Raw genomic sequence first — 144,179 nt, 5'->3', positions numbered from 1 at the left:
TAGTGAGTATCCTTTATTTACTGACTGACTATAAATTTCAAGCTCTTGGAGAACAACCTGACAATTAAGTTCCACATTTAGTAGAAAGTTCTGCTCATGCTGTTTCAAACTCTGAATGATTAAAGCTCTGGAGTATTTTGATGATTTCCTGAAACAAAACATCCCACTAAAAGAACTAGATGCTCAGACTTGGTTACACAACCACTTGATTATAAACAGATGTAAAAGTTTTTGGGATTTTTCCAAATTACATATCAAATTCCATCCCTGTTCAGGGTCACCACAGAGGATCATCTCGGCCACATAATTGATTCGGCACGGGTTTTACGCAGGATGCCCTTCCTGATGGAACCCTCCCATTTTTTCAGGCTTGGGACTGGCACTGAGAGCTAGCACTTCAATGGCAGGATTAGCTTTCTGCCCGGGAGTCGAACCCAGGCCGCGTCAGTGAGTGCTCAGAATACTGCCAGTGGATCACCAGGAGGCTCAAATCATACATAGTGTGACACTTATAATACTTTTTAATAGTCATTCCTTCATTTATATTTATGGCATTTGGCAGACACCCTTTGTCCAGAGTGATTTACAATTATACAGCTGAGCAGTTGAGGGTTAAGGGCCTTTCTCATGGCGCCCAGGAGTGGCAGCTTGTTGGACCCGGGATTCAAACTCACAACCTTCCGATCAGTAGTCCAACAATTTAAACACTAAGCTATCACTTCTCCTTCAACCTCTTGCTCTTGTTTTCTCAGTTACCAAGACAAAATAAATGCGGCTTGGTGTTACAGAAAAAACTCATCACTTCTGAAGACTAGAGAACTTAAAGTTCCTGCTTTATCTGGAGACACCTTCCATTAAAGCTAAATGAGCATCTACTTAAGAAAAAAATGTCTATGGTGAATGCTGTACATATGTCCCTGGGTAAGTTACTATGGAAACATGGAATCAATAAAAGCCTTGTATCCACTGATGTTATTGAAGAATAACACATTCTGGCCATCAGATTTGAGGTTTTAACGGCACTGTGGTATGAAATGAAACCGAATATTTTGTACTGGATACAATACAAGGTGCTAGTGATTAGAAGAAGTCAGACTGCTAGAGACACAGTAGCACCCTCGAGCCTTTATGTTCAGCTTCTCAGCTATATTTGGCTCTCAAAGTCATCTTGGATGAGTTCAGCTGCAAAATAAATCATACTAACTGTGACACTGATGTGTTTCAGCTTGTAAATAAAATATATTATAGTATGTTTTCAATGTATTACATTTTAATATAGTGCTTTAACACTGCCAATTGTTGCCAGACGTTAAGAAGGCAACTTAAAATCCCCAAACTTTCATCCTGAACATCAATCTCTTTGTCTTTGCATGTAGGAGAAGAGTACAACCCATCACCTTCTCCATCACAGTGACCTTTTTGCAGATCCTAGGTGAGCTGCGTCGTGCCTGCTATATCTACGACTAAACAGAGTCCTGAGAGCTTTATTGCTAAGTGGGCCTCAGCTTGTTAAAGTGCCTGGTGTCTGTGTTTAACAGGACCATTAAGAATGGACAGACGGATCAATAGCGAGAGAGAGAGAAAAAGAGAGGAGGAGGGTGAGGGAGGAGGGGACGTGGCTCTCTGTCAGGGTGATGTGTAGTTAGTGCCTGATTGTCCTGAGGTGTCAGTGGATCTAAAACACACTAATTCCTCTTTCCCACTAATGTTTCTTAATACACCGTAATACACCTGAGTCTGCTGCAATTAAATCAGATCCTCTCAGGGCGACGGCCAGCTCTCTGCGTACACCACACAAGATATTCAGCAAGACAGAACAGAGGACATCCTTGTCTTTATTTCTCGCTCTGGTTTGTTGAGCAGAGGATCGTGGTTCAAGCTGCAGCCTTTTGGGCCCTTGAGCAAGGCCCTTAACTCTTTCTTCTCCAGGAGCGCTGTATCATGGATGGCCCTGTGCACTGATCCCAACCTCCAAAAGCTGAGATAAGCGAAGAATTTCACTGTGCTGTAATATAAATGTGAAAAAATAAAGGCTTCTATTATATTCTTTCTTTTTTTTCTTTCTGACAAGTGGTGACTCAAGCAGTTATGGCTCTGGGATGTTGATTGGAGGATTGGTGCACAAACCCTAGCACTACTAGCCCCTTGAGCACGGCCCTTAACCCTCACTGCTACAGGGGTGGAATATGTGATGAAAGAATTTCACTGTGCTGTAATGTGTATGTGACAAAATAAAGGCTTCTATTCTTCCTTTTGTTTCTGTTAGTAACCACGTATCAACAGTAATGCACCAATTTAGCGAGTTTTATTCTAATAAATAATGTGCTGTTGGTGGAGGTGTTGTGCAAAAGTCGCATCGTCTAATGGGTTCCTAAGGTACAACAATCATATCAGACCTCTTATAGGTCAAATTTAAGAGCCATTCCATGATGAGGTGGACTTGTTGAAGGTTTTCTTCTTACACACACATCGATATCTATCTGGTCTACACTTCTTATTCTACTGCAATTATTCTAAGAGTGTAATGTATTTTTTATTTAACAGCAGGATCATATAAGCGTATGTATTTTAATTATGGTTACAATGTCTAGCTTTTTTAGACTGGACTTACTGGTGACAGAGAGAAAGACCCTTGACAGACTGCTCTACATCCTGGACAACACTCACGTCCCTCTGCACAGCATATTCACCAGGCAGAGGAGTGTGTTCAGTGGAAGACTATGTCTCTGTTGAGGAACTCTTTTGTCCCCCTGGCCATTAGATTGTACTCAGGATCTCTCAGCTATGGCAGAGTGGAAACATCCAAGCTGAGGACTGAATTTTTTCAGCTGTACTTACTTGTCAATTTGCTGCTACTAGACATTTTTGAATTTTTATATTGTGTAATAATAACAATATATTATAAATAAATAATAGCAATAATAATAATAATAATAATAATAATAATAATAATAATAATAATAACAGCAACAACAACAATAATAATGAAATAATAATATTTAATATAAATAAAAATGAAAATATTTTTGTGTATTATTGTGTAATAATAACAATATATTATAAATAAATAATAGCAATATTATTATTATTATTATTATTATTATTATTATTATTATTATTACTATTATTATTATTAAAGGAGTGCTTTATTGTGTTACTGTGTTTTTGATATCTTATTTCTCTGTATGTTGCTACTAGATGCTTGAATTTCCTCTGTGATCAATAAAGTATCTGTCTGTCTGTCTGTCTGTCTGTCTGTCTGTCTGTCTGTCTTTAGTTAATTAAACACAGATAACCAGTAACTATCCTAATTAGTTATTTTAAATTATAAGCTCCTGAGTGGATCATCAGAAAAGATGTAGATTTGCTCTAAACTGCAAATAATAGCATCCCGGCATGTAAAAATATCTTGAATGTATACATTACTGTATTTTTTCTTTTTGCAATATTACCAGTGACTAAATATAAGATTATTGACATATTATTCAAAATAATCTGCCAGTAGATCAAGACAAAAAAAAGAAATAAAATATGATCTTATATTCATTATCTTATATATTAGAATCTAAAATATTAGATAAAGCTGACTGTATTCAATATTCAAGATTTTTTTCACTTGCTAAGATGTCAGGGTTTTTTATTTTTGCAGAGTATCAGCCAGAGATGGTGAGATTGAATCCCAACAACGCGGTAGCTGTCCATGGCAAGGAGTCCAGTTGTAGACGTCTGCGAGCTTATGTGAATAGCGCTTTTCTCCAAGTGTGTTATGCCACAGCATGAGCAACAGTTCAAAAAGATGTTCTTGACTGGCTTCACACGTCTTGGAGGAAGCAGATGATAGCCTTCAGCCTCCCTGGTTGGTAGCAGTTGTATGATTAGGGAGAGCTGACTGGAGGGTGAAGGATAAGGTGGTGCCAAGGCAATTAAAAAAGAAAATAATAATAATAATAATAATAAGAGGAAGAAGAAGAAGAAGATGATGATGATGATGATGATGATGATGATGATGATGATGAGTAATAATACTTTGGTCAGCTATTAGCTAAAGTTTAATAACAATTTAGTTATGATATGTATTCTTATTTTTTTTAATCATCTGGCTTTGTTAAAAAAAAAAATGCAACATCATCTAATTTCCTTAACTTCCATTATCATTTAGCCATCATCATGCATTCCTGCTCTGGAATGTTCCCAGGATGTTTGCTGAAATTTACGCAGCTAATAAATCTAAAGCCGCTTAAGTTTGTGTGCATGTATTGCAGGATGTGAGTGTGTATGATTATGTGACTGTCCATGTGGATGTTTATGGTGAATGTCAGGCTGATGTATTTATTTCTCGATCTCTCTTTCCCCCTCTCAGGTCGATGTGTAAAGTAGAGAGTGTACGCCTGCGGCGAATCCCCCTGGCGAAAATCGTGCGGTGCTGTCTTCCTCTGCCAGGCCTCCATTAGGGATGCAAGGTGTGTCAATCAGCTCCCCCACGCACAGGCTTATGAGACGACAGCAAGGAAGAAAAGAGTATGCACCTACATGAGGCACATCCAGTTCCACACAAACTGAATCTCAGTGTTTCCAAACAGAAGGAGAAAACCACACACACACACATACACACACACACACAGAAACACACACAGACACACACACACACACAGACACACACAAACAGAGTATTATTAGCTTGGAAGGAATCAAGAGCTTTTGTCCACATTTCATATATGTTTTTATAACCTTACCTCTCACTCACTATGTCTGTAACCGCTCCTTCTTTTTTGTTATTACACACACACACACACACACACACACACACACACAGAGCGAGCCGTAGATAACACTGTTATCATTCTCGCCTACATAGTGACACTGGTAATAAAGTGTGAAAAAAAGTGATCACTGTATCTTCACAGCCATGACCAGGTCTAGACTAAATCTAAAATCAGAGCTTTGTAATGATCAGTAAGGTTTGTCCTATGCCAAAGTCTTCTGAACAGGTCATTTTGTGCACTCTGGTTTTTCTGTAATATGGTAAACTGCAGGTCTTTGTCTTAATAATTTCATGAGAAAAAAAATGTTTAGGGAATTACTTTATCTGTTTTTATATACTATGATTATAGCTGCAATACAATTACTGATAGCTTGTTTTGTGTACATTTAATAGCACTGAATGTAACTATAAATTGATAAAAATAATATATAACTAATATATATATATATATTAGTATGTCTGTAGTGTGTGATTGCATGAGTGAATGAGAGTGTGTGTGTGCCCTGTGATGGGTTGGCACTCCGTCCAGGGTGTATCCTGCCTTGATGCCCAATGACGCCTGAGATAGGCACAGGCTCTCCGTGACCCGAGAATAGTTCGGATAAGCGGTAGAAAATGAATGAATGAATAATAATAATAATAATAATAATAATAATAATAATAATAATAATAATAATAATAATAATTGTATTATTATTTCTATATAATTGTTTTTATTTATTCTGCTTATTAATATTATTTTATTTATTTATTTGTTTATTTTAAATATTTATTTATTTTTTTAACATAAGCATTTGCATATTTCTCGAGCTTTATAGTCTATGTGCTGTTGTCAGTCACAGTAACTCTATTTTACATTGGAGTTGCATCATACTACTGAGTCGTGGATTATTATCTTATAGCAGCACACTCCCAAGTGTTTTTCTCCTCATTTGTCTTGCCAATTCCAACCTAGCTCTCTGGGTTGAGTCAGGGCAAACACGTGCTTCCTTCCAGACACATGAAGCCAGGATCTGGTCTGCTGCATCTGCTCCACTTGCTGTATCACTGAGCAGAGTAACACACTTGGAGTAAAGCTCTGTATGCCCACTTCTGCATACATGAGTTGCCAGACACCCATGACTGTCACACACTAGTGTCATCTTAATGGACATAGGGAGAGTCAGCTTTCCTCCCTACCTGAAAGCACGGCCAATTTTTGCTGTCTTGACTCATAGCCGTGGAATGGATGTGTCTCAAGTGTGACACCATGGCAGAGACAGGCTCAGGTATGTTTCAGTCTGATGTACAGGGCTTGATGTATTTAGACTTGAAATATTTTGCCTTTGGTGAATGTTATATATTACCAGCCATGATGACGAATTACAATATATACAGATGGGTGTCAAATTAAAGGACAAAAGGACAACATTACCTGCATTACTCAGAGAAACGTTGGCTCATGGGTCATGAGAACAGTCTCAGTGTGTCATGGTACGGGTTTATTACAGGACTGTGGGATTGTAATAAAGGTTAAGAGCAGCATTTTTGCTTTCATATTTGTTTTAATATTGATTACAGAGCGCGTTATCTAACATATCAATCCATTTATAGAGGAGATTTTATCAGTCAGTTCACCTGGCATGTCTTTGGGAGTTTGGAGGAAATCAAAGAACCCACATAGACACAGGCGAAATATATGAAAGTACAACAGACATTAACTTGTAGTGTGAGGCTGCAACACAACCTTTTTTAAAGCTGTGACAGAGATTTGTACAATTATCATACTCTCTATATAATTCCACCCATAGGTGAGAATCAGTCTTGTTGTTAAGCAGTGTCGTAGTGTCGTACTTATGGTGAGATATTCTAAAAATGAAATGAGGAGTGTGAAGTCCCTCGTTGAACTTGGCTTGAAATACTTTTAAAAAATCTGTTGCATAAACACGCTTGGACACTTTTTACATTCGGTGAGTGGACAGAGGCTCCGTGATTCAAACTGCATGAACTTTCTTGAGAATAACTCACATTCTGATGTTTGCGTAGGTGGCAGAACTGGCAGTTTGCATTTGTGTGTTTTCAAGAGCATTTTGTACTGTATGTCGTTTCGAAATGTCTTACCAACTGTCAGCTGTAATTTAGTCAAAAGCTGTCAAAAAAATGGAAATTGTGATCTATGTGGCCTCATCCTGCTTCAGGCTGGAAGCAAAAAGTGAAGAGCTCTTTAGCTACCTTTTTCTCTCTATCCTCGCTGTTGTTCCAGGATGTAAAGGTAGTACATTAAAAAAAAAAAAACCTTTCTCTTGTGCCGTTGCCAGTGTTTAGCGTATGCACACACCAGCTGTGTGGGTGACTCCACTTCCCAGCCTAAGCAGAAGGTCAGGTGGCCCTCTGCAATGCATGCTGGGAGCGTGGGAGTACGGGGGCGTTTGATGACTATTTTCTACTTTATTTTAAAAGCAATGTCAAACGTTGTACTGAACATCAAGATCGATGGTCCACAATCATGCAGGAGGTGAGGAATCTGACAAAGTAAGAATGTTCTTCTTTCCACTAGCAGCTAAGTTCTCTATTTTTATATGGAGTTTATCATTCAACTTGGTCAGCAGCATTCATGGAGTTGAACAATTTTCTTCTGTTAAAATGCAAAAAGGTTTTAGAATCTGTACCTTTTATTTATTAAAGTTCATTAATTAACATATATGATAGTTAAATATTAATGAACCACAAGCTTTAGCATTAATGGGTGTATGTAATAACCGTATGTAATAACGCTGTATTTAAATGTACTACTGTATAAAGAGGAAGAAGAAGATGATGAAGAAGAAGAAGAAGAAGAAGAAGAAGAAGAAGAAGAAGACTATAACTCCAGTGAAATGTCAGTACAAGCTCTCCATGTAAAAAAAAAAAAAAGACAGAAAAATATGAACTGAATATAAAATAGAAAGACCAGGTTGCTCTCAGGTGTCACTGGAGCACTAGGACTTATGAAAAAAGGACTGAAAAGTACACTGACGGGATATCAGGATAGATCAAAATACAGAAACGGCAGTTCTTCAACAGAGTAATCTCCATCAAATGGAGTGAGAAGATCCCTGGATTGCATCCGGCCTGAGAGGTGAGCTAGAAGTAAAGTGAAACGATAACAATAAAAACCACAACACTATTAATAAATCACTGCAACTCTGCCCCTTGCTAAGACCTGAAAAGGGTATTAGCTGAATGTTGGGAATGAAGACTGAGATGATCTCAGGTGGCACTGAGGCACTAGAACCTGTGAAGAAAGGACTAAAAAAAAAAAAAATCCAAATCAACAGTCACAATCAAATGGACGGAAAAGGATCTTTGGATTGGATCCAGTTCTGGAAAAAGTAAACTAGAAATGACTCTGAAAAAAAATAAATAAAAATAAAAATAAATAAATAAATAAATAAATAAATAACATATAAAAAATAAGCAGCAACATACTGGATTAGTCAGTATTTTTTCTATAAATAAATAAATAAATAAATAAATAAATAAATAATCTTCACAACAAGGAATTTTAACTAATGCTTTCATTAATATTTGCCCTAGTACATTTAACAGAATGATTTTCAACATATAGTAACATGCTGTAATTTATAGACCTATTTTATTTACAACATTTCAGGAATTTTAGGAAAAATTAATTGAATAAATGTGTTGCTTTATACATGTTACCTGTTTCTAATACCGTTTTTGCTGTTTGTAATATACTAAAAATCCTTTAACATAAATTATTTTCTCATAACCCTAAGGAGTTCATGTTTACATATTATTCCTGTATCATTTAGTTATGACCCATAAATCACTGTGTCTTTTGAGTAAACAAAAAAAAAGGCCCACAGTCTCATCGGGATGAAATTGTTTGGACTCTACTGTTAAAGCTGTCATACAGTGCTAAACTAGCGGGTAAGTTCAAAGCACAGCTTACACATGGGTGTAAAAAAAAAAACAACAACAAAAAAAAAGAGGCTGTTGCCATGGTTACCCCATCAATTTCCCAAATTCTTTGTTTTCTATGGTCAGCATCGGCCAAGGTCTTGAGTTATCATGATGAAAAAGCACTGACACCTTCACCTATGTCCAAGCCACAGCCACGGTGTTTTAACTCTGCCATTAATAAAGATCAGACTTTAACAGCTAATGTTATGAAATAAATAAATTCTAATCTAATCATCTAATGTAAAGTTGTGTTAAAGCCATGCTGTTGGTTGGTATGTGTTGTTGAGTGGTAAATGAAGCCCTCAGACCCTCGTTAAAGATGTCTCTATCACAGGGAGTACATACACAGCTGCTTTTATTGCTGCCATAATGGAGGCAGATTCACTAATGACTCCGGGCTACGGTTACAGCAGTGTCGCGAGCGTCCGGCCTGCCGTCGCCATGGCAACCAGGCCATTGCACACCTCGCTTCTGCTCCCGACTGCCACCTGATGGCTGAGCTGACCTGTTTTACACACACACACATACACACATACACACACACATATTCCTATCCTTATGGGGATATTTGGTCCCTATTTACATAAAAATCATGCCTTGCACACACACAGTCGGTGGGTTAAATGGCCATGTTTTATACCTGGATGGATTCTGATGTACTAAATAAAAAGAAAGATTTTAAAAAAAGGAATACTTGGTGACAGTTGGACAGTTTAGTAGTCGACCAAAGAAATAACAGATGGACGCAACATTCTGAGCCTTAGGCAACAAGCACGTCCCATTAAGCTCTGTCCTTCAATATCAGCATCCTTCCCGTTCTAAACGAAGATACTAAATCCAGTTTTGTGCCTGACTTGCATTCTTTCACGGTGACCCCTTATTGCCTTTGTGTGCATCTTCCTCTTTATGACTCCGTTTCTGCAGAAGATTGGCGGAACCTCCATGAAAGGAGGAGCCGTCTCGAGTTTTTGACGGCTGCCCGCTAATTGCTGACCCTAAAAGGCCCAATTAGAGGCAACAAGCACACAGCCTTGGCCCAAGGGACAACACGTCCCAGCATGCCGAACACAGACACACTGAAAACAACACACCAGAGTGACAAGGACCAGATATTCTCATTTTATTCTTCAGCACTATCTCCCCTTTCTACTCTGTGTGAACACTAAAAAACATGATTCTGAGGATGCATGTGACTTGTTAATGCTCTCGTTCCATCAGCACGGGTCTCTGTAGATATGTAGACAGTATACTATACTATGTACTGTGCAAAAGTCTAAGGTACATGCAAAGAAATGCAGAGTACACCTCAAAGAATAATTAATGATTATATGAAAGGAAAAAAAAATAGTGCAATAATAAATATCAATAATTGGTGTGACAAACACTGGCTTTTTACATTTATTTATTTATTTATTTATTTATTTTGTTTATTTATTTATTTATTTATTTATTTATTTATTTAATTCATTAAATAAGCAAATTTGTTGGTAATCTTGAAGAATCTTCCATAGTTCTTCTTCAGAGATCCCTCATTATTTAGAAAATAGCTCAGTGAATTTCTCTACACAAAGCTAGCTCTTTCCAACACAACCCAGAAACATGACTGTGGCTTCTGGAAGCTAAAGAACCATAAAATGGAGATTCTTTAGTCTCTTTACATGACCATTTAAAGTTAACACAAAAAAGGAGTTGAAGTGTTGATCCAGGAAACGAGAACACACTTGTATTCCTTTACGTGTTGATTCGGTGTTGTGTGATGGTTGTGGTTGTGCTACATATTATTAACAGTGCTGGGTAACTCGCTCAGGTTACAAATGATCATTAGATGTGTGTTTTGTTCCTGGAAAAGTAAAGGGCTTCGTTGAGAGAGGCGAGAGCACTCGAAATGGTGTGATGTGAACACAAAAGACTAAAAGTTGAGAGATCAACTCCTTACCCTGCCATTTTCAAACACCTTCTTCTCTTCCCTGTGTTTACCAAGCGCTCCTTTCTGTCACGCTGACACAAAAAGAGAAAGAAACGCAATAGATAAATAACACAACAGCGACAGAGCCCCGTAATCCCTTTTGTTTCGCTGGATTTGTTCCTCTCATGTGCTTACACACACAACTCCCCCCTCCCTCTTTCCCCCCTCACCTCTGTGTGTGAGAGGAAAAGATATTTAGTGACTTTGATATGTAAACCTACAAAATCTTACCTGAGGCAAAGACGATCATCGCTTTCCCACAATCCGGTCAGAACAGGAATGGGAAAGAGAACAAAAGAGATAGAAGCGGACACAAAAGAGCAATGCAAATCTCTCTTTTAGATAAAAAAAAAAAAACACAGGGGAAAAGGGAGAGTGAAAAGGATGGATGAGGAGATTACAGAGAAAGACAAAGCCTCCATTTTGGCCAGGAAAAAAAAACAAAACAACTGTATGGGGTTTTTGTTGGGATTTCTAGAAAGTGCAATCTATATCCGCTAATTGTTTACATTACTTTTCTTAAGATGGCTCAGCATTTACCCTGACATTGTAAAAGAGTTTTGTCCCTGTATGAAATCATTTAAATATAAAGAAACCACATGGTCCTGTTCTCAAAAACGGTATATTATTACATATTATTTAGTAAAGTAATATAATAACATACATTTTTTTACACGCAGCCAAAGTGCTGTCTGTCCTGAGGAATATGCATCCTGCTAATTTAACCGAACACATCACTATTCTGCGGAGGTCATATCCAGAGAGTTCTCAAAGTCTCACAATGCATTTTATAATGAAACGGACAACCGCTGCCCATTTAAAATCGCCTGACCTCGGACTTTAACACTGCAGCTAGTAAATTAGCCCCAGAGACAGCTTTGGCCAAAAGGTCACTGCTGTGTTTTTTCCCCTCTGCTCGCTCTCTCTTTTTGACAATCTGAAACGGAAGATCTGAAATTAGATTTAAAACCCCCACACACTCAGATGACATGTTTATTTACATAACCTCTATGGACAGTACGAGTAGCAGCACACTAGATCAAAATCAACTTTTTTTTTTTGTGTGTCACGTCAACCAGCGGCCATTACTAACTAGCTGGGGGGTCATTTGTTGTCAAAATGGCTGATCTGCAAAGGGCCTCGGCTAATCTCATCACGAGGAGCTATGTGAGCTCGATTCGAACACGCATCCCTGACCCCATTCTGTTGCCGTGGATTGCGTTAAGGAGAGAAAAAACTGTGTTTTATACGTGCATAAAGCTTTAATCCAACTACAGTCAATAATAAGAGCTGCTGAAAGGGTGGCATGTGTGGTGGCACTCTTCTTGTGACTTCTTCTTTACTGCTAATGCCTGTATCTCCTCAGGGGAAGGAATTAGCTACATTAAAATGAAGCATCATTAAAAAAAAAACTGTCATACTTGGTGTGCTTTAATAGAACATGACAACAGAGAAGAGGTGGAATACTTACTTTATATATCCTGATGAAACGTGTCATAACAGTGTGGCTTATTTAGTCCTCTATGAAAGTGACCTGTTGTCATTGTCACTGTGGCTAACGTGAAGACATTCTAATGATTTCTTCTTTAAAACAATACAATCATAGTAGGTGAGTTAGTAAGTACGCAATATAATTAACAGCATCTACAGTATCAGTAGATACAGTGACAGCTTGTCATAATAGAAGAGCAAAAAAAAAACCCTACTACTCATCAGTAACTCAGTGTTTTGTAGCCATTAAGGACGGGCTTTATAACACACAAAAAATAAATAAATAAATAAATAAAATAATGAAAAAAAAAATGAAAGAATTGTTCGCCTTCAATTCTTGGTGGTATTTTTATTTTTGGTTAGACAAAAAGAAACAGAAAAATGTATTTACTGTGGCATTGTTGCAGCTGCCAGAAAACCTTATAGTTAAAATGTTTCACAACTAAAAGATTTGCACACACACTCCTATTTAATTCGATATTTCTTTAGGGCTTTTAATGATGGACAGTGTCACAAGCAGCTTTACAGAAATCCAGAAATAAAATTGAAATTTGACTCTAATTTATCCCTAGAGAGACAGACAAAGGTGACGGAGTTAACGAAAACCCGCCCTGAGATGAAACAAGGAAGAAACCTCATGAGGAACCAGACGCAAAAAAAAAAAAAAAAAAAAAAAAAAAAACATACTCATCTAGATGTCATTAGTGCAATTATAAACAATCTTTCTTCTTAAACTGTATACTATAAAAACAAGCAGTGGTAAGAGAATTGAAATGTACATGAGAACAAGCATTAAATAATTTCTGAATTCGTTAGTGTTTTAACTTTACGGCTATAACGAGAGATTATGTCTTACGTCTGTTACGTCAGAGAGAAGTTAGCGACTGTAAAGTTACGGAGACTTGAGAAAAATCGGTTTTGCTGACTATAATCTTTCCAAAGGAAGACTTTTGACAAAACATCTTCAGGATATCTGTATGGTAGCACCCACAGCGATGTCATAGTGAGCATTAGGCTACCCATGTGGATAGAGTCATCTCTAGTGTTTCCACAGAATGGTGCAAAATACAAAAAGACATAGAGTGACTGGCGGTTCTCTGGGTAGGAAGCCCTTTTTAGAGAGTATATGAGACAGGGTAGATGACAATGGCCAGACTGGGACATGACAGGCTACAGTAACTCAAAATAAACACCCTTGGTAAATGTGATGGTCTGCAGAACACCTTTGAGGACTGGGTTATAGTATCCGAAATCCACATCAGATCACATTTAGAAACAGGAATATGAGGCTATTTTGGGGACAAAATCAATAAATATAGCCTTTATTTATAGCATTTATGGATTTCTATAGTTTTAGATCAAGTATATATTTAACAACATCTGAATGCGTTACTGTTTACAAGCTTTTTAACCTGACATTCGTACAGTAGAACTCATACACCATATGACTGTATTGGTGTCTAATCCTGGGAGGATATTCACTCCGGATCTGAGAGCATGATTCATTCCTCCTCATAGCTCAAGCTTCATCATCTCACAGTGCAGAATAAAGAATGTGGACAAAAATATGGTTGTATCAGGGCACAATATTTATCAAATATTATTTATTAAGTATCCTGTTCTTAGACAGAGGACCAGTCAGGAGGCTACAAATTGTGCTTTGTGGACCTGGTGGTAATAATTTTCAGAAAGAATGCCCTTTTCTTATTGGTCAAAGTTGAACCTCTGTTTCATCATTAATACTAAACATTCATATCATCAGTCCCAAGTGATATCGCATACACTACTATATATATATATATATATATATATATATATATATATATATATATATATATATATATATATATATATAGTAATATAAATAAATAATAAAGATAAATTCATGTTTATATATTTATATATATATTCATTCATTCATTTTCTACCGCTTATCCGAACTACCTCGGGTCACGGGGAGCCTGTGCCTATCTCAGGCGTCATGGGGCATCAAGGCAGGATACACCCTGGACGGAGTGCCAACCCATCACAGGGCACACGCACACTCTCATTCACTCACACACTCACACGCTACGGATAATTTTCCAGAGATGCCAATCAACCTACCATGCATGTCTTTGGACCGGGGGAGGAAACCGGAGTACACGGAGGAAACCCCCGAGGCACGGGGAGAACATGCAAACTCCACACACACAAGGTGGAGACGGGAATCGAAACCCCAACCCTGGAGGTGTGAGGCGAACGTGCTAACCACTAAGCCATCGTGACCCTTTATATATATCTATATATATGACTAAGAAAAAACTTTTAAAATATTATGCACTAAGTTGAATTAAAACATAGTAGTTTAATAATAAGTTACTATTATCTCTAACATTTATCCCTAATGAGCAAGTCTGAGGTGTCGATGGCAAGGAAAACTCCTGAGAGGAACCAGAAACAAAAAGGAGTCCATCCTCATCTAAGTAACCGGAGAGTGTGATTCTAAATCATTCCCCTTCTATAGATACACTATTGCACTCTATGATAAATCTTGTAACATCATTAACAGGAAATTCATTCTATTTTTAACATGAAGTCTACCTTCATGTATCTGAAATGAACCATTGTTCACTGATGAAGACTTTAGTGCTAATCTGTTCGTATAAATTGCGGTCCAAAGCCATCTCCATGGTTTCAACTCCGAATCGTACTACAGTATTCACAGCAGTTCCATGCATCTTCTCCTCACGCCCACATGGCTTTCCTTTGAATTTCCCAGGTTCCTCCAACCTCCCATAAAGATTTGGTGTATTGTTGACTTTAAATTGTCTGTAGCTATGAATATGTATGTGTGTTGGTACATATTTCTCAGTATCCACCATAACCAGAATAAAATGAACACTAATCAGTGCCTGGACATATGAATCGATCCTAATTAACATCTTTAATAATAATAATAATCTCATAATGTCCAAGATTGCGACTGCAGAATGATGGTGCATGTGTGTGCACATGCTGGTGTGTGCGCACACATATGTGTAGCAGTGAATATACAGCAGGAAGTAGATGGAGGGCCAAGTGTGACAGGTGGACAGCCGTGATAAGGAGCAAGCACTGCCATGCAGCACTGAAGCTCAGGGGAATATCTAGCTGAGAGCTGCTAATAGCTGATACTCATCAGTGATAGAGACTTCCTATCTCTCCTCTCTCTCTGTCTCTGAGGAATAGTACACTCATTCAGGTTAAGCCCGAATTCTCCCCAATTCTAAAAGTATATCTAGTATAACAATGACAAGACCTTTCGAGTTAGAGATTTGTCACAGGGGAGTAAACAAAATGCTCTTTAGCTGCTAGTGTGGGGAAAATGAACTTGAGTGGTAGTGCTGTGAGCACTGAATAAGCTTGATGTGAGTGAACTATGTTTTTTTTTTTTTTTTCTCAGTCTGAATGATATGATCTATTATTATTTTTTTTCTAAGCAAGCACTCGAACAGTCCAGAAATCGCATGTATGCACTGGCATAGAAGATCGCATCCTCACTTGTTTATATTTAGTTGTTTGCTATTTGTTGTACAGTATCTCTTGCGCAGGGTAATCTATCACGATCGTGACAAACAGTGAGTCAATCAGCAGTGTGGGAGGCAATGTGTCACAAACACACAACGCCATCTGCTCGGAGTTTGTTCAACAAAGATCGATTGTGCTCGAGGACGCTTTTCCCTCTCGCGCTTTCTCTCCCTCCCTCGTCCTCTCGCCTCCTCTCTTCTCCTTTTGTCCGCTCTGCGCCGAGTAAAATGTGCGATGCCAAACGACGCACTGTAACAAGACGACGGACAGCTCAACTGATAACAACAACAAGAAAAAAATCATACTTTTTGATAACACTTTCTGCTCAACTAAGTTTTCCTGATCAGACCTTTTTGGTGCCCGGGCGTATTTATGGATCTGCGATCTTAATATAAGCCGCTATTTGTCTGAATAAAGATGAGCAAAGTTAATCTGCCAAACTTTTCTGATTTGTGAACACTGATCTGTGTTAGTATAGCCTCAATGTTAATGTCAGCCTAAAAAAAACAAGATGCTAAATCTTTTACATTTTCTTATACTAATTGGAAATATGTTTTTCTTTTAAATGTTTTCCAACCAGAAATGAAGCATGTTAAAGTCTAGCTACCAGGAGACGTTCCAGTGAAAGATGCCCCACCTACCTCTACATTTACAGACTAATCTACTAATGGATAAACAACATTACGTCCAATTTGAAGGAGTTATATCTACAGGGTCTGTGTTTTCCTTTGGGTTTCTCTCAGTGTTCTTTATATCAGTAGGTTGATTTGCTAGTCTAAATTGCTCCGTAGATGTGTGTGTGTGTGTGTGTGTGTGTGTGTGTGTGTGTGTGTGTGTGTGTGTGTGTGTGTGTTTGTGTATTCATTGTGTCCTGTCTGTTCCGGAATAGGCTTCAGATCAATGAATGAACAACAAGTTTTTACTTTGATTATCTGCATCACCCACATCAGTCTCTGTCTCATCAGATAAGCTAAAACTCGAGCCAGGAGCCAAACCATGAGCCATATCGTCATCTCTACAATCAGCTGAGAAGCCAAAAAAATGTAATTTTTTCCTGTTTTGGTTGTGTTAATGTTCAGCATTGAATTTCTTTGTCATGTCACAATCCACAGTGGTGTTTAATCAAGGTTTTAAGAATCTGTAGCTTTTCCTGTGTATTTCTATTTTTTCATAGCCTACAAGTTGCTATATTTTCACCCAAGTGTTTACATTTTCAAAGTAATTGGTGATATCAAACCTAATTTATGCCCTATGAGATTCTGCTTTCTGGAAAATGAATAAATATCTAACATTTGAAGGTGTTATCTTCAACCACCAAAATCCTTTCTAGGATTTTCCCAACAGATTCCCTAATACACTAAAAGTTATACCAAAAGAAGGAAAAACATCTCCCACTGAAAGTCTGACTAATTTTATCTCAGATTTGTACAAAATGTACATTTATAACTTTGTCAGAGTGTGTAAGGATTCTGTCCTGATAACACCACGGTACCTGAGCATCACGGACATTTAGACTGTTTTCAAAATGAACTGATTAGGCTTAAGTCCTGTGGATGGTTGTCCTGATTTACGTGATACATTTGCCTAAAATTCTGCCTCAGGGAAGCATAGTAAATAGATCAGAAGCTCTACCACTAATAGCAGTAGTTCTACACGCTGTCTGTTGCTTCAGATGTACGACACAAACTTGCTAATGTAAAGTGCGTAATGCAATTAAATCACGCCGTAGCAGCACTGTTAGGGCTTTGGTAAACAAGTCGCAACTCTTTACACGAGAGGGGACATGGTGGAGACTCGACATGAATAACTTCCGCATAGTCCGTTTGCCCCGGAGCCGTAGGTCGGGACCCGTTTGAGAAGAGCATGTTGCACTGGTGGATGCTCCAGTGCAAAGCTACCAGTCCTCTCTTTGTTCAGACGGTCTGCTGCTCAATGCCCTTTGACTCTCGACATGCCAGTTAAAGCGGATATAGAGAACGGACAAGAGGGGACTGCGTATGGTGTTGTCAAGAGACCCGGAGTCGTTTCGCTGACGGAGACATCCGTGCATACGCCCAACTGGAGCAAGAGGCCCCAGTAAAGCCAGGGGTCCTACCCCCATCAGACTCGCCATTGACCCTTGTTGTGGTGTTTACACCCAGGCAGGTGCATCCATGATGGCGGGCTGCGTGAGCGGGCATCCATCAGGGCAGCCATGCCCCTGGAGGGAATGTAAAGTGGGGCTCCTACAGCATGAGGGTGAGGCCCCTGTCTGTTCACCTGCCACACAAGGGCACACTGAGGCCTATAGGCACAGACGGCCTCTTCTAGCCTGCTGCTCACTCATGACCTCTGGGGTCAAGGTGCTTTTCTTTGAATCGCTCAGGTGTCATTTTGTCGATGCATCTAATGCATGTTCATATCAGACATCACATTTTCTTGATGTCTTTTTCTATTTGGTGTATTTTTTGGCTTGTTCTTATTTTATCTGTGTATGTACATAAACGGATCAGTGGCTTTCTGGTTAACTCCAAACCAGGACAGTTCAGTGCATATATGCATTTTTAGAACAAAATAAATTATTTCATTTAGAGCAAGAAAATAGTGTTCTGTGTCACAGATGTTGCTTTATTATTATCACAAAACACAAAATGAACAAATTTTGCATGTTATTCTGATTATTGCCTAACATCTATTGTTTAAAGTACTACTGTATATATGTACAAGCTTACATCTCCTTATTTCTAGTTACTCTGTACATATTACACTCTCAAAAAAAACTGTCCATTTCCTTTCTACCTTTCTTATCTTTTAAGCTTTAACTCTTTTTTCCCCAGAGGCCAAAAAAATGGAATTTGTTCCATGTTCAGTATTAAATGCCTTTGTCATGTCTCACTCCACAGCGGTGTCTAATAGCTCATATGAAAGGAGACATTCAGGGCTTTAGGAATTTCTAGCTTCAAATATATTTCTGTTTTTACTTAGTCTATTAATACATTGATCCTTAGAAAAACTGTTTAAAAACCAATCTTCAAAATAAATGTTAAACCAACTTTTGCTCTCTGAGATGCCTCGAGTGTTTGTAGTTAAGCGCATATATGTTTAAAAAGTGTTCCAAAATTCACTAAATGTTATACCAACGAAAAGAAAATCAATTCTCTAAATTAAAGTCTCATTTATATCAGACTTGTGTTGCTAAAATCATTTATTTCTTTATAATTTATTATATAACAAATAATGTATATTACTTTGGACGCACCTATTATTATATTAATAATTATTTAACTTCTAGGAATTCTTTGGCAACAAAACTGTACAAAAGTCAATTTTCTTTCACTCAAAAAATACTGCACAGGATGCAGAGTTGTGCATTTAAAGATATAAAGAGAATAAAAAAAAAAAAAAACAGATAAAGAGAATAAAAACAAAACAAAAACATAAGAATACTATCCAGTGCCATGAGAGAGTTTTTTTTAACACCCAAAAACCTCAACACTTTCCTCTCTTGGGGAAATGGCCACACTTCTCTGGGCTCTGTCTATGAACAAACATCTGCTGTGGGAGCGAGGCGAGGTCCCTTGACAATGCTCCTTTAACAGATCCACCCTTCTTTCATGCGATTTAATCGCGTGTTAAATGGAAAGAGCCATAAAACACTTCAAAAATGAACCCAAAGTCCAATAACAAATTTGCAGATTTTTAATGAAGGGTTCTCCTCACTCCCCCTTCTCCTGTGCTGGTGCGTACCGTTCTCCGGTATCTTCTCCGCACCTCTGTATTCCTCTGTTAATTTACTTTCTAAACACCTGCTTTTGTCCCGTTGATAATTATAACCGATGCATTTCTGTTCCTTTCTTGATTTTTCTTTTCTTTTTTTTTTAATCTGCTCTAATAGCGCTCAAGCTGAGGCGCTTTGCAGCTAATAATTACAGAAGCTGGCCTGGGGTTTGGCTCATCTCTGCTGGTGGCTCTGTGCTGCGGTCTTGATCACAGCTCCACAGCGCTAACATCTCCACTGGGAGAACTCAACATCACGTCCATGCCTCTCAAAGCCTCGCTACAGCTGTCTCTCAGAATTCCATCCCTTCCCAGAAATGCAATATTCATCCCTATTTAGGGACATTTATTTTGGAAATCTTACTACAAACTTGACCTTAAAAGAGAAGAATTAATAAGATGGCAATATATCAGGAAAAATAAACTGGTCCTTGAAGCCCTGAAGGAAGAGCAAACAAATCGCTGGCACAGATCTTACCCCTGGGACTTCTCTCTCTCTCTCTCTCTCTCTCTCTCTCTCTCTCTCTCTCTCTCTTCTCTTCCTCTTCTCTAGAAGTTAACGCTCACACTGCATCGTTAGTGAGGCTGCTGTTTCTTCTCAGATCAAATGCTGTTTTATTTTTTTTTTTCAACAGAATCACTAGAAAATCTGTTCGTTTTGAAACCCACAGGGTTTGCCCAAAGGCTTTAAAAAGCATAAGCATGTCAATCCGTGCATGTCTAAAGCACTCTCGCAGGCTGCATATTAAAAATAATCAAATAAATAAATTGAGCGAGCATTTAAACGGTAAATAGTCTAAATCTTTGGTGTTTGAAGAGCAGAGGAATGCTGATGCGAATGATGCTGCGCTTCAGACGGAGGCGTCAAGGGGGATACGAAGCTCTGCGCTCTAAAGCCGTGCGTGTGTGCGTGCGTGTGTGTGTGTGTTTGTGTGTGTGTGTGTGTGTGTTCTAGAGAAAGTAAAAAAGTCCAAAAGTAGGTGTTTGAAAAGTGAGCAAAACACTTCTTTGAGGACTTCCTGACATGACAAAATGCTGTAAGTATTGCCAACAAGGGTGAGTTTGAGTATTTCAACTGCTTCTTTTTTTTTTTTTTTAAGAAACTACACTCTGTCTAAATCAATTCAGGGGGTGCCATTACTTCTTTGGCTTTGATAAGACAAAGCATGAAACATGAGCATGGATGAAACAAAAAAGGCTGGTGAGAAAATGAATGGATGTGAAACAGCAAGATGAAAAAGTGTCAGCCTACTTGTGTGTGTGTGTGTGTGTGTGTGTGTAAGTGTAAGTGTAAGAAAAGTAACAGTGCGCCCGTTCTCCGACTCGGTCCTGTCCTCTCAGTGTCCTCTCCCAGAGCCCCAGAGTCACGCATCACTCATCTTGTCACATTGAACTCCAGATGCTCCTACCCAGGAGAACCATCCAGGCCCTCTCATCCCTCTTCATTCCCTCCAACAATTTAGTAATGAAATATTGATTTTTAGTTAGATTCATATTGATGCTATTAGCTTTGCATTGATAAATCACCCGTCGGTGGCGGAGCAAGTGTTTGCCATGCCGAGAGCTTGCGAGATTACAGTCAAGTCATTGATGTGTTAATTTGATGGATATCTTTGATTTCTGTGTCATTTTTTTTTCCCTTTACTTCATCCTCCTACCTCTTTCTGCAAACTGCGTTTCATAACAATGCCTGAGCAGAAATCACACTGAACTGAATTTATGGGACTCCATTTCCTTGGGAGTGCCATTAGCCTCCATCTGTCTGTTTTTTTTTCTTCCTCTCTTCTTTGGCTCGTCCCCACTCTTTCTTTATCTCTCTATTTTTACACCTAGGTGATATTATATTCTTCACGTCTTATCACCCACTCAGTAACACACTGTCAGCCTGCTAACATCCCAATTAGTGTCTTTAGAGAGAAGCACAGTACAAACAAAAATCGCTCCCAATCTGCTTATAGAAGGCCAGTCAATAAGCAGTGCAGACAGTATTGACCCATGGATCTTACTTAACAAGAGAGTTCAGATACAGTTGAATTTAATGAATATGAATGACCGGGTGTAATTTTTGTACACGTCTATGTTAAATCACACTTAATTCTGGTCATCGATAGATTGTCAAGGAAATGATAGGACTTTCAGCTAACCACCTACCTCTCTCTCTCTCTCTCTCTCTTTCTCTCTCTCTCTCTGTGTGTGTGTCTCTTCTCTTTTATAGCCCACATTTAAGAAATTTTACATTGGCTACATCATTGCTGTAGTGACATTTTGATTCAATTAATTAGAAACGTTTTTTAAAAAGTGCCCTCTTATTGCATACAGTTAGAGACAATTCAATTATTATTATTATTTTTTTTTTTTCAAAAACAAAAATAAGACAATTCTTACTAAGGTTTCTTTTCTTCTTTTCTTTTCTGCCCCCTGCCTTCCCACCACATACGCAAGATCAAGTCTTTAAGTCAGTCTTTAAGGCACCAATTTTATAGAATCGATCCGGCACCCAAAATGTCTCAGCGTCTGGCATTTTCAAAGCCAGCTGTAAAGTCTTCGGGTCTGTCCCAAACTAAGAAAGACAAATCTAACCAGAGAAGCTCATTATGTGGCACCGCGGTTCAAGGCTAAAGACTTTATCCTGATTCACTGGACAATAACATGGCGTCAGATCAGTAAAGAGCAAGTTTGCAAAATGGTGTCTAGCGCCTGGTGCCGTTTTGCCCTTGGTACTTTAAAACTCATTCATCTTCTACCGCTTATCCGAACTACCTCGGGTCACGGGGAGCCTGTGCCTATCTCAGGCGTCATCGGGCATCAAGGCAGGATACACCCTGGACGGAGTGCCAACCCATTGCAGGGCACACACACACACACTCTCATTCACTCACGCAATCACACACTACGGACAATTTTCCAGAGATGCCAATCAACCTACCATGCATGTCTTTGGACCGGTGGAGGAAACCAGAGTACCCAGAGGAAACCCCCGAGGCACGGGGAGAACATGCAAACTCCACACACACAAGGTGGAGGCGGGAATCGAACCCCAACCCTGGAGGTGTGAGGCGAACGTGCTAACCACTAAGCCACCGTGCCCCCCTTACTTTAAAACTATATTTTAAAATTGTTTTTTTTTTCTACATCTTAATTATAACTAACTTTTTTTGTAATCTGTTGAATTAGCAAATCATGATACACTGAGAACATCCTTTCAGCACAAGTAGTATAGTTTGTCTTTACTCTTCTACACCTGTATACTGTAGCGATGTAAGTTTGGTTTCTCTCAAGGTTTCTTCCTCATGTCTTCTCAGGAAGTTTTTCGTTGCCACCGTCACCTCTGCTCATTAGGAATCTAAATCTACACCCAGATTTCTATGAAATCTGCTTATGGATGTTGTTACAATTGCAGAAATGAGTTGAAGAACATGGAGCCTGAATTGTCGAATCATTGCCCGAATGTGTAGAGTTACATCAGTCTGAATATCATCTTATAAGGATAGAATAGATCGTGAATTGTTATTCACAGCATCCAAATAGAAGTTCATATTTCCTAAAAGAGAATCCACAAACTCCACAGGTCTTATTTCACAGTGAAGGCAGTGAGTGTCTACAACAACCTCATAAAAGTCTTGAAGATATGTTACCATGATTTTTTTTTTTTTTGGAAAAAAAAAAATACGCTTTGCAATACTGACGCGGTACTGTCAGAGTAAAAAGCTCTCTCTCTGGGATAAGACAGAGTGGCTCGCCTTGCTGTTGTGTTGATATCAGACACAGGCTCTTCATCAGAAGAGTAATAGACCCGTGAAGCTAACCAGGAGGCCCAAGGCTGTTTGTTAGCTCCTAACAAGGTGAGCTGGCTTCCACTGAACAGCACACCAGCACCGCAAGATTTATTATGGATCTCTGTGTCTGCCGGCCAAGTACTTCTCAGTATGGACGGGATGAGTGTTATTAGAAAGTTTTTGACCCTTATTATCTCAACATTTCTTTGAAACTTCACAGGGACGGTGGATCTGCATGAATGGATGATGGATGTGTAAGGGAATGGATGACGATCTGCCTCTATATAGTGATCAGGGGATGAAAAATAATGGTGTAAGAACAGACTCACTGAAATCATGCTCTTAAAGCCAAGGAGATGGACAGTAATTTAAATTGGTCCTCAAATCTAGAGGTCAAATATGCAAATGTTTAAGGTTGAACGAAGCAGTGAATGAAGTGAGAACGCATAGCAACTCAGATTAATCTTCTTCCAGCAAAAATTCTGTGTAGTCTTGGGCTCCGATCCCGTGTTCAATACAGTTAGCTGGTGTCATCCAGCGGTCAGCCTCAGAAAAGGAGGGGAGGAGTGTTTTGGAAGGGCTTTCAGCAACGCTAATCGTCTTGCTCACTGTCAATCGCGTGTCAATATTAGCAACCTGGCCCTCATCCGTCAAAGCAGTCACTGATGGCTCCCTTGTTAGCGCTGATCACCTGCCCTCAACCGCAGCAGCCGTGGCATCATCCATCACTCACCCCGCACCCGTTCTTCTAGCGCTAGCGGCTAATAGCTGCTGCTCAATTGTCTCCTTTACCCTGAGTGCTACAAAGTTAGCTGAGCAGCTGAGCAGGACGAAGGCAGGGAGGGGAAATCGAGGGGAGAAGCTCAAATATTTCAAGCATGCTGGGGTGAAGTAATGAGCCGTGGCAGCCGCATATACCTGTGCTTGTTTTGATAAAGATGAGCTGACGTGTTGGGGCCAGATTAGCGCTTTCTGCGGCCCAGGCACATGTCCATCTATCACCAGGACCGACCTGGGAGAAGAGGAAAATGTTAGGAGAACGTTAAGCAAGCCTAAAGGGAGTGCAAAGGGAAGTGTAAGAACAGGATCTAGTACTTTGTAGTCTTCACTAGGCCTCCAAATAGGACGTTGGTGGCCAGAAGGCTTCCGATCTCAATTTCAGCTATAACAATCCTCTGAATCGGTGAAAAATGATACGTGTCTGTAGGGTATTCATCCTGCATGTCCATCCGGATTCATCTTCCCTTTATTTCACCATTTTCTTTTATCTCACCCATAAAGGGAACAGGCAAACAGATATTTGAGAACAATAGCCAGTGCTGTGTAGCGCTTCTGCAGTATAAATTGTCTTTGGTGGTTGTGTTGCTGGACCGCCGCATCTGCAGGATGATTAATTCAAACTTAACAGCAGAGTAGACACTAATATTCATCACCTTGCCCGCATAGCACGGCAACGCCAACCTAGACACTCTAATTCATCTGTGCACACTAGGCTGTGTTATATACAGCTGGCAAACAAATAAAGTGAGGAATGAGGGAGAAAAACAGGGGAATAGAAATCACAAAAGTAGTTGTAGTTGCTTAGTTTTGGTTCATTAACAAACACATGTAGGTAACATGTTAATATTTATTATTTAATATTCCAGTTCCTAATTAGCATAAGTGGTTGCATGTAGCTTTGAGTGCATTCTGTCCCACAGGGTAATATTATGTATTATGTATCGCTTTGTTCTCTATTGTGTAATTCAGACATTCAGTCAAAAACAAATCATCATTGCTAAACAGAGGAGAGCATTGCTAGCATCTATTTTACCTTTTAAATTAGCACTTTCTTTTCAACAATTAAGCATGGCTCTATAACAGAAAAATAAGACTTTAACACACGGCTTTATGCGTTGCTATAGAAATGAGTTCTAGCCCCACAATCCTTTTTTTCTCAGGAAAGACAACTATTTTGTTCCATTGTTCTTTGCATTGTTGTTTGCTTCCTGTTCAAACAAAAGAGACAGCTTATGTTTTAAATGATCCATTCACTGCGACTTCCATGTTCTCATATGTTAATGCTCAAAGCCAAATCCACACAAAAATGGCTAAAGAAATATGTGTCTGCTGAATGCCAATTTTTTTTTTGTCCCTCCTTGTCACCAGGGAGTAAGAGTTTTACAAGCACGCCAACATGGCAGCCCTGGGCATGATTACGAACAAAAATGCTGACTTCATTTTCACGTTCCTTTTCTCTCAATAGCCAGAAGATCTCATCAGCAGTGTTTCTCTTCAGCATCTGTTATGGATATGATGGCCACCTGTCCCATGTTCCCTGGAGATAGTGGAGACGGGACAGACAATTTACACATGTAAAATGCCAAAATATGGTGTTCTCACCAAAGTCCTCCTCCTGTTGTTCACAAGAGAGCTGCACACCTTTGTGCCGAAGGTGGGGTTTTGTTGTATTGGGGTACTTAAAAAAATAATACATCTTCAACATTTCTTGTAGCCAGGGATCCATTTAGGTCTTTAAGTGTAAAATAAATTTTAGTCCAGTTTTCTTTCATGAAAACAATCCAAACGCATCCTTTAAATGTGTAATAAAAGCTTTTTATTCCAGACTTTTCCAGTAAAAGAACATATAAGGGTCAAGATGGCATTATTTATAGGTGAAGGTATTTGTAAGTTATTGAGATTTTGATTAAACCTGTTAAATTCACTCTTTTACTGTTGTTTTCTGACGCAATTGGTCTTCTCTTTAGGACTTTCTTAATGAAAACAAATCACTTTTATTCAATGGTCTACTGTACCTTTATTTGCACAGGAATTCTTCCTCTTATTATTATTATTATTATTATTATTATTATTATTATTATTATTATTACTATTATATATTGTAGAAATAATAATAATAATAATAACAACAACAATAATAATAATAATAATAATAACAACAATAATAATAATAATAATAATAATAATAATAACAATAATAATAATAGTAATAATAATAATAATAATAATAATAATTGTTATATTTTTATGGATTTATAATAAAATTTTTATTAATTATTACTATTATTATTGTTTTTGTTGTTGTTGTTGTTGTTGTTAATCTCTGATATGCTCAGTTCCTACATAGATTGTAGGGTAGGGAATGTAAGCTAGTGAAAATTGTAAATGATGTCTTAAGCTCCTGGTACCATTATTGTGCTTAATATATATATATATATATATATATATATATATATATATATATATATATATATATATATATATATATATATAATAAAAAGATTGACAGTCATACCTATGATAATAAACTTTCTTTTATGGTCAGTTGAGATTTGATTTTAACCACTACACCGAAAAAAAAAAAAAACTTTTTTCAAGATTATATTTATAAGCTGCATGAACCCCAGCCAAAGCTTTTGCACGAAATGTTCCTTACCAGCAACAGAAATGACTTCCTTGCAAAATCTGACACACAATAAATCATAAAACAAAAAGAATACCATACCGTAGGTGAGTTTGAACCTTGGCTATTTTTAATGCACGCCCCGGATGTAGTTAAACAGATCTGTAAAATGTCTAGGTTTGTGTAAAGTGTTCCCGTGAGCATGGGAGAAGGAAATCAATGCTCCGCTCTGTTAAATCTCTCCCTTCTGTATTCTCTGTTTGGTGATTTGTTTTAATGTTGACAGTCTTGACAAGCTCAAGAAGGTGAAAATGCCAGATGATGTAGAATACACTGGGCATGTTTCAAATACGTTCTCATATATTCTTCTCACCTCCAGGATGTGAGAAACTATTTTTGCTTGATGCTTATGGATATTTTCTTCCACTGGTGTTAAAATCATCAGCTAATGGCCCTGCACAATGCAATACTCAGTCATTCATAAAAATGAACAAACTAATATATTATTGGAAGCCAAACAGTTGTTTAATGCATCCTTCCTCAAAAGAAATCTATCCTAATGAGCCTGAACGTGATTACAGGCTTTTCTGTTTAACTTTGTATGTTTTCACGTTGTAATGTAGTAATGAACAGATTATTTTGAACCTGCCAGGTTATTCTGAAATGTATAATTTAAATGAAACTATAGGTATTATTTGAAACTACAGCGACACATTTACTCATTTTTATGCAGTTGTCACACAGCTTACACGCCGTCAGTCTGCGAAAAATCGAAAAGCGGCTATTTAACTCACGGAAATAGTTATAGTGTGACAACTAAACATAGGTGTTCTGCTTTAAGCTAAATGTGAGGCTTTAGAGGAGTTTAAGTACCTGTTGATACGCACAAAAGAAGGACGTGTTAATAGATACTGTTATGTGTAGGGGGGAAGCACGGAGTGTTGGCGTTCAGCGGGGCAGATTGCTGTCGAGCTCACCGTAAGGCGGCAATAAAGAGTTAATGACATGCTGTGCCTGCCTCACGCCTCCTCTGCCTCGGCTCCCTATTGTAAAGGCCCGCGCAAAACAAAGCCGCCAAGAGGGATAAGCAGACAGAGACGACGGGGCTGCCAATGAGCAGGAAATGAAACAAAGAGACGGAGGATGGCCTGATAGCAGTGATTATTACCCAAAATATAATATAAAGATGACAGAGAGCATGAGAGGGAGGAGGACATCCATGCCACCCACTTAGCCCCTTATAATGAAAATGAGGAAGGTGCAAATACAAGCAGGAGGAGACGAGCCATTTACATGACAGTGTATACGTGTGCTGAACATCTAAATGTAACACTGAATTCCGAGCCAAAACGGATACGGATAGGCCAAGAGTGGTGTTGTTTTTTTGTTGTCGTGTTCGTTGTTGTTGTTTTTTTTTTTCATTCTCTGGATCCATGCCAGTGAGACTGAGACAGACTTTAGATACAGCTTTTAAAACGCCACTTAATCTGGCTGTAAAGTGCATACAAGCTCTCTACACTCTCATAACACCGAATGCCAATGTATCTGGATGATCAATGTGCTTTTCTTTCACGAGCATATTCTTTAAATTAACTGACCGATAGTGTTACGTCTCGGTGGCACACAAAACGAGCCCGCGACCCACCGACGACGAGTTAAATCGGCCGCTTATGAAGATATTACCATGTATTAGCAGCTCTCACTCTCCCAAACAAATGAAATCCTCAGTAAGTTGACTTTAAATCAATAGTTTTCAATTGCAAGCAGCTGAAGTTTTGGGTTGAGATGAAACAACGTCCTGGTCATTGTGGCTGGTGAATAAATCTTAGGGTCATGCCCTCTATGTGGGCGATAGCAATGTCAGTGGAAGAGAGTATTGCAGGAATGAACTCGTGCTGATGGAAAACATTAAAATATTTTTCCATCGTGTAGGACAACTAGATTAAAAAAGGACCCGAGGGTCATGTATTAAAAAAAGTAAGACCTTAAGTAAGTAATAAAACAATTTGAGACAAGCTGTTTTAAGAAAATAATCAGTGAGGCAACACAACATTACTCTTACCACCCTATGATTTATTTTTTTATTCATTTATGGTTACATTTAATGTTGTGCAATGTCCATGAGGCGAATAAGCTCTTCTTATCACTTATGGTATTGCAACGCAAAATCCTCTGTCCTAAAAAAACTCCCATTGCGGAAGAATTAATACTCACTCCTTCCATACATGTTAAATAACATCCTTTATTCGAAACTCCCAACAATTAGATAACAATTCCACATTTCGTCATCAACAATTCGACATTTTCTGTACATTTTATTTTGAACCTTTTCATATTTAAGCCTTTTTATCTTTAGGTTTAGATTGTGATTATATCGAATATGTGAATTATTTGTTACTATGGAAACAATAACATATTAGAATGAGCGCATTAATATAAACCTTGCAGCCAGCACTATGAAGCGTTCTAGGAAATTAATCGGCACCTTCTGACCCATCAGGTTTGAGAATTTCACAGCTTTGTGATACAGGTGATGTTAAACATATCTATCTTAACGCCAATCTGTTAAAAAAAGAAAGATCCATCTTTAACGTCAGCTAACATGGGCCTCACGTAATGTAAGACGTCCCAGTTCCATTTAAGTTCAGACTTCCTTTCGATACAGTGCTAGACTTAGCAGTCCTCTCCCCTCCGTCTGACCCTCATGGGCACGGTGTACCATTATGTTTTAATATGATAGGCAGATTCTATTTCCTGTCCATCAATCAGACACTTAAAATGTGCTGTAGTACAGATTATGATGAGCAAATTACACATACGAGAGATCTCAGGCTCCGAATGGCTATGGGAGCTGTTAAGAGTATAATTAACCTTGTGTTAAGTGGCATTTGCTAATGATTAATGCACAGTATTAAAAAGGTAGATTATTTCCAACAATGAATATCTCGAACACACTCAGCTTAAAGGGATAGTTCAACACCGACACACCTCCTTATTTCTACACAAATTGATATTAGCGCCATTATCCTTCTGTGCGTGCAGTGTGATGGTAGTGTAAGAGGCATTTATTTGGTACATCAATGAATTATCTGGAACAACAAGAAGTATAATGATTGCTCATTTGTAGCTCGCATAGCATTCAGTTGCGTTTAATACGTTCATTTAAAAAAAGAAACGTAATCAATAAAGTAGAGTAGGTTACAGTGCATTAGGAGGTTAGATTATATTGTGATTTTGCATTTTATTTCTATTTGAGGACTGGGATTTTTATTTTATTTTGTGTGTGTGTGTGTGTGTGTGTGTGTGTGTGTGTGTGTGTGTGTGTGTGTGTGTGTAAAACTGCCTTAAATAATCTCTTAAAGGTTTTTTTTTATATATATATTTTTTATGTTTTTAAAAAATGGAACCTAAAGTGTTCTGGATAATCCATGAGCAATGTAATAAAACAAAAAGGCATAAATAATAAATAAATTCCCTTAATGGAAAGCACTTTAAAAATAATTAAAGAATTAACAGTCTTTGTGTAATGTTATCAAATTATTAAAGTCAAAAAGCTCAACACATTTAACCTGGCACTGTTGGCTCATGTTGAAAGTGTTTCTGATAGACAGATAAATGCTTTATTCTATTTTATTTATTTATTTATTTATTTATTTATTTATTATTCTTACTGGAGAAATATTGCACAAATTAATGCTGGAATAGTGTTGGCCAGTGTTTGCTGGCAATGAATCTGGATTTTTTTTTTTTCTCTCTCTCTCTTTTTTGCTTTTTCTTCTTCTTTCGTGGATACAATCCAAATTTCCTGGATGCTTTTCTTAGAAATTTTAGTTAAAAAAAAAAAGAAAGAAAGAAAGAAAGAAAGAAAGAAAGAAAGAAAGAAAGAAAGAAAGAAAATACATCTATAGTGATGACTATAAAAAATAAATGAATAATAATAATAATAATAATAATAATAATAATAATAATAATAATAATAATAATAATAATAATAATCTTTTACACAAGTTAATGTTAAAAGTATGTGTTTTGGGGTGGATTTGGTCATTTCTCAGTTCTGTAGTTACTCTAGAAAATATTAATGTTTTGAAATCACTCAAATTTAGTTTTCAAGGATTAATAAACTTGAATAAATCAGTAAGAATGAAGCTTATGTGTGGAGTGATAGAGTGTGAAATGCATGGCATATATTCCCCCTTACTCATAGTGAAAAGACATAAAGAAAAAGAAAGAAAGTTTTAATAATTTTCGTCACTTTTAACATACCAAAACAAGAGGAAAGTGAGGGGGTGTGGAGACTCTGGAGGCATTTGTGTTGAGCTGCCATGTCACGTCTACCTGACATGAGGATGTAAGGATTCACCGTGATCACGAGCACAAAAATAAAATAGGAGGCCCTGCTCCCTCTCTGTTCTTTCATTTCTCTTTCTCCTGCTTTCATTCTCTGTGTTTGTGCATGAGTGAGGCCCTGGCCTCTTAGCTAGCCTTTCACAGAGCAAGACGCCTGTCATTCTAATCATCCTGCTGCCCGTCTCCTGTACCTCCGACTGGCTGAGTCACAGAGACGGAGACAGAAAGAGACGCTGAAAGAAAAAGAAAAAAGAGTGGAGCGCTCGCTGCCAAGGAACATATGCCTCTGTAACCGTCCTCACTTCCTGAGCCCTGAAGCAAACTCGTGATGGTCTTCTCAGCCGTCGCTGGCTGGCAGGCCAGCCATGATCCGTGTCTGTTAAACTCGAGTCTGACTGATGCTGTCAGGAAGCTTTATCCTTTGCTCGGTATCGTTGACAGCACTAGCATGGAAATCAAGCCTTAGTAAAAATAGCAGTTCTAGACATGGAGGGAAAGCTCATGATGCTATGCAGTACAGGTTATTACCGTAAACAGTGACCTTGATAAGCAGATCCAAGATATTTTAACGCTTAAAATTGTCCGATTTCACATTTCCTCCTTATTATGTACTAAATGTTGACCTGACTGTAGAAGTTTCTAGAGGCTGATTCTGAGACATATTATGAGCGATATTCCTAGCGTCTCTGCTTGCTATGGTGTGCCATCTGCTGGTCTTCTGGGTAACAATCTAATTACTGAGAATACACTTGTGATTGTGCCTTTGTTGAATATAATACCATAATCATTACTAACTGAAACATTTATAATGTAGCGGCATTTGTGACGTTATAAAGCATTTCTAAGTACACGTATAAAAGAAGGTGTTGATTTATTTTCTATGTCAGCAGCTCCGGTGATCATTACAGATTTATACGAACGCACTTGTCCTAATACGCTATTGTTTCTATAGTAACAGTGTATACAGGGACTTTGTATCAAGGATGCTCCAGATACAAGTGTGTATTTGTTAATACGGTGAGGTTTTCTGTGAGCTGTTTGTTTAGTATTTTTGGAAAGACTCTCTGGTGTCAGAGCTTTGGAACAGACAGAGGTAAAGATGTAAGTTTAACAAGACTGGAAAGTCTTCTGGAAAGAGAGATTTTAGGTTTCGTCGTAGCAAAACAAGCTGCACTGGCTGTCGTAATACCTTCACAAGAGAGAAAACTAAAGGTTGTTGATAATAAAAAGACTGTAGTAGATTGTCATTCCAATATTAATGTATCCATAAATGGATAAAAGTATGTGGGTCATGCTTTAAGAAACATAATAATATTTCTTGTTGGCAAACTGCTGTGGAATAAAGGGAATAAAACATTTTGCATCATGCTGTTCGTCAAGTCTGCACTAGTTTCAGTATGTTACTGTTTCTATAGTAACAGCTTATTCACAGCTAATTCAGAGTGTACTTTCACGTAATACAATCTTAGTAACAATTTCATTGAAAAGTGTGTTGTTTAACAAGTACAAATATATCTTTGGTGACGCTTTCTACAAAGAGACGTTTATTTAATATTTATGAAAGGAGTCACCTGTGTTAAAGCTTTGTGAAAGTCAGAAGGAAAAGTGCAACTGCAAAAGATTTCCATCGTAGTAAAACTTCAGCATGGAGTTCAAATTAAAGCAACAAGAAGTTTTTTTTTCTCTTATCAAGTTTACGAAAGGAGGAAATGGTGCTGGTGAGTTAGCAAAGGTTCCCAGCTGCTATAATGTAAGTGATAACAGTAACTAACATGTTTCAATCATGTTTGTAAGATTAGATAGATAGATAGATAGATAGATAGATAGATAGATAGATAGATAGATAGATAGATAGATAGATAGATAGATAGATTGATTGATTGATTGATTGATTGATTGATTGATTGATTGATTGATTCTGGGATCTGATATTGAATCATTTATATCAGTATTTTATACAATGATGTGTTTTTAAATAAAGTAACTGTTATGTTGAGATGTTCATGTTTTGCTATACCAGCTTTGTGTTCATTTAACAACCAAAATTGGTCTAAGGAGATATAAGATATCAGTACTGAATGATGATTGGTAGTGTCCAATACTCAGACCTTAGGTACAATATTAAAACTAAAAAAAAAAAAAAAAAAAATCATTCCTCAGTTCTAATTTCGTTCAGTCATGTAACTGACAAATCCTTTTCCCGGCAACGCCAATAGCAATAATGAGTTTTCTTTCATTCCAGCTGACCTATTTCAGCTAACACCTATGAAATACTTTAAGAAGGTAATGTTTGTTTCAGTTCAGCTTCACTATTTTACATACATCACTAGGGGACTTTTTAATCCACTCAAGACGGGCGTGTAAAAATTCCAGCACCATGACAGTCATTAAGAGGTTGTGATGTGGACACTTTCTTGTGTGTTATTCACCTTGCTAAAGTCACTCTTGGCTTTTTAAGACCTTTTTTCATTAAGAATAATCCGTCAGAGCTTGGCTTATGGTATATCTATGCTCTCGGTTTGCAGCTCTTTGTCGACTTTATGGTAACACTAGAATATATTAAACTCTGGTGCCCTTCTCTATAACTCTTTCCCACTGTGAGTAATTAGCATTTCTTGGGGGTGAAAGATTCCAGTGTGATTGTTAAGTATAATCCAAAAGAAAAAAAAAGCTCAAATTACTCACCATTTGCTTTCATTCATACTGGGTATTTATCTTAATGACTGACAAAGTGCTGTTCCCGGGTGATTATGGAAAATACCTTGAAGGAGACAACAGACTTAACTGTACAAAACTACTTGTGTGTATGTGATGCACTACAGAGTCTGTGGGACAGCATAATGTAGCCCCTAACTTGTAGTGGCCCAGAGATGAAACATGATCGATGCTTCCGAGAAGGCAAAATCTCGTTATCATTGGTAGCCACTTCTCATGTCTCTAGTTCGACAAATCTCTCAGGTCCTCTCTGTGATTAGCATAATGTATGCACAGTTGTATGTGTTTCTCCTTAACTTTGTTGAGTGTTTAGGGAGCCGTTCTTCCCCCCTTTGTTTGTCTATTACGAATTTAATGTGGACTAAAAGGCCTGATCAGAAATTCCACTCCACTTGGTCTGGGATACTTTCCCCATCCCAGATGCCAATAAAGAAGACCATGCCAATAAAAAGTCCCCCAAGATAATTACACCAGAGTTTAAACCTTCAGGCTAATAGCATTGGCACAGACACATTGCCAATATACATTTAGCACCTTTAGGACTGGATGGGCCATAGGTGGTTGGCCAGAACCATGTCCCTCTTAAAGGTGTCTGGTTGGAAGATTGGGTTGTCCATCATCATTGGGCCTGACCATTTCCCATGAGTGCGCAAGAAGCTGAACAGTTGTTGCTATTGAAGGCAATGTGATTGAATTGTCCTTGTACTGCTCTGACTTTGAGAACATCACTTAGATGTAGGGCACAATGAGTGTTTTAGATGTTCTCCTCCAGGCAAAGACCTTTACTGACTTGATAATTAGATCAAATGACACGGGTGAAGAACTACAAGCTGTAAAACACAGAAGTGCTTAAAAGTTTGAAGCATCAGGCCATTTTGGCCCATTTTGTCACTACCGAGGATATTACATAGGGAATTGATTGTCTTGTGCTAGAACAGTTGCACTAAACTCAATACAAGGTTATGATTTTAATGAAGGATGGAGTTTGTACAAACTAGCTCGAGTTCTAACATCGGGTCACATTGGTGATCGTTCCGGACACAATTTAACTCACAGGTTTATATGAATGCACTTGTCCTAATATGTTATTGTTTCTATAGAAACAGTGTACAAAGGACCTTTGTATTACGGATGCTCCAGACACAAGTGTGTGTTTGTTAATATGGTGAAGTTTTCTGTGAGATGTTTGTTTAGTATTTTTGGAAGGACTCTCTGGTGTCAGAGCTTCGGAACAGTCAGAGGTAAAGGTATAAGTTTAACAAGACTGGAAAGTCTTCTGGAAAGAGACATTTTAGGTTTCTTGGTAGCAAAACAAGCTGTAATTTTTGTAATTACGTTTTAATGAAAAATAGAGAATGTTGATGGAATGAATGTTTATAGCAGATTGTTTTGCGGTCGTTTCAACACTGATGTATTCATAAATGGATTGGAATTATAAACCTTCTTTAACAAGTCTGAAATATTTCATGTTGGCAAACTGCAACGTTACACAGGATCACTGTGCTTTACTTTTGTTCTGAAATATCACATGCAGATTCAAACAAAAATAATAACTGCACAAGCAAGAGCACAATAAAACAGACCCCCAACCAAAAAAACCATCCCAGACACATCTGTAGCTCAGACCAATTATTAACTGGAGTGATGAAGTACAGTATCAGAGTCAGAGTTCAGAGACGATGATGGCATTTCTACCTTTTCCAGTTTTAGGACACATCCACTTCAGTTTTAAATCTAAATGCAGTTACGGATACAAAGATTTAGAGCAGATACAGATACTAATAGTGAAATTGCCTTACATCCCAAATCTATAGCTTACATTAAAGATGCTCTAGAAATAGCTCTCCTTGGCATGCTAATCCTCTCTTGCATTTACTAGAAGAGCGCTGGTTGTTCCTTAAAATGTCAGCCTGATACTCTGAGCTCCATGCTACAGGATTTACACTTTTTTATACAATATATTTCTTATTGTTGGATAGCTTTTCTTCTACAGTCATTGTCCTAAACAGACTACGCTGGCATTGCTAGCGACAGAAGGATTTTTTTTTTAAACGCCAAAAGCGTAGCATTAGTTTAAGCTCTGGGATCCTTTCTGCCACATGCTTTAGTTAAGTATCAGTAAGAAAAAATGTGGATGGCAATGTATGAAATGTCATTAATGTTAATGCTAATCACTTTTTGCCTATTAAACACAAATTAGTGTAGGCGATGTTAAATGTCAGTGGATATCCTGGGAACCATTTGCGCTTTTAAGAGCAGGGGCCAAGCGAATAGCTTCTGATTAGCATACTTTAGATCCTCCTAATTCACTTCTCTGCCGATATGAGTCACGAGTCCTCACAAACCATAAAAAAGACACGGTAAGACTGCTAGATGGCTACAAATATACCAGGGTTGGACATACATACATATATATATATACACACTATTGTTGCTTATTAGGACAAATAAACCATTTGAAACCTTACATATTAGATTAAATATATATATAATGTTTTTTCAGTGGATGTAACATGCATGTTTGGTTCTGAAACCAGTAAAATCTGTGCATCAACTTTAAAAAAAAAAAAAAAAAAAAGGCTCTCACTTGGGGCACCATCCTCTTGGCTACTGGCCTCATATTTGACAGCAGGCCTGTGAGGTGAGCTAAAGTGAAGTGAGCGTGCACGTCCCTGATGACTAGCGTTCCCTATCTCAGCTGTTTGGGTGTAAATAATCGTTGATATTCATAAACAGCTCTCTCCATTCATTACTGTCAGCGTAGTGAGAGGCCTGCAGGCAGAGGTCGTCCGCCAGGGGTCCGCTCTCCGCTCTCAACCCCGCGGTACCCGTCATTCCAACCTGCTCCGTTGATGCCCTAAACCCTCCATTAGCAAGGCTCTGGGTCACGACCTCTCTGTGGCATTTGCAATTCCAGATCGTTTGATTAGTGGCGTATTTACATATTTCAGCCGCCGAAGCTGTTGGGGTGTCGGGAACACTTGAAGTGTTGTAAATTCCTTTGGCCTTTTGTCGAGCGTGGCGATCAGGGCCTGGTGCGTGTTCCCTTCTTTCTTCCATTCTCCTTCAACAGCGCCAACAATGTCCTTAGTTACTTCTGACAACTCCCCAGATTCGCTCTGACCTCTAACCTGGGACAGAACTAGTACCAACTGGAGTGAATCATACTCTCTCCAAACGCTGTGATGTGTCTTCTTACCATTCACATCTTCACTACTTAAACTGGTTAAGTTTGTAACTGGAGATAATTGTAAAAAAAAAAAAAAAAAAAAAAAAATGAAAGGTAATTAAATGAATTAATTAATGAATAAATGAATAAATAAATAAATAAATAGATAGATAGATAGATAGATAGATAGATAGATAGATAGATAGATAGATAGATAGATAAATAAATAAAGATTTTGCTAAGATTTTATGTACTAATAATTATACACTAACTGTACAGCTTATTATTTTTAAGGGGAAAGATATAAACTGTATATTATAATTATTTAACATAACATTTACATTTACATTTATGACATTTGGTGAATGCTCTTATATAGAGCTCTTATATATGTATCTTATAGAGTGACTTATTTAATCACGCTCTCTTTATTTTTACATAACAAAATACAGTTCGAAACAAAATTCCACAGACAAAATTATTTCAAAAGTGAGTTTTTCCCTGATCCTTTTATTTTCTGGAACAATGAAGAAGGCAGTGTATAATATCTGACACAGGTACGCTATATGGCGCATCTTTGTGCTAACAGTTTGAAGAAGGTCAACATTTAAGTGTGATGATAACTTGACAGAAAGGGAATTAAACCATTGTATGTTTCTGTTTTCTGCTTATTTCACTAATATCTTAACATTATTATTATTTGTAAGTAACATTTTGTTAATAATCATTTGTAAAAGTAAACTTACTTTAAATTCTGTCATTTTCAGTTAAGGTCATGCAAACATTTGCGCTTGACTATAGGACTTGACATGTTGAACAGTACGACAGAGGCGGCTTTGCTAAAACGCAATTTTTCAGCACTTTCATTATGGATAATCTCTTTTTCCAGTATGAGACAGATCAACAGTTAAGCTTAATATATGTCACAAGGCTTTGGCAAACTGCTAGATAGTTGGCCAATGTTACACCGGATGTCAGTTATACTTTACATTCTGTTTCAACACTCTAAAGTATTATAATACCTGAGGCTATTTGGCACAAATTCCCATGTCTAGACCTTGTTAAATTTCTTTCTTTCTGAACTCACAGTCGATTTATGTGTTCTGTGTTAAGCCCTCGGTTTAACAACTACAACCTATAACGTTTATTTTAGATAAACTAGTGAACAGGTGTAATTCTGTAACTTTAGTCAGCATGCAGCCATTAGGAATGTAAATTTAAATGAAACGCTGGTTTCCTCTCCAAGTCCAAGGAGACTGTAGGCTGTAGGCATCGTGTGGGGTCAAACAGCATGTGTGTAGGTATTAAAAACAGTTCAATTTATGAAGTTTGTACCTCCTACTGTATTTGGACAATCCTATAATATTACCAAGAGTCTTCTTCTTCTACTTTTGGCTTTTTCCGTTATGGGTTGCCACAGCGAATTGTCTGTTTCCAGCTAACCTCGGCATCCTCTACACTCCAATATTATATTACAGAGAGTATTGAAATCTTGTAATTCCTGGAAGATGTTATTATTATTATTATTATTATTATTATTATTATTATTATTATTATTATTATTGTTGTTGTTGTTGTTGTATTTTTTTATTTATTTATTTGTTTGTTTGTTTATTTATTTATTTATTTGAGTTTGCTACTGTCAATATTTTTTTATTAAGCCTGCCTGTCTGCAACATTTATGTAATTCTGAGCTGTGTTTGTGTGTTTGTTTGTGTTTGTGTGTGTTTTGTTCTCGTTGGTTCTCTTTTGTTTTATTTGTAGCGCTTGTGTAATATCGAAAAGCTCAATAAATATAATTATTCTCTAATATTCCATCAGCTCCTGCTACTATAAATTGGTGTTAGGTGTGAATGAGTGTGTGAATTTGTGTGTGCATGGAATCCTATGATGAATGGGTGTCTCATCCTATGGTGTATTTCCGCCTCAGGGTCCAGCGTTACCGGGATATACTCTGAATCCCTTGCTACCCTGCCTAGAATGAACGAACAAACAAATAAACAAACGAACAATAGTTTGAGTGAAATAATAATTCAGCATTAAATAAGAATAGAAATAAATATGCAAATAATTCAGGATGGAAATCAGTAATTACACAAGATGTGAAATATTAGCGGTAAACTTTATTTCGGGAGGCTTCAAACTTAAATAATGGACAGTGTATATGTGATGGAATGAATCCAAACATGTAACTGACAATTTTGTGTAGTTCATTAAGTTATGGAAAAACAAATCTGGCAAACACAAACTCATACCACAAAAATCCACACATTGAATGGCTACTACTAAAAAGCACAAAAGAATGTTATATAAGAAAGAAAATCGAGGAGGAAAAAAAAAACTAATGTTAATGAAACATTTGAATCCAAATTGTCAAACAGCTGCTATTTCACTCATTACATTCTGTTCTAATTCATCTAGGTTTTTAGCTCAGCAAAGAAATAATCGAATTCAGCATAGGATCATTTGTTGCTTAAATGTTCAAATAATCAGATTCGTTGATTTATTGGGTTTCACTCAGCAATACGTCACAGAGGGACAGGTGACAAATTAAAGGAAAAACTGGAGAATAGGATACAACATGCAGTGTGTCACTGCAGATCAATAAAAAGATATCCTGACTTATGTGAAATCATGTTTTTATATATATATATATATATATATATATATATATATATATATACCATACCATATACCATATATATATATATACCAACACAACAAGATTATGTTGTGTATGTTTTCTAATAGAATTTTCAAGGCTACAAAAACTCGACTAGATTCCAACCCTGAGCATGTCCTTATTAGGTGATATTTCTTATAATCTTAGAATACGTTTAAAACAGACACAAGTAAACCCTTAGCTTAGTTTTGTGTATCATCTACTCTCAAAAAAAAAAAGTTTTTTTTATTCTATTTATATTGAAAGTTGTGTTTATTTATTATTGACTATCTAGCTGGACCGAACTGAAGAATATGACTTAGTGTGTCAGGTTTGACTGCTGCAACGATATTCAGCTAATTTCCAGTTTAACATGTTGTATAAAAAAAATTGGTGCATTTGTTTCAGCAGGTATGATGGAAATAAAATGTTTATCTTCTTTAGTGATAAAATAAAACAGTTCATCCTTGCAGTACAACTCCCAGCTCCTTGTACTGTAGAATATATGTCTAAGTTCACTGAAGCTGTTCTGATGGATCGTGTAGACCAGACTTCTTACTAACACACATCACATTAAGTTTTCCTTTAATCTGTCACTCATCACTTAACTTTTGTTGCATGCACACGATCACTGTGTGTTGGAAAATTTATGTTTAAACTCATATGCTGCGATCACTCTAGATAAAACTACTTGACAAATGAACATATATATATAAATAGGAGTGTAACCTGGATAACATTATCAGGATGCCTCATGGCTATTATTTTTCTTTTTTGGGGGGGAACAGTGAGTTTTCCTTCATTAAGATTCAGCATATACATTGCAATCAGGAAATATCAAGATAAATGTTCACTGTCGACTACAGTAAATATACAGTATGAACGTATTCAAACTTGCACAACTGTGTATTACTAAATGTGTAAATACCTAAGTATATTATTCAACATTCATAGAAATATATGGCCATGAATTTCCTTGCTTTAAGTATTTACCATCTAAAAATATGGCATTCTAAAGCTTTTTAAAGGCGTTAAAAAACACGCTACCTCTTGATCTATAGATCTGATCAGAGCTATTAAGCTAATTTCTATAATGCAATAATTTAAACTGAATTAATAACAGAAAATTGCAGTTATGTACATTTATATTAAGTCCTCTAGCAACAACTTGAATATTGGGGGAAAAAAAATCTACCATGGCTTTAAGTCCTTATGTGCCATAGAGCTTACATCAGATGTTTTTTTTTTCTTTTTTGAGATTTTAAGGTACAATTAAAGGTAATCACATAACTCTAGAAAAGAAAATGACAGAAATGATAGAATAGAAAATCAAACTAGGGTAAAGCACACAAACAATATTAAAAACGGATCGTTTCTTGACTTTCTTTGTGACATCACAGAAAATAAGACATTTCTACACATTCCTTTGATCTTAAAAAAAAAAAAATTAAAAATTAAAAAAAAAAGAAAAAATTGGTTTTGGGCCCAGTAATGTTAAGAGTAGGTTTTAATTTGTTTTTAGAATACTGGCCCTGATTTTACAAGACATAGACTTCCATGAATTAGGAAACTCTAAGATAAAATTCCTGCTGTGAAGTTTTTAGAAACCTTGAGGATTCTTCTGGTTGTCCTTGTGGTGTAGCCCTTAAAGGTTCAATGTAGGTACATGCCTTTTTTGGAACCTAAGAAACCTTAATTATCCAATGAAGCCTCAAAGAATCATTTTTCTAAGTATGTACCAAGTACCAAAACATCTTCAGTAAGGACTTTATCCTTGAAGATTATTAATCCTAAGAGAAGATGGACTCTGGATTTGCAGTACACCTTGGAAAGGATTCTAGACCTTTGCAGGGCACCATGCATACACATCTATATGCAATTTAGCATGAACAACCTGTACTTTTTATGGAGGTGGGAAAAAAACTGTTCACCCAAAGGAAAATGGGGAGAACAAATGAATGGAAAAACCCATACAGAGAGTAACCACAGCTCAGGACCGATCCAGAAACCCTGGGGCCATGAGATGGCAATGCTGCCAACTGTGCCACCATGTTACCCAGTTTCACCAATTTTCAAATGACTGCCACACTGTTAATACATGGTTTCTAAAGGGGAATTGAAGGATTCTCGATGCCTTTGTTGGACAATTAATGGTTCTTAGCTTATGCACAAGGTTTTGACTTGGAATTTTGTTGATGGATTCTACCAACAGACAAATAAAGAATGCTAACTTTATTATACTGTAGACATACCATAGTATCTGAAATCCTAACGACATACTGTGTGTATAATGCCAGAGAGATAACCTGCAGGTTCTCTAGAAGTACCACAAGTAATCTACAAAAAAATAAAATAAAATAAAATCATAATAACCATAATACAGACTTTGGAATTTTATCTAACTGAAGTCCTGAGGAGTGAAAGATATGGACACACAAGCACACAAACTAAGGCTACCACTTCAATTTATAACATCATCCTGGCCATTATTTGTAAGGAAGCAGCATTTTTAAGGGATCCACTGATGAGAATTCAGGACAGTGCATAAAAACCTACAGTACTTTGTGTCAGGTTCAACATTTCGGTCAAGTATGAAATGAGTTAAGAAGGAAAATTGGAGCATATTAGAAACATTGGTTTGGTTTGCAAAGAAACTCAGAATTCCACATGTCAAAAAACCTTGACACCGGCTTCCAATTACAGTTGGCACAGAACCTGAAACTAAAGATTACTGAACAACTACAATATATACACTTAAGTGTTTTCATTAAATCAACCCTCCTTGGGTATGTCTATAAACACATTACCACGGAGGAGATAACAAATCTTTGGATGGACATGTTCTCCTCTTTAACCCGTGTAGCCGAGGTTTTCCTGTTCAGGATGTGGTCGCTCTGTGGGATGATCCGGGACTGGAAGGGTGTGTGTGGTCAACAGATGGGGCATGGTGGAGCCTCCTGTCAGGGTATTGGGCATTGTCAAAGGTGAGCCGATGTACAGTCTGGACATGGGTTTTCAGGTTGCCTTTCTGCGAGGCACTGTAGGGACAGTACTGACACTGGAACGGTCTCTCACCTGGAACAGAGACACACAAGGGCAGTCCGAGGTCAGAGTCAAGATGAGACATTGCGAGCAGCGAGAGAGATTTTGGCCGGTGAGCTGGCTGTCAAAGTGATACTTTCCTTTTTTAGGAAGAAAACAGAGGCAGGTTGGGAGCGCATGGGGTAGAGGAGGGGCCATAGCTATGATTGATGAGCTGATGACATGCCATATGGAGACGGTTGACTGTTCCCCCTAAGGGGAAGTCAGCCTTTTGTTTTCTGTTTCTGTCAGCTGCTCATAGAAACACAGAAACCCACAGACATGAGTATCACTGCCTACCTTCCCCTGAGCCATAGAACGTCATAACGATGGTGGATGTTGAAAGTCTGGGCACATGAAGTTTTCACTGAGAGGAAAACTTGACAGGCGTGCACACACCTAAGCTTTTGCTTTTGCTCATCTCTTACAGAGCATCGGAACAGGTATAATTGTCTTGGTCCTGCTTTTCTCTGCTTAATTAGACTGATGCACTGCGTTATCCTCATGCAATTGCATAAAAATATCCCCCCACACCTGAGCAAAACAAATGAGTCTGCCATTCATTTGCTCCATATTATTATTTTTGAAAAATGAATGAATTACCCACTAGGAAATAATTGTCATTCCGAGAGGCTGAAAAAGAGGGCATTATCATAAATCACGTATTATAAAAAAAAGGAGACAGACACTATTAATCAAGACTATCTGAGTCTCGCTAGCAGCATGATAAGGTCTGAGCCAGAGTGAGCACTCCTCCCAGGGCAGCGGCCCTGGCTCCCCAGGGGAAAATAAAGTGAAATTCCGACCAAAACACAACCCACTTAATTACATTAAAGGTTATTGTCAGTACATCACATAGAGGCTAGAATACATATTTAATTTGACCTTTCCTCTCTCCCTGATTTTACCATTTGTCGTATGCAACACATGCAAAGGGGGTAATTCATTAAGGAAGGCACCCTTGCTGCAGCAGGCCACATCTCTTATTGTTAAAGCAGACACAATACATTTGTCCTTCCAGTTTTCAGAGAATACTGGGCACAATGGGACCTGTTTATTTTTAGAAAGTTGTGTGGCACTGGTGGTCATAGCAATCACACATAATAGCTGAAGCGACATCACAGCCAACGGTACAGTGGAGAATGTAGAAGATGGTACTAATGGTCTAGATGAAAACACATACACACACACACACACACACACACACACACACACACACACCCTCCCCAAACAAAAAAATCAACATACTTGTTGGGGGGCTTCTGCAAAGGTTGGACTCCCAGGAGTCCATTGCACTCTAACAGGTCTGCAGGAAGAAGGTGGCCAGCTAAGAACACAAAGTGCTAAAAATTAAAAACAAAACTTTTCAAACATGAAAAAAGTATTTTTCTTGGGCTATAAAATGAGTTTCGCCATGGCAGATGTACCTTAGACACATGACAATAAAGACTAAATGAATGATACTGTGACTATAAATGATAGTAAATGATCAGGATCTGTAGGAGTTCTTTGGATGGTTAATGGTTCAAGCTTTCTAAATGGTTCTACTAGAAACCCTCTGTATCCCTATTCTACATCAGAACTAGATCTATTTATCATTTCATTATATGATGAGCATCACGTAATGCACATCAGGTAAAAGAAACACCTGGTTTGAAGTCCTGTATCACACACGGCTCGTGTTTTTTTGTGTAGCCTAATGTATTAGTTAGTATTCTTTTTAGTGTTAGATGCTGAATTAGCTATTTAAAACACCACCTAGTTTAGTAAGGTTTTTGTTTATACTTCTCCTTAGGTAATGCCACTGTTCCCTCTCTTGGGTAAGACTACCTTGCTGAATATTTTGTGTTTGTTCTGGTACTATAAACCAGATGGTGCCACCCATTCAACCCACAATCTTAACATTGTTAGTGTTCTCACTCTCGCATGAGACCTTAGTCTCCTATGGGAATGTAACCTGATGCTAGATGGAATCTTTTAAAAGAATTGTAAAAGAACTGCCAGAAGGACCAAAAAAAAGGTCCCCCAAAGGCTGTAATACAAGAATGAGTCTAGATCCTAAGCAGACCATGCCCGAGCAATGATCAAATGTCCCTATTGCTTTATTGACTACAGAACACATGGCGAAGTAGACATATGTCATATTTGAATGTGATTTGATAGACGAGACATCTTCATTGAAGTTAAATCTCTACATATAATATTAAACATGTTTATGGATAATGTTTAAGGAACATCTGCTATCACTCTATATTATTTATTTCGCAAGTACAGACAATTTCATTGCCATTGTCTTAGACAATGTGGCATATCACAGTGATATGCATATAAGATCAGCCTTCCCTACTGTTTTAAAGGTCAGAATTTCAGTCAATGCACCAAGTGCTAATACAATATTCCAGTCAGGGACATCCGTACACAAAATGTCACATGATTAGGATCAGATCATGTCTTGATAGTCAATCTAGTCATAATAATGACTACTTTTTTCCTGTCTCACTAGCTAACAGTGTCTAATATTGTCTTTATAGCCCATGATGTGATGTCCTCAATCCAACTAAAAAAGAAGGACATGTTTTTCTAAAGGCAGATTGCCGCATTAACAAGACAAGCTACATCGAAAAATAAGCAACTGCAGCTTGGCTTCTCATTTTTAAGGCACACTGATTAAAAACCCAGGTTAAAATGTCTTTCCCATCTTCCTAACTGGATGGTACCCCACGAACAAAGAACTAAAATTCAATTAGATAAGCGGAAGAATATTCTCCAATTTGAAAAACACCTTTACTCAAAGCAACTGACATGTATTTCATTTATACAGCTTAGTAGTTGAACCGGTCTTAATGTCTTATCCACTCAGTTACCATGTCCCAGCTACCATGTGACCATGACCATTGTCAGATTTACGCTCACTTAGAAGGTCCTTGCAACAGGAATGTCACCAGGAAATGATCTTACAAGGAAGAAAAGCACAGGTGAGAGAGATAAAGAAATAAAAGAAAGACAACTAACTTTCCATTCTGCCTTCAATTTAGGGCTAAATTTTGCATTATGCAAATGATTTAATATATGGATCTTTGGAGACCACTACCCAGTCAGAAAGTTGCAGGGATTTTGCTTGCTGAGAAATCCTTCTAATCCTAAGCTCCAGCTTGTTTCTAGCATCGCTTTTATTTACAAGGTGGTTGAAGCTACTCAAAGTCCATTCTGAATAGATTTCTAAACAAGCCTACATGACTACCTCATGCTCACCCTTATAAAGAAACTGACTACACCTTCAAAACCAGGAAAAAATCAAGTGTTCTCATTACAACTGGCACAACGTTTATGATGGTTAATGAACATGGACAGTGAGAGTTTGTCTTGCAAAATCCATGCTTACTTATCATTCGACTTCATAGAGACAACCTCGCAGGAGGTTTACACGGACCACCTCCACCCGCATGTACAGAGGTGGTATTCAACTTTGGGGCTATGCCCTGAAAAACCACCCCAGTAATGTCAACCTGCAGTAGCCTTGTATGATCTGACCTTTGATATGATTCCCTGAGTTGGTCTGATATCTGTAATCTTGGTAGCTGCCTTGCCTGCTATACAACGAGCAAAGCTGGATGAGAAGTCACAAGCTTTATCTGCAGGTGCTGATTGTTACCAGATTAATATTGCAGCATCAAATAGACCTAACACAGACCTTTTGTTTGATAAACCAAATGTTTACTTGTCACAGAATGAATGGATAAGGACAATCCCCTTGTTAAGGTCATACCGGAAACCCATGAGTATATGTGTTTATTGGACTGCCATGTAAAGGTGTGTATTGGGACTGGGTTGCAGGACTGTTTTTTCTTCTTATATGCAGATGAGAAGAAACGGTCAGATATGAAACTCAAGGGAGATAAAAAAAAGGCCAAGTTCATTAACATGGGAGAGTAGTGGCCACAGCAGGTTGCTTGCACAGGGGGTTGCCATGTTCATTCATTCATCTTCAGCAAATTATCCTGTCCAGGGCCACCGTAGTTACTAATCTGTTTGTATTTGAGAAACAACTAAATTAATTACAAAATGTCACTGAAAGGTAATGACAACTCTACTAAGGTGTGGGTGAGATTGATTAAGCAGATTGGTTAAGCAGTGATGACTCAGTGGTGAAGATTCTGGATTACTGATCAGGAGCTTGGGGGTTTAAGCTCAAGTGCCCCAAGCTGCCACCTTTGGGCCCTTGAGTAAGGCAGTTTACCCTATCTGCTCCAGACACTGTATCGTGGCTGACCCTGTGCTATGACCCCAGCTTCCAAACATGCTGGGATACGCAAAGAAAAGACTCAGTGTGCTGTAATGTTATGTGTGACAAATAAAGGCTCCTTCCTTCCTTTAGGAGAGATGAGTTAAACCTTCTGTCAGGGTGAACTGGTGAGTATTCTTTTGTGAGTAGATTATGGTTAGGTAATTAGTTTAATTATTATACCAGGAATTCGGCAATTTTATTGGGTTTGTTTAAGGATGATCTATTTACTCATCTGCTAGGAAAACATCAAGCCAGTGCCACGTTTTACAGCCAGAACATAAATTTTGTTAGTTAAACTTTTTTTTTTTTAAGCAAATTTATTAACCTGTTTATTTATTTATTTATTAGCAATTAATGTGTTGAAAATTATAATTGCTTCTTACATAAAGTATTTTTCCATCCATGGGATTTACGTCAACAATATTCAGCTACATAGAATTCTAGTTCATTGAGCTAGATGCCTAGCGGTTTTCTAGAATAAACACGATACGGGATTACGGAAGTCAGTTTTGCAATTGACAAATGCGTGTTGTCGTATGTTCAAATATGAATAATACAACACTGGCATTTTCATTGCTACAGTGTCCTCAGATACATCACACATGCTCAGATTAGTAAGTCAGCCCTTGCACTAGCCATCTGGCAGTTTTTTGCTTTTTTTTTTTTTTTTTTTTTTTTTTTTTTCTCATTCACGAATCAAGACTGCAAATCCATTGCCTCATGATTTTAAAGTACTTTGCCGATTTTGGCTCATTCTTCTTTAAATAAAAGACAGATGCCATCTTGTAACACATTTACGATTTACATTCTGAATCTGAAATAAAATACTGATTTTAAAGTAAAGAGCTTCTTTAAGAGCAGCCAGACAGCCGTGCAAGAGACTCACGCTCAACCAGCATTAGCCTTAGATTAGCATCACCGGTTAGTGCAGCAGAAGCAGCAGACAGTGAGCTGAAACTACCAATTTAGTCTGACATACAGAGTTAGCATATGCTAATGGAGGCCTGGGGCCCCTGCCCCATTTCATTTGGACACTAACACTGAAGCAAGCAATCACTGATGACATTGATTATAACTCCATGCGTGGAGAGAAGCCTCTTTCTGTATAATGTAGCATTTGGCCTCTGTCACTGGGGATCAGGCTGGCTAACACAAGCAACCTTCGCACATTCTTCTAAAAGAACTCACACTTCTCTTGTGCTGCCTGCTTGCCGAAGTGCTTCTAGTCTAAATGACTGAACAGACGTCTGTTCTTTTATTGAAAGGTTCTGTGTTTCAATAGGACTTTGTTGCAAAACCTTATGGATTTTTTTTAGGAAATTAGGAAGAGTATACTTCAAGTCTGAGCAAAGAAAAAAGTCACTCACAAATCGGAGATTTCAAAACCACTTCCACAGTTGTTTACTTGTTTTAAAGTGAACACACAACAGATATTTCATAACTCTTATTTCCTCCCAAAGCAAACCCCATGGATCTTTTATATACTGTAAGGTTACATCGCTGAATGTCAGTTCTTGCATTCAGAGTTCAATCCTACTCTTGAACTTGTTAAGAATTGCTTGTTTTAGTTGTTTTCTTAGCAGTATGAAGTATGCCCTTATCTCCATAAGTCCTATTAATAAAATTTATGTAGCTGTTGAAGGATATGAATGTACTTTGTTACAGATGTCCTGTGTAGCTTGGCTTGGAAGTACTGTTACACTTTGATGGATATTTTGTCAGATTAGTGAAACCTCAGCTCACCCACATAAGTCAAACACAGGTCTTTGGTTTCTGGAGGTGAAACAAAAGTAAGCCAGCTCATCCAAGGACAGAGACATCAGTCACAACTGCATTGCATTTACACCCAGACACAAAGAAACGTGACCTCGGTGACTTGAGCTTAGGTGATTTCATAATTTTGAGGCATAATGACTCAGTTTCAGTGTTTACAGTTGGAAAGTCATTTTCGTAGTGTACGTACTGTATGCATCGTCCATGTCTGTGTGTTTAAAAAGATATTCCATGATTGCGGTACCATAAAACTTTAGAACTGTTAAAAATGAAGAACGACAATGAACATTTGTTAAGACATCGCAGGCAACAAAATTTTCAGCAAAAATGATCATCGTCTTTGTTAAATTCAGGAAATTTACAAGATGCAACGTGACTTTTAGAATATAGGAGTGAACTTTTTCAGACAAAACCTTTGAGTAACGAAATACAACTAGGGATACAATTAAAATACACTATAATTATAACGATGATGTATTTTTCATAACCTATGACAGACGACTCGTGGATAAAGGATGTCTCAGGCATCAGATTTTTACTTGGATTCTTACTCTCTCTCTCACTCATTTTCTACCACTTATCCGAACTACCTCGGGTCACGGGTAGCCTGTGACTATCTCAGGCGTCATCGGGCATCAAGGCAGGATACACCCTGGACGGAGTGCCAACCCATCGCAGGGCACACACACACACACACTCATTCACTCACACAATCACACACTACAGACAATTTTCCAGAGATGCCAATCAACCTACCATGCATGTCTTTGGACCAGGGGAGGAAACCAGAGTACCCGGAGGAAACCCCCGAGGCACGGGGAGAACATGCAAACTCCACACACACAAGGCGGAGGCGGGAATTCGAACCCCCAACCCTGGAGGTGTGAGGCGAACGTGCTAACCACTAAGCCACCGTGCCCCCCTACTTGGATTCTTACTTGAATGCAAACATAATTTGCAATTCATTTCAATTCATTTCAATAATTTGCAATTTCATTTAAACTTAGAATTTATTGATAATAGAAAGGAGGCAGTAAATCTTCTACTTTATTGTTTATGTTTTAAGACATTCACAGAGAAACATGCACACAGATTGGACACTAAATAGGAAACAAATGGCACCTCAATCATGGAATCATACCATCCTGGAAAGAAAGGGTTCTTACCTGTATGAGATCTCATGTGTGTGCGGTAATGACTGGGTTGGCTAAAGTTCTTCCCACACACTGGACAGATGTACTCTCCTTCTTTCTGCCCTGACCTCACCATCCCTAAAACACACACAAACACAAAGAAAAAAAGAAAGAAAACTAAGTTGAATAAAGGAAACATTGTATGAAATATCCAGCAAGAGAAAGACAGGGAGAGAGCGAGAGACAGAAAGAGAAGCAAACATCATTAGTATGTCTTATGTGTCATTATGTGAGCTACCTTGAGGGCCTGGATGAGAAGCTGTCTGGCTGCATCATGCGAGCAGTTCTGACAGTCTGACACACACAAGGCCCCACACAACCGCATAAATTACAGTGAATTAAAAGCCTTGCCCTGTGATGTGCCCGTATCTACGCTACCATGTCACATGTCAGGTGTGCCATTCTCTCCCTCTCTCTCTTTCTCTCTCTCTGCCCTCCCTCCTGCTCTCTCCCTCTCTCTCTTTCCCTGCCTTTGCTCTTTTCTCCTCTAGCCGAGCAGCTGGATGCTCTTTTCCTGCCTGTCGCTCTGGCTCTGTCAAGCCTCGTCCGCTCGGCCGATTTGCTAGGACACCCGTGTGGCAGCAGAAGGGCCCGCCGGAGAAACGGGAACAGAAGTGGAACTTGGAGTGGTCCGCCTTTACGTTTTTCCCCTCAGGGCTGGTAAAAAAGAGCACGCACAGAAATGCTGTCCTCTTGGCTCGTGTCCGTCACTTGGCACCGGTTGCCTCTACCTGCTCTGACCCCTGCGGCCCTGCATTGTCGTGGTGACAAGCTGTGACTGAGAGTGTTGGTGGCAGAGCGAAACCAGGCCACCTTTCGTAAACATGAGTCTCCAAGTTATTAGCATGCATGAGCTGCGCTAACAGGAAGAGCAGCGGACGGCATGAACAAAAGGGAAGCCCGATGTTAGAAAGGTCACTGTATTGTATGTGACTTAAAGGGCTAAAGTGGAGCCTGATGATATCAGGCTGGACAGCTGACAGGAACTTCCTCTGTCTCTATGTAGTTTAACACTCAAACCCTGGCTGCGTCGGACAACAGCCCCGCAAATTGTCTTGCAGCAAAGAAGTGCAGAGGAAAAAGAGAGAGAGAGAGAGAGAGAGAGAGAGAGAGAGAGTCAGTAATCACCATTTTTTTTTCCAAAGCAGCTGGTGGCTTAATTTGACTCCTCTTGCTCTTTCACTCTCTCTCTTCCCCTCTCTGGGCTGCTTTGCATATTTGTAGCATTGAGGCACTCTGAGCCCTCAGAGATTGCCTGCCATGGCATTGGAAGCATGTTGTTTAAAATGCCTCTCAGCGATAGCTGTCTGAAATGTTTTTGCACATTTTAGGAGTTTGCATAAAGATGAAGACATTACTCAATAGTTCCATTAACCTTTTGAGGCCGTGTGTTTGTGTGTGGTGTGTATTGGTGTGTCACATCAGCACACAGGGATCCCACCTCATGCCACAAGAGGTCCCCGTCTCTCGCATACTACCAGCTTGTCCTAGTGACTCGTTACACTCACCTGTTTTGCATCAGGCAATGTTGCTAAATATTTTGCAAATTTTTATTTTTATTATTTTTTTTACTTTTACAGGTTTACTTTTAGTTTCAATGTCGTTGTGTTTAGAATTTTTGTTTCCAATATTAAATATGGATTTGCTTTATGTGGTTATTCTATAAAGAATCATCATTACAAATAAGAGATTTCTAGAGATTTCAACTATGAATCTAAATCTCTAAGAACGTCCTTGATTTTTCCATTTAGGGAAATCCTTAAAGGTTCTTTAGAAAATCCTCTATAAGCTTGGACAAATACCTGCTTTTTATTTATTTATTTCTTATTCTAGCTTAACTGCCCCCCAACCCGCACCCCACCCCAAAAAAATGGAAATGATTCCAGTAAATGATACAATAATAATGACAAATAAAACATCGGCTGTTAATTAAATAAGGAACGATGAGCACAAATAAATAGCTTGGATAAAAGTCAATTAAAATGTTGCCTGACAATAAAACATGCATATGAGAAGCCAGCTGAATCTTCGAAACCATCAGCATTTAATATGTGTGATGTACAAGTGCAATAATGTTTTAATGAATGTTTATTCAGTGTATCCCGCTGTGCTGTGTAAACGCAGATCAGTTATGGAGTGACAGGCGATAGCTGTGCAACAAGTTAATAAATGAAGTCACTTTAAAGTGATGCTTCAGTAAGCAAGAACGTCTCATTAGGCAAATATGTTTGCCCTTGATTCCTCCTGTCCTTATTTGCTTTTCTTGCATGCTGTTTTTTTCTTCCGCTGTTGCACTAAGACATGAAGCAAGGAATGGAAATAACACAAAGTAAAGAGAAGCACCTTTTTGGTCTAAATATATGCATAAATATGCTAATTAGAATCATGCCCAATCTTACAAATAAGTGGACCTGACAGAATCTTTTATATACTGTACGTCTGTCACGTGCTACTCACTCACTGCTTTTTCAATGCAATTATTAGCTCCTCTGTAAAACTCTGTAAAAATCTGTAAAGGATTAAATATGTGGAGTAATGTGAATTCATCTGGGCTCCAAAATACTCCTGAATACCAAGCAAATTCTATTTTAAACCTGAATTAGTTAATATATGCTAATTAATATATACGTTGATGATTGTACATTCGTTTATTTGCTAAGGTTAAAAGATTTACTGATTGTACATGAAGGAAAAATCTACTCCCAGGCTAACCTGCACATTAATCTTTAAAATTAGCCTCTGCTTAGCTAGCTAACGGTAGCTAGCCGTAGTTAGCCTCTTGCTCTGGTGAGTTAGGAAAAAAAGCGCTTCCTGTTTTGTTTTTCTGAGCTAACACTAAAACCTGAGTGTTAGCCCTTGAATAATTTTCTCCAATTTGACACCAGTGTCACTTTACTAACGATGTCCCTCTGTGACATCAGCATGGCAGATGCGTGCTAACTTCTCACAGGAATAATAAAACTACAGAATGTTCCAGAATCACTAACGCAAGAAGTTCAACATAAACACATTTAACGTGTGGATTTTTCTTTTAAAGCAACAAAAAACTTACATTTATCTCTCTGATTTGTTAATATTGTCTTTTTGCAAGGTTCTGAATTCATTAAACAATGTCTTCTAGTACAGTGTGTACCAAAAGTCTTCATACAAAGGGGAGATGAACACTTTTTAGCAAAATGTCTTCCAATATGGTTCTTATACAGTTTTATATAAGAATTCCTTTGACAGGAGATAAATGTACTGAAATCATTTAAATGGTTGGATCAGGAATCTGTCTCAAGGATGCGATGAAATTTAACAAAAAACATGGCATGTACTTCACACACGACTCGATTGTCAAGTTAGGGTAAATGACTCTGTGGGTGTTCTCAAAGAAATGCCATACGTATAGAGAGCAGTTTGTAAATAAATAGAAGTATAAAATAATTACATTTTGAAAAAAGGTTTCCATTTCCTCTATCTATTGAGACTTTCAGAACCCCCTTATAATGTTTTAACTGGAAATGTGGAAAACGTCTATTTTGAGTACTTCCAGTTCTTACCTGCTGGTTCCATCATCATGTTACTAAAGCCCCAGTGATGATAAAGTGCTGCCAAATCATGAGGGCTGCAATTCTTCAAGAAACTGTAGATGTCATTAAGAGCTCCTGGACTGTCTCCTGTCTGCTGTTTTTTAGTTTGGGAGTGTGAGGATGATCCACCTAGATTGAGCCTACTACAGAAGTCATATCCAGAAGAGCTTTCTGCATCCTGGGGTGGAGGTTCAGACCGGCTGGAAGTCTGAGGTTTAGGACTTCTGTGTTCATAGGCATTGTGTTTGCTGGTGAGCATGAAGCGAAGTCCCTCTTGGGGCAGCAAGCTACTTTCCATTAGTCTGCTTCCTGTCTTTGGGCTTCCAGTCTTTTGGGGACTTAGCGCTGGTCTTGCTCTGCTTGTCGATGAAGTGAAATATTGGTTGGTATCCGCTTTGCTCCTGGTGCTCTTGACTTCATCTGTCCGGGACCTGCTGGGATTTTGCTTAGAGGAGTGTGACAGTCGTCCAGCATGTTGACCTTTGCTTTGTGAGAAAGTGGATTCAGCACTGCTGCTTTGAGGTTTGTCCTTGGTTCCTCCGGGTCTTAATTCAGGGGGACTTGTGCGGAGAATTCGTGTCTGAGGCAGCGGAGGGCAGTCCTTGCCCTCCAGAAACGGAGGAGGTCCAGTGCGTCTCTTGAAATCAAGACTTGACTTGGGACCCTTAACTCCATTTTTAGGAGCCCACTTAGGGATCAGAGTGGTGCTGTCAATTTTATGTGCAATTCGTTGATGGATCCACAGAACCTCAGGGTACAGTGAGGCATGGGAACAGTAAGGGCACTGATGCCTCACTAGACCATTCTGTACTGAGTCTAGAGCTCCATCTTTGTCACCTTCAGCCTCCACGGACAGATTCAATAGGCTGGCATCCATTTTGTCAGAATTGGCCTCTTCATGCTCTTTGCACTTCTCATCCTCGTTCTCATCAGTGTTCTTGGAGCTGCTTAGTGCTGCCCTCTCCAGGTGGGTGGAGGTGGTGTAGGGCCAGTAGGGTTGCTGGAGTAGTGCATTCCTCAGCCTTGGGTAGCCACTGTGGCTGGTGGAAGGAGAGTGGCTTTGGGTGATCATGCTGGTTAAGGCCTCATTGCTGATAGCTGCATGCTGAATGCGTATGTGGGACACTAAGGCAGCTGAGTCAGCGGTGCTGAAGTCACAGTGATCGCAGGTGTATGGCTTTTTATCTGTGTAGACAGAAAATGTAGAACAGAAATTACATTCACATATATTGAATAAAAGAAGAATTCCAAACTTATATTTGTTGTATATGAGAAAACGGCCTACTGAACTCATTGTATTTTTCATAGGAATATACAACAATGTAGTTGTTAATCAATTTTAATTTACCATTTTTATCTGGATTATATTTGCAGTTGAGTTCAAATGTTTGCACACCCAGAGACAAATGAACGGGACTCGCTCTCTACCAAAATTTTCCAGTAAACTGTATCCCAAAACGATTTGCCTTCATAACTGGAACTGATTATTCGCTCAGATCATGCTGTATTGTCATAAGCTGTATATGAGCTACATCATCTAGATTTCATCAAACCATTCAGTGAGCATTTGTACCTGTGTATAGAAATGCTTTATTTGTAGGGTAAAGGTGATTAGTCAGAAGAACTGTGTATATATTTGCACTGACGCTTCTGTGTAAGAGGAAAACTGGATCCAAACTATAGCAATACAGTAGCTACCTGAACCACAATTGCCAATTTTTTGACCAATCTTTGCCAATTCTTGTTAATCTGCTTTATGAAGACTATGAAGACAGAATGTATCATGACACAAGATTGAAGCACGTGCATTATACTGTTATTTATAATAATATATACAATTGTTAAACGTCTGGCTAAAAGGAACACCAGTGCATTTTAGTCAAACTAGTGCATGTACTAAATTCTGAGTTTGACCACAAGATGGCAGCACTTTACTGTAAAACAACAGCTCTTCATTGGCTTGATGCAAAACATTTAGCAAAGTATAAATTCACACACACACACACACACACACACACACACACACACACACACACACACACACACACCTTTATATCTTTAGAAATAAGTGTTTATCTAAATTTTCAGTGGTGCTGTTACATAAAACACACAACCACAAAATAATCATACTGTAACGTTTACTGTTGTTGCATGACAAAAGTAAGTAATTCAACCACAGAATGGGGTAATGTGTGTGAACAGTAGCTGCGTCCTCCCACACATTCAGCTGTGAGAACAGAAGAACATAAGGAAGGCATAAGAGGGAGTAACTGAGAGGGCCTGGGAACACAGCCTGAACCCACCTTCTCTCATCTGTCACTGAGATGTTTGTTTACATTGAGTTTGTCTGGAACCAGCAGTATCCTCTCTCTTTCTCTCTCTCTCTCTCTCTCTCTCTCTCTCTCTCTCTCTCTCTCTCTCTCTCTCTCTCTCTCCCCCCCTCCCTCTCTCTGCCCCCCTCTCTCTGCCATCTGTTTTGCATTTGGTGCTTGAGCCTGGCTGCTGTATGGCTCTCTTTTGGCCTCTAAGGAACATTTTTTCAGCCAAATCGGTGTAGGAGGTCCTCACACATTAACTCTTCACAAGTTTCATCATTATGGCCATTCCCATACATTACATTTCCCATATGCACACATTTTTAAAAGATGGATCTTCAGTCTTATGTTAAAGTGAGTTAAGGGATCAATAACGTTTTTGACCCATAACTTTAATCAGTAGTGAACACTTTCTCACACTCTCACACACTGCCGTGAATGGTTCTCTCTTTGGTTTCTTTTTTCTTGTTGTTCTTGCTGTTGTTTCATTCAGGACTAAAGATATAAAAGGGGCCCTTGTTGTTTTCTACACTAGATGCCTTGAAGCATGCTACTTGCTAAGGCACACTAATCCTTCCCTACTCTAGAACATGGAAAAGATTTTTTTATTGCTACATTTGGTGAAGCTTGTGCCAAAATGATATGGATGAATTTAAAAGAAAGCACCACTCAAAAACATATTAAATAGATTTCTATTAAAATATATGTTTAGCGATTTTGATTCAGGACAAATCATTTCTTAGGAAGTTGTCAGGAATACTGAAAAATTTTTTGCTTTTGAAAAATCTGAGAAGCTTGGTTGTGTTTCCCCATAAGCTCTATATAGAAAAGGGAAGAAGAGACAAAAAGGGACATGCATTTTGGGGGTTGTCTTCCTGAGACAGGAAATCCTAACAAAGAATCATGCAAAACAGGCATACAAGTCCATAGGCAAACAAGCAAAACAAAAAGACAAACAATTAGCAATGCTTAGGATTCTTCCAGGTGTTTGGCTTTAGCACTGTCCCCAGTCTGTGATCTACTGTATAAAGAACGAAAGCTGAGCTGATTTACAGGGGATTTCACTTAAACCGTTGGTGAGAAGTACACCTAGTAAAGTGGATGAATATGTCAAATAATAATAATAATAATAATAATAATTTTAAAAATCATCTAGAACTTTAAACAGTTTGCTGGTTTTAACCCTTAAAGATCTGAGGGCTTCCTTTTCCGAAAGTACCACTTCTTCTAGAAGATAACGATCTTATCTTTACGTTTAGTTAATTAGAACAAACCAAAGAACCATTTAGGTAACACGTTTGATAGAGAGCGGAGGAACTGAGGGACTGATCATAACAGAGATCACAAGCTATGATCTCTTAAAAATCTCGTTAGCCAACATGAAGCTAAGGGTATGTTGCTGTGTATAGATATTTTAAGGGTTCGTTCAGAGGGTCAAAAAAAAGAACCCTTCAGGGAATCCTGGAGTGTTTTATGGAGGACAGGGGGCTTCAAGATGCCACTACTTTAGGAAGCTATGATCTCCTAACTATCTCTTTGGTTAACTAGACGCCAAAGGGAAGTCTGTTAACTATAGAACCATTAAGGTTTCCTTCAGAGGGCCCAAAGAAAAACCCTTTAGGGACCCCTTAAAGGTTTTATGAAGAACAGAGGGCTTCAAGATGCTGCTCCTTTAGGAAGCTAAGAACTCTTGTTGTCCAGGGAATCTTTATATATTCTCTCAAGACACCAAACCAAATGATCCTTTAGATATTATGAAAAAACAAAAGGCTTTCCCTTTCAAGAAAGTGTCATTCCTTAAGAAGCTAATAACTCTTAACTCTCTCTTCAGCTTAGAGTATATTAATGCAGTGATCTGAATGAACAACAAAATGAGCCGCTGTTGTATATTCATCTGTGCTTCAGAATTTTCCCACAAGATGTCTCCCTGCTCCATTACTCAGGAACCTGGATTACACAAGGGGTAATATGCACATCCCTAAACATACATGCAAACCCTTTGGAATAACAATTTTTGCATTTTTGTAAAGGTTTTTTTTTTTTTTTACTTGGAATCATTTTTACTACATTCTAAACACTGCAAACGATTCAGCACAACTGACTGAATTCACTTCTATTCAGCTGTATTGCAGGGTGTGAAAGACACAGCTGTACACAATGGTGTCATTGCTCAGTTTAGCTTGTGAAATCAAACAAAGAGGATGCTGTATTTCAACACTGTCTGTATATATAGGGTAGTTGCTAAGCCTTCCTCATAATGTCCATCATTAATGATTCATTGTAGTACCATTTCTGGTCATGGTGTCTGGTTATAGTGTCAAGATACTGTACGTCTACCAATAGTAGAACTCCTATTACAAGTACAATAATCCTTCACTACCGTAACACCATAACATTCTTGTACATATTAAGCAGTACCAGCCTGAAGCAGCTGAATCAAAATAAAATTTTTGTTAATTATTCACGAATCCTAGATGACCCAGCAAGAATTTTAATGAAAATGATATGAGTAGCCTTTCCTTACCTGTACCTTCAGGGTATGTTGTCTGACTTTGGTCATCTGCAGTTTCTACAGGTTTAGAAAGACTGGGCTGTGTATTAGGAAAGAGAGTTTGGAGAGAAACCCCATTTATGCTTTCACTCATGCTGCCATGTCTTATGAGCATATGAATCACCATCTGTTGCTGAGTTCGAAATCCCTTTCCACACTCCAAGCACTCAGAGGTCTTATTCTGGGAATTTTTACGGCTGTGGCGAGAAGAGGGACGATATTCAGAGTCACTCAAATTCTCCAAGCTTCCACCCCCTATCGATGTCTGCCCACCATTTCTATGGTGATCAGTGGCAGTGCTGGTGTTGCTTGAGCCTTGAGTCACTGTTCCTCGCTTCTTCTTATTAGGGATACTTAGAGTGGCATCCAATGGTTTCTTTCGTTTCTCCTGTCTCAACAGTACATATTCACCCTTTTTCTTGTCATAGACCACATCTGCATCTGCTAACCTCTCCTCCCATCCCAGGCCTTTTTCAGAAACTTCCATCACCCTGCCTCTGGTGGCCAGCTGCCAGGCCTGATAGCTGCTAACTGGGTCCAACTCTGGGATTCTCTTTCCAAGCATTGCTTCTGAGAGCTTCTCCGTGTCACCTGCTGACTTCAAGTTCAGACTCTCTAGGAAGCGTCTCTTGGTGAGTGGAGATGGTCTTTCATCAGCACTATTAGCAGAATTATCTGCGTTCTTATGGACTTGCTCATGGAGCCGCAGACTCTTGCGATCATGGAAGAAGTTACCACATTTGGCACACAGTTCATATAGGCATACATCATTTACCAGGGAAGCTTCAACCTGTGTCACCTCATTAACAGTCACAGGAAGTTCAGAATCACTCTTTGGCTTGGTCTTTGTGTTGTGTGTCTTCATGTGGCTGCGCAAGAACCAGGGTTCACGGAATCGCCTACCACAGATGCGACAGCCATGATCCCTAGTGTTTTGATGTTTCTTCATGTGGGCTTTGAGGAACCAGGCTTGCGTGAAGACTTGGTCACACTGATCACACGGAAAGTCCCCTTTACCAAGCTCATTCTCTTTCTCTGCTTCCTCCATGTTGGGACTTTCCTCCATGGTGCAGTTTTCATCTGTGGGATGTGTGTTTTGTGTTTCTGCCTGCAAGTGCTCTTCCTGCAAGGTATCATGAAAGTCTTGCATATGCTGCTCCAGCTCAGATTGACTCCGGAGCCTCTTCCTACACAGTGAACACTGCTTTCCTCCCTCACTGTTTGCCCTCTCTTTTTTAACTCCTTTTTTTCTTGTCTTAGAGGTTTCCTCACCACTGACCACTTTATTGCAAGCAGAGGTACTTTCTGTTGGGCTGGAACAACCTCCCTGCTCCTCTGGTACTCCTCCTTCCTTGTCTCCTTCATCTTCCACCTCTTCCTCTTTACCTCCAGTGCTCTGACTCATACTATCTACCTTGTGGGTACGAATATGTGCTTTCAGGCTGCCTTTCTGGGCTGAGCGATGCTGGCAATGGGGGCATTTGTATGGCTTCTCACCTGTGTGCTTCCTCATGTGCTGGGACAGAGAGCTTAAGAACATAAAAGTCCTGCCACAGAGGTCACAGTTGTGAACTTGATTCTTTTCCTCATCCGGACCTTTATGAGAGGTTTTGGAGAGGGAGTCATCCATGACCTCTTGCCGCTCAACCTCCATGTCAAACCTCGAGCGCTCTTCTTTGCTGTTATCTTCTGTCTAATTTGTTACGTCCTAGCAAATCTGTCTGCTCTGGTCATACGTATAGAATGGAAGTTCTCTCCGCAGAAAGTATCATTGCTGAGTGTTTTAGGAAAATTGGGTTGTTTTCCACTGGACTAGAGCTTCTGGAGAAACTTCTGCTAGAACTCATTTTTACCAACTGGAGACCTGCTTCATTTTGGGACCTGTTGAGCAAACAAGGAGAGCGTTATAGAATGAGCCAGTCTATCAGTTAAGTTTGTTTGTATTAAAGATGAGCTAGTATTAACAAATGTGAATAGAAGTGGCTCTATACATGCTGAAAATAAGTATAATGGTCGATTTGCTGAAAGACATGTACCTTTGGGCATTTCTGCTTTGTAAGGTTCTCTATTGCTGAAATATGCTACAAGGAGCACACCCATGTCTATGAGGCTTTTGAACCTTGAGGTTGCTCACCTTAAGTCTGCTCACCTAATGCACAGATTCCGCTATCAAATGTCCACGTGTGCATAACTTACTAGTCATCTTAACCCATGCAATCACATCCACATGAGACAAGTTCAAACACCAGGTAAGTTATACTGCTATGACTACAAGACGGTTAAGCGTTATCATTGTTTTGTTGGCATTTTTCCTCTATACAAGTTTAAGATGTGATCAGTGTGGTGTAACTGGACACGGTATACTAAGCACAATAGACTCTATTGATACACTGTTTAACAAGGAGAGCAAGAGAGAGCAAACATCATTAGTATGTCTAATGTGTCATTATGCAAGCTAGCTTCAGGGCCTGGATGAGAAGCTGCCATGTAAACACTTCTGACTGTCTGATATTTCAAAGAGGCAGAAGGACGATAGAATCTTCTAAAGCTCTCACCAATATACCAAAAGATGAAAACATGGAACTTTGTTTTTTTTCCAGAATATATACTACTCACTATTTTTAACCGCATTCTCCCAAATATGTGCAAACAAGCACCTTAAAATGTTATTTGCACAGTAAGTATTGAAAAATTATTTCAGCCATTTCATGAAAAAAGAACAGGGGATATTTGTAATCAGTATTCACACATCACACACATTCACACACATCGCAGTCAGGAAGTGAGGATTTCCTGCCATTTCGTCTTGCTTTTCATTTGTTCTAAACAGACAAATGATTTCCCATTTTCTAGGGAGTATGTCTCATTGAATACACTGTCTGCTTTGTCATTATTTCCTTGTAATTCATGTTTATTTAATGTTTAAGAAGTTGAAGAATGGTGTTTATGGATTTATTTGTTGTCTTTCAGAATGTTGTGAGCATGTAAGGCTTTGTCTTGGGGACAGTAGTGCCAGTATCATCCTACTCTGAGATCAGCTTCCTGCTGTAGTCAGAATGAGTGATGGCCTGTGTGCATACAGACATAAACCTTGCGTGTGTGTGTCTGTGTGTGCACTGAGGCATTAAGCACTGCATTCCCCATGAGCAGGACAGGAGAGGAGTTGGGCTGGGACAAAGCCTCAGGGCCAACCCTCTCTCTATCCAACCAATCAATAGTCCATTATAAAACAACTGCATTTCACCACACACTCGGACAGAAAAACGCCGCACTCAACTGACTCAGAGAAAACAGATTGGAAAAAAAAAAAACATTACATAAACTAACAGCAGTTCATTTTTATTGGCAAGGGAGTCAAAAGTGTCTAAACTGTTTAAATAAGAGTTACAGTATATGAAAATACAGTTGCATTTTTTTGTATTTTTGGTGGAAGTCCTAAAAAAATAGGATAACATCTGAGACCCTACATTATAAGAACTCTGTTGAGTTGTTTTGTATATAAATACACAAAAGCATCGAATTCCAGTTACAATGATACTGGCAGGTTTGGGAGATGTGTAAGAGGACAAACACACTCACAAACATGCAAAACAACAGCAGTGGGGTTATTATTCAATCGTGCTTGTTCTCCGAGGGCTTACCTCAGCTCTGCTGACCTACTTATCCCCAGACAGTTGAGCTCATCTTGGGGCTCTATCAATGCAGGATCAGTGCATTTTTCAAATTGAGCTTCTGTTTCTGTGTGTGTGTGTGTGTGTGTGTGTGTGTGTGTGTGTGTGTGTGTCCTTATCCAAATGCTCTGTGTACCCAGATGCTCAGGGACAGATATCCAACTACAATGTGATCTAGGACGGGCAAGACAACAGAAGAGTAAATTACTGGAGACAAGCCAAATGCCAAAGAATTTCTCCGTCCTGTTTGATTAAATTTGTGTTTAAAAACTCACCCCTACCCCTCCACCTGACCCAAAAAAATTACAAGAAGGAACATGGATCAGTGATTTGCTTATTTAGTGACATAAATAAGCAAGTCCTTTTCTACTGCTACCATAAAATGATAACAATAATCCTGCTGAAATGTACAATATGGTTTAACTAGGAGTGGCCGCAGTGCTGTTTCAGCATTTTCCGACTGTGACTTTAAGGCGAGTGGGTCTCATATAACCTCATAGGTCATAGTAACCTCTACCTAATTAACATTTGGCAATGTATCATTGATTCGATCAACATTTGGTGGTGTTTCATTGATTCCCTGCCCACCCAACCATTACTATCATGAAGTCCTCACTGTACTTATCCTCTACTCGTTAGCTCTACTAAGTGTGTAAAGCACATTCTCAAGAGCAATCGGTTCCCAGTAGGTTCTCCCTTTCCAGCTCTTAAACTATCCAGAAGATCCCAAATCCCCCAATACACAATTGCATTGTGTGTCCCACACCAGAACTGTCACAATAGTTCATGTCCGTACCTCCTTCTAGCAGCAGGGAGTAAGGCAGTGCCATTGTTAGGGTCTGGCCTTTGCTAGGACTGAGCCTGAAGCTTGTCTTCACAGGAAGACAAAGAAGAAACCATCCCATTTCAGTCCCTGAATCCTAATGGTGATCTGAAGCGAGAATTGTAATATATATATATATATATATATATATATATATATATATATATATATATATATATATATATATATACTGTATATACACCTGAGTGCACCGGTTGTTGCTACCGAAGTGTCTCAGAAGAAGGCATATATCCTAGGGCATTTGTAAGAGAGGAGAAAGGGCATCAATGCTCTTAGTTTGAACTGCAAACCAAAAATTCCAGATTACAGATGTGATCATGAGATAAAACAGTGAGGCTAAAAGTTACAGCAGTTCCTATTCAGTCAGCACATGAAGCTCAGTGCTGCTGCGTTCACATGGTGAAGGGATTTCTTTGTTCGCTCCTGTTTGTTAACCAGAGCCTCATGCACATCCAGAACACATGCAGGAATAAAGTACAATTTTACTTTTTACTTTTACACCACCAGTAATAGTGCAATAAAAAACAGAAAACACCACAGGAAATAAAACTAGTAAAGAAATGTAATCAATTTAATCAGTTAAGAGACAAAAAATTCAATTACAAATACAAATGTGCTTACAACATTTGTTTCAGTGTTTAATTCTGTGATTTTCAGTTTTGTACGGACTATTTAAACAGTTGACATTGCAGCATTACAGTCAACCCCGCAGTGCATCTATTGTGGTGCACTACATGAGATTGCTGACATAATGAGTACAAATATAACTCCAGTTACAAGCCTCACAGCATAATCTGATTTCTTTCTTATTTTTGTTTTGTTTTCCGTTTTGAAGCACAAAAAAAACTTTTCTTCAAGAACATGCACCCAAAACTGAGTGGACTATAAGCTGGATTATAACACTGTTTCATTCTTTTCTATTTTCCATTTGCTTTTACTTTGTCACGTTTAAATATTCGATATTCCAAATTCAATTTTTTTCGTATTTTAATTAAGGATGCGTTACTGAGTATCAGTTACAAGCCCATATAATCCTGGGTTAATATCTGGGTTAAAAAATGAATTACGCATCTCTGTTGTGCGTATCAGAGATCATACTGGGTATCAGACCATTTTTAGAGCTCTATAAAATATTGTTTTGATGTTTGATTTTTGATTTACAGCCTGAAAAGAATAGAGATGGCATACATAATTTAATACAACTGAAGGGTGGGTATTAAATTTAAAGATGCTCAGTTCTACCAGTTTCCAACAAACAAATGTATTGAAATTATGTCTTATACCTGAAAGTAAAAAAAATAAAAAATAAAAATAAAAATAAAAATAAAAATAATAATAATAATAATAATAATGTGTGCATTTACTGTACATCCACCTGATTAATTATTTTTATTAAATTGTATTGTGTTACTAAATATAATATCAAAATCAATAGTAAATATCATATTCATAACAAGATACAATACATTGTGCTTGCAAATGATGCTGTTCGTTTACAAATGTGGACATATTTGTGTGTACAAAAAATAGGTTAAAATGCAGAAGGAAACTTGTTTTCCTATTTATTTTAAGCTTTATCATGCCCACAACCTTGTAGTTCCGTGCCTAAAAGACATGCTGGATGTTTTCCATATATATTTGCACTAGGGTCAAATTCAACTGCAGTAGCAACTGAAACATAGAAATGCAGATTGTTATCAGAGCCTGGTCAGCATCCTTTCCCCAGTCACATCATTTGTTAGTGTTTGGGGTATGATGGGTGTTTATGATTCTAACGGTTTCCACGGTTGCTGTTACTCTGGGATACATGCAACCTTAGGTTCACCTTCCCTACTATCTGAGCTCTGCATTTCATCTGATACATCTGCAGTAGCAGCTACTTCTGCATCTCCCTTATACAGACTGTACACTCTGACTCAGCACATCAGTTACTACATTCATCAATAAAGTGAGCAATGAAATCTATAATTGGAATTATCATGATATTATTTGTGATATGTCAATGATATGAGCCTACGTGTGTGCTATTTCCTCTATTCTATTTCAACCTCTACTTGCACACACTCACAAATATATATATATATATTGTACAAATATATAATATTATAATATATATATATATAAATGTGTGTGTGTGTGTGTGTGTGTGTGTGTGTTGAAATAGAATAGACGAAATAACACATGTAGGCTCATATCAGTGACTTGCAGCCCTAAGCTAGTGATCCATTCTCTCTCTCTGTACTCTTTTCTCATGCCGATGAATGGCCATGTCCAGTCAGCTGTCCACAAGTTTATTCAACCTGACGGCCAGACCAGCTCAGCACAAACACCCCATGCTCTGGACACTGCTCCTCTGCTCCAAGCCAGTGCCTGTGTGTTTGGTATTTTTGTGTGTGTGTGTGTGTGTGTGTGTGTAAAAACTCATGACAGTCAGCTCTCTATTAAAGTGTGCAAGCTTTTCTATTCATTGTATATGCGGTATTGTGTGTGTAAGTGTACGCATGGGATTTTGTCATAAAGAATAAGCAAGAAACAAAAAGAGAGCGGCCCCAAATGACTGTGTGTGATTTTGCTGTGTGTGTGTGTGTGTGTGTGTGTGTGAGTGTGTGCTACTTCAGATGCCCCACAATTCTTTTCTCTCCAACAGACAAGGCTCAAGCCAAAATCGTAACATATAACATATGCACACATGTATAAGGATTTGTTTTAAGAAGTGTGTGTATTTGCATTAAAAGAGATGATGCTGGTGCAAATGATCGAAATTCCATATAGACAACACTTCTCATACATAAACTGTCTTACCTACAGTCATGTTTTCATATTGAGGAACATAAACTTTATTAACTTTTATTATACAAACATCATCACTTAGTTTGGTTTAAATAATACAGTAAGCATCCAGGTCATGGAAACCTCAGCATGGCTGAACAGACCCTTCCCTGGATCACTATGTGAGTGTTAGGAGGGAGCAATGGGCATCTGCTGATAGGATTATAGCACTGCAGTGGCTTATGCTTCACTGAAGCACATTAACAGAGAGTCTAAATGTAGACTTGCAGGTAAAGAGCCACTTCTCAAGTCCTGAATCAGTCATAAGCCAGAAATCTGATCTAAGATCTGTGTTCATTTTAAATCCTCCTCACATATTGACTGGAAGGTGGCCAGTGCGTGACCATAAGATCAGTCCTCTTGTGAGATCACTACGGTATGGCCAGAGTCACATAGAGCTAAAAAAAGACAGGACTACAGCGTAGACTTCTCAGTTGCCTGAGGCATGAAGACGATTTGATTGACAGCATTGTCTGAAATTTCAAAAGTCTCTAACAGGGAAAGAGGCCAATAGATTCCAAGACTGATAAATGATTTATAAATGGAACCATAGCACACATTTTAGTTAAAAGAGGCCCGAAATATGTTGCGTTAGATTTGACTCGTAATCAAAGAATCTACCTTACAGCCTAATGGCTTTAGATATGGACAATGTAAAAAATTTCAACTAAAAATACCGCATATATGTTATATGAGGAAAACGGCTGTAATTTATCGAGACCAGATTTCTGACTGTGAACCAGTTCAGCTTCTGTAGCAGATGCTCTGTTGTGGTAGATCCAAGCACATGTAGTTACACGTAGTCAATTATTTAGAGAAGAAGAACGTTGAAGACAAAAGCAGAGTGTTTGAAGATAAAAGGACAGAGACGAATAGGTTTATTAAATAAAGATGTATATATGTGATAGATACGTATATTACATAAAACACTTAAAAAACAAGGTAAGAAAACCATTTGCAGCTCGTTCACAGCTCGTCAAGGCCAATAATCTCATACACACATCCAATGTACGTAAAGTCTAATATACTGTATATTCCAAGATGGAAGACTGATCTCTCGATATATTAAATAAAAGAAATAATTATTACACAAAACTAACATTTAAGAAACTAACCAAGAAATGGGTCAGAGGAAAAAAATGTAATTTGGTATGTTTTAATATAATGCACTCCCGATGTAGCTCAATGATCTTTTCAAAATCTGGAAAATGCAGGTCTGTGGAAACACCGATAAATCCAAGCAAACGTGCAGCGCAGCGTCATCATCAAATCTCAGACTTAATATTCTGCGGTTAAACATACTGTGAGAAAATAAACCTGGACTTTATTTAAAAATCTTTCACATGTGGTGCAAGGATAAGAACATCACATGTGTCCTACATTAGAAACTTGGTTATCATAGGATAACAATAATAAGACTTTTGTTTCCATTGGTCTGCATTAGTGCATTTATCTAGCTAACTTGTTCTAGCTCGCATGTTACTACACTGTCTTTACTGAGCTACAACTTAGGATTCTAGTCAGCCAAAACACAGGACTGGGCAGCACACAGGAGATTTGACCTGCCTTGTGAGTTAGCTAATAAACCACTATGTGTATCTGCACAGACATTTCCTCCAGAAGAGAGACACCTCCTTCCCTCATCTCTGCAGATATTAAATAGTATTCACAAAGTGATCTGGTTAAATCCTTAGTAAGCTTATTAGAAACTATTGGTTTGGAATAAGTGGACTGCAATAAACTCTATTTATTTCATCTTTTTTTTGTAACTGTTGCACAGTGGCTTGCTCTGGTTTGGGGCTGGACTGTAATCTGGTGGTATTAACTTACTCTCTAAAAAAGCTCTCCCTCTCAACATGGATTAGATTATCATGCTAAGGTCAGCTCAAACACACACACACACACACACACACACACACACAGTCTCTCTCTCTCTCTCTCTCTCTCTCTCTCTCTCTCTCTCTCTCTTTCTCTCTCCACCATACAGTAAGTGGTTTAGTCTTTGTCTACAACTATATGTCCATACCATGGTGATGTAACCAAATGCAAATGCATTACTTGGAATTGACTCATAATGTATTTTCAAAGGTTCACAGTGCATCTGGTTTTTACTTTCAAGTGGGCATAAGCAAACATTACATTTGAACCTCGCAGCAAAGAAAGAAGAGTATAAATTAGGCTACTAGTTTGTTTCTATTTTAGGAAATGGAACCTATAGAAGCTAAACCACAGCCACTTCAGGTTTGCAACCAAATACAAATGTCTCTATGGATCTTTTGAAGCACTAAACAGATAGAGATAGAGATAGTGGCATTGCGTTACACCCCTAACATATTAGGAGCATGTAGTACTCTGTAAAAGCTGCAAAAACACAAACCAATTGTTCTCATTATCTAAAGCTAACCTTTGCCCAGCCCCCATTCAGTCTCATTATCCAGGTCTCTGGACTCGACAGCCATATTGATTTCTATATTTACAACTCACAACAGGACAATGTAGCATGGGCAGGAAACTGAAATCACACCCAGTGAGGCTAAGGGGCTTGCTTAAATATGTTATAATGGTTGTTTACATAAATAAACACGACCCATATGTAAAGAGTGATGGTTAATACACTGCTCATAAACATATAACTCATATATTCATTCAACTTCAGATTTTCTCAACTTTACCTGTTCAGGATCAAGGTGGATCCAGAGTGTGTCCCATGAACACTGTTCTGTAACTGTGTATAAAACTACAGAAAACACTTTCCCCTAAAGGTTTGATGAGATGAACTGTACCAAACCCGAACCTAATCCAAACCTGACATCTATCTTCAGGGCCGAGTGACCTTGCAGGACACATTTCCTCAGTCTAGACTCCTGTCCTTTGTGAGAAATATCAGTCCTTGGTGAGATCACATGATCACATGATCACATTCAAGGAGGCAGAGATGCCATTCTCACAGCCCTGTCTGTATTGTTTCCCTCTCTGTTTATTTATTAATGTCGAGTCACACGGTGGCGTCTCTTGGACAACAAATACTGTTTATCATAGCAGAACAATGAAGCTAACCAGAGAGAAAACAGAGACATGGTACAAACACTCCTGATCATAACAAGTGCCATTTCCTCTATTATGCCTGGTGAAACGTTACAGGCAGGTTCTGAACGTGTGTGATTGCTGAGAATTCGGATTTCCCCCTAAAATTCGCATGTGATTTGTTTAATGATGTGATATATGTTTGAAGTTAAAAAGGAACACACTCCAGAATTTGGGGTTAGGGCACAGGAAAGATCCTCACTGTTTCTGCGGAAAGAATGGTTTTAAGGTGTTTTTTTAGTAAGTCTACAGTTGTAATAAACTGTAATCTAATACCATGAACCCCCACCCCCCACCCCCCTCACTCTCTCTCTTTCTCTCTCTTTCTCTGTTCCTGTTTTGGGACCGTTCAGAGGGACTATCTTTCTATTACATCTCAATACACTGCCCATCTGTTTGTGTCTGTGTGTATGTGTGTGTGTGTGTGTGTGTGTGCGCTAATTTCACTAAGAGATCTCGGCTCTCAGAGAGTTTTGACTTCCTGTTTATGAAGTGAGCAGCCGAGTGCAACAATAGGGCTGGATTTCGATCTGGCAGAAGAATGAACCCTAAACACACACCAGTTTTTTTTAAAGCTGTGTGTATGTGTGTATGTACATGTATGTATGCTTTCAAAAAAATAAAAAATAAAAAACTGAGTAGGCTTATTTGTAGTCATAAAGACACAACAGACTTTTGTTACTGCATACTAAAATATGAGCAAATACATTAGAACGTGTTAAAAAAGAAAGCTGGACCACTTTAAACACTTTTGTGTGCATCTTTTAAATACAAAGACAAGCTGCATAATCGTCTCTTCGTTAGATGGTGTTGATTCATTTTCTGTAACAGCATCTCTGACTGTAGTTCCGGCTGTAACTCAAACCACATGTTTATTAATGTGCTCATTACAATAACAATACGTTACTGTGTCTAGAGTAGCAGCTGCATTAACAGGGGTTTATAAGGCATACGATGCACATAATCTAAAGCTAATAATAAACTGTATTATTTATTATCATACCATCATGCCACCCTGTCATTGATTCTTTCCACATTAAAGCACTACTCTTAAGTTGTATTATTTACTCAGCCCACTTTTGGTTTTAATAATAAAGGCCCTCATGCATTGCTCAGAGTTCCACAAGCCTGTTTTCCATCTCTGAGGTCTGTTGTTAATGTGAGACACTTGTATGTCTCTTCCTTTCTTTTTATTTTTTTTCCCCCAGTGTTAGCGCTTTCTTTGCCTGTGGTTTATATCAGTGGTTCAATCACATTTTACTACAAGACAAAAAATAGCAAAAAAGCTATTCGGATCGAGCCCCAGACCTGGGAATTCGTGTCAAATTCAGAAAAAAAATTGCCATAAAGAATAAATTGAGGATAAAGATTATGGCTTTAATGTTAGCAATATAATGCTATAATGTTAAAAGGTTAAGGTTATGAAGTTAAAGATTTTGGCTGATTAGATTCTCAAACCCTGACCTGATTGCACCAGCACGAGGGTGTGTTTTCGATGAAGACTACAAAGCACTTCTCTAAGTCACTCTGTAGAAGTGTGTCTACAAAATGCTGTAAATGTAAATGTAAATGCAAAATTCAGGGCACTCGTTAGAAAGAAAACAAAGTTGTTGGGTTTTTTTATTCTTACAATAAAACAAAAACAAGTAACAAACACTATGGTTACGTATACACAATGCGTATATGAACCAGGTGTTGTAAAGCTGTTGGACAAAACACATTGTCGTCTGGCTAAAATTTTCAATACATTTTCAATTGTAATGTCTACAAACAAGCCATTTGAATAATATTGATTGAAATACGAGCTATATACTTCCTTATGTTTATATAACACCTGTTGTAACAGTTAGCATAGATTTATTTCCATTTTTGTTACACTGCTTTACACCACAGTGTGTTAAATTCTTTAATCTCATCAGTCGGATAGTGTTGAATCACTTTCATGACAGCATCTCAGACAGTAGTTGTAATTCAGCTGTAATTCAAATCACAGATTTCTATCAATGCGCTCATGACTCGCTACTACAGGAAATAAGTCGCTTCATTTATTCACATCGAGCTGTATCACACCAGCAAGTTGGGGGTTATTTTTCTGTAACCGTGTCATGCTTTATTCCTTACATAACTATTCTTTGAGCACTGAAACCTAATCCTTTGAAACTGCCGGAAGTCTTACATGATAAAAAAAAAAAGACAGGTTTGCCATTTAAATCTACAGCTCAGGGCGATGCAGTGCGTTTGTGAAAAAAGAAAGAGGGGAATCAACAGAAACATTAGCACGTGTGGATTTCCTCCCACATCATGTTTTACAAATAAAACCTACAGATTCGCAAACAAGCCAAGAAACTACTGAACGTATTGTGCAAAGTAAAAGTGATTAATGGACAAGTCAGAAAAAGCTAGGACTGATGAAGTGGAATTCTGAACAGGAGCTGCTGAATGAAATACAGACAGCCACCATTTCCCGGATCTACGAGATCCTCAACGAGATCCTGCACTTCAGGCCCTGAGGGATTTGAAGCTACTCCAGCTGGACGTCTGCTGCCAAAATCAGTAGGATTATGCCGTTTAATCTCAGTCTGCCAAAGATGTGAACTAATGCTGCTCATACTCCTTTCCAGGCCAAGGACACCATTTTACATGCAGTAAATGAGATGAAACAGACTTGAATGCATCAACTAGTTGGACAGTACAGTAGTTGTTCTGTGTCTCCTTCGAAATTTTAAAAAAGTGACATGAACAGAACAGAGATGCTTTAATTCAGAGAACTGAGAATGAGCGTGATGGTGAAACCAAACTCTTCTTAACGTCAAAAATGCACAAAAAGCCCTTTACATTCACACTATGAGCTCAAACAAGCATGTACTTTGATTCCACCCCCACCGGCATGTTGAATAAAAAAAAGTGTTTTCACTATAATGTGCAGTATATTGAATGTAGGATTAAGTTATAATCCATATAATAATACAAAGTCTGGTTCTACAACTATATATTCACTTCAATCAATTTCCCAATTGTTGATGAAGCTTTTAAGACACTTGCATTTCAGAGGGATTCGACATTTCACAAACCATCATGCTTGACATGGAAGATTTGGCTCTGAATGGTGGCTTTATTCCTTTGACTACCAAGAGAAATCCCTGGAGCTGGTGCTAATAATAAACTGTGCATGCTTTCTCACAGGGCCAGATGTTAAAGCACACAGATATGTTGATATTCCAGGTCATTTTTTTTTTTTAGACCAGTGTGATCTCAACAGATCCTCTGCTTTAGAAAAACGTTTCAAAATACAATGCACTCATGTGCGTTTGAACATGTATAAGTGACACTGACCTAGAGTCAAAATAAAAGAAATGAATCAGCATCTTTGTCAGCACCTTTGTTTTTTCCTTCCATAGACAAACCAAACTGAATAATTGAAAGGCACAAGCACTTGGCATCCCCAGGCTCCAATTAGTGCACATCTATGTCCTTCAGTTTGCTGAACACAACACACAGCGAGCACTAAGCATGTTCAGTGTGTAGTCAGACATGTTTTATGAGTAAAATGTGATGTTCTCGAATTAAGTTTATTTGCAAAAGCAATTTTACCAATTGATTTTGTGAAAACGCAGGTTTGCAGAAATATAGACAGACAGACAGACAGACAGACAGAGAGACAGACAGACAGACGATAGATAGATAGATAGATAGATAGATAGATAGATAGATAGATAGATAGATAGATAGATAGATAGATAGATAGATAGATAGATAGATAGATAGATAGATAGATAAGAAACCCAAAAGAAAAAAGAATCCCTGATAAGAACCGAGAAAGAAACCTTGCAAGACTCAAATGGATCCTGTCTTGATACCGGATGGTGGAATTGTAAATAATTTAATAACTCATTAGAGCATACATCTGTAAAAGAGTAAAGAAAAGCAACATAAAGTGTGTTTACAGGATGTTCAACGTTAGCAGATCGTGAACAAGCGTCCCGGGAAGAAGACAGGACATTCATTTATAAATACATCAGAAGTTCTATACAAACCTACTGTATCCAGATGATATTATTCGGTGAAACAAGGCTAAGACTTTGGTTTAATCATGATAAGTTTTTGAAGTCCAACCAGAGATAGCAATACAGAAGTACTGTAATAGTAAATTAAAGCTTAACAAGTTCACAGGGCTTATAACTGACCCATGATTTAAGGTATGGGACGGCATGTCCAGTGAAACCATTGAAACATTTTAATACATCTTCATTGCAATCCATTGTATATAAACATAATGAGAGTGCTAATTAATTGTTCACAAAATTTAACGTGTGTGTTGTGGACGAATTATAAAGTAGACTGAGGAATCGGCGTTATCAACGTTATCAACGTTATCAGTGATAGCTGTGGTGGATCTCTCATTAGTGTGAACTGCCATACTAAACCCAGAAGTCTGCTAAAAATGCAGTAGAATCACGAGTGTGTTTTGATCATAAGGTGAAAGAAAACCTTTTCGTTGTTAAATTTGGATTTGTGAAGATGTCTGTGAAACAAACCAACTTTAATATTACAAACAGTAATATTAGACTAGAATTTCAGGAAGCATTAACTCTTTTGAAATGATAAGTGGTTATCTGACATTCCTGATGTATCGTTAAATCGGAATACGGCTGCTAAACAAACTCGTTTTCATCAGCACCAAGCTGCATTAAATTTCATTTTCATTAAGGCGAACGTACAAAACAAATAAAATGTGCCGATATTCTTATATGATATACAGATACTTATCTGATCTTCTGGGAGTAAATTGGCATTAATGTTGTTTTTTTTTCAAGGTGTGGTTAAGTTTGTGCATGTTTTATACATAGCCTCAAGGCCTGACTGTGATTCCATCCACCAAACTGTTTTGTTTGGAACGCTGAACAGAAAGATGTCCACACCTTGCCATGCTTTGTTGGGTGACCTGCTGTGGTGCCCTCTCTTTCTTTCTCCTGCCAACCAGACAGAGCCAAGTCCACCACCAGTCACCTTCCTGAGCAAGTGCCCAACACCAGATCCCACTCACTCAATAAATAGAAATATAAATAGCACACTGTTTTCAAATCCTGCCACCTTTATATACATTCTTCCATTTAGCACACAGCTACTGTATATCACTAATAGTATAACTTCTTCTTTTTTTTCTTAAAACACAGCAATTTCTCTGTGTATTTTGTTTAAAATGGCACATTTTATTTTTTATCACTATGTAGTATGCATTTAATATTGTGGAACGTCTCCAAGACAAGCTGCTTCTTGTAATCAGCTACGTAATACAAATTCTAAATAGTCCTTCTCTTGCTAGCAACTTTTTCTTTTCCATTTATTGAACTTAAAAATGGAAAAACCCCTCCATCCTGAATACGTTCCATAAAAGAAAACTTACAACTTTCTTCAACTGATACAAAATAAACATCCCTCACAGAAAACTATATCACCATATCAACGATTACACGCTTTCTTAATCTGATTATGCTAAGGGTCTGCCATACGAGTCCCTGTGCAAGTTATTACTAGAAACCATGTATTAGTATGAATGCAATACGAGTGCAGCTGGAACGATGGTGAAAGCTCCTGTTTTCTATTCTGACCAACAAAAAATAAAATTTCAACCCATATACAGCAAGAACAAAAGTAAATAAGAAGCATAATCATTATGGGACATTGAAACTTTATCTAATCTAAGAAGCTCCAGGATTTGTGTAGTAGGTCATTATATTATGAACAATGCACAAACCGTAATCATGCCCAGACTTGCCTAATGTTAAATACAATAAACAAAGCCAAACTGAATGTCATGAATAAGACATGTCAATGCTACACCAACGCAAAGATCATAACTACTTACAGGGTAAAATGATCTCGCCCGATCCGGAAAAAAGCAGGGTTTATCTTACTGCTATTTGCGAGAAAGTTTGCGTTTTCATTTCACTTGTTTAATGTGTATCCGTTTGTATATACGATGAGAAAAATTCAGTCATTAATTACCAGTTAAAATTAGCTGTAGCTGGAACTTGCATGCAAGTTGATGACATTTTAAGTGGTTTGTGTTAGTCATCAGTGAATTACAGCCACATGTTCATGTTCCAGTATAGGAGCTATGTCTAATAAAGTGACTACTAAGTGGAGATACTGTTAAAAAAAAAAAAAACTTCAGCAAAACTGCTGTACATAACACACAGGAGGGGGTGGGGGTGGGGGTGGGGTGTTAAGGCTCTGGGTTGCTTATTGGAAGGTTGGTGTTCAAGCCCTAACACTGTCAGGCTGCCACTGTTGGGCCCTTGAGCAAGGCCCTTAACTCCTTAAAGCTCCAGGAATGCTGTATCATGTCTGACCCTGTAATCTGACCAAGTTTCCAAAGTTGGGATACGCAAAGAAAGAATTTCACTGTGCTAGCTGTGAGTTTCACTATACTATTATGTGAGTGTCAGCTCCAGCTCCTAAATAATATCTGCTCCTAAATAAGCTCTGGTCTTAATGTGGTGCCTTTCAGTTGATAGATGGAGGAGAAGGAGAGTTATACAATTTTGCATAACAACAATTAGTTACTAAGTTGATCAAATGGCCAATGTGTATAAGTACAAGGTAGGTGTAGTGGACAGTCCTGGCCTTAAGTATGTGGACACCTGAGCTTTACATCCATATGTGGGCCTTCCTCAAAGCTGCAAGCTCAATATACTCTAGAATGTCCCTTAACTGGAACTAAGAGGCCCAAACCATGTTCCAGCATGAAAATGCCTTTATGCAATCAAGGATAAATAAAGAAATGCTTTTTCGAAAATTGACCTCATCCCCACTGAACACTTTTGGGATGAACTGGAACGCCGACTGCACACCAGTGCCTGACCTCTCTAATGCTCTTGTTGCTGAATGAGCACAAATCCCCACACTCCAACATCTAGTGGAAAGGCTTTAGACTAAATCTGCACATATGGGTATGGTGGTCAGGTGTCTACATACTTTTTGTTGTATTTTGTTAGTTGTTTACTGCTAGACGTCTGCAATAGGCTACGTAGATATGATACGTAACAACATATTTTGAGACGACGACAATTTGAGCCTGTAATAACACTTTAAAAAAACAAACGAAAAAAGGTATTGCAAGCATAATGAATTAATTAATTAACAAACAAACAAACAAACAAACAAACAAACAAATAAAACCTTTTGTTTAAGGTTATTTTGAAATGCTTATTTTATGGCTTCATTTGTTTCCTTTTTTCTTTAATTTGTCTTATTACATGGTATTTATCTTAAGGTGGAAATAAAAACACTAAAAGTTCAATAAGAAATAATATTTTGTCTGTTTCATATATGGACATATCTACATCCATCTAGAAATTTTCTGTCGGTTTAATCTATTGTCCATGAACACATGCCCAATGTCTAAGCCATTACGTGCAAAAACAGTAAAAACCTGATTTTGGCCCACATCAGCTTTAGTCCAACTTGGACATCTTAACTCAGCAAATGAATACCTTCAAGCATTTCCTGACCACTGCCCTTAATACAAATGATTAAATCATTATTTTCTCCATTTTGCTCAGTCTTAATTTCTCCTGATACATTGGCTCAGCTGAAGCCAGGGCATGCTAGCTATTGATCAGCAGCCTGAGCAGATTACCCTAATAGCAGGATTAGCAGCCACATGTTGGCCACACGTGGTCCACACTGCTCAGCAGTAGTGCCAGATCCCCTTTGAAATGACTGGAGGAGAATAACAGTCAATAAACAAGATTAGTCGATTAATGTGTGAATGAAAACTGGTCAAACAGTAAAGGACTGACAGGGCACATTGCTAAATTATAATGAAAATAATAATAATAATAATAATAAATAAATAAAAGAAAAAAATTGCCCACTGCTCCGGGTGTGTGTTCACGGTGTGTGTGTGTTCACTGCTGTGTGTGTGCACTTTGGATGGGTTAAATGCAGGGAACAAATCCTGAGTATGGGTCACCATACTTAGCTGTATGTCACGTCACTAAAAAAAAATCACGCTCAAGTGTTATTGGGAATGTGGTGCTATGATAAATTGGCACACAAATAAACAAATAAATAAATCATTTTGGTTTTTTACCCATTGGGAAAGTGTTTACCACATCCATGCTCAGAAACTGAACAGAAGACACCAAAATGTGGAAACTAGACAGTATGATGAGATGACCAGAGATACACGGAAGGGAAAATAAATATAGATATGATCTCGTGACACTTTGTGTTTGCGAGTCAACCACTCCTTCTTATGCACACTGTCCCCAAAAATATCAGCTATTATTAAAGTCCAGCTATCGTCTTTTCCTTTATCTCGAAATGTTTAACTGCAAGTTAACTGTGTGCTGTGCTAGCACGCATTCCCTGGACCTTTCCCAACTATTTCATCAGCATTCCCAAATATCGAAAAGAAATCCGCGATCTAATGAATCCGCAGAATATAAATCATTCTACCATCAGCAAGATTGCACTTCAAAGCAACTACAATTAAAAAAATAAAAGAGCAAACTTGAAATTTGTTTTCCTTGCTACGGATTTGTCAACCTGTGTGCTGTGAATGGAAAGGCATTGTGGATTTGTTTGTCAGTGAATAATAGGTGAGGCAATATTACAGTTGGCATTGTTTCATGAGACTGGAGGAACTACAGCCAACTTTTTATCACATGGCAGGTTATTCAAATCACCCTCAATCCAACAGAGAAGCCCTGTTTCTGACATTTCACTGCCTTCCTACTCTCTCTCTCGCTCTCTCTCTCAGTGTGGTTTCTGAGACTCATAACAGCATTTTGTTAGCTTCATAAATGTAATCTTACTAGTTACACTGAAAAGCCTTATTATGCCACTCTGTCAGAATTGGCACTAAGCTGTAATTGCCCAACAACACCAAATTCCATTCGAACAATAGCATTAAAACATTAAGGTGCAAGTTTTTTTGGCCACATCCAGATGGGGAGCACTGAAAGCCTATTCAGGCAGTGAGAAAAAAAGGAATTCCAGTAATCTACTGCTGATCTTCACAATAGCACCCTTGTGCCTTTTGTTTTGGTCAGTCAGCACAACTGCACACATTCTCAATGACATATTGGCAAACTGTCTTCTTAAAAAAAAAAAAAAAGGCAAATTTTACAAATTAGCAGTTCGAGGAATAGTCATAGAGTAATGATACGGAAGAGCTCATTGCAATCGTGATCTGTGATGTTTAAAGCATGGGTGTGAAAACTTTTTGCATACACCGACCCCTTTATTTATTTAATTAACCGTACAAATATGAAATGAGAACGCCACTATTCACTACTATATATCAGAATTGTTCTATCATACCTTTATACATTTATACACCCCTGATGTAACGTGAAGTGATGACAAAAAAAAATCTAAATCTATAACTGAAAGAAAAAACCCCTACAAGCACATGTATGTTAGCTATTCAGAAAGTAGCCTAATTAAACACGTCTTAAATGTGTGTATTTTGGCTTTTTATATATAAAGTTATTATTTAACAACCAACTTGTGAGTTATTGAGGTTAAACACAACTCACACATATTCAATGAGAAAATTTAAAAATGTGAAACCCCTCCATAAAACTCACTTTTAGAATCACTGACTTAAACAATGCTAATTTATTATAGCGTGGTGAGTTACTTATTGTACAGAAAAACAACTCATATATTATTGATAAACAAGACTTATATATATATATATATATATATATATATATATATATATATATATATATAATGATTTAATACAAGAACTCTAGTATCTTACTATATAGCATATAATATATTACTATAGTATATTACAGATCAATATATTTTGATTTTGCACAACTATCTATTCTCATCCTTATCAAAATCAAAATGTAAAAGTCAGCTTCTTCTAAGGATCACTAAACTTCCTGAAAGTTCACAAATAATCACATACAAACCCAAAACACTTCTAATGTCTAATCAGTTCTCCAATCACAACAGGCCTGCTTCTGCTTCTACGTCAGATTAAAAGCAGTGCTTCCTGAGGTCTGAGACAGGTCATGTGCTTTGTGAGGCAAAGATGAAATCCAACATGCCAATAGAGCTCTCCGTGTCAACAGCGTGAGTTTGTTTGATTAGCCTTGCGGGTGCAGAGAACGCAGTTAGCTGACAGAAACACAGCCTGGTGAAAATGTGTTGCAAATGTGAGCAGCTGCAGCAAATAAAAGGGAAGTTGGGTTTAACTCGAGAGCTTGTCCATGCAAATATCCCAACTGCTGGTGCTGTGTCTAATATAACAAGTGGCAAGGCTGGAATTATTCTTACACATATAAGCTTCTATAAAAGTGTATATTTAAAAACCTTAAGCAAAGATTAATGTAATGTAAACCATGAAACTGTCCCAATAACCAAAAAGTACTCACATTTACAATTTACAAACTGAACATCTACCACGTATAAGCCATAAAAAGTCAATGTTCTGCCATTTAGATCCTGTTAAAAGTCATGCCTGTTAGAAACAGGGGCCCTCATCTGTATTAGCTGTTGTGCTGACACCATGCTAATATTCCCCGGAGCCCTGATCCAAGCAGGTCTGCATAATCACGCAGCCAAACTAAACCGGTTAGTTTTAGTGACTATTATTACAAAAGTGCACTTTGACAGCATGATGCAGATCATAACTGCGATAAACTGTGTTAGATTGTCTAAGGCTTTTCTCATCTCAATCACATTGCTTCTATGCATTCATTGGAATGCAAATGTTTGCATCCCCCACCAGGAAAATTAACAAGATAATCAGGAAGTACAAATGTTGTCTAGTCACAAAAACGTTTACCTCGTGTAAGTTAAGACATTAATGATGGGAAAAATTGATCCAGTAGTTTTCTGGTTGTAATATAAAATAATCTGTAACAGTGTATATGCCCATCTTTTACCTTTCTAACTGCATCCTGAACTCTTTGTGTATCTTCAGCAGCTTTTAGATCCTCTGAGTTGACGGCCCCCACCCCCTTCCTGCCATGTCTGCTCTAACTCTGCCATATTGTTGCCCAGTCTTTGTCCGTTTTTTAGGACATCTGTTATAACTATGTTATAACTCTGCCAGATGTCTTATACTGCGTTCCTGTTGCTGGATACATCCCGATTCCAGTTTTGAAATCTTATTCCTCATTGTTTTTCTGCTAAATTCTAAACTACAGGTGTATTTTTGAAGTTTTATGGTTTTCACCCTTTGCAAAATATATATATATATAAACACCTGGATCCCTGATGTTAAACTTGTACCTAAATATTCAAAGGAATGTCAAAAGTAAATGAAGGAGAAACGATCCCATAGCTCTTTGCCCATAAATGAATCCCTTTGTGGTTTCATAATACCAATCTTAAAGTTAAAATGTGTGTTTTTAAATGTGTGTATTTGTGTGTGTGTGTGTGGGTGGGTGCCCTGGCCTATACACAGATAAAGGATCCTGGCTGTGTTGAGTTTCTTATAACCTACATGCATTCTTATGGGGGGAGCGTGAACATCCTCCCATGTGTATGTGTGTTTTCCTCTTCTCTGAGCTTTCCAATGCAAATTTGAATAGCCGTGTCTGCCTTCAGCTTTCACTCAGACGATTCTCTAATTCCTTATAGTCTCAGCTTCTCAGGCTGATCTTGCTTTGGGTGGCTTGATAAGAGAAAATGTGACCTGACAGGCATTGGTGCTTTAGGACAGCTGGAAGGAGGAAAAAAACTGAACAAACAACGGAAAAAAAAAGTAAAGAGCAAAAGCCCCACCCTGAAATTAGACCAGCTTGACAAGTAGCTTCGGTTTTATCAGCTTTGGATATCAAAATGGTTTTAGATTCGAAAAAAAAAAAAAGAAGACACGTGAAGTTGTGAACTGAATTGTTTACATTTACAATCAAACCAATATGACGTATATTGAACTGGGTGACAGTGTACAACGATGTGTATACTATCTCTCTATAAATAATATATTTATATATAAGTGCCTTAAGAAGAGACTAAACCAATCCCATCCCCCAGTCCAGGAAAGAAATGCTCTACATTTCAACAACTTAAATAGGTCTTATTCATCAAATACAATCAGATCATCTGTCTTGAAGGACAAAACATCCATCCTGTACTATAATTAATTTAGAAACGTGTACACACATCTATTCAAAAGGTGGGTTTATCAGCTCTGGGTCCAGATCCAGGACAGATCCAGGACAGAGTGCTGACAATGAGCTGACTAAAAACTCTTAAAGTTAAATGATAATCAGCTGACACACTGATCAGTAAGTAAATATTAGATGTATATATTGTGTATAGAAGAAGGGTACAGTACAGGCTGCACTGTAATGTAGCGGTTCATTTGAAAGATCTCAAATCGTTCAAGCCGCACGGACAAGGCGAGGAACAGGGGGGGAAACTTCCTAAAAATAGCGCATCAGGAAACCGAGTAGGTTCAAGCACTGACTCGACAATGCAGCCTTTTATGCTTTATCCTTCCATGCTCAATCCTGTAAGAGGTTATGCTTTAATGCTGTCAGATGAGTTTGGTGAAGCGCTTTATCATCATAGCTGTAACCCATAACGCATTCACATCAGCGGCTCAGTGCCAGGTCTCCTCACGCCTCCAAATGCGTCCCTCTGGGATTTTAGCGCACTGAAAGTAGCTCAACACTGAGCGATCTGTAGAGTTAATGTTTCTTAAATCAGCCCTCATAGACGAACTGGTCGTTAAAAAACTTACCTCTGAGCAAGAAAACAAATGACGTAATGAAGTTGTGGAGCAGAACAACAAGAAGACGCAAGGTGACACTCCGGGGCTTCGGGTGGAAATGACGAGCCAAACAGCGGCGTCCGCTTTCACAGGCTCTCTCCTACTCACAGTGCACTAACGAGGGCCACTCAAAGCGCACTCCAACCGAGTGAACTTCCACCTTTTAACCTTCCATCCAAAAGAGATGTTTTCGGTGAGCTCGCGCCACGATTTCGGGGCGAACGGCTAGCGATACGCGCGGTGTGTGTGTGCGTGTGTGTGTGTGTGCGTGAGTGCGCGCGCTCCTGCGTGTGTGTGTGTGTGTGTGTGTGTGAGTGTGAGTGTTAGTGCGACACCTGGAGCGCTGTCGGTTCCTCCCCGTTTCCATCTACTGCTGCTGGGATGCAGGAAAGTGTGGAGGTGGAGGAGAGCTGCAGATCTGCGTCAAGCAGACACACTTTACACTTGGCCAGTGTTTATGCTTCAGAATGAAACTTCTAAACGGGAAGTTTATTCTTCTTGAAATCTATTTAGTTCCAGCTCGACCCCCCCCTCTAACACACTTGCACACACAGCATACATACATACATACATACATACATATATAAAATGTATGTATGCTGTGTGTGCAAGCGTGTTAAAGGGGGGTATATATATATATATATAGATATATATATATATATATATATATATATATATATATATATATATATATATATATATATATATAAAACCAAGGTCATTCAAAAGGTCATAGAACACCTAACTTAAATAATTCGGACTGATTAAGAGACGATTAAAAGTATTCAGTATGTTTTCATTCTTGAGTCTTATTCAAAAGATGGAAGTCTCAATAGTTCAATAGATTTCACAGAGCTGGAGGAGTGGAGTGGGTTATACAAAGATAAAACTCTGGACAGTATTCCCAGTAATGCACATTAACTGATAGACACTTACTTAAGAATTCAGAGAATAAACCAGAATAAATCTATCATTAATTATGCATTGATTATCGTTTTTATTTTTGCAAACTTTTGCACTCAAAAGTATAGAAATTCATGTATGTAAACTTGGATTCTAAAAGAAAAACATCAGTATCCGGTTATATGAAAATAATAAATACATTTTAAAAAAAAAATCCATACGGCTCATCTGTATACACGATAAGCTGTTACTACAGAAATGATCATGTTTTAGAATGAATGCACTAATATAAATTTATCAGGATTCATTCCTTTCAACTAATTACAATAAAGAATTGTACTGTGGACTGTTCAGTACAGTAGATAATCAGTAATGTGCAAAAAAATAAGCGTCACAATGATGTTTTAAACACATGTTAAGTTTATTATTTGTCACCACCAGAGTGCTCCAAATCAAATACAGTACTAACAAAAATGTTTAACTCTGTAATATTTCAAAATACATCAAATAATTTTACTCTTTACACTTTATTAGTGTGTGGATATGTGTGTGTATGTGTGTGTGTGTGTGTGTGTGTGTGTGTGTGTGGTGCCAAGTATTCCCTCCTCATTCCCTGGATAGATCCATTGCGACCCTAACCAGAATAAAGCAGCTCCTGAAGATTATATAATAAATAATTAAAAAATTCATGGCATGTTTTGAATGGTCAGTTTATGTGACATACACATTCAGCACTGCAGTGCACTGCAGTACATCAGCTCCTCAGATTGGGCTGTAAATTACAGGAGCAATTTGATCCGTCTCTGAAGTGCAGTCATCGAGTATTATCCGAGGACGTGACAGCTGGGGCTGTGTCCACTGAAGCCGCGCTCCTCGCCCTGACATTAAACAATGCTCCAGTATGGGCCATGTGTTTGAACGGCATGCAACCTGACTCTATGCTCTCCACTTACCTCACTGACACTTAACTCCACACCATCGTTACTTCGCACCCATCATTACGCACCAAGCACAATATACCACCTAAGCCTTAGTCATTAATCAATCCATCTGCACAATTATCCATCTGCTTATCAAATAAGCCTTTTGTTTATCTGGCTTCTTGGACTTATTTCTTATTTCTCATATATTTTCTCAATTAAATTCTCTTTATTCTCAATTGAGTGTGAATAACATACACAAGCACAGCTGAGGGGTCCAAAAACTTCTTAATGGTCCTGATGACATTTTGAAGCCTCGTCTTCAGATGGATGTTGGATTGCAAACATGAACGTTGATGTTTTTTTTTCATTGGGGGAGGGGTGGAGCTGAACTCTTTCACCCCTCCCTTCCTCATGAGCAAACACAAAAGCTCAGACAAATGTGTGCCTCTGGTCTGGCACAGGAGGACCACGATGAGCATGAATGATTGCCGTATACATCTGCAGTGAATACCATCCTTGTCAAAGAATATGATTATTCTATTCAGATAGGTTACAAAACCACACCCTGTGTGATACGATTTAAATATCTGCTTATCTCTTATACTGTATATCTGAATTTTAATATGTCACATGTGGAAAGATAACATTTATGTTTTTGTGCTGTGCTGTTCTTTTTCTTTCTTGTTTTCTTAGGCCAACTATCCCGACTCCCCAACCCCCTATGGAGGGCTTGCTAGCATTATTATGCTTAAACAAGAAAGATTCTGGTGAGACTGACAACATCGAGAAAGCAAACTTTAAGAAATCTGAAAGATAGGAACTCTAAAAAGGAGAAAACATACTTATTTAGTGTGTATTTTATTAGTAATATCATTATCAATCTACAACAGCATAAATTTTGTGTGTGTGTGGCAAACTCTGTGCATATTTTGCCTTGTGTTGCCAATTAACATTATCTCCCATACCTTAACAGGTCAAATAAACAAACATTCACTTGCAGTGGTATTGAACTTCACATCTGAACATCATTGTATGTACAGTATGTCTCTATAACTTCCTGTTTGTTTGTTTTTTTTTTCAAAGAAACATCAAACTACAAAATTGCAACCTGTGGTTGTCGTCTTCTATCACAATGTACTGTTTCATCCCCCTTTTTTCATTGGGGTGTTGGGGGGGGGGTGGGTTTGGGCGCTTTCGTATGCTGATCAGGGAAGAGTGGGGGCTGAAAATGCTCCGCCTTCAGGTCAGAGTTCAGGGGCTCTGGTTATGCGTTACATGTTTTTCCGTTCACCTCCTGGGTTTCAAGGTTTAAAGGACAACAACATTTTGATGTATAAAGTTTACTTACAGCTTCTAGCTCCTTATTTTTATTATCCAGCTAATTCCTTGTGAAGTCCATACAAAGTGTTTCTTTGAATATGTCCAGAATACCCTGCAACTCACTGTCAATATTCATGTCAATAGTCTTAAAAATACATACATGTATACATGATACTGTAAGAACTATAAAAAGCCAGACGGTAGACCATATCTTATAAAAACCAATCATTAGCTGTATTACTATATCTATTTATTCATTTGTGTTTTAGCTAATTCCTGGACCATAAGTCTCATCTGATTAGTCTCCTTATTTCCGACCGACACCAGCCTGTTGCAGTGACAACAGAAAGTTAAGAGTATCTGGTCATATGGGTTGGGGGAAGGGTCGGAGGTCACACTTTACTGCGAGGACTAATCTAATCTGACACACAAAGCCCGAGACCCTGCGCCTGAACCCTATGATTAGGTTTCAACAATATCTAATTGTACTAAAATACTGTTTTCTGAATTTGTTCCTGAGTGGATCTTCAGTCTTATAACCTTTTCTGTTTTTGACTAATATTTATCTGCAGAAGTTCAAAGACATTAAAGCTGCCAGCTGTAAAAATGCACAAGACATTTATTTGTCTTGTGTGATTTTGATTATAACAAGGACGCTGATTTTACAGTGTAACAGAAGTACAAACACTTTATATGCATAAATGTATGTTTACAGGCAAGATTATGAAAATACTGTTCAAAGGTATAATTTCCCTAAACCCTAAACATTATTTTGATATCATTAAACATTAAAATGAACATGTATAGATCTGCGTAAAGAAGTATTAGCTATGCAAATATGAATTTATTTTGGACACGACACTAAAAAGGACTTTTTTGTCCTTGAAAAATCCCTTAAGGGTGAAATGTTTCTAATTTACATTAATACTTTGTATGACATTGTCACTATGACTGTGTACAGTGTTAACAGTTTACTATTATTTACTTGTCTGGAGCACATTAATAATCTTGCTGAATCGTTTGTCTATGTTCAGTGTTTACAGTTTGACCTAAGAGCTACTTATCATTATTTTGTAGGCGTGTTCCAAAGTAGCACAAGAACTTCACTGTATATAAAATGACAATAAACATGAAACTTGTTTATAACACTGGAAGCAGGGTCTGACTGTATATTTTGGTACTAAATGATATCCAAGCAGAGGATCCTTCCTTTATTAATTCACAAGCTGAAATGGTTGGAACCTAGTTGAAATTCCTGAGCTGCCAGAAATGATGTGTGTAATAAGTATAATCTTAAAAACGGTCCATATTTCTCAGACAGTTCTCATGAGCAAATATACTGCTGTTTATGTTTCACGTTTTTTTATACGCTCGCTCCGGCTGAAACTGCACTGTGCTTCATCCAGCCACAAACACAGGAACAATTACATTAACACTGTAAAATATTCAGGCATGTGTGAGTACAGGAGTGTGTAAGCGTTCAACATGTGTCAGCTGCGTGTTTCACTGCACGGATAGCAATCACAACACAGCGTAACAAATCCACCAAGAGCTACACACACGCACACACACACACATACACACACACACACACACACACACTCCTCTGTTGTCAATTAGGGCAGAAATCGTATTTGTGGAGCCCCACACCATCTATCAAAGCACAGGTTCTTTCATCTGCCAGTGTCTCTTTGTACCTGTAATTAGTTTTGGGACAGGAGATAAGCTTCATTAAAGCAGCGAATGAAGAATTCAGTAGGTCATATTTCCTCATTGCTGGCTGTTTAGGAGCTCTGTTTAATAGATTTGTTTTTTCAGGCCTCGCAAAACACGTGAGCCTGCACTGTTTAAATGTCATTACGTTTTCAGTAGAGGCAACGCTGGATTTTAGCCACTTGTGCTCCCGAGGCTTTTATGGTAGTGTCCAGCTGCACCAGTGCTAGCATATGTTGAATGCTTCTTCTTCCTTCTGCTTGGTCAGAAGGTGCAGGTTACATTTCCATAACAGCAGCTTAGACAGTGTTCCCTGCTGCAAGTTTTGTAATTAAACGCTTGTTTTAATCATTCTGAATTATTAAACCGGTGGATACTGCTTTTCAAAAAAAAAACCCCTGTAATGCTTGATACGGTTAGATTTTCTGTAATTTCCTTTTATTTAACATTGATGCAAACATTTACGGCATCGCAGAAGACGTCATCAGAGTCAGTGGAAAAGTACAGAGGAAAAGTATTTTGTGATTTGTGGTTCTGTGTGATAAAAAAAATTAATTTTTTGTCTTATTCACTTCAAGAGAGAAATAATAGAGCTTTTGATGAGGAAATGAGTCTTTATACTAGTCATATTGCTATAATCATAATAGGAACTTATTTTGTAGACATTCCACAACATCAAATGTAACTAGAAACGGATAAAAAGTACTTTATTTTAAAGTGGTAATGAACGTAATGCCGATCACTTTGGTATACTGTAAGAGGATAAAAAAAAAATGTTATTGGAAAATGATAAGCTTTGGAGTTTTAATATCCAGAGACCGGCTGCTAACAAGCTAATAGAGTTAATGAAAAGTTAATGAACGTATCAAGCTATGTCTATATCTATTTCTTTACTATCAATGCATATCTACTCCTTTACTGTTAGTGATAATAATTACTATTATTTTTTAATGACGTTTATGTGTGTATATATATGTGTGTATACATCAAGAAGAAGGAGGGAGGGATGGAGAGAGGGAGGGCTGCAAGCAGATGGTACGGCTGCTGCAGAGTCTTCACTGGTGGAAATCCCTGAGAACTTAACCCACCCTACACTGGGGAGAGATGGAGAGATGAGCCATGGCAACACCCCCTCCATATTGCCACTAGTGCTACTTGTAAGCAGCAGTGCATAACACCGTTACACGCAACCGCTCTACTCATACATCTGTCACATTCCAGACAGGTGTTAATACACAGGTATAAGTATAAGGGCTCAGACACTTAATACACATATGTTCCCATGTACACACATACAGACAGAACTGTTCAAAGAAGGACTATAAAGAGTCATTAGATGAAGAGAAAACAGAAAACAAGTGGAATAGGTTGCTGTTGAAATTTCTCCTCTTGGCTTCACAGACTCAGTGATGCACTCTGCTGGTTCTAGTGAGGTTCTTTTTTTTTCTTTTCTTTTCTTTTTCCCTTGTTTTCTATGCAGTCTGTTTATCAAGATGTGGGGAAAAGAAGCATTTAAAAGTTGCAGATTGTTCCAGATGCAACACTTATTTTTAAGTATTGACTTAAAATTGATATTTATCATTTCAAAACAATTTTTGCATAAAATTGTTAAAAGAAAAGACATAATAGATGCTGCCAGTGAGATCTATTTAATTACCAGATTACTTTGTGCTGTTCTGTCAGCTTTATTGTAATTTTTTTTATTGTAATATTTTCATGTAAAAATATTAGTTCACAAGTGGACTCCAGAGAGTCCTGGTTTTCCTCCCGGTTCACAATTCACATCCCAGAGTAGGTGAATAGTCTAAAATAAATTTCCTTCATGCCATATGTGAATGTTTTGAATGTTTTTCTGTTCCCAGTTTTGCCACTATAGTCTCCAGATCTACTATAATCCTGAAGAGGATAAATACAGTTACTCAAGATGAACGGATAAATGAATGCAATGTCAAAATAAACAGTTAATTGTCACAAATTATTAGATTATTTTGAATATCCCAGTATTGTTTATATTTGATTCTTGAAAGAGTTGCCAGTGATTTATAAATGTAGCTGTGATTTCACAAAATACATTCATTTATTCAATGAGTTCACACTAATACAAGATAGAAATAGAAATAATAACAATTTTAATATGATCTAAGGGGGGGCACGGTGGCTTAGTGGTTAGCACGTTTGCCTCACACCTCCAGGGTCGGGGTTCGATTCCTGCCTCCACCTTGTGTGTGTGGAGTTTGCATGTTCTCCCCGTGCCTCGGGGGTTTCCTCCGGGTACTCCGGTTTCCTCCCCCAGTCCAAAGACATGCATGGTAGGTTGATTGGCATCTCTGGAAAATTGTCCGTAGTGTGTGATTGCGTGAGTGAATGAGAGTGTGTGTGTGTGCCCTGTGATGGGTTGGCACTCCGTCCAGGGTGTATCCTGCCTTGATGCCCGATGACGCCTGAGATAGGCACAGGCTCCCCGTGACCCGAGGTAGTTCGGATAAGCGGTAGAAGATGAATGAATGAATGAATATGATCTAAACATTTTGTAATAGCCCTTTCATTAAAAAGGAGAAATTACAATCTCCGAAATACCCCCTAGGTTCCTCAAATGAATTGATCTGCTATATTTACCTGTAAACTATTTCTAAAAGTTATATGAATTGGGAATGTTATTAAAAGGTTATTGAATCATGATGTTTATTCTAAAATACTTCTTTTCTTTGTACACTTCACTGTTTTATCACAAGAGGGCACCGCAGCATTATAATCTGTCTCAGCTTGTTTTTTTCTGCATTATCTCATCCTCTGTAGGAGTGTCCTATACCCAAAAGTGCTGATTATATAAAATTATGCACTGCTCTACTTTTAAGAGGAAGCGAGACATATAGTTCTTACATGCTGGGTGGGACAGTGGCTTAGTGGTTAGCTCTTATGGGGTTAAGGGTTCGATTCCAGCCTTTTCCCTGTCTGTGTAAAGATCACATGTTCTCCCTGTGCTTCAGGGGTTTCCTCAGTACTCAGTTCACAGACATACATTATAGGCTGATAACGGAAAAAGTTATGACTGAAGATCCACTCATGACCAAATTAAGAAAACAGTATTCTAATACAATTAGATATTGTTGAAACCTAATCATAGGGTTCAGGCGCAGGGTCATGGGCTTTGTGCGTCAGATTTGATTAGTTCTCGCAGCTCTAAATTGTTCACTGGGCGTAAATATGTACGGGAGTGTGTGCGTCTGTGCTCTGTGATGTACTGGCATCTCATCTAGGGTGTCCCTCAACTCGTGCCCCAAGGTTCCCTGTGAGCCTGTATTGGATAAGTGGTACAGGGAATGGATAGACGGATGGAATGTTCACGGTTATACATGGTGTCCTGTATAATAATAAAAAATAGCATAATAATAAAAATAGCAGAAGAATGTTTTGTTGTTCCTGTGATCACCTTCTTCCATCTCGTTCGGTCTCTTTGTTGCGTCTCTGATTACTGACAGTTTGGTGGACGACGTCTGCTGATTGATTTGCATGTGCAATTACAGGACTTCAGATGGCACTAAAACTCATTTAGGGTGTTCATAGAAATGGGAGTGATGTTTTTTACCACTTAGAAATATGTCCAGCCTTGTTACATATTCATGGAGATTCCTAATGCTGCTATTCTCTCCATGTAAAAGAACACTGCTTTGTCAAGAGCAGACACACATAATATACCCACACTTATATTTAGGAATTTTTATTTGTTGTTACTTAAAATATCCACTGATTAAAAGTATTACAGATCATAACTTAAAAAACTTGGCCACTCTTACTCAAATACTCTTCGTATTATGACTCTGTAGCACCATTTGTGACGTATAAAGCGCTGATGGGGAGAATAACTGAAATTTATTTATCTCGTCAGCACTCATTTATAAACAGTACATGCATGAAAGTTCTAGGAGACACAAAACACAATATGAGGACACATTATAAACAAAAGGCTGAATAAAATCTCACTCTTCTCATCACTATTCTATCCTTCCTGTCACCGTCGTTCGGATCTTTCCTCAGATCCATCTTTCACTTTTCATTTCCTCTCATGCACCTCCTCTACCTTTGAAAATCTGCCATCCTGGAATTTTTTTTATCCTTTCTTATTTTGGATATATTATACAAAAATACAGAAAAGTAAATATGTGACACATTTCCACTCATTGCAATTCTCAAGCCATTAAAATCAATATTTAACTACATCAGTGCAATTGAAGGGCATCTCTGCTGGCTTGGATACTGCTTTCCAGTTCAGAGACTTGCGATTTTAGTATCTGCTGCATGTTTCTTTGTGAATTAATGTTAAACAAATTGATATTTTATTGTCATGCATTAAACATATACAATACTGAAATGTTATAAAGAAGTCTTAAGTGGCAAAACACAGTCCAAAATACTAAATGCAAATCATTTTAAACATAGAAACAAACTATACAAGACAGGACACTTGACAACCACAAGGAACACAGACGATATCCAAAAATACGCTACGCTTACATCAAACAACCTGGAATCATTTCTCACAGTATTATATGGATTAGAGGATGAAAGAAAAAAACGCACTTGATGTATATTTCACATGGAGGAAAGACAAAGTGATTGAAAACAAACTTTGATGAAAATGAGACTATTGATTACTGATGTAGCTTTGCATTATATTTTAAAGTAAAATCAAGTAGGAGGTGGCTTTATATTGATTTATATTACTTTTATTACTTAAATGAAACTCAATTGGACTTGTGTGCTGTCATGGAGGTTGCCATGTTGGTAAAATATCATCAGTTTGATCACTTTTGGTATGAGGAATAGGTACAAATCAAATTTGATCCTATTTTTTTTTAATAGTTTTCATTTATATTGTATATTTGATGATATTAAGGCACTTTAATTTATAAGTGCACAAGTAAAGCCAATATGTCTAAATGCTATAGAAATATGGCTGAAGTCACATAAACACTGAATCTCACCAGCACACCCCTCGTTCTTATCACTCTGTAGGTAAATACTGTCCGATTTCAGGATTGTATCACTGTCTAATAAGCGAAGGTGGCCAATATTAGTCTGTTAAATGCAAAGCAAAGTGTGAGTCCACAAGGCAGAGACCCTCTGCTTTTCCTTCCTCTTCCACATCCTTTCACTTATCTTCTATCTGGCTCGTTCTCGTGTCACTCGAGGGCTCAGAAGATGGTGCTCCAGCGTTTGGGTGGAGAACGAGATCTACTTTCTCCCTGCGTTTAACAAGAAATGCAGATGAATAGACATTATCAGTTATTGCTTGTGTCATATCGTGCAGCCTTTCTCCAAAACCTGCTGTAAAGTGTACGATTATGCTGAATAGAAAATGAAATATCTGAATGAGAATACGTTCCAGCTAGCACTCTTGAGCAGCACTCAAATGGAGATAGAAGAAATTACAGCCATCACTTCGCTCACATACGTCCTTTGAGTGATTAGTGCAATTTGGAGCTCTGTTCATTTTATAGCATGAGAGTAGTAAATGTACAAAGGAAGATTGCTTTTTTTTCTGTAATGATTGTCATATGGAGTACTTCAAAGGAGAAAATATGTGCATTAAAAGCTGAGGTAGGTCATAGCAAGTATAAAGACTTGCCTTTAATGGCTGTAGTGGAATTATTCCTAAAATATAGACTTCCTGGGCAATTTAGATATAATTCATGACAAGGATTTTACCTCCACTAAATGAAATAAAATTAAATTAAACAAATTAAATTAAAAATAATTTTAAATTAAACTTAATTTAAAAGTAATAAAAATTTTTAAATTATATTCAATTAAATTACTCTCTCACTTTCACTCATTTTCTACCGCTTATCCGAACTACCTCGACTATCTGCCTGACTATCTCAGGCGTCATTGGGCATCAAGGCAGGATACACCCTGGACGGAGTGCCAACCCATCGCAGGGCACACACACACTCTCATTCACTCACGCAATTACACACTACGGACAATTTTTCCAGAAATGCCAATCAACCTACCATGCATGTCTTTGGACCGGGGGAGGAAACCGGAGTACCCGGAGGAAACCCCCGAGGCACGGGGAGGACATGCAAACTCCACACACACAAGGGAGAGGCGGGAATCGAACCCCCAACCCTGGAGGTGTGAGGCGAACGTGCTAACCACTAAGCCACCGTGCCCCCATTAAATTAAATTAAATTAAATTAAATTAAATTAAATTAAAAATACACACCACAGATAATGTAACATAAAACCTAAGTGAATGTGAGAAGGAATAAAACATTTCAAGATGTACTGTTATAGGAAAATTATCCAAGAAGGCATGGGGTATTGTGGATCAGTGCAGAGTTACTTTTAAGTTGATTATTTTCCTAAAACAGCATGTCTTGACATGTTTTATTTCTCTTATACTACAGGAATTTGCCAATATTTATGATTAAAAACAACATAACATGCATTTTTAACTTTTTATAGCTACACTTCATGTTCTGACCAGTCCACAAAAGTGAGTTAAGTTTCTCTTAACACTCACAGCAGTTTAGTTTACACACTAAACATGTGGTTTGTCATGTTTGCCTTGTTACTGTGAGGATTTTCCTGACTGTCAATGCACTTGCATTAAAGACTCATTCAATAAATGTCAAATAAAAGTGAAACTCCTTACAGAAAAATGTAGGCATTAATATTCACTTTTGCAGCCTTGAACCACTGTCAGAGCTGCCGTTATAGAAAATGAATCAACACCTTTTTTTTTTGCTTAACACCAGTATTATAAGAACTCTGGTGATAAAAAAATGTCCCCAAAGCCTTAGCTATTTAGTTATAATTTTAAATCAACAATGGAATTAAGATTTTAGTAAGAGTCGAATTCAGAATTTTAATGTAGACATCTTTTTAAAACAAAACAATAAAAAGACGATGAAAGCTCACATAAAGAAGAGTCATACGTAACGATACCATTATAGTTAATAAGACAGACAAGCAATTACCAAATTAATATGAAGGGAAGTCTGAATAAAAGAGAGTCAGTTATATTTTTCCTAGAATGAATAAATCATCAGGTTGGACACCATGTAGAGCTGTGTTTCAGCTTCCACAGCAGGTGTCCAGTGTGTCCCCAGAGGACCTGGAAATGCCATGTGTGTAAGTAATGGAAATGTGAAGATAAGCATCGATGATCAAGGAACAGTCATGGAGAATTCAGTAGAGAGGAAAAAGGTAAATAGGTAGACTGGTAGAGGACCTAATGAATAGGGAGATTGGGGATTAGTGTCCCAGGCTTAGGGTCATGCAGGTGGACATGCAGGCAGGACTGACTGGTGATAGACAAGGAAAAGGAAAGTTGAAACGAAGGAGCTCTAGGGACATACAGTAGAGGCACTTTGAATGTTTTTGAATGATAGGAAAACTCCGTGCTGAAATACATTAAATATATTTCCATGATACACTGGGATTAGTGATTCTGCTGTTGTGGTGTTTATTAAGATATATAGCATAAGTGATAAGACTAAGACTATAAGACTAAGACGTGACTCATTTTCATTTCATGTGAGATGAGTCTTATGAAAAGCTAATGTCCTCCTTCTCTCCTGGTCCCCAGCCAGAAGCGTAATCATTCCTAATTTATCCTACGTCGACTCCTGCAAACTGTCATGAGTTTGCAGTCATGTTGCTACAGCAAGCTCACCAGATTGAAGATTCTCGAGAGTGTGTTCTGTTCTCGGCGGCGTCTGTGGGGTGATCTGATACTCTCTGAGCCACGTGCTGATGGTGAAGCCTACAAACATATCTTACATCAATACACAGAAGGCCCAAGCTAGACCCTCTCTTCGTTCTTATTGCCATTTTAAATGCCATTTTGTAATTAGAATTATTATTGTAACATCATGTCCCATAATTGTTTATGCTCAGTAATTACATCATGTTACACCATGTGATATAAAAAAATTCTATAAAACCCTGAATTCCATAACTATCCGTAATGTGATCGCTTGTAATTCTACATTGTACGGTCACATCTGTATTTGTTTATTGCTATGTATAAGAGTGATGTTCTTAAGGCTACAATGACACCTGCATTAGTTCTTTAGGACAACTGAAATGAACCTACATAAACATTTCTAAGGGCTGATTCCAACAAGCATCAGCTGCCATAAAGCCTTTTAAAGAAATTTGGTGTCACCTGTTAAGCAATGCGGCCATGATGGACGTCAGCTTAACACTGGAAACACTTTGGCTGGGTTTGTTATCGCCATTTATTTTAAAGTTATAAATATTTGTGTGAAAAAAAAAAAGATTAACAAATTTTTTTATGAATATATTCCCATACTCTTGTAGGTAATGTAAAAACAGAAATATATTCAGTGTTGTATATGGACATAACAGAACAGGCACAAATTCTATTTTTTTGGTTTTTGCCACAAAGAGTTAGGAAAAGAGTTTTTTTTACTTATTCTGTATGATATCGTTATAATAATCTGATATAGTAGAAGTACACTAAGCTTCAACGTCGTTCATCAAGACATTCTAACATAAATCAGCCCCTAAATTGTCAACAATTTGTCATTTGTTTTGATGTCAACTTGATGTTAAAATGAATGAAATTATATTCTTTATGTCAGCTGATGCTTATTTTAAGCTTTTGAAAAGAAAATATTGAAAATATTTCTGCAGGTTTGTGCCAACTATCTTGAAAGGCTAATAAAAAAAAGTAAATAATAATAAAAATATAACAAAACATAAATAAAAAATAAACAAAATATTGATTTTTTTTTCTATACAGCTGTTTTCATGCATTAAAATGTTTTTCAATGGGAGAATTAAATACAGAAATTAAAAATATAGGAATAAACTCTGAGAATACAAATCATTAAAATTCATATTTTATATTAAATTAAATAGTAATAGTGAAATGGTCAAAGAAAAAATTGCTAAAAAATATAGCTTAAAATTTTAAGATTAAATATGTAAGACCAATTAAATGAACTGAAAATAAATAATTGGCTAAAGATAAGTGGTGTATATCTGATTGAGAATTTTCTAGTCAATTTAAAGCCATAAAACGAATACAAGGACGTTATATTCTATTCTCTATTGAACAGGATGTCAGTAAAGTGCTGCCAGTACTGGAGTAATGAGGTGGCATGAAGACTATCAGAAGGTCTTTACATATATAACTATTGTTAGGGTTTAATGTGTAAAATGTGACTATGATTTTGAATAAATATTGAACAAAATAAAATGAATGTCTCTGGAAAAGCTGGAAGAAAAAAAAGGAAACATTAAGGAATGAATGGATTAAACATCCTTGACTCATCACTGAGGTTATCACATGTGCACAAAGTAAACACAGAGCTACAGTACGTTAAAGACATGACGAATGTGGAATAAGAGAAAAATGACAGTCTAGACATTTTATCTTTCATTTGTTGTTCATTTGATTTAATTAAAAATCAACAGTTAAACTGAGTTTAACAAATAGGCTTTTTTTTTATCCTTATAAATTTGCGCATTTTTCTCTTTTTCACCACACTTTTCCTCGGAAAGAAGACTTATGTAAAGCAAAACCATAGGCTCAGGCAGTACATGACTGAGCCAGAAAGGGGTGCTGAGGAGTAATTGATTAAAATGAGAAAACAGACACTTGCAGACACAGATGAGGAAAAAGTAAGGGAGCGTGAGCTGTTGGATGACACAGAGATTGAGCTCTGGTCTCTAGGCCCCTAGAGGAGAAAACTGCTTCACTGGCTTCACCTCGGAAAAAAAAGCTGTGCTGTCTCATAGTCATCCAGGAGCGGAGAGCAGCTCTGGATCAAAGTGCCAGAAAACAAATTCAATTTGAGCAAATATTGACCCTCATACTGCAGAGTAACTGTGTTTAACAGAAGCTGGAGGTGACTCTGATACTTAGAGCTAATGGATTCAGTGGACTGACTGTGGGGCATGTAGACTAAATCCTACATAATCTTTTATACTTAGATGTACACAGTGGCCTTTTTACACTGTGTCAAGTTACTATCACCCAGGGTTTTTTTTATTCCCCATTAAAAACAATACCCCTGAAGCATTGCATTCTTCTTATAGAGCAGGAAATTCGCCAATGCTTAAATATATTATTTCTTAAAGAACGACAAATGATGTTTCTTCACAGAAATAATTACATAAATCTTTTTTATATGTTTATATGATCCCTGTAAGTCGTTCATTTAGAAACGATAACATATTAGAGTAACCTGTGATTTGATTTATAGCTGCCACTGTCAGAACTGCAGTTATAGAAAATAAATCAATACATTCTGAGTGATTAGTACTTAACATTCAACAACTCTGTTATACAGATATATTTATATCATTACTACGTATACATCTTTCTTTCGGCTGCTCTATGTTCAGGGTCAGCACAGTGGATCATCCGGTCTGAATACTTGATTTGGTACAGGTTTTACACCAGATGCCCTTCCTAATGCAACCCTCCCATTTTACCCAGGCTTCAGACCAGCTCAGTGAGTTAGCTCTTCGGTAGCTAGGGATAGCTCCCTGCTTGGGAATCGAACCCTGGCTGCAGCAATAACTGCACAGGATCCTGCCACTGGACCACTAGGAGGCTTTTCTTATTAGGCATGTAATTGCTTTTATAATTGATTCATTTCTTGTCATCAAATATTCATATCAATATTATATATTATATATCAATACATTATATCAATATGAATAGCAAAATAATGAAACAGATGTTTACGATAGAGCTTGTCTTGTTCCATGCATTAGATTATAAAATCTCACTAATACTGTATAAAGGCCAATAATAAAGTTTTCACTGCTGATGAAGATGCTGTTTACTAGACCAAAGTGACTTTAAGTCCGATTCTTCGAAATCAACAACGCCTCAATCTCTGCTTTGGCGAATTTTTCCCATAATAAATTAATAGAGGACATTAAAGCCGACAATTTATCCTAAAAAGATCATATGTAACCCCAAACTCACAAAGAGCTCTGGAAAGCATGTGTCAAGTTGACAAGAGCACCATAGGGCAAAAAGCTGCAATTACGAATAAGTCATTTAGTTATTTCACAGGGAAGAGAAATGGCTGTTAATGAAGAAGACACATTAGAAACAATAGAGAGGAAAGGAAAGCTGACTGCTCAAGCCATGAAGGTCTGCCTATGGAGATGACTGTGAACACAAACATGACTTAATTTAAAGCTGGAGACATACCAGGCCCAAGAGTTCTCTCCACTGCATATAAAAAAGACAGAGAAAAAAAACAGTAACAAGATAGAACAATTATGTTTCGACATAGCAGGAAGAAAATCTTTTTGAATTACATGATGTCTATATTGTATGTACAGATCTGCAGATCTTGGATACGATGTCACATGCATCAATACACATGATGTAGAATTAGAAATGAATATTCGGAAAGGTTTGATGATCAGTGATAAGAAATAACAGTGAAAAGCTTAAACCTAGAACCCTTATATTCTTACTCTAGCTATCTATAACTAAGATCTGAATGCATTTCCATTTAAGAACATTTAAAGGACCAAATACTCCTCACATGTCTCAATGTTTACTTTGTATGTACTTATTATTTATTTATAATAACTTATTATTCATTATTATATAATTGTTATTATGTTTGTAACGTGTGTGTTTTTACACATGACTAATATTTATCTTTTTTATCCCTACAAACAGAAATTCATAAATGATTAATTCACATTTACCACATTATATAAAACAAAATATAATATCTGTTCATTTCACTGGCAAATTTTACTGTTTTATTTTTTTAATTTTAATTTTTTTTTTTGTACATTTTTAATTGTTAACTCAATCATTCATAAAAGTCCTTGTGGCATGGAAAGCTAGGGTAGGTTACATAAGGAACGGGAAAAGAAACTTACCCTTGACTTAGGGCGAGGAGAGGACACCTGTGGGGTGATAAAAACCATAAAAATGGAGTACAGAATATCTAAAACACAGTATATGTGACAGTTTAATCCTAGTGCATACAGTGAATACCGATTGCAAAGTTCTGTTTGATGAATATACGGTTAAAGCTTGAAAAAGTATATAACCAGTGATTAAAACACAGGCTAAAATCTTTTCATGAATATGAAATTATTTCAACATTAATTATTTATGTATATACCACAGCACCGCTGCAAACTCTATTCCAATTGGTGAGATGATTCAGATTTATTTTCCATCTCTGCATCAACAGCAGCAGTAACTATATACAGAGAAACTTGTATGGCAGAGAGAAAATGAAAAAAAAGGACCCCAGACATCCTCGAATAATCCTCGAAGAAGGTGTTTATTTTGCATTTTTGGATGTAGACTAACTTTACAAAAGAAAGTCTTCAGGATTTAGTACTTGGTGCTTACTGGTTTCTCCGTTAGAGATTTTTATTGACGCTAGAACCTAAGTGATACCAGGAACTGTCTATCACTTGGAACATGGATTAAATACAACTTTAAATGAATAAAAATTTTGATTTGTCACACTTCAATGCTTGGTATTATTGTTAATTCAGATTGGTAACCTGAATGATTTCCTATAAACAACAGCTTGTTGCAGTCTTATCTTTATATATAAAACCATAAGGTTTAGTGTTTTTACTGTGCATTACTGTTACTGCAGTTATTACTATTAGTAATTGTACTACAAATTACTGTTTAGTATTGTTAAAAATCTCCCTTCAAAATCCCACTATCTGAAGAATCTGTATAGCAAAGAGATGTGAGTGAAGTAAGTGTGTGTAGTCATTGTCCACTGTCTGGTTGGAAAAACAAGCTGTCAGCAATGTAAGTCTGCAAATACAAGCTATATGTCTGACATAATGACAACTTTGGACTGTAAACATGGGATGCAACTGGCAGCTCACAAAAAGCAATGCACTGCCAGTGGTCGAGGTTATGTTTGGCTCTATTTTTTTCTTTCAATTAGAAGGAACTTAAAACGTTAAAGTGGCTGTATTGTTTCACCGTTCTACAATACAGCCACTTTAACGTTTAAAGTGAGGAATAGATTTTTAAGGCATGTAAGATGTATGAAAAGACTGACGCACCAAAAGGGCAAGGTTGAAACACAAAAGCATAAGAACCGAAAGTCTTCTCAGTGGAAAAATACACTGAAGAAAGGCTGCTGCTATGGCTTATAGAAGATGTGCAGTTAGACTTTTTTCCTTTTGTATAAAAGATAATAACCTAAGATAATTCTGCTTTTAGTATAAAACCGTTCCCAAAGTACCCAATCAAAATAAGCATGTGAATTCTGCACTTACAAAGCTCCTGAAGAAATGGACGACAGGGTTCACATCTCCACGACGTCGGGATGAGGAATGTTGAGGTCTTGGTGGTGAGGAAGACAGGTGACCACGAAATGAACCCTAAACATAATGTCATGGGTCATAGGTGAGTTTTTGGTTACATTTCTGTCCTTTAGTACTGAATACACACAAAAAAAAAACCTATCCAGGAAAAAAAAAACATTTATTTATTTATTTATTTATTTATTTATTTATTTATTTATTTGGTTGTTTGTTTAGGATTTTAAGATTTTGTCAGATCATCAATACTATGAGTTTTTACGTTTTATAATTATTACATGTTTGTAATGTGAACAAATAAAAGGAAACTAGAATGGTGTAAAAAGTGGCACACTTAAAGAAAAAAGCACCAATACAAAAACAAATTTTTATTTTATAGCAAATTATTTTCTTTAACATTGAAAATTAAGTTCTAATTATGTTTGTTAATTAAAATAATAAATAAATAAATAAATAAATAAATAAATAAATAATTCCCAGATATAATAACTATAAATAATTCCCAAACAATCCCAACCAAAAGACACCAGTGCAGAACTATAAACACTAAAGACTACAATAAATACACTGGGAAATAATAGTAAAAGGAGTCTATAACACATTTTGCTACTTTAAAGCATGTTGCTTTATTGGGGCACTTAGTCCAGAGTATGTAGGTATAAAAAAAAACATTTGTATACAGTTATTGGGACGCAACCAATTCACACAACCACAGCACACAATACTTTCGAAAACTGATTATGATTCATGGCATTGTTGTATATTACAATACGATTTAGTTTGATTAGTTCAGATATTTCTTTCTTTCTTTCTTTCTTTCTTTCTTTCTTTGAAATAGTCCTACACTGAATCATTCTGTCTTATACTATAATTTTGATTGCATTCACAGCAACTGACAGCTTTAATCATCATACATGAAACATGTCATCTTGAAATTCCCAGTTCTTTGTCAGAACAAGATGTTTTCTGCTTCAAAAAGCTTATCAACAGACATGATGACATGTTTTCTTCACCGGTATCAAAGGTGTCTCATTCTGATGTAAATTACAAATGCAAAAACCACAAAAGCAATATGCATTACCACTTTCCCGTTATTTCTGCAAAATGCACGCACTGATGTGTCGGCCCTCATCACTCACCTTTCCTCTTTTCTTCTTATCACCTCCAAAGAACTTGCCAATCTGATCCATGAGACCAGGAGCCTTCTTCCTGCGTCCCAGCCCTGAGGTGCCTGCAGTAGCCATTCTGGATGTAGATCTTCTGAGCCTGGGTCAACGATCTGCACGGCCTGCCAACGTCCTTCTCAGTACAGCCCTGTCTCCGCTCTGAGGACACCCCAGTAAGTTTCTCAATAGTCTTTGGTGCATATGAGGCGGATGGGCTGGCCTTTGAAGGTGTGGTTCAGTCAGTCCCAGGCAATCATTAGAGATAAGGTGGGTCTGTAATAGCGTCAGTGATTCTGGTTCAGTGCCAGGCATTCTTTACAGCCTGTGTACCCTTGGAGTCAGTCACTGCCGTACTCTCTGTTCAAGGAGCTGCCATTGTTCTTGACCACATCTGCCCCGGTCCTGTGTGGCCCACAACAAGGCCTGTGTATGTGAGAGCTGCAGCTCAATGCAAAACAGCCCTCAGCACAATCAAACTATTGTTATAGTCATTCATATCCTTTATACAAATAATTTACGTTGAAATGACATGTACCCGCCCTGTGCCGCTTTTATCTTTATTTTTTATTTGAAATCTTTTTATTGATTCCAAAATCCATTTAGTGATATAAGGCACATAGACATTATATCAACAGTTTTCGATTTTATTTTCAATGTCTTTAAATTTTAGAACAATGACCTACCCGTATTATTTATCATTTAAAGTGTAAGTACCATAGCATCTGTATATGAACTGTGTAATTCTTAAGAAAACTAGAAAACTTTTTAAATACTCAAAAAATTGAGTAGCAATTAGAAATGCTTAGAAATTAGTTTATTTTATTGGAACATTTTAAATCTAATCTAAACAGAAAAGGCTAAACCTTTCATAAATCATACCAGATATCTAGACACAGCAAATACTAACATTATTTCTTTTCTTTATGATTTCAACGGATTTGCACTGCAAGCATGCCTTCTGGTAATAAAGCTCTTACTTAGGATTTTATTAAGAAGAACAAGCACTTAATACGGTTCCCAAAGTTTCAGCATTACATTTTTTATTGAAATTTTCTACATTAATAATGATTCAATTCTCCAGAAGTTCAAAAACATTTGATTGAAATGCTTTTTATGCCTTTTATGCTTTTCTTTACCACTATTAGCGTAGTAAAAGAAAAAGAGACAAGCATTTTATTTATTAACGGCAGGCAGGCATTCAAGTCTCAGAACCTTAAGTTATATTCACTCTTCTTATAATTACATGTCTAATTCACTGCTGCAAGAAGGCGCCCAGAGCTGAAGGGGATAAACATGTACTGTATGTTCCATGGTTAAAAAAAAATCTTCTTCAACTAGCTATATATGTCCTGTACCTGAATTCACATTAAATATTTTCTTTATACAGTGGTATGCAAAACTGAAGGACACAGTAATATTTCAGTAGTGAAATGAGGTTTATTAAATAAACAGAAAATGCGCAATATGCATCAAAACAATTAGACAGGTGCATAAATTTGGGCACCCCAACAGAAAAAAAATCACATCAATATTTAGTAGAGCCTCCTTTAGCAGAAATAACAGCCTCTAGATGCTTCCTATAGCCTGTAATGAGTGTATGGACCCAGATGAATATATTTCATATAGAACATCTCCAGAACATCTTACAGAACATCTCCAGTTCGGTTAGGTTTGATGGTTGCCGAGCATGGACTGCCCGCTTCAAATCACCCCACAAATGTTCAATGATATTCAGGTCTGGGGACTGGGATGGCCATTCCAGAACATTGTATTTGTTCCACTGCATAAATGCCTGAGTAGATTTTGAGCAGTGTTTTGGGTCGTTGTCTTGTTGAAATATCCAGCCCCGGCATAACTTTAACTTTGTGACTGATTCTTCAACATTATTCTCAAGAATCAGCTGATATTGAGTGGAATCCATGCGACCCTCAACTTTAACCAGATTCCCAGTACCAGCACTGGCCACACAGCCCCACAGCATGATGGAACCTCCACCAAATTGTACTGTGGGTAGAAAGTGTTTTTCTTGGAATGCTGTGTTCTTTTGCCGCCATGCATAACGCCCTTTGTTATGACCAAATAACTCAATCTTTGTTTCATCACTCCATAGCAACTTATTCCAAAATGAAGCTGGCTTGTCCAAATGTGCGTTTGCACACCTCAAGCAACTCTTTCACATCACTCTCCTGTACAGCTTCACCTTGTGCAAAGTGCGCTGAATTGTTGAACAATGCACAGTGACACTGTCTGCAGCAAGTTGATGTTGTAGGTCTTTGGAGGTGGTCTGTGGGCTGTTTTTGACTGTTCTCACCATCCTTCGCCTCTCCAATATTTTTCGTGGCCTGCCACTTCTGGCCTTAACAAGAACTGTGCCTGTGGTCTTCCATTTCCTCACTATGTTCCTCACAGTGGAAACTGACAGCTTATATCTCAGCGATAACTTTTTGTAGCCTTTCCCAAACCATACTGTTGAACAATCTTTGTTTTCAGGTCATTTGAGAGTTGTTTTGAGGCCTCCATGTTGCCACTCTTCAGAGGAGAGTCAAAGAGAACAACAACTTGCAATTGGCCACCTTAAATACCATTTCTCATGATTGGATGCACCTGTTTATGAAGTTCAAAGCTTAATGAGCCACCAAACCAATTGTGTGTTCCAATTAATCAGTGCTAAGTAGTTACAGGTATTCAAATCAACAAAATGGCAAGGGTGCCCAAATTTATGTCCTTCAGTTATTTGATAGATCAAAATGAAATTGCTGATCCAAACACCCAAATATTTATAAATGAAAATCATGGAAATTGTCAAGGGTTCTTGAGCTAAACTTTTGCATACGACTGTACCAGTGTTGTAATGTAACGGAGTACAAATACTTCGTTACTGTACTTAAGTAGAAATTTCACGTATCTGTACTTTACTTCACTATTTAAATTTATGTCAACTTTCACTTTTACTCCACTACATTTCCTAGATAAAATGTCTACTTTTACTCCGCTATATTTCCACTAAGCATCTTCGTTACTCGTTACTACAAAATAAAATGAGAAGAAATGTGTGCGACTGCAATAAGGGAGGTTTGGTGAATCACTGCTCCTAGATTGCTGCTCTACCGAGAAGCACGTGCACGCGCAGTCAGAGCTGGAGGCGTTTATCTATAACGTTAATTACAAAGACCGCAACCAAAAGCAGTGAAATTTCACTATTCTTATTACCAGAGTTGATAGCACAAACAAAATATTATTGCAAACAATCTATTAAATACTAAATAAAAATAACATTTATTGATTTGGTCTTTGTCTTGTGAATATTAGTTTATTAATGACTGCATTCATTGGACACACTGTTTGTAGAGAATGCACACATACATGAACTGATTTGATTCAAGACCGACATCATTACATCATGCATAAAATTTTGGTGTCCACTTTTGCCATTTAATAATACCATAACATTTGGCTTACTATGTAGTCATATAATATACAGTATAATATAAAACTTGTTATATAAAATTCTTGTCTTTAATTCTCACTGAGGGCTAAACCCCCTAAAGATGAAACCCTAGAACTGCCCCTGCTCTTATGCCTACCGAAAATCGCTGAAATTTTAGTTTTTACTTTTACGTCAAAGTACATTAAATATCAGAAAATTACTTTTGATACTTAAGTACAGTAAATATCAGATACTTTAAGACTTTTACTTGAGTAATATTCTAAAAGGTAACTTTCAATTCTACCAAAGTCTTTTTCTAGTACGATACTTGTACTTTTACTGAAGTATTGCTTTCTAGTACTTTATACAACACTGGACTGTACTATATAGTGCATGTCAGATAAGAACTATAGCAAACATAAAGAGACTAATAAGTCCTACATTAAAAAAACACAAAAACTGTATTATCTACACTATTTTTCCACCAAAGAAATGAAAATATACTCATTTTGCAATCTGAGCCAATTCTTTCTCTCTCCTTTTATAGCTTTTTCAGTGGCTCTATAAATGGAGCGCAACATGTGGTTTGTTCTTTCTGTCATGCCTACAGAGGCTCATCTGTTGGGTGAAGGGCTTTCTATCTCTAAATCGCCCACAAATTCTACGAAGATAGGGTAGCAGGAATGCAGAGAGTGGGAAGCCTGCATTTCAAGTACCGTTGTACAATAAAGACGGCAGGCTTTGTTGGCCAGAGAGGGGTGAAAAGGACAGAAGAGGAAACAATACCAGCCATGGAGTAACGTTTGTAAGGCACAAACACTGGAGATGGCCCAAAACCATGATAAGCATTTGCACCATGACCATAACACCCACAGAGCAGCTCTAAAAAGATTCACAAGGCAGTTTGGACTTCAGAAACTTTGGGTTTTCTGGAGCAGTTTCCCTTTAGAAAGATTTAATCTGTTTTGTGTTGAATGGATTGAATAAGGAAAAAAAAAAAACATGTCATATTGTATTGAATCTCATAACAGACTCTTGTCTATGAGAAGAGGTTCCAAGTAGACCAAATTTGTACTTAATTATAATTATAAGAACCACTAAGGGGGAATTGTCAAAGACTATATAAATACATATTTATTATATGACACTGAATGTACAGCTAAACACTCATTAATAATTTATTATGACTTTTTAATTTGACTTTTGCTGATCAGTCTTCTACAATATATATATATATATATATATATATATATATATATATATATATATATATATATATATATATATATATATTGAATCCTTGCATACAAATAAAAAAGAAATGATGCTGTTACAGTGTTAACACTTCTATGAAATACCCATGCACATTCCTGTAGCCAAGGGAGAGGAATGATATTGTTGAAACATGAAACAAATGGTAGCATTATGCTGACATCCAGCATGAAAGTGTTTGCCAAGTGTTGATGGAATCGCTGGCCCTCACTAGGGAATTAGCATTGCATTGTTTACCAGTCTAAAGGGCCAATAAGGACATGCATTCTGACCTCAGGCACCATAGTAGCAAAGTATATTTTGAGCCACATGGATTCCCACATGTGTAGTTAGAACTTTTGAAGGAAAAGATTTTTCATTCATCCGAAACTGGAAGGAGTTTAATCATGTCACTCTTTATCACTGGAAATTTAATGTTTGAATCTTATTAGGTTAATTAGGTTGATTTTAGATTTACATTGATGGTTGTAATTCAGGTCACTGACTGAATCTGATGCCCTTTAGTAAAATAAATAAATAAATAAACATCTGGGTATTTTTAGCTGATCTACAGTTACATTCCTGAAGTCTAATCCAGTTAGTTTCACTAATAATTAACAGTAACTATAGAAGGAATTTGAATGGTTCTCAATTTTTTTTTTTGGTTAAATGAATTCTAGTATGGCCTTGTGAAGGGTGGACTTGTTTACCATGTTAAAGGAATCCTCAAAGCACTATTCCACTGTTCAACAATATCCCCAGTAGATGTCAATACTCCCTTTGCTTAGCAGATTTTCTGCATGGAGTTCTGTTCCCCTTTTGAGGCCTCAAATTGGTTTGTTAGATCATCTTATAATCCACCCAAAGTCATTTTCAATAGTCTCTCCATCTACCCCATGGGAGCTTTCTTGCACAAATGATGAAGACAGTCAGCCCAGTGTCAAACAGGGCATAGCAGCTGATCCTGTCAAGTGAGCATGACCTCTGTTGACCATGCCAGCCCACTACATCATTCTTGTCAAGGAGCTGCTGATATAAACCCATCATGGTGTACCTCCATCTCAGTTATTTCCCTATTATCCCCTTCAGCCAACAAGACCACCGCTAGGTCCAGGTCATGCTGTACCTTTTCAGAAAAATCAGGGTATGCCTGCCTCACCAGAGTTTAAAGCTCAGCAAGCAACATCCACAGCCTTTCCTCTTTCTCTCTGCAGCTGAACTGGCAGCAGGGGTAAAAACTCACCCACACTAAATCCATGTTGAATACATAAGGCTGCCCATGCTCTGCTTCAAAGATGTCCAGTAGGCTCTTCAATGCCTTTGTGTCTGCCCAGCTGTCCTCAGTCAACAATCACACCACCAGTATTGCCATTTAGTCAGGAAGGCTTGATGTCTCTTAAAACAATCCCTGTGGTGTTTACTATGGGTAAGAATATGAGCTAAAGTTTTAAAAAATTTAATTCCTGACTTTATAAATCATGTAATAGTCCTCACAATCCACAGCTGGTATGATTGGTAAGAGCAAGCTATCAAATTCAAAAACTTGCTCTCTTATTCCCAAACACAAGAGCACAAGGAGTTTGGTGGTTAGCCAGAGATCAATAAATAATTAAAAAACAATTAAATAAGATCACAATATTATATTATTCAAAAGTTTGTAACTTCAATCTATCATGCATTATTTTAGCTTTGCACCTTCTCATTAACAATTAAACAACAAACAAGGCTCTGTTGAGCCTCTCTAACCTAAATCAAGTATCTGCCATAGTGTTATCTAAATGTCATGAAGAGCGATTGTTGAACTGTAAAATATGAGGAGAACTACTAAGTACTGGGACTGGAATTTTGTTCAGCTTCTGAATTGAACTAGATATCCATCATCAATAATGACTTGGGTAGGAGTTAATGACCTGTATGGAGGAAAGGGATGGGGCAGTGGGTGTGGAAACGTCATCACACTGGTTGGAAAAAAGGCAGTTAACTAAGACGGAGATTCGGGTGTTCCCTTTATCCCAACTTTTATAGCTCTACAGTGTAGAGCTATAAAAGTTGGGATAAAGGGAACACCCAAGTGTGTTTTTTTCTGTATCTCAAATTAATGAGATACAGAAAAAATATATAAAAAGTTGTCTTGCCATAATGTCCCCTCATTTACCTTAAACCATTTTGTTACTGATGTTGTGTCATCTAATCAGGAATACTTGGAAGCTACAGATGGTCCAACCACATACTGCCTGTCCACATAATATGTCAAGAGGACTGCAAAAACTGTAGAAGGAAAGTGTCTCCCTACAGGCTGCATAAGACCTAGGTTGCACAATGTGGCTATTGTGATGGAGTTCATGCCCTTGTTTGTTGCTCTACACTTCAGAAATGCTCTCAGAAGAATATAATTTGATACTGTGGAATAATTAGATTAGGTTTATTTTATGTCCAGTTGTTATCTTTACCATGGCGTGTTGTTTTTTGAAAGTAGTATTTTGAAAGAGGTTTCAGAAAAGGCTGAAAATAAAGGCATTTTAGATAAAGAATAAAAACCAGTTGCTTGCTTTTAAAGTGAAGCTACAGTATATGAATTCCTTTGGTGCTGAGCAAGTATTTCTTTAAAATATTCATCATTATGTTATGCTAAAAGAAATTTATTTGTAATTCTTAAAAAAGTACAAGATGTGTCATGCTGTTTAATTTGTGTTTTATTTATAATCAGATATTTTGGCTAGTTTGTAATCGTTGTGGTTCAAAATTGCTTTTCATAAGAATGAATCCAGGATGATCTGGCTTGCTAGTGTACTTCTACATCAACTAAGAAACCAACCTGTAGTGTGCTAAACTAATTTCTATTTGACTGTCTGATATGTCTGGGTCCTGTGGGTCTCTCGTGTGCATTAATCACATTTTCCTTAGAGAGGAAGATATATAGCCGCAGAGCATGAGCTTCTGTGGGTTCAAACAGAAATCCATTTGATGTAATCAGAGTCAGACCTGTTTCAGCTCTATATACACTTGTGAGATTAACCCTTTATATAATGCTATTAAATAAGCATTTAGTATTACTCCTTATATAGCAACAAGCTATTGAATTATGGCAAGCAAGAAAGAACAATTGCTTGGCTGTTTCTCCACTTTTCTTTTCGTCTTCTATCTAGGCATGAAACATTATCCAGAACAATAGAGGATATAGTTTGAAAACTGCTAGTTGATTGTAATGCAGAGAGACTCCCTCACTCCCTCATCTGTTCAGCAGAGGTTCTGCACCATCACATCTCTATGTGCTCTCCTTAGAAAACACTCCAACAGGTAATGAAGCAATACCCAGCAGCCATCCTGAGGCCATTTCTGAAGCACTGCTTGGAATAGAAAAAAACTAAAATCTTAGATGAGACCCTTAGGAATTGAATAGGAATTTTCCATAGCAAAGTTAGAATGTCTGAGGGCAAAGAGTTTTAGATTAGTAATACTATCATTAAAATATCACCACTATCTTTGTATGTATACACAGATAATGATAGTGTACACTCCATATTTGCTTCCCACCATGAGCTTCATATCTAACCAATGGCTGCATGAAACAAAAGAAAAAAAAAAACAAATAATGGAATTGTATCTGTTGATTTTGAATAATGTATTTGTGTTTTTGCATAAATTGTGCTACATCTAAGCTACAACTATGGTACATTGCATGGTGGTGTAAATTCCACAATCCTTAAAAAAATGTTATTCTGCAAGTTCGGTAGATTTTTCAGTAGTGACACTGAAACTAATATAAACAATATGAAGTTATGAGTAAGGAATATTGACCCAACAACATATTCTGGTATTTAAGAAGTTAATTATCTTCATATTAAATAATTTCTTTTTTGTGATTTCTTTTTGTGCTAATTTTGTATTTTGATTTCTGCAGTACCTTCCTGGTTCATGGTTCTTTCCCTCATGATTTCATTGGGTTTTGTCATTGTTGCACCAAAAATGCTGTTTTTTTATTTGGTGAAAATCTATTTGAACTGCAAGCAATGGATTCTTCTTTTAAGCTCCTTTCAATGAAGATGCATATGTAATTATTTTTGTATGATCGCTGTACTCATGTTTGACATAAGTGAATCAAAGAAGGCTTTGGGTGAATTTGTGCTGTGATGTCACACAACTTGTCTTGACCCAAGTCTGCAGAAGATTTGGCAAAAATTGTAAGCTCCTCCAAATAATGCTGTTTGCTTGATTTTGCTTTGAGTGCAAAAGTGTTAAATCCTGGAGGTTTTGATAGTTCAACATACTCTCGTGTTTGAAAATTGGTCCAAAATGCTGAACAACTTGGAACATCTCATAAAACACATATTATAAAACTAATAACTGGTTTTGAATTGAGATTAACCACTTTACAGCACATAATGTGACATGCGAACCATTCGCAGATTGTGTCCCAAGACATTTATTTGCAGTGAAAGAATTTTTCTTATTATAATCTCTAATAGAATGTGATCACTAACACAATATTTATCTTACTCACAACACAAAACTGTTTTCACTTGGCATATCTTTGACAATAATGCACTATACCACAACTTGATTCTTTTTATGTCATACCATTTTCTGCACTGGCCAGGATTGTAGCGATTTTCTTTAGTCAAAAGTCTATTTGTAGAAAATCTTCATCATGTAGTCTGATATAGAGAGCACATGCTATAGCGTTCAATGAAAATTTAATTGTGATTGTCTTATACAGTGTGAATTGAAAAATATGAATTTTAATTACAGTGTAAAACGGGCTTTACATTTTGTACCAAGGGGATTAAAGTTTAAGGCTTAGGGTTTAAATAAATTTTTAAGAGAATTTAGCAATCTTATGTATTCTTACTATTGTGCACTAATAAGCTTCCAGGTTTTCAGACACAAAAAAAGAAAACCCACCAGTAGAATATTGGAAAAAATATCGGTGGGGGTGGACAGGGACAGGTAGAGTAAACACAGTGACTATTGCATTTGCATTGTACACCTTGAGTTGAGTGTACACTATCATTGTAGTTGAGTTGAGTGCCTTGAGGCTTGGATGCAGAGTGCAGACAAAGCAGATTGTCGCTGTATCACTGTCCATGGTGCTGAAAGTACTGTAAGCTTCAATACATCCATCTATGAGTAATGTCCTATATAATAAGCATGGATGAATTTTCTCTGATTCACTTGACCCAGAAAAACATGATCAGCTTCTTTGACTGTGATCTGTGACACTGTTTCTGTCCTTTTCTGTAACACACACACACACACACACACACACAGACACACACACACAAACACACACACACACACACACACACACACACACACACACACACACACACACACCCTGTTCTGTTCTCAGGGAAGAGGCATCTGGTCACCATGGTAACCTCACTACCTTAAGCCCAGCATCAGTAACATGTGGAGTTAAAGTAGAAAAGAACAAAACAGGAGACATTCTCTTATTAACAGATACATCAGTCTGGCAGTTTAATGTTTCTAACTGCAAAGCCTATATACTATTTCTCAGTCTATTACATTTCCAAGGATTTTCCACAAACAAAAGTAAATAAAAAGGATCTAGGATCTAGTTTTAAATATCTAGTCTGTAGCAAAGACTACAAAGCAGGTCTGTAGCAAAGACTTTTAAGCAGGTATTATTATTTCATTTTAAAAGCCAATTTGAATTTAGTTTCAGTCCTACCAAAACACAGGCTTTGAAGGAATATGAAGGACTTACATTTTTGTTAGGAGATTCAATCAAACTGACATAATCAAATCACTCATTGAAAGAAGAGACAATTACACAACATACACACTTACATGCCTAATGGCTTTTTTATTCCATGTTCCTTGTAATAGCCATTGTGGAACCAATTAACATACTTGTCTTTCTGTTATTCAGCTTTTATCAAAACTGCTGTGTTGTAACTGGAACATACATTGAAAAAAATGTTTATGTTACAGTAGCTTTTTAGCCTCATGTTTTTATCTCAAGGTTTCAGAGAAATGACAGAAATCAATACACATGATGGTTTAAAAGACAAATTCATGTCTAAATGAATTAAACATATGATGATGAAAAACAAGATGCTTTTTTCAAATAAACTTATTCATTCTTTCATCATTTCAATGGTTCAACTACATTAATGGTATTTGGCATAACCTTACCCAGAGTGGGCAGTGGTGGTTCAAGCGGTTAAGTTTCTGGGTTGTTGATCAAAGAATCAAGGTTCAATGGATCCAATTCTGTAATGAGAAAAACAGAACAACTGAAAGAAATAGTTCATTAATTGCACATATTTTAAATTGCTGTTTTGCACATTTGCTTAAATTGTTCTTTGTGCAACAAATTTCAATACCTCACCCAATTGCTGCTCTAAAATAAATGCCTGTGTTTACAACCCTCTATTGCACAATGTTTACAACTCTATAACATACAAAATGCACAAAATGCCGTCTTGTGTTTTTTGTCTTGTAGTGTTTTGTATTGTCTGTCTGCACTATCTTTTGTCTTGCAATGTTTGCACTAGATTGCACATATTGCACTTTATGTAGCTAGGACAACTACTTTCAATCCTTAGCTCTGTCTTGTCTTATGTAGCTCTGTGTTGTTTTATGTAGCAACATGGTCCTGGAGGAACGTTGTTTCAACACATGTACTGCTTCAGCTATATATGGATGAAATGACAATAAAAGATTCTTGACTTGACTTGGAATGCAGCTAATAGGATCTGATAACGAAACAGTTCACTACATTATTAATGGTGCTTGCAAAGCAACATTATTACTATTGTGCCGGACAAAATTTCGGCGCGTAACTTGTCCCGCAGCTTTTGTCCTAGACCCATGAATGACGTGTCAAATCGACCGGCTCGTTGAGGAAAGGTGTGCTATCCGAGTACCCAAGTACCGGTACTTCTGGTACCGGGTCTTAAAGTGGCCTTTTTTCCCATAGACTCCCATTATAAACTTTGGAGATTTATAACTCGGCAAGCTTTTGAACTATTTACACCAAACTCGGCCAGCTCCTTTAGGGTGATACTCTGAACAAACTTTTAAATTGGTCTAACGACGGGCCTTCCAGTTGTGCCGCAGCCCCGCCCCAAAATATGCAAAATCAAAAAACTTTTTACAACATGGACATGTGACGTATCAAAACACTCACAACAATGAGGGGAACTTCCTCACGTGTATTTTGATGATGTCACGTGATGTCACGTGAAAAAAAAAATTAGCACAACATGGACATGTGACATATCAAAACACACAGCACAATGAGGAAAACTTCCTTAAGAGTATTCAGATGACGTCACATGCTCGTCTCGACTAGCCTCCGAGATTTTCCACGTGCAAGCACCATTCACATTTTCTTCAGGAAATGTACATTCTAGTTCATACTTCTCTTGACTGGATGTCCCTCTCTTAATAAAGAGGGCAGTTTCACTGATAGCCTATACATATTCTTTTCACAATGGCTTTTAGGTGAGGTTATGTGCCTTGAATCATGAGTAGATCTTTTCTTTCTTTTCCCATCTTTGCCATCTTTCTTTTGTCCCTATAGTCCCTTAACATGTTGAAACATTTTGTCAAGCATAACACTATACGTTAGAAGTTGATCCTGTTCTCAAGAGTTACTAGCGTTTGCATCATATAAAACATCTCATAAAGAGTGTGTACTGTAATCCTCTCTCTCTCTCTCTCTCTCTCTCTCTCTCTCATACACACACACTTTTAATTTTTTTTTAATATCAGGCACATGTATGCCTAAATAATGCTTATAAATTCCTTACAGAAAGTCCTCAGCCATAGTCAAGGAATGCCGGCTCATTCGATTACAACCCCACAAGTTACCGGCATCATCCTGTTTTTAAATGTATAATCAAAGCTTTATTTTTGAGTATTTCATACTTTGGTTCATTCTGATTAGTTTGGTTCATTCTGATTAGTCATCCTAATTAAAGTCTGCTTGCTGGAACTGATATATTACACATGTGAGAAAACAAAAGCAGTAACAGTAAATGCCAGCTTTAATAAATTCTACAGCTGTGGCTTTATTATGCATGAAATAAGAACACAAGTGCTGTCACACACTGATGAGAAAACATGAGGCAAAAAATAGCTCAATGTCCACTTCCCCATGAAGAATGAAAATTAAAGAGATTCTGATGTAAAATTTATATTAGTTTAGGAATTAGAAAGTGTTACAAGGTTTAATTTTACACTTAAAGAAAGCTAATTTTTGTAGAACGCATTGAGGGCAAGTTCAATAATTTGTTCAAACAATTCAAGTGTCAGAACAGAAAATTTAAGAAAAAGAAAAGGCAAAACTGTTGAATATTACAGAACAAAGCAGGTGAAACAATCACACACCACTATATTCATGACTAATGTTTACATTCGAATTGACTTACAGTGCAGAACTATAAGAACTAAATATTGTGCCACTGTACAGAAAATGAATCCTGTACTGTTACTTAATGTTAACCTATTAACACAGCTGTGATATTGCACACTTGCTGTGCTTAAATAAACGTCTCCCTGAATGCTCTGACTGATCTTAGGAATTGAGAGTAAACCTGCCTTTCCTAAGCTAGCCATGGTTATGCTGTTCCAGAAGTTCAGTAAGATATACCAGAGCTGAACCATTTCAAGCTTAATACATTATTAACACTGAAACAGAAATGCCAGTTAGTGTAAACAAAGTCAGAGTAGAGTAATGTGATCAAAATAAAATCTAGAATATACACAGTTTACAGAGAGTTCATTGATTTTTTTTTATTTTTTTATTTTTGGTATGTTTGGAGAAGTTTGAGGCCATGAGAGGTCGTGTTGCTCAGCGTGCCGTCCTCTTGGTAGCGCCCATATTATGACATTGAACTGCGCCGTTAGAAGTGCGCGCATCCAGAGCGCACACCGGCGAGCAGCAGACACACTTACATGACAGTACATTTCTGACTGATTATCATATTTTTTTGTTCTTCATTTTTTTTCGGTATATATGATAAGGAAGGGCTATTTGGAACTTCTGTAATACGCGTGAATGCACGCGAGCGCATTGAATCTCCGGCGCGCGCTTTGGGGAAATCCACAGACAAAGCATAGACAAATAGGGAATTTTTGTGCCGTGTGCAGGACAATCATGAACAAACATAATCTTAGTGGTGGAGGTAGTGTTTCGGAGAGTCATGCAGACTCGGAGACGCCGGCTAAGTTGCTGTTTGGTATTGGTACGGACAACCTGGTGACGTTGCTGGTGTTCGGGCTGATCTTCGCGCTCGGCGTAGTGGGAAATTCGCTGGTGATCGCCGTCCTGGTGCGGCGCAGAGCTGGTCCACGACGCGGCACCACCAACATCTTCATCTTTAACCTGGGCGTGGCTGACCTGTCCTACCTGCTTTTCTGCGTGCCTTTCCAGGCCACCGTGTACATGCTTCCCACGTGGGTGCTCGGCGCCTTCATCTGCAAGTTTGTTCACTACTTTTTCACCGTGTCAATGTTGGTGAGCGTGTTCACGCTGTCTGCGATGTCCGTGGACCGTTACGTGGCCATCGTGCACAGCCGGAAGTCCTCGTCTATCCGCGTGGCGCGGCACGCGCTTCTCGGTGTGTTGGGCATCTGGGCGCTCTCGCTGGCCATGGCCGTGCCAGTCGCTTACCACCAGCGCATTGTGGAGACCGAGGATAACAGCACGTACTGCTGGGAAGTGTGGTCTGATCCAAAGAGGAGGAAAGTCTACGTGGTGTGCATGTTTGTCTTCGGCTACCTGTTGCCCTTAATCCTTATTTCTTTCTGCTACGCAAAGGTAATTATTCCGAAGGACCTTTTTTTAGTTGGAACAGTTTCAGTATACACTTAGTTATAGATTACAGTTGTTTTGCATCATTGTGCGTAAAGCACAGATGAACATTAAAGTAAAAGTACAGCTTAGTAACCTGGGAGTCTAGGATCATATATACAGTACATTTCACCCATGATCATGAATATCCTCGATTGTCAGGAATATGTGATCACATAAAAAAAGATGGAGGTGAATTTCAAAACGTGTTGTCTTGAATTTAAAAAAAAGGTGACATTATGTTATTAACATGTGATCACTGGTGAAAAAACCCAACATGCACATGCCCTACATATGAAAAAAAAATAACGTGGAAAAATGAAACCACATTCAAAATATGTGAAGAGTCCACATAATACTTAGTGTTTCTAAAAATCACATTTGTAAAATAGAAATCTGTATAATGTGATTTCCCATACAGGTTTCCATACAAGTGTGTGACTGTTATGCTGCAATTAACATTTTGCCTGTTGAGTTTAATCTTATAAAATAGACTTGAGAGAAAGTTCAGCTCTAGAATCAGATTTTTTTTGTTTACTTGTCGTTAAGTGTTGTTGTAATGCACCAGTTTAGATATAGGCTACCTGACATAAAAGATAAGGAATATATTATCTTTAGTAATTTAATTATATTGCATGTTTTTATTAATGAAATAAATGTATTTATTCTATATGGATGCAGGTGCTGAATCATTTACACAAAAATCTGCGAAACATTTCTAAGAAGTCAGAGACATCGAAAAAGAAGGTATTAATAATTTTAAAGTTTCTCATTTCTCTCAGTTTTATTATATGCTACAAAAGCAAACCTAGTTAAATAAATAAACTTGGAACAATAGAGTGTAGATAATATTTCAGTATGTCTTCTCCCTCACTGTCCACTTGCTTGTCCTCAGACAGCACAGACTGTTCTGGTGGTGGTGGTGGTCTTTTGCCTGTCCTGGCTGCCCCATCACGTGGTGCATCTCTGGGTGGAGTTTGGTTCGTTCCCCTTAAACCAGGCATCTTTCCTTTTTCGTGTGGCTGCTCACTGTCTGGCCTACAGCAACTCCTCGGTCAACCCCATCATCTACGCCTTCCTCTCTGAGAACTTCAGGAAAGCCTACAAGCAGGTGTTTCAATGCCATGTGGCCAGTGAATGCCCAACACCAGATGCTCGAGAAACAAGAAATAAGATGGAGAAAGTTACACCCACTAACTGCACCACAGTTTAACTTACTACACCCTCTGGTTTGACATTTTGCTCATTTAGCATTGGAAATTGCTTCAGGCACAAGCGGCAGATGTAATGGAAAACCTGATTATTTTGCTGTCCTGTAATCAAGCAAGCTATTATGATTGAAGAACTTTCTCATTCTCATTTACTCATCATGATCACCCAGTATGATGGAAAATATTATGCTGTATTATGGTAATAAGTGCTGTGCAAGATGCAAATATGTTTTTTATCCACTTGTTTTCTGGACCTTCACCTTCTGAACTTATTTATGGCTTGAAATCGATGTTTTGAGTTTCAGACTTTGAAGCAGAACATTGACATGTAATTAGACCGTGTAGATAATTGTTTCAATAGCATTAATTCGATTATACATCTACAATCTAGCACATATCCTTCACCCACTACCTGATCTGAAGAGTTAGAAGAAAAAAACGGATCAGCAAGCATGTATGAGCTTGAACCGGGTACATCAACGTTTACAGAGAGAAGCTGGAATAGATAAAGAAGCTACACTGTTAAAAGTCTGGAAAACTGAAAGAAAATATAAATAAAATGTAATATTTCACTCTGTTTCAGATAAATCTTTTATGATATGATAGAAAATTGCATTTTAAGTTATGTAAATGAATTTAAATAGTTCACCAGGCCCATTTAAAACCATTGAGAATTATAAATTGTATGTTACAGTAATCTGATGAATGTTACTTAAGCAAAAGGGAAGAAAAACATAGGTGAGGGCAACCTTCATGACCTTGGATGATTCAATGCTTGTACGCATTCACAGACATAATGACGCACATGAGAACTTGTTTTGGAATGGTTTTTACAAGCTCTGCTTGTCAGACATTGTGCTTCCACAAAACAGGCTGGTGTTTCTCTCCTCTATACTGTAACTTTGTAATGATTTTATTTTTCTCTCTGGCTGAGTAAATTATTTCACTTCCATTGTTATTGAAATAATTCACACTCATTCATTATCATCCTGTGTGCTGTACAGGTATGTGTTAATGGAGTCCCATTCAACACCACTCACCAGTGACTACCGGTATTCTGGCTGTTCTTCTCCAATGAAATGCTTGAACAAAAGATGCAGATTCATTCATAGCATTTGACAAACGACATTATCCACAGTGACTTACATTTACCTCATTTGTACAATTGAACAGTGGAGGGTTAAAGGCCTTCGCTCAGAGGCCCAGAACTGACAACTTGGCAGACCTGGGACTCAAACTCACAACCTTTCTTATCAGTAGCCCAACACCTTAACCACTGCGCTACCACAAGAAGTAGATTTATGAGTATAATTCATTTACATAGTCACTATTACAGTTAAGTTTGCACTATAATTATTAAGCAAATTCAGAAAAACTAGAAAATGGCACAAGCATATAAAGTTTTTTTTTTTTTTTTGCCTAAAGTAATACATTAAATATATAATGAACCACTTCCTGTCTGTCTGAAAACAAAACAGAGGGCTTCATATTTTCTGCTTTATACAGTATGTCAGTATTCAACTAAAGCTAAGAGAACACCAGCTTACTCAGTGATTCTTCAGTGCTTGGACCTGTAATAAGCAACACACAGTATATATTACATATGGTAGAAGACAATGTATATATCACATAAAGCTTTATAATGAACTATAAGAAAAAATGATTACAATCAACAACAATAGCACTAGAGCAAAAATAAAAGAAAAAGAGAGAGAGAGAGAGAGAGAGAGAGAGAGAGAGAGAGAGAGAGAGAGAGAGAGAGAGAGAGAGAGGGAGAGAGCGAGAGAGAGAGGGGGAGAGAGAGAGAGAGAGAGAGATGTTATATGGAGGTTATACCATTAACTTAGTAATTACAATTATTATCGTACATTCATGGTTTGTATTATGTGAAATTATTTATTTAAAGAAAACAAGAAGAGTGACATTTATTCAATGTTTATTTTGTCTACCCAAATTGTATAGTGTTTATAGATTGTAATTACTTTTATGTGTCTAATGTGCAAAAAGAATAATAAAAGCAACCTGTATATCATTTATTCTTTATTTTAATGTGCAAGTCTATAACAGGAGAGTTTTTTTTTTTTTAAGGGGGATTTTCAATTTAACATTCCTCCTAAAAGCATGCTGAGATGATTGTGGATAAGTGTAATAGCTTTCTTCGAAGCCCATTTTGTGTAATGTGTGTAATGTCAGCAAGACGTGTACCAGCTCAACCCTTTTCCTTTTACAAGGACAGAAAATCATCAGTTGTAAGATTTGATTAATATAAAACTGAGACTGGAGTGTGTCTCTTTGTGTGTGTGTGTTAGACAGAAATCCAAATATTTGTTTAACATTTGTATAGATATGTAGTACTAGAAGATTCCTTCATAAAAATACTCACAAATAGCTCCTCCACAGAGAAAATGTGAAGTAGGTGTTATTAATTTTTTTATAACACTTTGAATCATCTTGTTTAACATATTGTTAAAAGATTAACATTCTGATGTAAAAAGTACGTTTATTTTTTAATAACCCAAGCACAAACAGAAACAACACCAATAAACAGATGAAAAAAGCTCAACCACTTTACTACGTTACTGCTAACAGAAAGCTTTATGATAGCTAGCTAAAAAAGAAATTAATATCAATTAATATAACCATTAATAACAATAGTAATAATAATAATAATAATAATAATAATAATACTAAAAGTCTGTTTGCTTTTATTGGCTAATAGTAATTGATAGTAATATAATTGGTAGTCCTGTGACCTAGCGAACCAGTGTCAGGATGTATTAACTCATAGAGACCTGTTACACACGCACACACAAAAATGTAATATGACTGAATATGAGTCGTGAGCAGGTCAGGTTTGTCGTGTCCATTAGCCTGCTCTTGATGCTTGTATCGTATCACGTCACTAGGCGTCTCAGCAGACCAAAGAGTAGGCCTTCACATGCTCTGCTGAGTGCAGATGCTATGCTGGCTCCCTGATGAGTTCTTACAATATCGCTTGATGTGTGATTCTATACGCCCGACTCTTCCTCGTGAGCCTTACATAGCGCCGGCACTCCAGGAGATCTGTGCTGCTTCAGCTAAGATCATCATACACTTTCTCCAAATTCTACAAGGTCACCATCACAACCAGCTAGCCTACAGTGGCTTACTGGCCAGCAAAGAACTTTAATGATTTAATACATTAATAAGGTTAGTTTGCATGCCAGTGTGTTCTCGAATTCGCTAAAGTTTGTTTTTATTTTTGTTTTGTTTTTGTTTATTTGTTTTAATTTTAATACTACAAGAAAAGCCCAGCTTCCCAACTCATTGCTCCTGATGAAGTTCTCACTGCATTTTCAAGCTGTATTCATTTAACATTAGTTTTGTTGAATAATACGATGTCAAAATCTTATTTGAAGCCTGTGATAGTGTCAATACCAACTTCAGTGAAATTAAACAAATAAGCTGTTTGCTGCTTCTTAGCATGACATGGTAAGACTTTTGGAAAAGTCTTTTGATGCTCTTGAGGAGAGAATGAAAATGAAACAGGAAGCCGAGAAAACAGATGAAACAAATAAACAGGCTTACCTTATGTTAAAAATAACTAGCTGTCACTAGTGTCCAGGTCATACACCACATTCATAACTAACGTTATCACGAAACTTACATTCTTACATTGGACACAAATGGATGGTGATATTTTTGTTGAATGTGTTTAAGTTCATGTTGGCAGCATGTCAAGATCATGTCTTAAGATAACCTGTAGCTTGTCGTCATGGAAACATGTAGTTCAGTGGAAGTGGCATCATGGAGTAAGCAGCAGGAGAGATAAAAGGGTTCACAGAATTGTGCTCTGTGTGTGTGCGCGTGTGTGTGTGCATGTGCGAATGCGAGTGTTTGTGTGTGTGTGTGTGTGTGTGTGTGTGTGTGTGTGTGTGAGCTACTCAACATCAACCTGATGTAAGCTTCTTGTGTTGTCAATCCCTGAGAGTTTGATGAAGATTTATTCACCATCAAAATTCAAGCACCTAATTTAGGAATCATGAACATTTGGGAATATACAGTATCAACATGTTACCTCTGACCTTCAAGCTGTGACCTAAGGAAAGATTTAAAAAATCCTTTCTGTCAAGTCCTAGATATTTATTTATCCAGTCTGATAAAGATGATCACTATAGCACAGACTGCCATCTTATTAACTCCAGATTCAGCACTGTTTTTTGTAACATGAATGATCTTTAGTTCATTAAAGACTACCATTTTCCTGTTAAGGGTTCAAATCTCCTGTATTACAGTGAACCTAGAGCATTCACCTATTTAATTACTAAGCTGAAAAACAACTTTAAATACTACATGAGTCTGAAATGACAGCTAATTACTTGTCACCTTTTTGCCACTCACTCCCTGCTATTAAGGATTTGATCTGCACTTCTCACTCAGCCTTCATTTCATTAATGTTCCCTGCATATTATAATAAATTACTTCAGTAATTTTCATTCAGCACGCAGAAAGGGCACAAACAAGTAACCTTAAAAAAGCACTCAGCAGGACAGAAATTTCACAAACAAGAAGAGCTCAAAAAAAGGGGCTCTATTTTTCTCACTTTCCTGTGAGGGAGTATAATACATTATATAACTCCTGGCTCTGAAATGTCTGAAGCAGTTTCAAACAGGTACACTACAACTCTCTGATTGCTGTGACATTGTGGTGCCCTAGTGATAAACGAGAAGAGGAGACACTTTCAGTCCTGTTAAAGACCCTGACAACATACAGAGGATTTAAAAACTAGCCACATCTCTTACATATTGTATATAATGTATATATAGTATTGATTTTGCAATCCAGTACAATCATAGGTGTACAATCAAAGATGTACAATCACACACACACACACACACACATACACACACACACACGTACACACACACACACACACACACACACACATAATGGCATTTAAGAGACACCAATGAGCCTACAACACATGTCTTTGGACACTGTGTTTATCAATCTCAGGGATGTTGTGGTTCAGAAACCTATCTTGGGAACGCTGGAGACAAGGTGGGAATACATGCTGAATGGTACACCAGGGCACCAAGCACACATACATACACACACACACACACACTCACACACACACACACACCATGGGCAATGAACCTACCAACACATGTCTTTGGACTAGGAGAGAAAACCTGGAGAAGAAACCTGAAGCATGTCAGAACATGCAAATTCCACATACGCAGGGTGGAGGTGAGAACTTAAAAGTGATGAAATTCATACAATTCAACAAAAATGTTGAAATTCATCTAGTATATATATATATATATATATATATATATATATATATATATATATATATATATATATATATATATATAAACGATATATATAGTTTTTAATTGCTATTACCTACACACAATTATCCATAATGACAAAGATTTTTTTACAAACAAGAAAATCTCGTTCTAGATTCCAGGCAAACTCAGTAACCAGGCAAGAAAAGCTTTAGTCACGGAGGTGATGTAGATCCCACTGTGCACTTGAAGAGAGCTTTAGATTTTTCCCACAGAGACGAGAGAAGCTGTCATGAGTAGAACCATCTCTGAAATTCTTCCTCAATCAGGACTTTATGGTAGAGTGGATAGACAAAAGTCTTTCCTGAGTAACAGGAATATAGTAGGCACTTAAAAGAATCTGAGGGCATAAGAATATGAGTCATATGAGTCAAAAATGGCTGAACTTCAATTCTAATGTACGACAAAAATCAGTGTGACATACTGGGAAAACCATTCACATGATGAAACTTTGACATTTTAAAATGAAATTATTCTTCATTTATAACATTTAAGTATAAACGTTCTAGTATTTTGAAGTTTAAAAAGGCCCAAAGGTGAAAAAGGAGAAAATTGGATTTAAAGACTCCATCCACTGAAAGTCATGCCACCTGCCACTACATATATAATCTAATCTACTTATGAAACGACAAGAAGTTTCTTACAGGAAATTAGTTTTTCTTCAATGGGAAATGATGCTGAATGCTCAGCAGTACTATTTACGCCCTGTCATTCAATATCTAACTGTATTATGAACTTCTAATTTGTTAGATAATCTTATTAAAAGAACATGCACTTCGTAGGTGTATAATTACTGACTGTAAGCCATCTGTTGCTAAGGATCCTTCAGTGGAAAAGCATGACTAGAGGACCTTGTCTGAACAGCTATTTAAGAGACAGGACTGCAGTAACACTGATATTGTAGTGTGTGTGTGTGTTTGTATTGACTTTATCCATGTATTTGGATACTAATCACTACACAAGTCAAACCTTAGAAATTTATGATCGGTATTATTTTTACGTGTCATCGCTGACAGTGGAAAGTTAGGTGAATGCGTATCTATGTTTTCTGATAGCCTTGAAACATTATTGTGTCCTTTGCAGCAATATGGGCCTGAATTGTCTGCAGGAGAAAGCTTTATGTCAGAGATTTCTACTGCATTGAGGGTTTGAGAGAAAGGGCTCAAAGATAGGACTGATATAGGGACTGACAGATAACAACTCTCTCTCTCTCTCTCTCTCTCTCTCTCTCTCTCTCTGTATATATATATATATATATATATATATATATATATATATATATATATATATATATATATATATTATATACTATAGTATGTACTTATAAAGAAGAATTTGAAGAATTTGAATATGAAGAAGAATCTTCACATTTCACGTTCACATTTTGCATATTTTTCTCTTTGTTTTTGCCATGACAGTGTACAGAGCGTGTGTTTGTGTGTAGTGCTGGTCCAACAGAATCTGATGCAACAGCATTACTGGGGTTTTAAAGGTCACTGTCAGGATGAGAACTGTGCACAGCCACCAATATGCAGGCAACAAAAGTGTTCGTAGTCAGAACTGACAGTGATAAAGGGTAGATCAAGATTAGCATAAATTCTACCTCAGTAAGCTGCAGTATACACTCACTCTACACTGTATTACAGATACCGGTACACCTAGTTATTCATAAGATTAGCCAATCATGAGGCAGCAGAGAAACACATAAACCCAAGCAGATACAGGCCAGCAGCTTTAGGTAATCTTAACATCAACCTTGGAATGAAATGTGAGCTCAGTGATATGGCTGTTGGTTTGAGTTTTCTATAACTATAAATCTCCTGGGATATTTACACACAACAATCTCTAGAGTTACTCAAAATGGACCAATAAAGAAACACATATCGAGTGAGATGGATGATGAGAAAGCTCAGCAGAGAATAACCAGGCTGGTTTGATCTGACAGAAAGGCTGCAGTAACTCAAATAACCACCTTGTACAACTGTACTGAGCAGAAAAGCATCTCAAAATGCATAACACGTGAAACCCTGGGGCAGATAGACTACAGCAGCTGAAGACCACATCAGGTTCCTCTTCTGTCAGCCAAGAACCGAGAGCTGAGGCTGCCGATGACACAGGATCACCAAAACTGGACAATTGAAGACCGGAAAATGTAGCCTAGTGTGAGGAATCTTGATTTCTTCTGAGGCACACAGATGGTAGGGTCAGAATTTGATGCCACTAATCCATGCCCCAAACCTGTTTAACAGTCCTGAATGGTGGAGGAGGTGTTATGGTGTAGGGGCAGTTTTCTTGGCACACCGATTACCATCTTTTAATGGCTGCTTCCATCATAAAAATGCACCATGTCACAAAGCAAAAGTCATCTGAAGCTGATTTCATGAACATGACAATGAGTTTATTTATTTACTGGTCTACCCAGTCACCAGAACTGATTCCAACAGAACACCTTTGGGATGTGATAGAACAGTAATAGGGCTAAGCAGAATTTAAGAGTTATGTGTAAATGATACTCTCCACCAGCAGAGGTCAGGCAGATACAAAAAATCCATTCAGACTGAGTCTTAAAGTGAAGAAAAACACATACATATATACAGTATACACACACACACACACACACACACACACACACACACACACACACACACACACACACACACACACACATATATATATATATATATATATATATATATATATATATATATATATATATATATATATATTTATATTTATATATATATATTTATATATATTTTTTTCCCCAAAAAAATTAATTCCTATTATAATGTTGCAACAAACCAAAAATATTGAATGATTATTAACCCAATTTCTAAATATATTTAAAATTTTTAAGGTTTAAATAAATGTTTCGAGCAGCAGCTACATTATTTGTTGTTAAGAAATCAGCAAAATTAGCAGCATAATAGTATAAGAATATATTGTAGGAGTAAATTTATTTAAAAACAGGCTAAACAAAATTATATTTCAATTTAAATAAATGAGAAATTATCAAGCTGATTTATTATATAATTATATAATGTATATTTAAATATATAATAGAAATAGAAAAGTTCATAAATGTGTTGCTTCTAATATTCCACAAACTGCAGAATGACAAAAGAAAACAGACTGTTTGTTATAAATACACCACATTCTGTTTTACAGATATTTAGTGCCCAGGTTAATTAACATATGAACATGTGAGTTGAATATGGACAGAACAGTACAGCAACACTGTCTCATAGCTCTTGGTACAAACTTGAACTCATGTAGGTGTCGATGGTCCAGCTATTGTGACTTGTCAGTAGGTGTGAATGAGTGTGTGTGTGTGTGTGTGTGTGTGTGTGTCTGTGTGTGTGTGTATGTGTGTATCATAAGTGTGTTTTTGTTATAAAGAAATCCTGTTGGGAATTGTTTTATTTTGATTAATTTAATCAGTCAGTATGAGCTGGTTTAGTTATGATGCTGCTGGTCCACAGCTGAGCTCTACATTCTCATCTCTTCCTTGACAAGAATAAATAATGTGCACTAATATATGAGTGTATTGCATGTGGGAGGATGATATTTTCTTTTTCTTCATTGAAAACTACTCTATAAATCATTATAAATGACAAGATAATCAATTCCCGGATATAGGGATGGTCAAGCTGGGGAAAAGAAATAAGAAATAAGAAATAATTAGAAACAAATGCTCTATTAAGCCATGTGGGTTGTGGAACACAATAATATTAAGAGATCTATATTTTAATATAAATGTTACAACAATAAAGTAGAGAGAGAGAGAGAGAGAGAGAGAGAGAGAGAGAGAGAGAGAGAGAGAGAGAGATGGCTCTCAGAATGATCTTTGAAAGAAATAAATAGCAGATATTGATTCCTACAATGAAGTGTCTCTCTCCCTTTGCAGAGATCATGCCCATCATCTCATGGCTAAGAGTTGGCAAATTGAGTGCTGACAAAGTGGGCTGGGTGGCATTTCCTCTAGAATCTACTCTAAAGAGCTACATTCTCCAATCACAGGTATCAAATGTTAAACATGAATCCACCAGTGACCCTGAAGATCAGCCTCATCTTTTGTAAAGGGATAGAAACCATGTTGCTACTGTAGGTTCTCAGTGTATCTATTACCAAGGAGGGCAAGGATTATGCCATTCAATTCACTTCCAGGTCAATCCTAAGGCCTTGAGGTGGCATAAAATGTGTTAGAAATGAAATGCCTAAGAACCAATTTAGAGTCATTTCAGTCAGCAGCTGTCAGATAAGTGAAGGTAAATTCACACAGAAGAGAAGACTAGAATTGTTTAATTGTGAAAGGTTATTAATAAAATGTATACATAGATATTTACATGCAATTCACTTCTGAAGTTTTGGTGGGTAAGAAATGACATAGATAGACTTGAACCACAAGTGTGTAAGTGAGACTTTTAGCAAAAAATCAGTTAAATCCAGGGTTTAATGCAGGGTATTTTAACCTAAAGCAGAGCTGTGGTTGTTTTCTAAATTTAATCAACAACTTCTTTCCAGTTGGATTGGAGAATTCAACAGCACTATAAAATACCCCACTTTTTTCAAATCGCTCATGTTTACTAAATGCTGGGAATCAATTAGTTCCATCAGTACAGTACTCTATGTTTGCTAACACCGTTATTTTTGGAAATGTCAAGACATTTTGAAAGCTTTGTAGAAATTTGTGAAAAAAAAGCAAAGCAAACATATCCATTTTCCACCTCTGCTCTCTAGTCACGTGCCCTTGTTTTCCTGCGAGCGACAGCTGAAGTGCCATTGTTAGCACTTTGTTTTGTTAGCATGTGCACAGGTCTCATAACATTAGGTCCGATCAATGCACTTCCCTTTTGAATTACTGCTCGTGAGCTGCGCTCAGGAAGGCTCATTTGTGAGGAATCAATACAGCAGAGGGATTGGGTGCAGATGGAGCAGTACATCAAGCCATTCTTGATGGGGAAATCATTGGGGTCAGTGCTGAGGAGGCTGCAGGTTTTCAAAGTAGTTACACTCCTGCAATGCCACAGCTTCTGTAACAGCAGAATTGAGGGAGAACTAGCTAAACACTTTCTGTGTGTCATCTTTTACTTCACCAGTGTTTGGTACTTTTATTAAGCTTCTTCCTACCGACTTGCATACCTGTGCATGTCAGATACACCACCACGGTTGTTCTTTTCTCTTCACAATTATTGGTGGAATAGGACAATTTTATATGCATTTTCTCCCATGATATTTTACCTCACAAAATGCCCTCTACTCAACTCCTGCTTTTAGCCATGTAAGTGTAATACATTAGATTGAAAATATAGCACTAGTTATATACAGGTTGCTGGTGTTTGGCAAGACTTCTGACTGAATACATACATGAGTGACATAGTATGAAAACTTCTTGTTTGGTATCCAAATAGTTTAGAAGATAGAGCTAACATTATGTGAAATGTAAAATAAGGTAAGCCAAGCACAGTTTATCCAACATGATCTAGCTAACATTTCTCTAGGATACATATTTTCTGACTCTTTATAGCAGTGAGCGTTGATTTCTAAATTTGTTGTGATTTGCACTTCATCTTAGATTAATAAAGTGATTTATCTGTCATATTGTTTGGTATCTTATTGTTACTTACTGTCTTATTGTTTGAATGTTATCTAACTAGCCTCAGTCAGAAGTAAACATATTCTATTGCTAGCAAGTTAATAGAAGGTAGAAGCGAAGAGTGCAGAGCGGTTTTAGAAAGCAAACATAGCTAATCTTAATTAGCAAATCCTTCTTCTTATAGACTATAATTATCTGAACAGTATGGACAATTTTTAATCTGTAACACCATCTTTACACTATTCTGTCATGTCAGTTTTATGATGAGCTGCACAAAGTGATTACATGATTTTTTTTCAGTGGTTATAATTTAAGTGGTGAAAAATATAAAACAGAGAACACTAGGTAACAAAGAGGCACAACAACAAGGACTCAGCTACCCCTGAACCTTTATACACCTTGAGATATAAGTACGGGAGGTAATTAGTGAAACATAAGGACCAAGCACAAAAAACACCTTTCACAAAAAAGACATGAACAAACCCCAGCCACAGGTCATCATGACACCTGTACTGATGCACATTTGTACAGTGCTTAAATCATGCAGGTTGAAGTGAAGAGCATCCGAAGTTGCATTATGTAATGCAAAAAAAAAAAAAAATGCAATAAATAAATGCATTTTAAAAATTGTATTGAAGGTAAATAAAATGTTAACTGTTAAAATGAATGTTTAATATAGGCCTAGTTTTTGTTAACTGTTCAATTAAGAACAATTCCCAATCATACTCATAAATATATTTATTTTATCTCTGATTCTGTATTGTGCTATCTATCTATCTATCTATCTATCTATCTATCTATCTATCTATCTATCTATCTATCTATCTATCTATCTGTCTGTCTGTCTGTCTGTCTGTCTGTCTGTCATTCTAAATAAAAGAATGGAATAAATGTAAACTCATAAAAATAGGCTGGAGGACCCTTGTATAAGGGTAAACATGACTGGGTCAGAACTGGAGTGTAAAGTAACCCAGTATTTTTGGTAACCTACGTAACCAGGCATTTCTGTTACCCAGTGCTGGCTCAAATTAATCCAGTGTGTGTTCTGTTATATTTTGTTCCATCACTAGGTTACAGAAATGATCCCAAATGTCTTACACTTTACACTGTTTTATTTTTGAGAATAATGTCCTCATTAATAAGGGGGTTAGTGATGTTTTGCATTAATTATTGCTTCCACAGTGCACACAATGACACTTTAAAGATTTCTTTACAGCTAAATGGATTCATTTGGACAAAATGACATTGCATAGGTCACTTCCCTTACTTATGCACTCACTTGCCAAAACACTTTGTCCATTATGTTGCATTGATTCGATTGCGTTGGCAGGATTTAGGATGGATTTTTTCCGATTTGGTAAATGACTGCGCTAAGCAGCTGCGTTAGGCTTCTGCTCAAATCATTAACATGAGCACGATGCCTGAAGCACTGTATGTCCTTTAACATTTACATACGGGTGTCATCATTTCTGGACTCTTTGCTTCTTCTTGATTATTGGTGTCCCTTAACATCCTAAGGTGATTCTGATGATCATCAGTGTTTGATTTGGATGTAATTAATGTTGAAATCAGACAGTATTTTGCTGAGTATTACACAGTATATTTAGCATATATTGTACTATTATTCATTATTATTGTATATTTTGTACTGTTATTCACAATATGTCGATAGTTTAGCTAAAAGCAAAGAAATTTATTAAAATTAATAATAGATTAATAACAGAAAAAGGCTACGCTTTAATAATAAGTAGTAATAGGAATTCTGTTTATATATTATTAATAAGTTTAGTCAGTTCTTTCCAGGTATGAAAAAATCTGGAGCTGTACATCACATGCTGTCTTTCTCGCCCTCTCTGTAGTGCCACGTTTGCTGTTTCTTGTAAAGAAAACAATGTGTCCAATTTATGCTCTCCTAAAACCTCCTGATCTCCTAAAACGAGCTGTTTAGGCTGTTTTTTTTTTTTTTTTATTCGTTGCACCCCCTCAGCACATAACAATGATAAAATGAGAATGTTTACTAGTGATTAGCAGAAAGGTCTGTCACTAATTAGTCAGATCTACCTTTATTGTTCCATTTGCACATTTCAGGCAGACAGATCGTTGTTAATTAGGGTCACTGCTGAGGTAAATGAAGTGTACAAGAAGCCCTACAGCTATATGGAGGACATTGAAACTAATCTCCCATTGCTCCAGTATAGCATTCAGAGCAGTAATGTATTGGCACCATTTAAAAGCTGCATTAGAATTGCAGAGGCAGCTCATATACTCTCTGATCAGAGCTTTAAAAAGGTCTGCTAATGTATTTATAAGTGGTCTTTAATGACCTTTCGACCCAATACAGTGTATTAACTCGCTTAAATACCCTTCAAAAGCAAATACTGGGTTAGGATTTGGATTTCTCCTCCGTTCATTTATTTTTAATTTTGTTAATTGATAAAAATAAACAATTAACACTTCTAATTTTGTAAGCATTCTTACTTTACCTGCATACACACAGACACACACACACAGTAAAGGTTTTAAGCAGGTGTGAAAAAATGTGAGCATTTAAAAAAGATAGCATTAAACATTACTGTATAAATAAATACAAAGTATGATGTGTTTTTATGAAATTAAACAATGCAAATGATGGGTAACTGCTGTGGTGAAATAAATCAATACAATAAAACATACCAAGACTTGTTATTGAAAAATTACACCAATCCTCATCACACCACACCATGGCAGATTTATTTATTTATTTATTTATTTATTTATTTATTTAAACAGCATTCGAGCATGCACCATTATGGTTTCTTATTTAAGGCTTCAAAATACATGGATATTATAATAAGGATGTTATAATAAGGGTAACTGTAAAATATTCAGTACTGATATTTTATAATTAAAGAAGGCATGTGTTTTAATTTTGTTGTGTGTTGTTGTGTGACTAATACAGTGGTAAGTCTCTCTTGTAAAAAATGAATTTGATCGAACAACTTCCTAGTAAAAAAAAATTTTTTTTGTGGTGAAAAGATCGGGGGAGAGAGTGGATGAATAATAATAATAATAATAATAATAATAATAATAATAATAATAATAATAATAATAATAATAATAATTATTATTCTTATTATTATTGTCATTATTATTATTATTATTATTATTATTATTATTATTATTATTATTATTATTATTATAAGCAACCCATATGCATTGCTTTTCTTTAGCCATTTATTGTTACATTTAATTTTGTGGATTGTCTTTCAACAATGTTATTTTAGCAGCTATAAAACATGAATCAGTATCAGCTGAAAATCTACGTGTATAAGAATAGAAACAATAACATACTTGATGTAGTGCATTAATATAAACCTGTTATTTGCTGTGTATACAAAATTAGAAGCCAAATCAAACTTTTATGACCAATCAGATTCAAGAACACGAGTTTGACTCAATCTGTTTATATGATCAAACTGGAGGCCAACAAGGTTTACATAAAAGTTATTTTACATGCAGAAAATCAGTTTAAAAATCCTGGAAAGATGAATCAGATTATACAGTAGATTCAGCTCTAAGGATTGTGTTTGTCAAATCCTTTCTGTGATCAAGAGTTTCTTGGTAATGAATTCTAATTAGAATTTCAACTTTATTTTCTTTTTTTTAAAGCAAATTTTTATAAATTTTCTTCCTAATCAAATGAAGATTAGTTCAATAGCTGATTTTCTGTTCACACAAAATTTAAACAGATTCTAACTAAATTAAAACTCCTTACAGTAACAACACTGCTGACTTCTCTGTCTCCTCTGATATCTCCAGCCTGTAGACAGATGAAGACAACCATTTTTTGACACCATGAGGTGGTGCTACAGTCTCACACTTACATTCTGTTTGTGATTTTGATTTCATATAAAGAATCTGTGATTGCATGGACATCATAAGATATTTGGGGTGAAGCTCCAGGCTATCTTGCACACACGGACATGTCAGCATTGTTTCATTCAGTATTAATGGTCTTCTGTAGATGCTAGACACACTGTTATAAAACTGCGTGTAATAAAAAGTGGAGTAACATGAAATAGAACTTTCCAACATTTCTGTGGAAAAAAGGCAAAAACTAGCAAAAGCAGGTCTTTTCCAGAGAAGTCACACTAACGTTACATCATGCTATATTTATTTATTTAGTTATTTATTTAGTTATTTATTTACTTATTTACATAGACATTTTTAAATATTGTAAATTATTATTATTATTATTATTATTATTATTATTATTATTATTATTATTATTATTATTATTATTATTATTATGGGGGCACGGTGGCTTAGTGGTTAGCACCTTGCCTTGATGCCCGATGACGCCTGAGTTAGGCACAGGCTCCCCGTGACCCGAGGTAGTTCGGATAAGCGGTAGAAAATGAGTGAATGAATATTATTATTATTATTATTATTATTATTATTATTATTATTGTTGTCGTTGTTGTTGTTGTTGTTGTTGTTGTTGTTGTTGTTGTTATTGCTATTGTTATTATTATAGCCTAGTGGTTAAGGTGCTGGACTATCGATTGTAAGGTTCCAAGCTTGAATCCGAGGTCCACCAACCTGCCACTGCCGGGCCCCTGAGCAAGGCCCTTAACCCTTAATTGCTAAGCAATGTAAGTTGCTCTGGCCAAAGCCATCTATCAAGAGACCTTAAATGTAATGTTTGTTTTATTATTATTATTTTAGGGTAGACACAATTAAACACATCACATGTTTATTTTAATGATATCACGTATTACATATAAACATTTTTGCATAAGGGATGAGGGATAAGTATCTGGAGATAAAGTGGTTCAGCAGCTCTCTGTCACTCCTGAAAGGCATGTCATATATTTATATAGATTTATAGTTACAGGTAAGGATGTAAAAGATTCGTAGTATGTTATATAATGTTAAAGCAGCTATAAACTGACATTCCTTTAGTAGCTTCTGAAGCACTTATATTTTTTTTCTCTCTGTTGAAATTAATCAGAGAAAAAAGAAAACTGCGGTTTGACACATGAATGAGAAACTGCAATGCCTTCTGTCCTGATAACTTAATACTCACAGCTTTACCCCATGACTGATATAATGCACTTAAACTGGAGAATCCCACTGAGACTCCTCTTAAAAAATAGAAGTAAATCACAGGAAACTTCTTCAAACAACTACAGACATTTTTTTTTTAAAAAATCTGTATACATGGAGATCCTGCTGCAAAACTCAACATGTATGACAATGTATTCAAAGTAGTGGATTAATATAAACCTTGCAGCTGTAAGTAGTGTGAGGACTGCTTATAGAAAATGAAACAACTGTGTGTAATAGGTTAAAATAGTACACTACATATGCTTGAAAATTCGGATATAGCACCAGTTTAGAAAAGCATTTTTGTGAAAAACTTTAGAATTTGTCAAATAATTTTCCCAGAAACCGTTGATAAAATGTAATAAATAAAAGTCTTGTACTTTTATTTGCGTGACTGAATCAAAGACACGTTCACACACCTCTCTGTGCTGCTGAAAATGTCCGGATTTTGTGTCTATTGATTAAGAATGAATCTATTCAGCGAGTGATGAGGTCACCTTATTTTATTCGTTAATAAACACACAAAGTGCCACAGAGGGCCTTCATTAATCAAATGAGCCTTTGCTCGCCTTTGCCAGTCTCACCATTTTGTTCATTCAGCAACTTTCTTTTCAAAAACTTCTTCAATATATTCTCTATATATTTATAGTCAGATGGTCGTTTTGTAGCATCAGACAGCTTCATGGAGTCGATCTATTCATTAAATTCATAACAAATGTCAGCTTTAACTGATGTGACAGCAAGAATGAGACCTAATACACATCACTTTTACTCATAATCTACATTTATGGATCAAGTTTTTTGCCAAGACACCTAGCTATTAGCATCCGGCTACTAGTTATTAGTTATTATCGTGCTAGCTAACATTTTAGAAAATGTTAGAATTGAAATAGTTGACCTTAGCTAATGTTTTTCTAAATACCATTAGCTACCTTGTGAAAGAGGCACTAATTTACTCTTAGTATTTTTCCATCTTTATTTTTTCTATGGATACATATATATTTTTTTAATCTTAAAAATTAACCAGAGAATTGATTTGTTTTATTTGTATTTTTTTATTTTTATATATTTGCTAAATAACGGCACATTTACTGTCATTTTTTAAGATGTAGCACAGGATGTATGATTCAGAATTGCTTCCTCTCCTCTGCTTTGTGGTGGCCAAGATCAAGTGGTGTCAGTCAGCACCCTGAAAAACAGATCCTCTGATTGGCTCCTTCTCACCCTGGTGTTACGGAGACGGCTGCTGTGGCAGCCTGTAGTCTTTCAAGCTATCATCTGTCTCTCTGTCATCTGATAAGCCTCGAGTTCAACATCTCTGCCTTTTTTCTCTGGAAATGATCATCCAGTAATACACACTAATCTCAGACGCCATCATAAATAGACAAATCTAATGTTCACTTATAATCTTTAATATTGTCAGATACACTCATCCGCTTGATTAGCATGTGAGAGTGTAATTAATTGTCTCACCATGACAGTACCAGCCCCTCTCTGTTTTCTGGCTTATTTTAGATTCTGGCCTCATGTCCTGTGTTTGATGTTTCCATCCTTCAATAAGTTATACGTCTCTGGGCACACTGCAGGCTGAGAAAGCAGACATAATGTCATTAATATGTGACGTGTCCCACCACGATCCATTCAGAGCTCAGGGTATCCCTGGGGGGAACACCTCTTTATTCCCACAGTCTCAGGAGATATTGTCCCAGGATAAAGATCCAACCAGAGGAAGAGGTCAACTATAAGCAAATATCTTTCAATACTGGCTCAAAGTGGATTTAATGTTTCACAAAGCATCCATATTATCCCAGAGGATAAACCCCATAAAGCTCAGACTTTTGTTCTGGGAGTTTTTATAATGTTAATTAGAAATGGAGGTGGTGACTTTTTTCAGTCTCTGCACTGTGATATATTGTTATTTAGTGTAGTATGATGCTGAGATCAAATCAAATCAGACTTATTGGAAATACGAACCCAGTTATTGTTAGTTCGTATTCCTATAGAGTTTTTTCTCATCTCATACAACCGTAGTTTGTCAGTGTTTATAATGACAATTTATTAATAAACAATGAATGTCATCATTTTTATGTCATCATTACATTAAAGTTAAATAGCATTTATGTTATGTAACACATAACTCTATAACGAGTTGTTCTTTCTCTCATTTACATTAATTAGGACAAAAAGACATTCAAGTTCACATGTTTTATGCAAACTTGTGTCTCTTCTGAAAACTTTCCAGTGGGGAAAAATTCTACTCTGTTACAAAATGCTTACGTTGGAAATACCTTTCATAATTGTTCAATAAATGGCTTGACTATATTTTTCTTTCTTTGTTAAATAACATTACATCTGTTTATTACTATTCTTTGATTATGGAATGTGAAATATTTGCTATACAAGCCCCTGTGGATTAGCTATTACTACAGAAACGCCAAGAAGAAGTGCTGCTGTAATATAAACTGGGATTTGATTGGCTGATGGCACTACTGTCAGAGCTGATGTTATAAAAATGCATCAGCACTCCTGACCAATCAGATCTGAGAATCCAACAGAGCCGTGATTTTAAATAAAATGATTAGACCAAGTTATAGTTTGTATTTCGTCCATATAAACATTTGTAATGCATGTGTGCAGTGTAAAGGGTAAGATGACCAAAGACCACTTATTTTCAAGCATGTACCTGAGATGTACATTGGTACTCTCATTCATTCATTCATTCATCTTCTACCGCTTATCCGAACTACCTCGGGTCACGGGGAGCCTGTGCCTATCTCAGGCGTCATCGGGCATCAAGGCAGGATACACCCTGGACGGAGTGCCAACCCATCGCAGGGCACACACACACTCTCATTCACTCACGCAATCACACACTACGGACAATTTTCCAGAGATGTCAATCAACCTACCATGCATGTCTTTGGACCGGGGGAGGAAACCGGAGTACCCAGAGGAAACCCCCGAGGCACGGGGAGAACATGCAAACTCCACACACACAAGGTGGAGGCGGGAATCGAACCCCCAACCCTGGAGGTGTGAGGCGAACGTGCTAACCACTAAGCCACCGTGCCCCCTCCATTGGTACTCTGTTAAATGAAAAAGTAAACTGTGTTGTAATACATATTCAGCTGCCATATTTGGTAGATACATTAATATCATTCACATGGCAGAACCTTTACTATCTTTCTTGCATCAGTTTAAAAATCATTAAAAACAATAATGCAAGAAAAACATTTGATTATATGAAATGAAAATAATTGTCATTTATTGTTCTTTTTGTGTTATCCTCCTTTTACCACTGTTTGTTTACATAATAAAGAAACGTTACTGTAAGATTCAAAACCATATTTTTGAACAAAAGAGCTCATATTCTTTTCATGTCCCTCTCTCTAAAATATGTGTGTTATTTGTGAAACAGAGCTCTGCTTCAAGCTTTGGCTCCATGCTCCCAGTGTGTTCCTCTTATTAGTCGTGCCGGGTGTGTGAGCAGCCCTCTTCTCTGGCCTGTTGTTGTTTGTGAGTGCTAGGGGAGCTGCTGAAATGACAGGACATGCCAACAAATTGCATCACTTCTGCCTCAGTGGTTGAGAACAAAGTAGCGCCATATGCCCAGATCCAGCGATGAATGGGGCTCATTTCCATGGTCCACTCTGGCCCCAAAGACCCCCCATAACCCCCCTCTTGCCCCACCCCAAACCGCCCCAACCACCCAATCTATCCCCCTCTTCCACCCAAAGATGCCTGCATGTCATTGCGGCTGTCTGAAGATGAACTGCTACATGCAATGTGTCTATGTTTGTATATGCAAAACACTTCTTAGGAAATGTATTTATGTGTTTAGATTTAATAGTTCTTGGTTAAAAAACTACATAGTAATACTGCTAATAGGAAGTGAATTTATTTTAATATCTGTAACATTTTTGATATTGTTAACTTATTATTAGTTTGCTGAATTAATTTCTAGACATGGTATTAATTTCAAGTTTATTCTATTGCCAGTCACTAATTGAAAAAAAAAGCATAATTTTGCCACTTTAATTAATTAAAGACATCTATAAACAATAAAGCTTTATCATTGTACTCTTTTTATAACAATATTATTATTATTATTATTATTATTATTATTATTATTATTATTGTTGTTGTTGTTGTTGTTGTTGTTATTGTTATTATTATTACTTAAAATTAACAATATATAATTTTTTTATCATTTTATTCCTATTTTAAAAGTCAGCAGCTGTAAGTTTTAATAGAAGTACATTCAATTTGGGGAAGGTATTTGTTAGTGGTCTACTCTGAACACCACTTGGTCTCTTGCAGAGTTCTGCATCCTTGTAATCACTCTAATTAGAGTGCAGTGCTGATGATCAATTAAAACACTGGGACTAATCTGTTAACTTCACCCTTTGCCTTGCGCTCGCCCATTAGTATCAGTTTATTTTATTAAAAGGGCTATTAAGCTTTGGGAAGGGAAACAATCCAAAACCTTTATCACTATCAGTGCTTATGTGTGACAGTGTGTTTACTGATTAGTTATTTGGAGTGCCTGATGATACATCTAATTAAAAATGTGTGTCTGTGTGTGTGTGTGAGTGTGTGTGTGTGTGTGTGTGTGTGTGTGTGAGAGAGAGAGAGAGAGAGAGAGAGAGAGCGCGCGAGAGAGAGAGAGAGCGCGCGAGAGAGAGAGAGAGAGAGAGAGAGAGAGAGAGAGAGAGAGTCTGTCAGTGTTAAATTGAGCATAGACAGTCCACAGGGGGAAGCATGTCGGTACAGATGTTGGATGGCAGATTTATGTTCGTCAATCTCCTCGAATGAATTCAGATAGCTGTGCTAATGCATGTGCAGTACACTGTACCGCTTCTAATTAAGCAACTCTCTTTCCACTGACATAAATATGACACTATCACAATCGTTTAACATCTATCTCTGATGTATACAGCATCTGCAGAGCATCTGTAATACAATACCCTACAGTATATGACCATCATATTTTCACCTCTGAAGCTTCAAGTTTTCTTCTAAGAGATTTGTATAATGTTAAATTTATCAGAAAAACAAGTCTCCTGACTTCTTTACATTCGTGTGAAATGGTGTGATTGTGTTTGTCTATAATGTCGTGATCAATTTGAACATGCTAGTTTTGAGGTAGAGTAAAGGCCAGAGATGGTCCTGAAGGCATTCTGCTTCATTTATCACACCTGCTTGAACCCATTAGTTAATTACTAAGACTTTCATGGATATGATTTATCTGTGGAAAGTTTTTTAGGACTGGAGGCTGACACTCCAGTATTTAATATAGCATGTCATATTATGTCATACTCTTTATAGTGCTGCTGAATTCTTGAATCTGATTGGCCAGTGGGTGTTGACTGATTTTCTATAACAGCAGTTCTGACAGTAGTTCTAGCTATAATTCGACTCAAATGTTCCTATTAATGCACTCAGTCTAAAACATTATAATTTCTATCATAATTACTCATTCACAAGCGCTTGTGCTGGTTGATGCTCCACATTCACTGTTTTTATGTTTGTTAATATTGTCATGTTTTCTGTGAAAAGATGTTTGTTTGTTTGTTTGTCTGTTTGTTTGTTTGTCTGTTTGTTTGTTTGGTGATTGGCTGTTTTTTCTGGGGAACGAGTTTCCAGTTTTAGTATTTTTCTTGATTGACAAGTATAAAGTACAGGTCTGAAGGTATTCTTAATAAAATGGACAGTGAGAGTATATTTGTTTTTATTTTGACCAGAGAGTGTCTTCAGTCATGAGAAGAATTTACTTACTTACTTACTTACTTACTTACTTACTTACTTACTTACTTATAGTGCTTCTTACTGTTTTCGCCTTATTGTGAATAAGAACAGATTTGCTAACCTTTTAAAAGTCAGATGAATATCACAAAATGATCACATTTCATATCATTTCAATGTTTTTTTTCAAATATTCTGTGGTGCAATGTAGGCTTCAGGATTGAAGGATTCAGTAAATCTTTTTGCACCCTTAATTTAAAATACATTATTATTCACATGATATCATTTGTACCTGAATTCATAGTAATTCATGTTGTAATGCACTGTCACATTTCCCCACATGTGAAAATGTATGATTTTAAGTAAATTTCCTCAAAGGCTTTATCACAGACCCTGAACTTCTTCATAAACCATTCTGATAGTGTGTTAAACTCCTGACTTTCAGCTGTAAAGTAGTTCAAGGTTCTTAGTGAGCATATGTTTACTCTGGGATGAGGGGAATCTCTGTGGGCTGTGATTCTGACCCAGCTCACTGATGATGATCGCTCGTATGTGTTCCTGCCACCTTTGCTGGCTCACAACCAGCTGTTCCTGGCACTGGGCATTCAAATGCCTTCTCTCAGTGTCTGACCAGGAGTGTGTCACCCCTCAGGTGATGTTTTAGTGCCAGGCTGTCTGGGTGCTTGCCAGATACCATAGTGCTTGTGTCCTTAATAGTCATTATCTTTTCTAGTAATCTTGAATAGCCAAGAATAATCAATTGAAATTGAAGCAGCTGTTTAAAGGATGAAATGGTTCATTTCATTAATATTAGATGCAATCTGATTTACTTAACTAAAAATGAATTAAATAAAGTGTTTAATGACACTGATAGCTCTTATTTGGAATAAATAATTGAGAAATTTCCCCATTGTGGGATGAATAAAGGTAGATAGATAGATAGATAGATAGATAGATAGATAGATAGATAGATAGATAGATAGATAGATAGATAGATAGATAGATAGATAGATAGATAGATAGATAGATCGATCCTAGGTAAAATTAGTACACAATGTGTCTTTTTTTTTAGCATTTTAAAATAAAAAACTAAAAATATAGTTCACTTCTCAAGTTAAGTCAAGAAGCTTTTATTGTCATTTCAACCATATATAACTGAAACAGTATATAGTGAAATGAAACACCATTTCTTCAGGACCATGGTGCTACTACATAAAACCACACAGAGCTAAGGACTAACTTTAAAGTCAATGTTAAAGCTAATCCACATTTTAATAAATAAATATCTTTAGTCTGTCTTTCCGTTTCGCCAAATCTTTAGCGGACTAAATATCACGTCCACCTCTTTGATTTGGAGTGAAAAGAAAAGTAACACTCACTACTCCCTTTTTTACTCATTTTTCTCCTTTCTTTCTTATATTTTCTGAAAGAAGATCAAATATTTCTGCTTGAGGAGACCTTTTTAAACCGTGCTGTGACTGCTGTTTTGGCCCCACGGTTATTGCTTAGACACACTGATCCCCTGACCGCACCCCAGATGTCATGCTGTAGTTTAGTGTGTGTGTGTGTGTGTGTGTGTGTGTGTGTGTTTGGGTTGGGGGAGTTATAATATCAGGGTGAAGAGTTAAAGTTGTTTACCTTTACACATGTAGTTGAGACAAAACAAATTCAAGTCAAGACAAAACTAAATATGACGTCCTTTTGACCTTTGATTTGATGCAACTTAAAGGTTAACATATATTTAATGTTAGTAACAGTAACCAGGTTCATGTGGTTATTGAAGATGATGAGGATTTAGTGAGGTCTCTGTCTTTTGGGTTACACAATTTCCGAAGTGTTGTGAATGATGAAGTACTGTAGAGTTACAGCAAGCTGTGTAAAGCATCTCTACTATCCGATCCAAATCTGTTTAGTACTCCAAATATTTGTATCTCTGTTTGGATTTAAACCCAAATTGGTTGTGGGCCAAACTGGAAGGTTTTAATTTTGACTTCAGCTTGAATCATATAAGATTCCAGTCCTAACGTACACAATGTAATGTGCAAAAATAAAAAAAAAATCTGTATTTGTATTTGATTAAAAGACATTGTGAATAGTGTATTCGAATCTCTAGTTTTGTCTAGATAAATACTGTCCCACATTGGCACAAAAAAACCTTCAATTTTAAAGTAAAGAATTTGTGTAATGTGTATTTTAGGAAATGACACAGACCAATTCTGCTATTATAGATCTTCGAAAATGTCCAGGATCCTCAGTTTTTGGCTTGACTTGAAGCACAGATTTATGTCTTTAGCAGCAGTGTGTGAAAAAAAACAGCTTAATGCTGGAGCAAAGCAAATGTTTTTGCACCCATTATTTTTACTCGCTTTCTTTCCAATGACCAGCTGACCAAATCCATGAAGTCAAACATAACATTAATCATTGTGCAGAAGCTTTCCTGTCTGTTTCGGATGAACCATTGCCCATGTTTTTTCCAACATTTTTAGCATAACTCCACTTATGCAAACAGTGTTGTAAAAGACTTGGAATTCTCAGGACTTATTTCCACCGTTACAATGGATTCTAACAGACCGGTGGCTCAGAGGCACCCAAAGTCAACTTTTGTCCATTTGTGTTTGTTCATGATCTTCTTCAGCTTGGATTTTTAACATGATTGGGGTTTCCAAGGAAAAGGCTCTCATATGGAAAGATTGACTTTTTTTAATCTGTGGCTCTACTCCTGAGGCTGTGCCTTTGTTTTCTGTGTGAGCAAAGTTGAAGCGAAAATGATGTTTAATGTTTTATGGCAGCAGACTGTTGTAGAAAGGATATTATTTACTGTCCACTGTCACACAAATGAGGAAGAGGTTCCCTTCTGAGTCTGGTTCCTCTCAAGGTTTCTTCCTCATATCATCTCAGGAAGTTTTTCCTTGCCAGCCTCACCTCAGGCTTTTTCAAATGGAAAACTGTTGGAGATAAATAGTTAACTTTGAATTTTAAAACTTAAAACTAACTTTAAGACTAAAAGACAAATTTCTGGTCTGGTATTTGTGTTATATAAGAGGAATAAAACCGTTGTAGTGTAAATACATTATCAAAGTGTATCCAAGTTCAGATAATGTGTCAAAATCTTACACAATTAATAGTGAACATTTATAGTAAACCATATACAGTACTTAAGTGAATGTTTGTTGCTTCTTTTAATAAACTTTGAAATGTTTTATATGATGAAATGTTCAGTCACACCAGATGAAAAATTGGATTTTTTTTCTTTGCTGATGGATGTCATTGGATGCTTATGAAGCGTTTTATTAAAATTAAAAGACAAATAAATTGTAGGAGGACATTTTATTAACAAGAGAAGAAAATATTTTGAAAGATCAAAATAAGAACATAAGTAAAATATTTTAAAAAATAATTTATTAATTAATTTACAGTATAAATGAAAGGTACAAATTGGTAAAGTTAGTAAGTAAGAGCACATAAAACTTTTGTGTTTTCGGTGACTCTTATTTTGAGTGTTTAATGGAAAAACAGACTATACATATCATATACACTTCTTGCTTCTTGAATAATTAACAGTCTTTACTAGACGTAAGTAGAATTCTACTGCCATTGCTGAAGTTCATTTCTAATACACATGGATTAGTGTGTATAGAATGGGTGTATTGTCAAAAAGCACTGGTGCATGACATGAGTTCATTAACACTACACACATGGACCTGATCGATCCATGAATCCCACACAAGCTTACTCCTTTATCCAAACTGTACAAAAGCCAGGAGATTATCTGAAAGAAGAGTGCAGAGATGAGAGAAAAAGCTGCACTGGAGTTCTTTGGTTTTCGCAAGAACACAAGTTTCTACTTTTGTTCTGTTGAGCAACTCAAAAATAATAATTACAATTTTAATAACAGAAGCCAGGCTGCTGAAAATGAGCTTAACTGAATGGTGATGTAATGGATGCTGAAGAAGAGGAGTAAAGAGGAGGAAGTGGGTTCTCCACATCCAAACCACACGGCCGCTTCTCCAATTCAACATGCATAAGTAAAGTGGAAATGATATACAGCTAGAGACAAAAGACAACTGATGCCGCTGAATCATTCTACTGTAAACCTACAATTGTCTTGTTTTTTTGTTGTTGTTGTTTTTGATTAAAAAAATAATAATAATAATGATCTCAAATACTGAATAAAGGATCAGGAGAAGTGTTCAGTTATTTGGAATATTTGAGAAGAAGAAGAAGAAGAAGAAGAAGAAGAAGAAGAAGAAGAAGAAGAAGAAGAAGAAGAAGAAGAAGAATTAAATAAGGCTAATATTTACCCATCAGCATCTCAAGTGTTGTACTGCTATTTTTTCAAGGATTTGCAACAAAATAAAAGCAACAGCAACTGTCAGAATCCTGAAATGTCATGTCCATTTTGACTATAAAGTATTCTAACTTTATGGAGCTTTAACAAATAGATATCTACATTATCTGCGTGTTTTATGCTTTATATTTAAAACACCTCAACATTTTATCATTTTAAAACTTAACTTCTGATTAATATCTTAATTTATGATTTAAAACATTGAAAAACAATAATGTTTTCATGGTGAATATTCCAGTTAAAAATCAGTAACAGCAACAATTATGCTGTTCATTTCAACCAATTGAACGAAATAAGCACAATTTTAGAAACTCTTATATAGATAATACATTTTGTATATAAATTAACTATTTTAAAGCTAAACTATTTTAAAAACTAATTAAAATATCTCCTTAGCTGACGTTCATTTCTGTTTTGTAATGGGAGTTTAATAAAGGTTTAATAAATACATTTGGTTTTATTCTGTTTATTATTTATAAATATATTATATATATTATACATTATAAGTCTATAATGAGTTTCTGTTGGTGCATACTTTCAATGTTGTTGTTATTATTGTTGTTGTTATTGTTATTATTATTATTATTATTAACAATAATAATATAATAATAAAGATGCAAATAAAATTGTATGATGTGTTGTATCTTTGTGTGAGGTGTTGAGGCAATTCAAATACTTTGAATTCATATCAGTTTCCAAGCTTGGCTCGAGCAAGTGCCAAGGTAATAAGCCCATAAAGACAGTCACAGCGACATTTCAATTTGCATCTGAACACTCGCAAAGGGACTCTCTCTCCTTCTCTCTCTCCTTCACTCTCCTTCTCTCTTCCTGCCCCTTTCCTCCAACCGTGATTAATACACACATGTTGCACAAAGAGCTCCTTGTTAGCTTAATGGCAGGGTCTAAATGGAGACTTATATTTCCAGGATTATATCTGTATTCAATTGCAAATGATTTTTTGGGGGGACTTTTAATACCCCGCTCTCTTGTCTATGAATAATAGTATCATTTAAATGTAGCAGACACCTGGTGGAAGGGGGGAGGACGTGGGGCTACGATGCTGACCTGGCACTGCTGCCAACTTCCCTCTTTCCCAGCCTAGTCTTATCCTTACCAAGCAGCCTCCAATTTCACTCCCGCACCTTCAAATGCCACACACTTGAAACTTTATTCTCCCTTCGGTAAGGAAGGGAAAAAAATCATTCCCTTGTGAAAGGGAGAACATGATGAAAAAAAGGACTGTGGTGGTTTAAGGGAGGAAAGAAAAAAAGAAATTCTTATCAATCTTTTCTTTAGATTTGGAAGAAAAGTCATCTAAAGGAGAAGTGTACCATTTCAATGGAAGCCACCAATTAAATACTGTAAAAGGAAAAAAAAAATCCCATTGGTGGCCTTAATGCCCTTTTGTTGGCTTACAACGAAATGATTTATGTACATCAGCCCCTGAGCCTGGACAGAAACGTGGGGCACATTTTAGACGGGAGGCTATTTGTAT

At 37.1% G+C, this 144,179-nt stretch overlaps 3 protein-coding genes across 6 annotated transcripts; 1 reads left to right on the top strand and 2 right to left on the bottom strand.

Moving 5' to 3' along the window:
• Positions 1-39,588: 39,588 nt before the first annotated feature.
• On the bottom strand, positions 39,589-81,960 carry znf516 (zinc finger protein 516). 4 transcript variants are annotated; one of them, XM_060897148.1, is made up of 6 exons: positions 81,470-81,768; positions 58,288-60,195; positions 53,419-54,633; positions 49,850-49,954; positions 43,874-43,952; positions 42,479-42,619 (listed from the first exon to the last, which is right to left on the bottom strand). In XM_060897148.1, the coding sequence occupies exons 2-6, from the start codon at positions 59,966-59,968 to the stop codon at positions 42,616-42,618; spliced, it is 3,084 nt and encodes a 1,027-aa protein (XP_060753131.1). In that variant the 5' UTR covers positions 59,969-60,195; positions 81,470-81,768; the 3' UTR covers positions 42,479-42,615. The 4 variants fall into 4 exon arrangements, with proteins under 4 accessions (XP_060753129.1, XP_060753128.1, XP_060753130.1 ...); XM_060897146.1 differs by lacking the exons at positions 43,874-43,952; positions 81,470-81,768 and adding an exon at positions 81,835-81,960 and having other exon boundaries at positions 39,589-42,619; XM_060897145.1 differs by lacking the exon at positions 43,874-43,952 and having other exon boundaries at positions 39,589-42,619.
• An 8,100-nt stretch (positions 81,961-90,060) lies between these two features.
• mbpa (myelin basic protein a) lies at positions 90,061-101,076 on the bottom strand. The gene is made up of 6 exons (XM_060857343.1): positions 100,830-101,076; positions 99,646-99,750; positions 98,263-98,289; positions 97,571-97,591; positions 94,043-94,132; positions 90,061-91,601 (listed from the first exon to the last, which is right to left on the bottom strand). Exons 1-6 carry the CDS (start codon positions 100,932-100,934, stop codon positions 91,551-91,553), a joined length of 399 nt encoding a protein of 132 aa, XP_060713326.1. The 5' UTR covers positions 100,935-101,076; the 3' UTR covers positions 90,061-91,550.
• A 13,362-nt stretch (positions 101,077-114,438) lies between these two features.
• galr1a (galanin receptor 1a) lies at positions 114,439-118,285 on the top strand. Its single transcript, XM_060897400.1, has 3 exons — positions 114,439-115,327; positions 116,042-116,107; positions 116,256-118,285. The coding sequence occupies exons 1-3, from the start codon at positions 114,566-114,568 to the stop codon at positions 116,571-116,573; spliced, it is 1,146 nt and encodes a 381-aa protein (XP_060753383.1). The 5' UTR covers positions 114,439-114,565; the 3' UTR covers positions 116,574-118,285.
• Positions 118,286-144,179: the final 25,894 nt, after the last annotated feature.

Source organism: Tachysurus vachellii, chromosome 21 (assembly GCF_030014155.1).
Source record: "Tachysurus vachellii isolate PV-2020 chromosome 21, HZAU_Pvac_v1, whole genome shotgun sequence".
Classification (NCBI taxonomy): domain Eukaryota; kingdom Metazoa; phylum Chordata; class Actinopteri; order Siluriformes; family Bagridae; genus Tachysurus; species Tachysurus vachellii.
Note: the sequence above shows the minus strand (reverse complement) of the source record. Positions and strands in the feature narration are given on the sequence as shown.

What these genes read in the sequence shown, in the direction of transcription:
- mbpa (XM_060857343.1), bottom strand. Translation starts at nt 100,934, where the DNA reads ATGGCTACTGCAGGCACCTCAGGGCTGGGACGCAGGAAGAAGGCTCCT. An exon ending in CTCCTCGCCCTAAGTCAAGG is followed by an intron (nt 97,592 to 98,262) that starts GTAAGTTTCTTT and finishes TTTTATATGCAG; the next exon opens with TGGAGAGAACTCTTGGGCCT. An exon ending in TCTCGAGAATCTTCAATCTG is followed by an intron (nt 91,602 to 94,042) that starts GTGAGCTTGCTG and finishes TGTTAAACGCAG; the next exon opens with GGAGAAAGTAGATCTCGTTC.
- znf516 (XM_060897146.1), bottom strand. Translation starts at nt 59,968, where the DNA reads ATGGAGGTTGAGCGGCAAGAGGTCATGGATGACTCCCTCTCCAAAACC. An exon ending in CATGATGATGGAACCAGCAG is followed by an intron (nt 49,955 to 53,418) that starts GTAAGAACTGGA and finishes TGTGTGTTTTAG; the next exon opens with GGATGGTGAGGTCAGGGCAG. An exon ending in ACACATGAGATCTCATACAG is followed by an intron (nt 42,620 to 49,849) that starts GTAAGAACCCTT and finishes TCTCTGTTCCAG; the next exon opens with GTGAGAGACCGTTCCAGTGT.
- galr1a (XM_060897400.1), top strand. Translation starts at nt 114,566, where the DNA reads ATGCACGCGAGCGCATTGAATCTCCGGCGCGCGCTTTGGGGAAATCCA. An exon ending in TTTCTTTCTGCTACGCAAAG is followed by an intron (nt 115,328 to 116,041) that starts GTAATTATTCCG and finishes ATATGGATGCAG; the next exon opens with GTGCTGAATCATTTACACAA. An exon ending in CAGAGACATCGAAAAAGAAG is followed by an intron (nt 116,108 to 116,255) that starts GTATTAATAATT and finishes GCTTGTCCTCAG; the next exon opens with ACAGCACAGACTGTTCTGGT.